This window comes from Myotis nattereri, assembly GCF_964212035.1.
Source record: "Myotis nattereri genome assembly, chromosome: 5".
Classification (NCBI taxonomy): Eukaryota; Metazoa; Chordata; class Mammalia; order Chiroptera; family Vespertilionidae; genus Myotis; species Myotis nattereri.
In genome coordinates this window covers 107,731,376-107,857,964 of record NC_138080.1, presented here as the reverse complement: position 1 = coordinate 107,857,964, position 126,589 = coordinate 107,731,376, and the positions used below count along the sequence as shown (strand labels likewise).

The window sequence follows — 126,589 nt, the reverse complement described above, 5'->3', positions numbered from 1 at the left end:
AGAGGCTTTGGGTAGTCGCGCCCGAGGAGACTGCAGGGCAGTGACGCCCAGCTGGGATTCTCCTCCGTCCAGAGCGGCTGGCTGTGTCAGAGTGGACTTGGCATGGAGAGAGGAAGACGCCAGCCAATTCGAAGCTGATGTCCGGGTTTTCCCCATCAATTCTGGTCCGCCCTTATCTCTCCGTGGCCATGCCACTTACCCAGCTCTACACACGTCCTGGAGGAAGTCTGTCAGCCACATGCAGAGGCAGTTTCTCCGTGGCAACGCCTTCGTTTCTTGGGCTGTCCTAACAAAATGCCACAGACTGGTATTAGCATAAATGTATTCTCTCGCGGCTGTGGAGGCTGGAAGTCTGAGATCAAGGTGTCAGCAGGGTTGGTTTCTCCTGAGGCCTCTCTCTCTCTCTCTCTCTCTCCCTCTCTCTCCCCCTCTCCCTCTCTCTCACTTGCAGATGGCCACCTTCTCTGTGTCTTCACACACCTTTCCTCTGTGTGTGTGTGCATCCTGGTGCCTCTTTGTGTCCAAGTTTTCTCATCTTGTAAGAATACCAGTCATGCCCTAGCTGGTTTGGCTCACTGGATAGAGCGTCGGCCTGCGGACTGAAGGGTCCCAGGTTCGATTCTGGTCAAGGGCATGTACCTTGGTTGCAGGCACATCCCCAGTAGGGGGTGTGCAGGAGGCAGCTGATCGATGCTTATCTCTCATCGATGTTTCTGACTCTCTATCCCTCTCCCTTCCTCGCTGTAAAAAGTCAATAAAATATATGTATTTTTTTAAAAAAGAATACCAGTCATGTTGGATCAGGGTACCCTAACAACCTCATTTTAACTTAACCACCTGTTTAAAGGTCTTATCTAAAAAAAAAAGGTCACGTTTTGAGGTTCTGGGGGTTAGGAATTCAACATATGAATCCGCGGGAAAGCAACTGGTCCTGTGACAAGCAGGACCCACTTTATGGTGTTCAGTCATATTTTTGTGAATTATTTAAGGGCGGAAGAGCTCTTCATGGAAGAGTCAGATCAACCACAACACACTCTTGACTGGGTGCCATGGTTGGGCTGGATGTGTTCCAGGATTTTCTAGAAATAAATGCACTAGGAGAAAATCTACACAACCTTGGGTTTGGTGATGAGTTTCCAGATACAACACCCAAAGCATAATCCCCCCAAGTTTAATAAACGGGACTTTATTAAAATCAAAGACTTTGCTTTGTGAATAACACCGCTAAGAGACAAAAATACAAGTTACCCACTGGGAGTAATTTGTAAAGCATAGATAAAGAACTTGTATCCAAAGCATACAAAAAAAATGCTAAAACCCAACAACCAAAGAGGGGGGTGGAAAAATGGGGGACATCTGTAATGCTCTCAGCAATAAAATGAAATTGAAAAAACTCAACAACTACAAAAAATATGTCTAATGGTCAAAATATCTGACACCGCTCTAAAGAAGACACACAGATGGCAGATTAGCAGATGAAAAGATGCTCAGCACCATTTAACATTAGAAAAGAGCAAATTAAAATATGAACTACCTACATCCGGGCTAAGATCTGTGTAACCTTTAGAACACCAACTGCCTGCAAGGAGGGGGCAAACAGCAGCTCCATTCACTGCTGGTGGGAGTGCCAACGACACACACACATTGGGGACAGCGCGACAGAGCTCCACTTTGTCTCACCACATAAGACAACAATCATACTCCTAGACCAGAGGTTCTCAACCTGTGGGTCGCGACCCCTTTGGCGGTCGAACGACCCTTTCACGGGGGTCGCCTAAGACCATCCTGCATATCAGATATTTACATGACGATTCCTAACAGTAGCAGCATTACAGTGATGACGTAGCAACGAAAATGATTTTATGGTTGGGTCACAACATGAGGAACTGTATTTAAAGGGCCAGAAGGTTGAGAACCACTGTCCTAGACCTTTACCCACCTGATTGAGAGTTATGGCCACACAAGAACTTGGATGTGAACATTTACAATAGATTAATTCATAATCCCCCCACACTGGAAGCAACCAAGATGTCCTTCAATAGATGAATGGATAAAGACATTGTGACACATACAGTGGGTGATATACAAAAATAGACAAGCTAGAAAGACACAAAAACATGGGTGAATCTTAAATGCATAATTGCTCAGTGATTCCATTTATGCGACAATTCAGGAAAGGCACTACAGAGACAGTAAGGGGACCAGTGGTTGCCAGAGGACTGGGCAGCAGAGAGGTTGAATAGATGGAGCAGGGGGATGTTTAGGGGGAGTGAAACTCTCCCACAAGATAAAGTAACGGTGGACACGTGACATGTCGCATTTGTCAAAATTCACAGGTTACAGCAAAGCACTAGCCAGTTTGGCTCAGTGGATAAAGTGTCGGCCTGTGGACTGAAGGGTCTCAGGTTCCATTCCAGTCAAGGGCACATGCCTGGGTTGCAGACTCGATCCCATAGGGGGCGTGCAGGAGGCAGCCGATCCATGATTCTCCCTCATCATTGATGTTTCTCTCTCTCCCTCTCCCTTTCTCTCTGAAATCAATAAAAATATATTGTATGCAAATTTTAAAAATCGTATTGAGAGTAGACAGTCATCCCAGTGCTGCATAAATGGCTGTGATTTGTGATGGGTACTATGGAGGAAAAGTATGGGGCTCTCAGGGTGTGAAAAGGAGTCTGATTTCATTCATTCATTCATTCATTCAAGTGCTTAGTATCTGTTTGCTGAGCACCGTTGTGGGCACTTGGTTATTGGCACAGCCAAGAAAGTAATGTTTAAGCTGAAGCCTATTGGTGTGATATTTATGTTTTATTTTTTGTTCGTTTGTTAATCCTCACCTGAGGGTATTTTTCCATTGATTTTTAGAGAGAGTGGAAGGGAGGGGAGATAGAGAGAGAGAGAAACATGGATGTGAAAGAAACACATCGATTGCTTGCCTCCTGCACATGCCCCCACCAGGGCGCTGGCCGGGGAGGAGCCTCCAACTGAGGTATGTGCTCTTGACCAGAATGGAACCTGGGACCCCAAGCCCACAGGCTAACGCTCTATCCACTGAGCCAAACCTGCTAGGGCTCTTTTCTTTTTAATATGAGGGTACACTGTAAGCTCTCCAGCAGAATCTCCCATGTATGTGAGACTAGAGGACACATATAGACACATCTCACACACACACACACACACACACACACACACACACACTCGCGCTCACCCCTCTGGGTAAAGCGAACTCTGGAAAGCAGCCAGCTCAACCATGCTGACCATGGTTGAGATAGACCATATCTTCTGGTCTATCTCATCCCATCCCCCACATCCTAAGAAGAGGGTTTAAAAATAAACTTTTATTTTAGAATAGTTTAAATCTGCAGAAAAACCACGACGCGAGGGCAGTTCCCTTTCACCCTGCACCCAATGTCCTCCTGGGGCACATCTGTCATCCAAGGAATGAATGTTGACCTATTATTATTATGAGCTGACTCAGATTTCCTTATATTTTTACCCAATGAATGTTCTTTCTCTGTCCCAGGATCCTATCCAGGATCCCCCATCACATTTGGTCATTAGGTCCTCTCTCTCTCTCTCTCTCTGTTAACCCTCACCTGAGGATATTTTTCCATTAATTTTTAGAGAGAGTAGAAGGGAGGGGGAGAGACACACAGAGAGAAACATCGATGTGTCAATTAATTGGCTCCCGCCCGTGTCCTGACCAGGGCCTGGGATCGAGCCTGCAACCAAAGCATGTGCCCTTGACTGGAATCGAACTCGGGACCCTTCAGTCCTTGGGGCTGACGCTCTATCTGAGCCAAACCGGCCAGGGCTCCTTAGACTCCTTTAACCTCTGTCCCTTTCTCAGACTTCCCTTGTTTTGGATGACCCTGAGTTTTGAAGAGCCGGGTATTTTCAGGGTGCTTACTTCATGGGGTCCTCAGAGTTAGATTGGTTATGGGTCATTGGGAGGAAAACCACAGAAGCACGGTGGCATTCTATTGCCTCAAACAAAGGGTACATGCCGCCACCCGGATTCATCCTGACGTTGACCTTGACCACCGACGGGGGCCATGTTTATCAGGTTTGTCCACTGTAACCGTACTCCCTCCCCCACCCCTTCACTGTCCCCCTCGGCAGGAAGTCCCGCGTGCAGCCCACACTTATGGGTGGGGTCATGCTCCAGCTCCTGTAGCTCTGTAAATTGTTTGGAATTCTTCTGCACGGAGATGTGTCTCCTCTCCTCATTTATTTAATCAACTGTCTATGTCAGGGTGGACGGGTGGAGACTTACTTTATACTCTGGGTTATAATCCGACACTGTGGTATGTTGTTGCCCTGCTTGTTGCAGCATTGGCTTTGGGAGCCTTTTCGGTTGGCTCCTGTGCCTCTTTGACAGTGTGTGTGTTTGGTGTGTGTGTGTTTGGTGTGTGTGTGTGGGGGGGCACTTCCCTACTCTCTGGCCTTAGAAGATGCTCCAGGCTCCTCTTGTATGTTTCCCGCTCAAGCCCTGGAATCCATCATTTCTCCAGCTCTCCTTGGGAAGTGATGTGGAAACTGGATGGCTCATTGCTGCTGGGTGTCCCCGCGTCGAGGCCCTGGCTGCTGACAGAGCAAGCAAACGTACTCAGATACTGACCTGCGGACGTGCACGTCTCTGCAAATAGTTCTCCATGCGCCCATCTGCAGGGGTAGGACGCCAACCCAGGACCCCGGGGATCATTCGCGCCTCCCCGCTTTGCGTGGCGGTAACCTCCCACCCCAACAGAGAGAACACGGCTCCCCGATCCACTTACCTAGTTGTCCAACTCCAGGATGCACGCCTGGTGTGATTCCAGAATTGTCAACCTGTATCCCACCGGAAGCAGCTGTACCCACTGGAGTGCACAATTTGGCCTTTAGTTTTTCAGGCTCCGTTTCCAAAATTACTTAAATCAGCATCTTTTGCCGAAGCCGGTTTGGCTCAGTGGATGGAGCGTCGGCCTGCGGACTGAGGGGTCCCAGGTTCAATTCCGGTCGAGGGCATGTACCTGGGTTACGGGCACATCCCCAGTGGGAGATGTGCAGGAGGCGGCTGATCGATGTTTCTCTCCCATCGATGTTTCTAACTCTCTATCTCTCTCCCTTCCTCTCTGTAAAAAATCAATAAAATATATATTTTTTTAAAATCAGCATCTTTTCTTCCATCTGGACCTTTTTTTCCTGGCCTGACTCTCCCGTTCCCTGCCAAGAAAACCTGGCCTGTGGGGCTCCGGTGGTGTTCTCTGGGGGACTGAATCCCTAGGCCCTATTGAACCTCATCAGTGCCCTAGGTCTGGGGACAACCCTCACCCCAAAACAACCCCGTTGAATTCTCTCCATCCACCCGCCAAGCTCTGTGAATCAGGGCCTAGCTCCAGTCCGTCTCCATTCCTGCCCCGGGGACCCCTGCTCACCCCCAGGACCAGGCAGCAGCGGCTGGCCACTCTGGGCCCTGGCCAAGCTGTCCAGCCTCCTGCTGGTCCACCTGGTAACTGGGGCCTTCTCGGGTTACTCAGAGGATCACTTTGCCTTAGAAACTCCAGCTGTCCCCCCGGGCGCATCGGTAACTGATGCCAAGGCCCCAGCAGCAGGGGGCCAGCAGCGAGCGAGTGTCACCGGCTGTTCCGCTGTTCCGCAAGCACCGCGCTCTGTCCCTGCAGCCCTGCTGTCACCAGTAAGGAAGGTGAGCAAACCTGGGGGGGGGGGGCACTCAATAGTCTGGGATGGGGAGCCCCCCCTCCCGAGCGCCCAGACACCCAGTCAGCCCGCCAGAAGCCTGGACGCGCGCGGACAGGGCCACCAGAACCCCCCTGTGCTGTCTCTCCCTCTGCAGTCGCACGGCCACCGCTGCCATGCCGGCCACCAACCAGGGCTGGCCCGAGGACTTCGGCTTCCGGCTGGGCGGCTCCGGCCCCTGCTTCGTCCTGGAGGTGGCCGAAGGGAGCAGCGCGCACGCCGGGGGGCTGCGGCCCGGGGACCAGATCCTGGAGGTGGAGGGGCTGGCGGTGGGCGGCCTGAGCCGCGAGCGCCTCGTGCGCCTGGCCCGGCGCTGCCCGCGCGTGCCGCCCAGCCTCGGCGTGCTCCCCGGCCCCGACGGCCCCGGCGCGGGAGGCGGCTCCGCGCCCGCGTCCACCGCCCTGCGGCCTCCGCGCCCCGGCCGCGGCCTCTCCCTGGGCCGCGAGCTGCTGCGCCTGGCGGGTCGCAAGCGCCCCGACGCCGTGCACCGGGAACGCAGGCGCAAGGCCCAGGAGTTCAGCCGCAAGGTAGGATGGGCGGGGTTTGGATTGTGTGGGCGGGGTTTTGGCTCGTGTGGGCGGGGTTTAGCTGGTGTAGGCGGGATTTGGCCAGTATGGGCGGGGTTTGGCTCGTGTGGGCGGGGTTAGGCTCTTGTGGGCGGGGCACGGCGGGGCCTAGCGTGGGCCTGGAGGGCGTGGCTCCCATAACCTGGAGCTGAGGACTGTTCCAGGGACAGACCCATGAGAAATATGATGGCGCTCCAGCGTCTAGGCGTGCACCTAATGTGCCTGTGCTCGCGTGACTTGTGCAGGTTGCATTTCTCTTTTCCTGAGGTACACAGGGGATGCAGGAACACAGTGAAGTGTATTAAGTGAACAGCCCGATGCATTGTATATGTCAGTGGTCGGCAAACAGCAGCTCGCGAGCCGCATGCGGCTCTTTGTCCCCTTGAGTGTGGCGCTTCCACAAAATACCATGTGCGGGCACGCACATACATTGCGATTGAAACTTCGTGGCCCATGCACAGAAGCCGGTTTTCGGAAAGGAGATAGACGAAACAAGTATACAAGACGAGTGTGGATGGGAGAATTGGAAGGCGTTGACCTCAGCGAATGTACCGCAATCAGATTGAGGACGTTTTTAGCAAAGGCCAGTTTAGGAGGACCCTAATTAAGTTAATAACAATGTACCTACCTATATAGTTTAAGTTTAAAAAATTTTGCTCTCAAAAGAAATTTCAATCGTTGTACTGTTGAGATTTGGCTCTGTTGACTAATGAGTTTGACGACCACTGGTATATGTGAACACGCATTTGTAACCACTTCACCCTGACCAAAATACAGATGAATAGAGTACAGACAACAGAATGTAGAATATAGAGTGATTCCCTCACCCAGAAGGTTCCTATGCACCCCTTCCTCGTCTCTCCGCCCTGTTAAGAAGTAGCTGCTATTCCGACTTCTTCGTCATAGATGATTTTGCATCTGTCAACGTCATATAAATGGAATTACTCAATACTCACTCTGTGGTGCCGGGGTCCCTGTGTTTAACATTATATCTGTGACTTTCGCCTACGTGTGCATAGACGTTAATCATTCTTTCTATTGCCTCTCTGACTAACCTAGTGTCATAGTCCACTCGGGCTACTGTAACAAAATCCCAACGACCAGGCGGCTTACACACAACGGGAATTTATTTCTCACAGTTCTGAGGACGGCAGTCTGAGGTCAGGGTGCCTGCATGGTGTGGTGAGGTCCCTCTTCTGAGCTGCGGACTTCACATGTGTCCTCGCATGATGGAGGGGGCTTGGGTGCTCTCTGGGGTCTCTTTTATAAGCACACATTGCCCTGGCTGGTTTGGCTCAGTGGATAGAGCGTCGGCCTGCAGACTGAAGGGTCCCAGGTTTGATTCTGGTCAAGGTCATGTGCCTGGGTTGCGGGCTTGATCCCCAGTAGTGGCTGTGCAGGAGGTAACCAATCAATGATTCTCTCTCATCATTGATGTTTATTCTCCCTCTCCCTTCCTTTCTGAAATCAACAAAAATATATTTTTTAAAAAATAAGGGCACTAATGCCATTCGTGAAGGCCTCACCCTCAGGACCTAATCACCTCCCAAAGGCCCCACCTCCTACTACCACCACATCAGACATTAAGTTTTCAACATATGAATTTTTTTGGGGGGGAGGGGGGACACAAACCTTCAGACTGTAGCAACTAGTAATGTCCGCTGTAATCCAGGTGACCTGCTATAGAACCAAAGGCCTATCCCAGACTCCATCCAACCCCTGGAAAGTCGGAGAGGGGCGTGATCAGAGCCCCCAGCAGGACAGGGTGGCCATGCAGACATGGCCGAGGAAGCAGGGTTGGGTGGCCACCAGCAGAGGAAGGAAGCTGGCTGCTCTGTTTTCTGGCAAGAGGGCACAGGAAGTGGTGGGTTCTTGTTAGGGCTCACCAAGCCCCTCCAAAATCTGAGGACAAATCCCAGAAAAGACTGCCTTGGGCAGATCCAGGGCATCTGCGGAGCCCCCCGCTGGCCCTCAGCAAACGGCTCCCAGGTCGTCGCCACACCCTCCTGCCCCAGTTTTTCCTCCTTGAAGAACCTGATGTTAAATAGAAACCCCATCAGTGTCCCGTGATGGTGTCTCATGCTTAGATGTAGGTTGAGAGTGGCTGGATAATAGCTGACACCAAAGTCGCTGTAGCCCAGGCCCCGGGAGGGAGCGACTATTTTTTCCTCTTTCTTACATAAAGCGGCTTCCCAGCCAGCCATGTTCTCCTTTGAATCGGGGCTGCAGCCGACTTTGATTTCACAGCCGCCACCCCCCCCCCCCCGCATTGCTCAGCATGGTGGGTACAGGAGGACAGGGTGCCCTACCCACCGCCAGGGGAACTGAGGTCAGCAGGGTGGGATGCAGGAAATGCAACGTGAGAAAGGCCGGCCACGTCCAGCTCTTTGCTTTGGTTCCATAAACAGCCGCTGAGCGCCGAGCGCCTGCTGTATGCCAGGCTCTGTGCTTGGGGCCGGGCAGGAGTGAGGGCTCGGGCTGGGTGTGGTGTGCATGTGCCAGGCCTCAGGCATGCCCAGAACCTGGACCCCACTGATGCCTTCCAATGCCCTGCGTCGCTGTGTCAGCACCGCTGGAAAGCCCTGAACGCCCTTGTGCCACCAGGAGGAAGCCGTTGGACACACGGTCCTGAGGTTCAGGAGCCCGCTCTGGGCCGAAACCAAGACATGAGAGTCACCGCGTGGGGTCCTTGGTCCCAGCGCTGTCAGGACCTGCAAGAGGGGTCCTGTGGGGGTGGGAGGGCAGCTGAGTGGAGAGAGCGGGTGTAGGCAGTGCTGGGCCAGGAAAATAAATGGTGTCCTGAGGGGCCCGCCACCTCCCTGGGCAAGCCCTGCTGTCCCCACATCTCCCATCATTCCTTGAGGAGCCAAAGCCCCGGGCAAGCTCCCTACCGGCCACGGCTGCAACGTAATGGGCAGGGCAGGGCCTCCCACCTAATTTGGGGTTTTCCTTTCGTTCAGCCAAGAACCTACAACTGTCTCCCCGCTGAATGCCACATGCCCATTTCCACGCCGCAGACTCCTCTGGGTAGATTAGCACCAGCTGGCTTGTACACAGAGACAAAGGACACAGAAGTCCAGAGAGCGCGGAAGGAGTCAAATTCAGAGCTAAGCGCGCACTCCAGGCATTCTGTGGAGCAAGAACGTTCTCTGCGGGTCCCAGCGAGCGCGGTGGAAGGCAGCGCGTGGTACAATGACAGTAACTAGCCATGACTGAGGCCTGGCACACTTGTGAGCTCTGTACTGACGCCTTCCGTCCGGACGCTGTTCAGCAGGAGGGCTGTCCCTGGGCTTGAGTCCTGACCCCGTGACCTTGGGCGAGTCCCCTTGGCCTCTGCCAGCCTCGGTTTCCTTAGGTGTAAAGAGAAGGTCGTAGCCATGCCCACGCCACAGGGCTGTGGAGGTTTCGCAGGGAGTGATGCGGGCAACGAGCTCGCGCTGGGCTAGGCGGTGCTGCTCGGGTCAGCCACCCAGCGCGGGTGAACTGAGGGAGGAAGGGAGGGGCGATCATTCCCGCCCGGCTGCCCGGGGTCCCCTAAGATCAGTCACAGGCCCCTCCTTGCAGGTGGACGAGATCCTGGGAGACCAGCCCACTGCCAAGGAGCAGGTGTTCGCTGCCCTGAAGCAGTTCGCGGCGGAGCAGCAGGTGGAGGACCTGGTGGGGGCGCTCACCCTGGCCCTGCCCCGCGAGGCCCGAGGGCCCCTCCTGGACAACCTCAGGTACTGGGTCTGGGGCGGGATGGGCAGGCCGGGTGTGTCCCGCTCAGGGGTGCCCGCGGTCCCACGGCCACCCAGGCGCTGCTGCTCCTGAACCGGACCCCAACACCCCTTCGGCCCCAGAGCAAAGGTGAGCAGTGACCCCGTTGGCTCTGCCCAGTGCCAGGGCATCACTTTGATTGAGAAGGAAAGGCTGGCAGCTGCTGGGCTGAGACCCGCACAGAGGGGACCCACTCCCTGATCCCAAGTCAGAGCCTGCCCTGCCCTATCCCAAACCCAGGTCCCAGAAACCAGCAGGGTACCCAGGCAGTGCCCGCTCTGTAGGAGACAGCCTGGCGCAGTGCGGAGCCCAGGGCTGTGCACTCCTGGCACCTGTCCCCCAGGGGGCGCTCTCTGCCCTCTGACGATGCCAGCCGGGCGTCAAGGTCCCAGGAACACCTATTCCCATTTCAGAGGCTCAGAGAGGTTAAGGGACTGGCCCAAAGTCACACAGCAAGCGAGTGGCAGGTACGGGAACGCGAACCGGGTCAGCTGTGCACTTTCTGCTCTTCTGCTCAGCTTCGGACCCTCGCAGTTTATTCCTCCTGTAATTTAATAATATATATTAAATTAGTGGGCCCGCACCTGGAGCGCCCGGGAGTCCCCTGAGCCCCCTCCACGCCCCCTGCCTTTCCCGCCAGGGGCGCCACTGCCCTGCCCGCCCAGCTGGGACCTGCCCCCCTGGGCCCGAGTGCCGCCTTCCCCGCCGGGATCTGCGGGGCTCTCCCCACCCGCCTCCCCAGCCAGCGACTGCTCCCCTGCTCCCCACCGCCCCGCTTCCTGGGCTCAGCCCGCCCTCTCCCCTCGCTGCCAGTCACCCCGAAGCCTGCCCCTCCCTCTGGGCCTGGCCAATGTCAGCGACGGCGTTGGCCACCCCCCGCCCCCACAGCGGCGGGCGCAGCCTCTGGGCTCCGCGGCCGAGCGCAGGCCGCCGGCGAGGCCACCATGAGCTGCCTGGGGTGAGTTAGGGGCCCGCCGCTGGCTGGGGAAGCCGGAGAGGAAAGAAAAAGTTCTTTCTGGAGCCGAATTTGCAGGGGAGACGCTGTGCGGGCGCTGAGGGCGCCCGGGGCGGAGGTGGACGGGCAGCCCCCCGCCCCTCCCCGCCCCGCCCCTCCCCACGGGGCTGCGCCCAGGGCGAGGGCGCTCGGGCTGTCCCCGGGGGAGCTGGCGCGCGTCCCCAGCCTGCGAGCAGCCAGACTCCCCGGAGGCCCCTCGCCTCCCTTCGCTGCTGCCCTGGCGTCTGTCCCCGCCGCCTCTGCCGGGCCAGCCTGTGTGCCTCCGGGGAGTCCCCGCGCCTTTCCCTCCGCAGCCGCCCCCGAGCGACCGGCGCGGGCCCGGAAAAGCCAATGGGGGGCGCCCCCTGCAGAGCGTGCAGCCGAGAGCCTGGGCAGCGGGAGCGGGACCTGGGGAAGCCTGTCCCGCAGCCTCCCCGGGGCGCTGCTGGGGAGGATGAAACAGCAGCCTCTGTTGTCAGCGCGAGTGAAGTGCGACAGGAAAATTGGGGAGGCTGGGGAGGAGGGGGCGGGGCCCAGCTGGGCTACCCTGACAGTGTGGCTTCAGCCCTCCCCACCCCCACCTCCCTATCCCACCCCCAGGCCCCGGTGGCCTGGGCTACAGTGATCTGTGCGGCGCGTTCCCAAGGGAGCAGGACGGGGTGAAGGAGTCTCAGACACAGTTATCTGTGATTCCGAGGGCTGAGAGCCAGCGGAGACAGCCCGGGGCTGAATCCTCATGGGGCAATCGAGGCGGGCTCCCAGGAGGAGGCAGCAGATGCTGGTCTGCGGCTCAGACAGTGACCGGTGGGGTCTGGCTGTGTGTCCTGTGGAGGTGGGAAGACGGTCCCTAAGGGGTGTTCATCAGGGCCAGGCATCTAGCCACAGGGGTGGACTCCTGAGCACCAAAGGAAGGGCAGTGTTCCCCAGGCCTACGGGTACCAACACTGGGTACCCAACAGTGCCCGGCTGTGAACCATCCTACATGGGGTAAAAGGCCTTTCTGAGCTACAGTGTGGCCCTGGGGATCTCCCCTCCCCCATCAGTGAGAGACCAGGTTTAAATGAGAGGTTGGGCAGCAAAGGGTAGCGGTGAGGGTGTGTGTATGTGTGTGTGCGTGCATGCATGTGTATGTGCGTGTGTGTGCGTGCATGCGTGTGTGTGCACATGCGTGTGTGTGCGTGTGTGTGTGTCACAGGTCAGAGCTCAACAGAGGCTGGAACCCATCAGACCAAAAGGTGGCCCCAGTGGCTGCAGCAGAGACGTGGGGAGAAAGCAGAAGGCGCAGGGAGACCAGGAGGCTGGGCGGTGTGGTTCAGCAGCCACTGGTCATGTGTCGCTATTTAAAAAACGAAATTTCATGAGTCTAGATAGATAAAGGTTTAAATCCAGCTCCCCGGTCTCCCTAGGGAGCTGCTAGCCACAGTTCAAGTGTTCGATAGCCACACGTGGCTGGTGGCGACCTCATAGATGGTGCACCCTCGCACCATTTCAGGGAGTCCTCGGGCCTGCACGGCCTCGGGAATTCAGGTCAGTGGCAGCCACGCCAGCGAAGGGGCCCATCTTCCTTTAGCGCAGCAGCTAATTCAGTGGCTGAGGCCTAATTTGGGTCTGTCCCCAAAGGGATCCCAGCTTGATGAAGTAATGAAATGGCTTTCTAATTAGGACAGGCCAGGCCGTTTGGAAAGTGTGACGTGGTTAGGAGGGAACAGGAAAGCTAAGTCCTCCGGGGGGGGGGTGAGGGGGGGTCTGCTAGTGTTTCAGGAAATATGGGAGGGGAGGGGCAGGCATGGGAGGTGGGGGCAGGGGAGCAACGGAGGTGGTGGAGGGAGCTGGAATTTAGAATCTCAGCAGACCTAGCTCAAACCCAAATCCACTGGCTGGCTGCTCGACCTTGAGCAGGTTCATTGACCTCTGCCGGTTACCTGTGAAAGGCGGTTGGTGATACCTACGCGGGTCCCCCGGCAGGGTTCTTGGTAGGAAATAGCATAAATCAGCGGTTCTCAACCTGTGGGTCGCGACCCCTTTGGCTGTCGAACAACCCTTTCACAGGGGTCGCCTAAGACCATCCTGCATATCAGATACTTACGTGACGATTCATAACAGTAGCAACATTACAGTTATGAAGTAGCAACGAAAATAATTTTATGGTTGGCTCACAACATGAGGAACTGTATTAAAAGGGCCAGATGGTTGAGAACCCACTGGCATAAATGAACTCTGCCATCTACAAGCAGAAAGGAGGTTATTTAGGTTCTTGGGGTGATATTGGTTAATAACACTATATAGGTTTCAGGCGTACCGTTATATGATGCATCGTCTGTATATGGCAGCGATTTTCAACCCGTGTGCCGCAAGAATTTTTAAAACATGCAACACCTGACTGTCTAGTCAGGGGCACTGACCTCTTTTCCCTTCAATTATTAAATTATAAAAACAACAGCAGCCAACACAGTGGCCATCTGGTGTGAATGAATCAAAATTATACCTCGTTTTCTGTCAGATGGCAGATTGGTCATGAGTTTGTGTGCCATGAGATGAAAAAGGTTGACAGTCGCTGGTACATTGCCTTGTGTGTCTACCACCCAAACAGAAAGAGGTTAGTCGAGAACCTGGGGGCGGGGAATCTCACTTTTCCACCCTCTGCTGCTGACAAGGCTCAGGGGCCCCCCTTGCAGTTACTGGGAGATTTCTGACGCTGTGTGGCTGGCAGTGCCGGGCATTCATTCGTGTCAGTTCCTGTGGTTTCCCCTGGGGACCATCTCTTTCTCCCCAGGGTGGTTTCTCAGCCGTGGCAGTACCGACCTCTGGGGCCCAATAATTGTCCGTTGTCCTGTATGTTGTAGGATGTTTAGCGGCATCCCTGGCCCCACCCACAAATGCCAGTAGCATAGTCCCCTCCTAGTTGTCATTTAGTGGCAACCAAAACTGTCCCCAGACAGTACCAAATGCCCCCCCACCCCCAGTGAGAATGGCTGTCCTAGAGTGATTGTCTCTGGGGGCACACTCCCCCGGGGTAGGCACTCAGAGAGGCCAGCTGTGGCCTGATGCCTGGCCACCCCCTGCTGCTCAGAGTCACCTGACCAGATGTGCCAGCTGCTGGCTCCTTCGCTGGCCCCGGGTGGTGCACGGCCGGCTGTGTGTGGATCTGAGCAGGAGCACTTACTTTGTGCGGGCATCTCCTCCGCCCACAGCAAGGCAGACAGCACCCTGGCCTCCGGGCGGGCCTGGTTCGGGATCAGCCAGAACTGGCTCCATCTTGATGGGCAACTGTGGCCCTGGGGCGCCAGGGAGCTGGGAGGGTTCTCAGACATTTCTCTCTGCGAGGGTGGGGGACAAGGCTTGGGAGGACACAGCTCTGGCTCCTGAGAAATGCTGCCCTGAGAGGTCCCGCAGGGGGCAGCCTGGCTGGGGTCAGGAATGGGAATTGGGGGCTGAGGTGGGCTGGGCAGACCCCGTTTCCTGTCCTCTCTCCCCTGGGCTCTCCTCCAGTGAGAGGCACTCATCGCGGTGAGGCCCAGCCTGGCAGCCCCTCCTCCCTTCCATTCACTCCCAGACCCAGCACCCCTCCTGCCTCTGTTTGCAGAATCTGGACACTTGTTCCATGCCTCCCTTCTCCCCTCCCAGCACCCCCTCCCCGAGTGCCCAAACTTCTGATCCCTCCACCTCCCCTTAAATCCCTGGACCCTCCCATGGCTCCCCGTCTCAGAGTGCAGTCTCAGCCGCGGCCAGTGGCGTCCAAGGCTCCCTCTCCGGCCCCTGCCGATGAGCTTGCCCCTGGGTAGGTAGTGAGGGCTTCCTCTTGGTGTCTCAACTCCTGCTGAGCCCTGGAGGCTCAGCGCAGCGGCCACCCCCTCCGGGAAGCCTTCCGGGCTCTTCAGGAGACAGTCGGGACTTCCTGGGACGGTGGGGTTCATTCTCACTGCAGCGGGTGTTGGGGACTCGCCACTGTGCGGGCAGCCGGGCGCTCGGGAGAGACTGACGGAGGAAGCCTGGAGGAGACAGCGGGACAGCCGCCAGCCGCCCCAGATCCCGGGGAGCTAGCGGAAGGTCCCCCCAGGGGCGGGGCGGGGAGGGGCGGGGCTACCTGGGAGGGGCGGGCGCCAGGCCAAGGGCCCGCTGCCTCGGGAGGGGCCGCGTGCGCTGGGCTCTGTGCGCGGGGCCGGCAGAGGAGCGCGGAGTCGCGGCGCCCTCGCTCTGCTCGCGGCTCGGCTACCCACTGCGTCCGCTCCTGCGGTGCCGCCGTCGCCAGCTCCAGATGGGGAAGGACCAGGGCTTCTCCCGGCACTTTCGGTAGTTTCCCCGCCGCGCCCCCGCCCCGGGAACCGTGCGCCCCTGGAGCCGTGCGCTCAGGGCGCCGCGGACCCGGCTCGGGCCAGCCTGGGAGGGGGTGGAGTGAGTGGGCACCGAAGGGTTACCTGCTCTTGCGGGCGCCCGCGGTGCCTGTCTGGGGCGCGGGGCTGGGGGGGTGGACTTAAACAGGAGGGGTACAAGGGGGCGAGTTCCGGTGGGCGCCCGGGACCCGCCCTGGGCCCTAGGGGTCGGGAGCTGAGGGCTGGGGTTGAAAAGCCCTCTTTCCTTCCTCGCCGGGTCGGGAAATGTAGGGAGAGAGGACGCTGGGGGGCGGGGGCTGGGAGGAACCTGGAAGTGGGTTTAGACTTAACTCCCCGCGGAGCGGACACACTGACCCTGAGGGCAGCTCCTCATGTGGCCCCGGGAGAGCCCTGCAGCCTCCGAGAAGCCTCTGGCATGGCAGAGTCCTGGGCAGCCAGGGCTGGGCTGTCAAGGTCAGGGGCACAGTGAGAGGCCACAATGGCCCAGGAGACCCCACTGCCCACGGCTCTTCTGGGAAAGTTGGTTTAAAGCAGACCCAGGGCTGGGGTGCCCGGGCCACCCTGAGCCACACGGCGGGCCCACTCAGCCAGCAAGGGCATCTGCCTCACCAGGCTCAGCCCCAAGGACACCCAGCCTCCCCCACCTGTGCCCTGGTGATTCCCCCTGGTGCCCACCTGGGGGGCAGGCAGGGTCCTCTCTAGTTGCTGCTGGAGGTAGAGCTGGGATGGTCGTCTGGCCTCTGCCCAGGTGGGACCCAAGGCAGATGCCTTCTGGAGCCTGGGACTGGAGCCCAAAGTCATCTCTCCTTTATCTGAGCGGGAGGCCTGTGGTGGGTGCAGGAGCGGGTGGGGAATTCGCAGGCCAGGCAGATGGGGGGGTCGGGCTCCAGAGACCTGGAGTGCCATCTGGGGAATGAGGCCGGGGCTCTGGCTGGGGGATTGCTGTGGGTGGCGAGGCTGAGCAGGTCAGGCAGGGTTGCTCCTGGCAGAGTGGAGTATGTCGTTCATGCTGGCCTCCTGGTCTCCTGGGGCACCCAGGAGCAGAGCTCACGGTGAGGGGGGTGGGGGAGTCGAGTCCCGATGAACCTCCTCCCTAAGGGCTCACACCCCTTCCCTCCCAGCAGGCAGCTACTCTGCCCGCCTGGCCTGGTTAATCCTACCCACAGCGGTTTAGGGAACTGGGTGGGGGCCACTGGGTGACCCCAGACGGGTTGTATTCCAGCTGCCTGCAAGGCCACCGACCCCCTCTCCTTCCTCCCCCCGCCCCCCCCCCCCATGCCCTGGTACTGGCCCCTGGTGCAAAGAACAGGGGAGGGAACCGTGAGAGGCGGCCACGGAGGCCTGATAACCAGAACTTCAGGGCCCGCCCTCAGTGCTGAGGCTGGAGGCTGGGCGCATCCCCCCTGTGTTAACCCGGAGAGGTCCGGACCCTCAGCACCCCTGCTGTGGGCCCAGGAGTCCCCCGGATGGCAACTGCCGCCATCACTCAGGGGTTTGGTTGGACCACCCGTGGCGCTGGCGCCCTGTTTACTGAGTCACTGAGCCCCTCCCATGTGCCTTGGGGGCTGGTCACCCCTGCTCAAAGCTGCGCTATGGACCCAGCCCTCAGAGAGCGTCCAGGTCACAGAGAGACCCATGGTACAAGGAACCATGCGGGGTGTGGGCCCCCCACAAGGGACCCTGAGAGCCTCCCCCTGCTTCTCAGCACGTCCAGATAGTGGCCAGACAGCAGGGACTTGCTCCAGCAGGGAGGCTAGAGGAAGCCAGTGTTGGTGTGGAAGGGCGAGCTGGCTTCGCTAAGGGAACTGAGGGCGGGGGGAGGGGGGAGGGGGGGAGGGGAGGGGAAAAGTGAGAGGAGGCCTGGAGGCGGTGGTCCCGCACATCGAGGGGGCAGCGCAGAGCCATGGGGCCGCTGGCCAGAGGAGCGGGCTGGGGGCTGGAGGCCGGGGGCTGGGGGTGCGGTGGTGGTGAGGGGGGTGGGAGGGTCTGACCAGGCCGGGTTGCATCTTCCGTTTTCTCCAGCGGAGGTGCCTGGAGTCAGGCTGGGGGAAGGGTTTGGGGATCCCTGGCTGGGCCGGGCCGGCAGGTGCAAGGGCACGATTGAGGGAGTAGGGAGAGGCCGGAGCGGAGAAAGTGGAGGCAGGAAGAGGAGGGGACCAGGCTTTGGGGAGCTGAGGTCCTCGGAGGCCAGAGTAATAACGGGGCGGTCCCAGCCGGAGCTTGTGGCCGGGAGCGCCAGCTCGGACTCAAGGGGGTGCCGGCGGCTGAGCCCTCCGCCACCCGGGGGACGCCTGTGGGCCGGGGTTGGAAGCGATCGGGGCGCAGTCTGGGGCGCACCCCGACCCGGCTGGCTTCCCGGCAGGATCTTCATCCCCAAGAAGCACCGGGCGCGCTTCGACGAGGTGGTGTCGCAGGGTCTGCTGGGCAAGCTGTGCCGCGCGCGGCGGGCGCAGAGCGCGCAGAGGCTGCGCCGGAGCCGCAGCGAGGAGCGGCCCGAGCGCCTCCTGGTGTCCACGCGCGCCAGCGCCGCCCCGCGCCGCCCCGACGAGCCGCCCCCGCTCAAGGCCGCCTCGCTGCTGGCCGGCCGCGCCTGCTCGGGGCGCGCGCGCAGGTACCCGGGCCGGGGCGCGGGAGGCGGACTCCTCCTGGGGGGTGGGCCGGCTCAGGAAGGAGACCTGGGCGGAGGGGGAGGGGGAGGGGGAGGCGTGGCGGGGGCGGGGGACCGTGTAGGGGAGGTTAGGGTGAACAGACGTCGTCGGCATCCCAGGGCAGGGCCCGCTGCCCACCCCCACCCCCGCCTCTTTCTCCCCAGGACCGTCCGCGTCTACAAGGGCAACAAGAGCTTCGGCTTCACGCTGCGCGGCCACGGGCCCGTCTGGATCGAGTCCGTCCTGCCTGGTGAGGGGTGGGCGGGTTGTCCAGAATGGGGCGAAGGGCCCCATTGGGCCGCCGCTCAGCACCCCCGACTTCCGCCCGCCCTGTACCCACCTCATGTAGCCTGTGTCCTCCAAGAGAGCGTCCCAGGGCAGCAGCCAAATTATCCATCTCGGTGCTGGGCAACGCTGTCCAAGTTCAGGGTCACCCCTGAGCCGAGTGAAACTAGCTCTCCGCCCAGACCATCCCATGCCCACCTGGAGAGCGGGGCACCGGGGCCAGGCAGCCGGAACGGAGCAGATGTCTGCCCAGGCTGGGCCCAAACCACACTCCCTGTGCAGGGGCCCCCTTCACTGTGAAAGGACATTGCCAGGCAGCCAGACCCACACCCTGCCGGTCACCTGTCCTCCTCCCTCCCGGTCACCTGTCCTCCTCCCTCCCGCCTGCCTTCTTGCTCCCGGAATGGCGGCATCTTGCAGAAGGCGGAGCAGGAATTCCCCCTTCTCACCTTCCAGTGGAAGGGGGGGCGGGGGGGGGGGGGAGACCCATGTCTTGCTGAGGCAGCCCATCCAGTGTGGGTTTGAACTTTCCCTCCCTGTACCCACCCCCAGGGCTGGGCCACCTGCTCTGCCTGGCACCCATCCCCTCCCAGCACGTGAGTGTGGTGCTCTGGGGGCTCCGTCCCCATGGGTGCCCCATGGGTGCCCGGCTGAGGCTGAGTCCTTCCACCCTCCTGCCTCTCACGTCTGCGGGCGCACTGATCTGGACGATGGGCGTCTTCTGCCTCCTGGGAAAGCGTCAGGGCCTTTGCCCCACCGTGCCAGCCACTGGATACTCAGGTCTGACCCTGGTGGCTGACGCGCCCAGGTCCCCTCGGATTTGGGTACCACTGTGGTTGACATGCTGTTGTTGGGACAAGGTCCGAAGCTGCTCTCTGGGGAGCGTCCTCTGGAAACGAGTCATCTCTCCTCTTTGGATGTGTCTCTTCCAACTCTGCCGCCCCCACCCCACCTCCCTGCCTCCCCACGAGTGGGCAGAGCCGCCTGGCCTGGGCCAGTTACAATCCAGGTGTGCTGCTCTGCCCAGCCCGGCCGCCAGGGGGCATTTCCTCCGGTGACAACGGCAGGGAGGAACCTTGGTGTGGGCCTTCGGAGGAGGACAGACAACTGTGTGGAGTGGCGTCCTTTGGGGGCGCAGACGCTGCAGAGATGCTGCTCGCAGGTCTTTGCTTCAGCTCATCTCCAACCGCTCAGGGCTGACCGCCGCCCCAGCGCCCCCGCCTGCCTGGAATCACTCCGGGCTAGAGCAGCGAGCGAGGCGCAGGGCCTGAGCTGGTCTAATGCTGACTGCCTCGCCTGGGAGGCAGGCACCCCCCCCCCCCTCCACGCGCTGACCAGCGGCCTCTCTTCTTGCCTCCAGGGAGCCCGGCTGACAATGCCGCCCTCAGGTCGGGCGACCGGATCCTCTTCCTCAACGGACTGGACATGAGGTCAGAGGCTGCTGGGGACACCAGAGCTTGGCGGAGAACTGTCCCCCAAAACTGCTGCCTCTCGGGACCCCCAGCCCTGGTCCTGATCTCCTCTGCCCAGTGGGTCCCCAGGGTCTGCCCCTCATCCTAGGGCAGTGATGGCAAACCTATGACACGCGTGTCAGAGGTGACACGTGAACTCATTTTTTTGGTTGATTTTTCTTTGTTAAATGGCATTTAAATATATAAAATAAATATCAAAAATATAAGTCTTTGTTTTACTATGGTTGCAAATATCAAAAAAGTTCTATACGTGACACGGCACCAGAGTTAAGTTAGGGTTTTTCAAAATGCTGACACGCTGAGCTCAAAAGGTTCGCCATCACTGTCCTAGGGGAACTCCTGAATCTATTCTCCCACCCTCGCCAGGACATCAGTTCATCCTTCCAACCTGAAAACCCCCCAGCCCCACGCAGGGCACAGAGCTGAAAGTCTTGCCCTGTAGGGGGAGCCCTGCCCGGGGGTGGGGGGGATGGGTGCCAGCCCTTCTGTGCCCTGGAGCTGCTCCTGCGGAGAGGACCTGGCAGGAGAGGCCGTGTCTGGCTCTGGCTGTGGCCCTGCTGGGGACTTGCTGTGTGGGCTCTGCAGGCAGGACGGGGCGGGGGGGGGGGGGGGGGAGGGTGTCCGGCGGGCGGCCGTGTACGGGGCTCACCTGGCCAGGCCCTCCCGGGCCATCTCTGCTTGGCAGGAACTGCTCCCATGACAAGGTGGTGTCCATGCTGCAGGGCAGTGGCGCGATGCCCACCCTGGTGGTAGAGGAGGGGCTCGTCCCGTTCCCCAGCGGTGAGACCCCCACTCCACAGAGACCCTGAGGGGCCCCCTCTGCTTACCCCCCAAACCCACAGCATCCCTCCCTTGGTGCTGTGGACCCCAGTGGGACCGTCTCAGGCACCTGCCCGGCTCTCCCTCCATCCCCAGCTTCGGCCGCAGATGTGCCTCCCAATGCAGGGTGCCCACAGCCACACCCAGTCAGGAGGGCCCCGGGCCTGGGGACGCGGGGTCACCCGGGCCTCTCCTGCCTGTGACCCTGCAGACTCCGATTCTTTGGATTCCTCCAGCCCGTCGGCGGCGCTCACCTCCCTGCAGTGGGTGGCGGACATCCTGCCGGCCAGCATCCGCGTGCAGGGGAGGACCTTCAGCCAGCAGCTGGAGCGCCTGCTCACGCCTCCTGAGCGCTACGGGGTCTGCCGGGCCCTCGAGAGCTTCTTCCAACACAGGTGGCCAGGCCGGAGCAGGGGCGGGGACCTGCCCTGGGTGGGCCCCAAATCCTGCCCCGACTCACTGTCGGGGTCCACCTGCTCAGCCTCCTCGCCCCCTTCTCCTGGGGAGGCTCAAAGAAAGCAGCAGCTGGAACCAGGGGTCCCCAGGTGGGGACAGTTGGGCTGCCCCAGAGCAAACTCTGCCTCTGGAACCTCCTAGCCCCTGAGTTGGGCAGGTGACAGCCTGGTCTGCAACGTGAAGGAGACTGGTCACCTGCAGCGTTGATGGTGGGACCCTCACAGGGATGGTGCCTCCAGGGTCAGCCAGGCCCCAAGATGCCCGGGGCCCGCGTTGGGGGTGGTTGGGTATCTTTCTTTTTCTTTTTGCACCTTCAGGGGCAGCAGGCTGCATTATCACCCTCCTCAGCCACGGTCTGTGCAAAGCTCCTCACTTGTTCATCCTTTTCCTCTTTTTGTTTGAAGAGTTGTATTGAGACATATTTCACGGGCCGTGCAATTCCTCCAGCTGAGTGTGACTTCAGCGCGCTGGTTTTTAGTATGTTCACACTAAACACACTCAATTTTAGAACATGTTCATCACCTCGAAAAGAACGCTGCACGCTTTCACCGTCGCCCGCCTCCTCTGCTCCTGCCCACCGGGCACAACCATTAGCCCACTTCCTGTCTCTATAATTTCTTCTTTTAAAATGTATTTTTAGCCCTGACCGGTTTGGCTCAGGGGATGGAGCGTCGGCCTGCAGACTGGAGGGTCCCAGGTTCGATTCCGGTCAAGGGCATGTGCCTTGGTTGCGGGCACGTCCCCGGTGGGGAGTGTGCAGGAGGCAGCTGATCAGTGTTTCTCTCTCATCGATGTTTCTAGCTCTCTGTCGCTCTCCTTTCCTCTCTGTAAAAAGTCAATAAAATATATTTTTTAAAAAATGTATTTTTATTGATTTCAGAAAGGAAGGGAGAGGGAAAGAGAGAGAGAAGCATCAATGATGAGAGAAAACCATTGATCGGCTGCCTCTTGCACACCCCACACTGGGAATCAAGCCGGCAACCCGAGCATGAGCCCTAACCCGGAATCAAACTGTGACCCGGTTCATAGATCGACACTCAACCACTGAGCCACACCAGCTGGGCTGTCTCTATAATTTCTTTTTTTAAAAAATATATTTTATAGATTTTTTACAGAGAGAAAGGGAGAGGGATAGAGAGTTAGAAACATCAAGAGAGAGAAACACCGATCAGCTGCCTCCTCCACACCCTCTACTGGGGATGTGCCCGCAACCAAGGTACATGCCCTTGACTGGAATCGAACCTGGGACCCTTCAGTCCACAGGCCGATGCTCTATCCATTGAGCCAAACGGGTTAGGGCTGTCTCTATCATTTCCCTGTTCATTTTACATGAACAGAATGGTACAATATGTGGATTTTTGTGTCTACTTCTTGCCCTTAGAGCAGTGGTTCTCAACCTTCCTAATGCTGCGACCCTTTAATGCAGCTCCTCATGTTGTGGTGACCTCCAACCATAACATTATTTTCGTTGCTACTTCATAACTGTAATGTTGCTACTGTTATGAATCATCATGTAAATATCTGATTTGCAGGATGTATTTTCATTGTTACAAATTGAACATAATTAAAGCATAGTGATTCATCACAAAAACAACATGTAATTATATATGTGTTTTCCGAAGGTCTTAGGCGACCCCTGTGAAAGGGTCGTTTGACCCCCAAAGGGGTCGCGACCCACAGGTTGAGAACCGCTGCCTTAGAGTGTTGTCAACATTCATCCAAGTTATAGCATCAAGTAGCATCGTTTCTTTTTTATGGCCGAGAATATTCCGTTGCATGGACAGAACACATTACGTTGGTCCCCCCTCAGTTGACGGACGTGTGGTGCTTCCGCCTTTCATTTCCTTTTGGCCCCACCCCCTCTCCCTCGCCCCTCCCGCCGTTTACTGGGCACGTTTCCTCTGAAGATGTTCTTGAACAGTGGGCATTGCTGTTCCGCGTGGTGTTTTTATTTCACATCATCATGTGCTCTGTGCTGCATTCTGTGTCTGGCTGTTCTCCCACCAAGTGCCCTGTCTCTGCATCTGTCCACGTGGCTCTGCGGACATTGTTTCCACTGCAGCCACATTCCCTGGGCCCGCAGCCACTGTCTCCTCTCTTTACCTCGCCTGCGGCGACAGGGGCCGCCTCCCGCGGCTCCAGCGCAGTAACACTGCCGAACGCCTGTGTGCTCATCCCCGGGGAGCTGTGTACCATCCATTGAAATTTATGTCTGAGAGGAAATTGCCGGATGCTAAGGTATTTGCTTACTGAGCTGGACAAGGCTGTGCCGAACTGCTCCCTGGCGCTGGTTTTACCCGCACCAGCGGTGCAGGAGGGCTCCCCCAGCCCCGGGTCCTCGCCGCCATATGGCACTATCCAGCTGTCTATTTTTGCTGGTCTTTTTGGCCATAAAGTCACATCTTATTTGGTTTTTATTTAAAAATATACTTTTGTTGATTTTGGAGAGGAAGGGAGAGGAGAGAGAAACATCAATGATGAGAGAGAATCATGAATTGGCTGCCTCCTGCACGCCCCCCACTGGGGATGGAGCCCGAAACCTGGGCATGTGCCCTGCCCGGGAATCAAACTATGACCTCCTGGTTCATAGGTCAACACTTAACCACTGAGCCATGCCAGCCTGGCAAGGGTTTTTAATTACTAATTATTTTAGACATCCTTTAATATCCTCCTTAACTTTTTTCATTTTCTTTTCCATAAGTTACCCATTCAGACCTGTTGTCCATTTTTGTTTTATTGGGCTTTTTGTTCTTGTGGATTTGCAGGAGTTCTGTGTATATGTGAGGTACTGGTTCCTTGTTGGTTTTGAATATTGTCACTATCCCCTCCCATTTGCCACTTCTGTTAGTATTGACATTTTACGAAGTCCTTCCTTGCCTCTAGTGGTTCTCAACCTTCCTCATGCCGCGACCCTTTAATACAGCTCCTCATGTTGTGGTGACCCCCAACCATAAAATTATTTTCGTTGCTACTTCATAACTGTAATTTTGCTACTGTTATGAATCGTGATGTAAATATCTGATATGCAGGATGTATTTTCAGGGGTCGCGACCCACAGGTTGAGAACCGCTGCAGCTCAAGAGATGGTTTCCTGCTTTCTCTTCTGCTAAGTTTAGAATTGTATCTTCGCGCTTCGGTTTTTACCCACCTAGAGTTCATCTTTATGCCAGGTCCTGTGTGAGGACACAGTTTTACTTTTTCCACATAATGCAGAGGTCAGCACACTATTTCTGTGAGGGGCTGGAGAGTCAATATTTCAGGCTTTTGGGGCCATACAGTCTGCATTGAAACTATTCAACTCCACTGTTGTCGCTTGCAAACAGCCATAGACAATCTATAAGCAAACAGGCAGGCCTTGTTCCAATAGAACTTGCTTCACAAACACAGATTTGGGCCCACAGGCCGTCATTTGCTGATCCCCGGCACAGTGGCTCGGCTCTCCCAATACACGCCATGCATTCCAACCTTCACAACGGCTCTGGGCAAGAGGTGTCATTTTTATCCCCATTTCACAGATGAGGAAACTGAGGCAGAGAGCTAAGTAACCTGAGAAAGGTCGCTTGGCTGGTACGTGGTGGAGGCAGGACTTGAATCTGGGCAGTTGTCCCCAGGGCCTGCCTTCCCACCCAGCTCTCTGTCTTGGCAGTGGGAAGGGGGGCAGGGCAGGAGCCCGAACTCTGTGGCCTGGAAGTGCCCCCCTCATCCGTCCCCACCCCATTCCCTGAGGTGAGGCCCTGAGTAGTGAACCCCTGGCTCCTGCGCCTCCCCCAGGAACATCGACACCCTCATTGTCGACGTCTACCCGGTGCTGGACACGCCCGCCAAGCAGGTGCTCTGGCAGTTCGTCTACCAGCTGCTGACTTACGAGGAGCAGGAGCTCTGCCATGAGAAGATCGCATGTTTCCTGGGCTACACCGCCATGACCGGTGAGCAGCCCTCCCCCCAGCCCGCCCCCCTGCCCCACCAGGTGAGCAGCCCTCCCCCAGCCCCGCCGCCTGCCCCACCAGGTGAGCAGCCCTCCCCCACCCAGGCACCTGTTCTCACCTGCTAGGTACAGTGGGGCCTTGACTTACGAGTGTCCCGACTAACGAGTTTTTGGAGATAGAGCCGTCTCTCGGCCGATTTTTTGCTTTGAGTTGCGAGCTAAAATTCGGGTTATGAGCCAGCTTCAGATACCCCACCGCTAGTTGGTGCAGCGAACGTCACAGTGAACGCCACAACATCAGCCCAGCATCACGTGTCTCACTCGTTCACTTTAAGATTTGACATACGAGTAGTTTGAGTTACGAGCTCCGTCACGGAACGAATTAAACTCGTAAGTCAAGGCCCCGCTGTATTAGAGAGGACCTGGCCCCCCCCCCCCCACAGATGTGCCCACGTGCCACGCTGATACCCAACACACCCAGCCGGCTCCACGCTTGGCCTCACGGATGTGCCTTCCTTACGGATGTGCCTTCCCAGCTTCAAGGAGCAAATGCAGCCTTAAACCCCCCCCCCCCCCCCCAGCTCACCACCTGCGTCTCGGTGGCTGTGTGGCACCTCAGGAAGCGTGTCACAGATTGAGAAGCGCGTGTGGCCGCTGTTTGCAGACCCGGATTGTGGGCGTGCAGCTGGGTCACACCTGGCTGGGCACAGACACCAGTCAGTGCCCGTGAGCCCACGACACCATGCACTTCATCGTTTCAGCCACGGGATGCAAACCCTGGCTTTTGTTTTAGCCGCTCTGCCCCTGCTGGTCCCAGCCTGCAGCTCCACATGCTGGCGCCCTCGTGTGCCCACCAGCCCTAGTCCCAGGGGCCCACCGTGAGCAGGGGGAGGGGCCAGGGTTTTAGCAAGAACGGGGTGCAGGTGTCTCACACATCTGCCTAGACCTGGAACCTTCCTTCCCACCCCGTCAGTCCCTAAGGCAGCAGTGCTCGGAGGTGAGACCTTGATGATGGGGCCCTAGGCTCGTGTCATGAGAAAAGGCCCTGTGGCCACCTCCCCCCTCGGTTCTCAGGCTGGCGCCACTCCTGCTCCTGTCCTGGCACCCCTCTCTCACCCCAGGCTTCCCCTCCACAGCTGTCCTAGAGCCAGGCAGGGCCGGGGCACAGACTGGCACAGCTGCTGCCCTCGCCCTCCCTGTGTTTGGCTGCTCCTTGTCTGGCTGAGGGGCAAGCGTCCACCTCCCCTTCGTGTCCCACAGCAGAGACAGAGCCGGAGCTGGACCTGGAGCCGGAGCTGGATATGGAGCCGGAGCCGGAGCCGGTGCCCGAGCCCCAGCCGCGGAGCTCCCTGCGGGCCTCCTCCATGTGCCGCCGCAGCCTGCGGTCCCAGGGCCTGGAGACCGGCCTCGCCTGCGGTAGGCCCCGGGCCAGACCCAGCAGCAGGAGCGGGTTCGAGGGCAAGGCCTGGGCTGGTTCCCCAGCTGCAGAGTGAGAAACCCCGGGAAGCAGGCTGAGCGGCGGCCCTCCTGGGCTGCAGGGCTCGCAGGTAGCGGGTTCTTTCTCCTGGGCCCCCCTGGTCTGGCTGGTGCCTGACTCTGCCCTCCCTGCCCCCCCGACTCCCAGCAGGTCCCAGTGACTGCCCTGAGGTGCCTCTTCCTCTGATCCCGGGCGAGCGCCAGGCAGGCGACGGCACATCCCTTCCCGAGACCCCCAACCCCAAGATGGTGAGACCTCTGTGCCCGCCTGGTGGTGTCGTGGGGGGCCGGGGCAGATCCCTGACTCTTTTTTTCACTTTTTATTGATTTATTTGTTTTAAAATATATTTTTATTGATTTCAGAAAGGAAGGGAGAGGGAGAGAGCGATAGAAACATCAGTGATGAGAGAGAATCATTGACCGGCTGCCTCCTGCACTCCCCCTATTGGGGATCGAGCCCCCAACCCGGGCAAGTGCCCTGACCGGGAATTGAACCATGACCTCCAGGTTCATAGGTCGACGCTCAACCACTGAGCCACACTGGCCCGGCAGATCCCTGCTTCTCGGACCACCCAGGCCTGGCCCGCCAGGCCACCTGAGGGTCACGTGGAGGAGGGAGGGCGCTGGACTCTCCCGCCTCCTTGTCCGCAGATGTCGGCCGTGTATGCGGAGCTGGAGTCCAGGCTAAGCAGCAACTTCGCAGGGAGGAGGGGGTCCACCTCCAGATCCCGAGCCTCCCCCCCAGCGCCCAGCCCGGCTGGCACAGCAGGTAGGCGCTCCGCCGCCCGCTCCTGAGGGCAGCACGGGCTCTACCCACTCGGCTGGCTGGGTGCTGGCCCGCCTCCAGGCCCAACCCTGGAGCCCCCTCTCTGCTCCCTGGCCATGGGCTTGAGTTCTGGGGACCACAGCAGCCTCCACGGCGAGGGGCCATCAAGGTCAGGGTTGTCCTTGTCCCTCCGCGTCCCCTCTGAGCCTCACCCCTGCTGTGGATCTAGAAAAGCAGAGGGCTGCCCCCAAAGGAGCCCCGGCCAGCACGTGGCTGCTGGGTAAACGGGTAAGTGTGGCCTCGCTCTGGGAACCGCACAGCCGGAAAGGTGGTTGCTCACAGGACACACACACACACACACACACACACACACACACACTCATACACACACTCATACACACACACACACTCACACACACACACTCACATACACACACACTCACACACACACACACTCACATACACACACACTCACACACACACACACTCACATACACACACACACATACACACTCTCACATACACACACACTCACACACACTGTCACACACACACACACTTTCACATACACACACACTCACTCACACTCTCGCACGCACGCACACATACTCGCACACACACTCGCACGCGCACACACACACACACACACTTTCACACACACACACTCACACACACACACTCACACTCACATACACTCACACACACACATACTCACACACACACTCGCACACTCTTATACACACACACTCTCACACACACACTCACACACTCACACACACACACTCACACACACTCTCACATACACACACACACACTCACACACACACACTGTCACACACACAGTCACATACACTCACACACACACACGTGATGACTCTGCTGAAGTGCAGAAGGCAGGGCCCCTGGCGATGCTCCTGGGAGCCGAGGGCCTGCTGGTGTGGGAGGTGCCCATGACCCTGAGTCTGGGCCTGGAGAAGGCCCCTTGGCCCTCGGAGCTGTGTGCAGTGGGGCCCAGTGGCACCCCGGTGTCACTCCCAGGAGGCCCTGGGTCTGTCCTGTCCTAGGCAGTGCCCCCACCTCGAACCTTCGGTCCCCCTCAGGGAAGAGCAGGGGGAGCGGGGTCCCACGGTTTTTCTGTGCCGTGTCCAGAGAGGGAAAGGAAGGTCCCAGGGACACACAGCAACCTGCCCCAGGCCCTCCCCTCCAGCCTGCCCTGGAGCCCAGGCACTGAGTGAAGCTGGGTCCTCACGCGCCCTCCCCCACCCCAGGGCCCAGGACCCTATCCGGCATCTCCTGGCCCAGCGAGCGGCTCCGACCCTCCCCCTGCTACTACCCGCTGTGCTCCGAGGGCCCGGCCTCCCCCAGCAGCTCCGAGTCCCACCCCTACGCCAGCCTGGACAGCAGCAGGGCGCCCTCCCCGCAGCCAGGCCCCCGGCCCCTGCACCCCGACAGCCCCCCCAGCCCGGACCTGGGCCGCCAGCCCAGCCGCAGGAAGCTCTTCACCGCCTCCGGGCCCGCGCGGAGCCGAGACACCGACCGCTTCCTGGACGCCCTGAGCGAGCAGCTGGGCCCGCGGGTCACCATGGTGGACGATTTCCTGAGCCCCGAGAACGACTACGAGGAGGTGAGCGTGGAGGTGGGGGGAGGCCCGGGGACGGGCGTGAAGGGGTGTCTCCTCAGGGAGCAGGGTCCCTGAGGCCTGCAAGAGGCCGCTGCCCTGGGTCCTGTCCCAAGCCAACCCTCCCCTCCCCACCCCCTCCCCCCCCGGCCTGCTTGAGCTAGGCCACACTTAACAAACAAACAAACACATTTTAATTGGTTTCAGAGAGGAAGGGAGAGGGAGAGAGAGCTAGAACATCAATGATGAGCGAATCATGGATCGGCTGCCTCCTGCACGCCCCACACTGGGCATCGAGCCCGCGTCCCGGGCATGTGCCCTGACTGGACTTGAACCCGGGACCCCTGAGCCAAACGGGCCAGGGCTATCCCACCCTTTGACTCAAGTATGACACTCAGTACATCCCCGAGGCTACACATAGGCCTGGTCTGAGGTTACCTCCTCCTGTGCTAGCCAATCCCCCCCGCCCACCACACACACACTGTCAGGCCACCCCTCCCTCCGCCTCAGGCTTCCCACCAGCCCAGCCCATCCTTGTCCCAGGGCTGTTCCATCCCCTGCCCAGGCTCCCCCCCTCCCCCGCCTTTGCCCCTTGCTCCGCTGTCCCTGGCCCAGCCCGGTCCCCCCGCACCTGCTCTGTCCCCATCAGATGAGCTTCCATGAGGACGACCAGGGCAGCTTTGTCACCAACGAGCGGAGCAGCGCCAGCGAGTGCATCAGCAGCAGCGAGGAGGGCAGCTCCCTCACCTACTCCTCCATGTCCGACCACATCCCCCCGCCCCCGCTCAGCCCCCCGCCGCCGCCACCCCTGCCCTTCCACGACCCCAAGCCCAGCTCCCGCACCCCGGACGGTCCCCGGGGTCCCACTCAGACTCTAGCCAAGCCCCTCACCCAACTCAGCCACCCGGTCCCGCCCCCGCCCCCGCCACCCCTGCCCCCACCCGTGCCCTGTGCCCCCCCCATGCTGTCCCGGGGCCTGGGCCACCGCCGCAGCGAGACCAGCCACATGAGCGTCAAGCGCCTTCGGTGGGAGCAGGTGGAGAACTCGGAGGGCACCATCTGGGGTCAGGTAGGCGGCCTGAGGCCCCGGGGCCCTGCGCAGGGGGGTGGCCTGGGCAGCAGCATTGAGGACGAGGCCCTGTCCAGCGTCTAGCGCCACCCCCTCCAACCCCCCCACATTTCCCTGGCTCCGTTTCCCGGCATCAGGGACACGGGGCAGCTCACTCCCTGCAAAGCACACCTCAAAGCAGGGCCAGACCCCTCGGCCACCTCGAAGACCCCCTGGGGGCTCCAGCCCCTTTGCAGCCCTGCAGCCCCACTGTGCCAGCTGGGGGTTCCAGGAGTGCGTGTGATTGGCCAGCAGAGGAGCGGGTCGCACCTGAGAGCGGGTGATGTGGCTTCTCTGCAGGCCGCCCTGGGTTTATCCCAGCGCCCGAGGGGGCTCTCCCTGCGGGGTGGGGGGTGGGGGTGGGGGCAGCAGCCCAGCTGCCGGGCTCCTCCTCACTGCGAGCCGCCCTCCCTTGCAGTTGGGGGAGGACTCTGACTATGATAAGCTGAGTGACATGGTGAAATACCTCGACCTGGAGCTCCACTTTGGCACCCAGAAACCGGCTAGTGAGTGGCCTGAGGGCCCCGGGGGACCCCCATCCGAGGGCTGCACTGACATCCGTTCACTCACTGAGTCCCCGAGTTAAGGCCTCAGAGCTCAGTTTCCCGCCTCAGGACGGAGAGACTGAGAGCTGGCGTCTATGGCATAGTTACTGCACGCCAGACACCCTGCACCCCCATTTCAAATCCAACCCGAGACACTGATGACTTCCTGATGAGCAAGCACAGGGGGGCTGGGTGACCTCAGTCACAGCCCCAACGAGGCTGACAGGGGGCGTCCACCGTGCCCTCCCAGCCCCTCCCCTCGCCCTCTCTGTGCCCCTCCCTGTAGTTGTTGGGGGGGTGGGGAGGGGGTTGCAGGTATCCAGGGATCCTGTGTGGACAGTGGTCCCCGGATGGAAGAGAAAGGCCGTGTCCACCCAGGAGGCATCTGCAAGGCCCAGAGCGGTTGGTCCCCTCACCCGGGCAGCTCAGTCCCACCAGGCGGGGAGAGAGGACGGGGAGGGACGCGCCGTGCATGCTGAGCGCTAGGCTGGGCCCGAGAGTGCACGAGTGGGGCCCAGAGCTGATTCGATCTCAGCCACGGAAAGGGGGTGCCTGGGCTGTGGGGGTGGCCACCCCCTCCCCCCGCCTGGGTCCTCTCACAGCAGCCTTGCCTGGCCTCCCTCGCTCAACCATCATTTCCCTCCCAGAGCCCGTGCCCAGGCCCGAGCCCTTCAGGAAGAAGGAGGTGGTGGAGATCCTGTCCCACAAGAAGGCCTACAACACCTGTGAGGGGCAAGGGGTCCCCCGGGGCTGTGGGGGGCAGGGGGAGGCCGCCCTGATGGGAAACAGAAATTAGGCTGTAACCCCCTCCCAGCCCCCCCCCCCCATACACCTGCCATCCAGCGGGGCAGAGGCCCCTCCCAGCTCCCACATCCTGCCAGGTCCCCCCTGGGTAGGTACGGACCGGCCCCCCCATAGGTCCGCCCTCCTGTTGGCCGGGTTCTGGTCCTGCTTCCAGGCCCCTTCCTAGGTTCCTTGGCCCCATCGCCAGGCCCCACTCAACTCCAGATCTCTCTCCCGGAGAACCCCGCCTTGCCCACCTCTCCCGGCTCCTGCCCACCCTGGTCCTCCCCCCACTCCCCGGGCCCACCCAGCAGCCCAGGCGGATGTCCAGGCCCCGCCAGGCTCACCCGAGCCCCCCCCCCCCCCCCGCAGCCATCCTGCTGGCGCACCTGAAGCTGAGCCCGGCCGAGCTGCGGCAGGTGCTGATGAGCATGGAGCCGGGGCGGCTGGAGCCCGCGCACCTGGCGCAGCTGCTGCTCTTCGCGCCCGACGCGGACGAGGAGCTGCGCTACCAGGCCTTCCGCGAGGCGCCCGGCCGCCTCAGCGAGCCCGACCAGTTCGTCCTGCAGGTGCGCCGCCCGCTCCATCCCGGCTTCCCGAAGTCCGGGGGCCGTCGGTCCTGCTCCACATGCGCCCCCATGCTCACACCTCTGAGTACCAGTTTACACCTTTCTCTTTTAAAAAATATCTTTATTGAGAGGAAGGGAGAGAGAGAGAGAGAGAAACATCAATGATGAGAGAGAAGCATTGATCAGCTGCCTCATGCACGAAGGGGGGATCGAGCCCGCAACCTGGGCATGTGCCCTGACCGTGACCTCCTGATTCATAGGTCGCCGCACAAGCAGCCCATTTACACCTTTATGAGCCAGCTCCATTGGGATCCAGCTAGATGGGATACCCGTGCCCCTAGGGCAGTGGTCGGCAAACTGCGGCTCCGCAAACCACGGCTCGCGAGCCACATGCGGCTCTTTGGCCCCTTGAGTGTGACTCTTCCACAAAATACCGACTTCTGCGCATGGGCCACGAAGTTTCAATCGCACTGTACGTGCGCGCCCGCACGTGGTATTTTGTGGAAGAGCCACACTCAAGGGGCCAAAGAGCCACATGTGGCTCACAAGCCGCGCTTTGCCCACCATGGCCCTAGGGGCCCGGCTTATTGTCCTAAGGGAACACCTGGCCCCGCAGCCAGCCGGGACCCCAGGCTGCGATGGGGCGGTGGGTCTCCTGGTGGTGCTGGCGGATGGATGACTCCCGGCCCGGCCTTTGCGGCAGATGCTGTCGGTTCCGGATTACAAAACCCGCCTGCGCAGCCTCCACTTCCAGGCCACGCTGCAGGAGAAGACGGAGGAGATCCAGGCCAGCCTGGAGTGCCTGCGCCAGGCCTCCCTGGAGCTCAAGAACAGCCGGAAGCTCGCCAAGATCCTGGAGGTCAGCGCGCACCCCCTCCCTGTCACCGACCTGCCCCTCTGCCCCCTGGGGCTCCCGCCATGGACCAGGGGGTGAGGGCCAGGGGGTGAGGGGTGGAGGAGTACCTGCCCGCCCACCTTCCTTTCCACAGTTCGTGTTGGCCATGGGCAACTATCTCAACGACGGACAGCCCAAAACCAACAAGACCACGGGCTTCAAAATCAACTTCCTGACGGAGGTGAGGAGCTTGTCTTGCTCTGCCATTGAGGTGGGGGTGGGGGGTGGGGGGCGGCAGAGCAGAGGAGGGAACATCACCACCCAGGGGGCCTTCTCCAGGAGGAGCAGCGGCTGCCCAGGGGCCAGGATGTGACCGCGGCAAAGGTTGGGGGGAGGGAGGGTGCTGCTCCACGCCAAGCCTCCGGGTCTGGAACTATGGGGGGGGTGGGATCATGGAGGGGAGACTCCAAGTGGAAGGGGAGCGCCCACCTGGCAGGTTCTGTACCCCCAACAGCTCCCACACTGTCAGTCCAGCCACCCCCACCCCAAGATCTGGGATCAGAAACATGAGTACCCAGCCTTCCCCCCAGTGTTCCTGGGACGTCTGCCCAGGGAGCCTTTTGTGGTTTAACAAAAGAGGAAGAAAAACTCCACTTGCAGGTAGAAATGGTTTAGGCCAGCGGTCGCCAAACTGCGGCCCCTTGAGTGTGGCTCTTCCACAAAACACCACGTGCGGGCGCGCACGTACAGTGTGATTGAAACTTCGTGGCCACACTCAAGGGGCCAAAGAGCCGCATGTGGCTCTCGAGCCGCGGCTTGCCAACCACTGGTTTAGGATGTCTGAGGCTCAGCAGGGCCACAGACGCTTCAGAAAACCACAAGAGGGCAGGCCTGGGAGTGATGCTCCCCGCCCCCACCCGCCCTCCCCCGGGGAAGTCAGGGAGGTTGGGCTCTGCCTGCTGACAAGGCAAATGCTCAAGGACAGAGAAACCTGGGGCCTGCCTCTCCCTGCCTAGTTCCCGGGACCCCAGAGAGCTGGGCAGGGACCTCCAGGCTCCCGGGGGGCCTGTGGCACCCCAGCAGGTAAGACCCCGGAGGACGGAACACAGCAGTGGGGTTCTGAGTGTCAGAGTCGCGCTGAGGGCAGGGACTGAGGCGGGTCTGAGAGAAGCAGGGCTGGGACGCCTGGTCCCATGTGGTCAGCAAGCTGACGGGCCTGAGGAGGGCGTGTGTTGGGGTCACTTGCAGCTGAACTCCACCAAGACAGTGGACGGGAAGCTCACCTTCCTGCACATCCTCGCCAAATCGCTGAGCCAGCACTTCCCCGAGCTCCTGGGCTTCGCGCAGGACCTGCCCACGGTGCCCCTGGCGGCCAAAGGTAGGCTGGGCAGTGGGTGGGAGGCGGGCCCTGCCGCTGGGCGGGCGTGTGGCCCCACGAGGCCCTGACACTCCCTGCAGTGAACCAGCGGGCTCTGACCGGCGACCTGGACGACCTGCACGGCACCATCCGCGAGATCCAGGCTGCCTGCCAGAGCACGACCCCCTCCAGTGAGGACAAGTTTGCCGCCGTCATGACGGTATCCTCCGGGCAGCCTGGCCCAGTGGCCCAGGGGGCCCAGGGTGGTGGGGGGCCCTCGGGGGGAGCTGGCTCCGGCTCCGGTGACCACCGTCTCCCCACAGAGGTTCTGGCAGAGGCTGCTTTGTGTCCCGGGTGCCGGAAGAGGGTCCATCCTGGGCTGTTTAGAAGCCAAGCACGTGGGCCGAGGCTGTGCGCCCCTTGTCCTACGCTCTTGTTCCAGGTCCTGGTCCCCAGGAGAGCCCGGACCTAAGTTACCAGATAAAAAAAGAGGCTTGTCAGGCCCGGGCCAGCCCCAGGCAGTCGGGAGAGAGGGACATTCCCACTGGGCACAGAGTGACAAATGCCATAGAAAGAGAGGGAGGGGGGCAGGCCTAAAGAGGGGCAGGGGGCCACTCCCGGGAATGGCTGGAAAGAGGGGTGGTGGCACCTGAACAGAGCTGGGGGGGGCGGGGGGGAGAGAGCTGCTGGACAGAGGAGCGAGGGAAAGGCCCCAGCAGGACAGGGCTCAGGACTCGTTCAGGGGCACAGGCCTGGAGCACGGGCCGGGCGGCCGGGCTGTGTCTGGGGGCCCCAGCAGGTGGGCAGTTTCCTGAGCAGAGGCCCCCAGTCCTTCCTGGAGACGGCGCAGCCGGTGCTGCGGGCGCTGGACGGGCTGCAGCGAGAGGCCGTGGAGGAGCTGGGCAAGGCACTGGCCTTCTTCGGAGAGGACTCCAAGGCCACCACCTCTGAGGCCTTCTTCGGCATCTTCGCGGAGTTCATGAGCAAGTTCGAGGTGAGCCGGCCCTCGGGAGGCAGCCGGCCCCCGGGAGGGGCAGGGCCGGCGGTCAACAGAGGGAGCGGTCTTCTGTGAAGCCGGGTGTTGGGAAAGCCCCCCAGTGAGTGCCCCCGCCCCCCGGGGAGGGGTGTAGGCCTCTGCTTTGCTCGGTGCTGAAGCTGGCCAGGCAGGTGTTGGGTGAAGGGCTGGGGGCTCCCGGAACCACTGACAAACCCTCCCCCTGCTCCTCCCCCGCAGCGGGCCCTCGGCGACCTGCAGGCCGGGGAGGGTGGGCGCAGCTCGGGCATGGCTTCGCCCCTGGCCTGGTGACAGCGCGACCGCGCCCCCTTCGGCCTGGGTGTGGAGAGGAACACCAGAGGCTGCGGCCTCGGCCCCGGGAGCCTCGCCCACCTCTTGGACCCCTCCCGCCTGGGACCTCGGGCTGCTGTGCCCACGGAGCCCACGTCTCCAGCTACCTCAGCACTGAACGTCAGCCACTGCGAAGGTCGGGGTTCTGCCGGACCCCATCTTCCGGCCGAGCCCTAGCCCTGAGTGCCGGGGTGCAGGAGCCACCGTGCACTCGCAGGGAAGGTGACCCCCGGGAGGGCCGCCATCGCTCCCTGGCCTGGCTGTGCCCCGGTTCCGCGGGCCCCCTGCACCTCACGCCACCTGGCCCCCAGGCAGGCCAGCAAGGGCTGCCGCCCGAACCCTCGGGACGGAGGGGACTCGGGCGGGGGGCTGCGGCCTGCAGGTGAATTGCGAGTGGCCAGGGCCCTGGCGGCCTCTGCTGTCTGCTCCTCCATGGCTTGGCTCTCACCGGGCCCTGGGGGTCGTCATCGGGGGGCACAGACCTCCTGGACCCGAACCCTGGAGCGGGAGGCAGAGGCCCTTGAGCACGCCACCCCGGGCACTGTGAGCTGCAGGCCCCTCTCCCAGCCGGGCCTCAGGGCTGCTGGGAGCTGGAGGGGAAGGTGCTTGGCGGTGCCCAGAGGCGGGGGGGGGGGGGGGGGGGGGCGGGAGGGAGGAGAGAACAGGGAGGAACAGCCAAGGGCTGGGCAAGGAAGATCCGCTGTGCAGGGCGGCAGCATTGAGGCTTTATCTGGGGGGCGGACATCTCTCAGTTCCAAGCAGTCGGCAGCGGGATGGGCGTCAGAGGCAGGCGGGAGAGACGGAGACCACCGGGTGGCGCCTGGACAGGACGGGGTGGCTGCCGGATGGGTCTGTGATGGTCCCTGGAACGGTGCCGTGAGGAAAGCAGGCTTCGGGGGGGAGGGACACCATCTCGGACTTTCCGAGATCCCAGCAGCTGTACTTGTGTCTGGAGCTACCGGGGCGCAGGGGTGCGCGGGCGGGAGGGTGCGTTGACTTCTGTCCGGGCTCCAGGTGGCAGGCCCTGGCCTCGGGCAGCTCCCTGTCGCCTCTCTCCTCAACCTTCTCCCAGGGACTCTGATCCGGGCTCTAGGCCCGTCCCTCAGAGTCCTGCCCCCCCACCCCCCACCCCCCTCCCGCCCCGGTCCCCCGCTGAGGCCAACCAGCCGTGTTACTCTTCCCATCCCGCCAGGCTCCCAGCCCCTCTGAGGCCATGGGTGTTCTTTTCTTCGTTTGGTTCCCCTTCGGGAGCCACCACATAGGAATCACTAACCCAAAAGGCGTATCCCAGGGCGGGCGGGCGGAGCCAGAGGTGGCCAGTGGCACATTCTCCCCCGCCGCTCGCGCTGGGTGACTTCCACGCCTTCCCACAGCTGCGTCTGGGAAGCGTGGCAGGAGGCCAGTGCAGGCCCACAGGAGATCGCAGAGAATAGAGACTCCCCCAGGCCAGGCACGGGGCGACCCGCAGCTCGGGAGCCCGTGTGGCATTTCCCCGCGAGTTAGAAACGTGTGGCAGATGCAGCCCCAGGCCAGGGAGCACAGCTTCGCCTGCCGCCATCGGTCACCTATTGGCCACACATGCCATGGAACCAGCTGTCCTGAAACTCAGCTTCTGCCCTGGCCGGTTTGGCTCAGTGGGTAGAGTGTCGGTCTGTGGACCGAGGGTCCTGGGTTCCATCTGGTCAAAGGCCCACACCTTGGTTGCAGGCTCCTCCCCGGCCCTGGTCTGGGCATGTGCAGGAGGCAGCCAATTCATGTGTCTCTCACATCCATGTTTCTCTCTCTCTGGCTCTCCCTTCCACTCCCTCTAAAAATCAATGGGAAAGTATCCTCAGCTGAGGATCAACAACAACAAAACAAAAACCTCAGTCGCTTAAAACAGCAGCCACTTACTGCTCTGAGCTGGGCCGTGGGCTCACTCGTGTGTGTGTGTGTGTGTGTGTGTGTGTGTGTGTGTGCAGTCATCTGGGGTCAGCTTGGCAGCCCCACAGGGCGCTCTCCCAGGCCCGGGGCATTCCTGGGACAGCTGAGTCCTCCAGCCGGATGGCCAGGATGGTTCCCAGGGTGGAGGCAGCGGTCCGAGCAGCAAAGGCCCAGATGCCCCCTGGTGGCCTGAGCTCAGGACTGGCATACTGTCCCTCCTACCACAGTCTCCTCAAAGCAAGTGACAAAGCCAGCCTGGGGCCTGGGGGAAGGGAAGGACACTCCATGCTTGGTGAGAGATGCTGTAAAGGCACATTGAGGGGATCCAGGGAGGGTAAGAAGCAGGGCCATTTTTGCAATTGATGCACTGCACGCCCCCTTGGCCAGGCACCTGCTTCAGATCCCAGCCTCCTTAACTCCTCTGCGCCCCTGGTCCCGCCTGGACCCAGCACGGCTCTCGTGACCCCTCTATCCCTTGTCCTCCAAGTGGCATGCTTCCCACTCACACTTACCTAGTCACCCTGCGTGCCCTGTCTCCTCTCCTCACACACTCAGCCCAGGGGGCAGCAGTGGCCCGCGCCTGCCTGGAAACCAGTGTCCCCTCTGCTGGGGGGAGCGCCCTGGTTTTCCTTTGGGAAATGACCCCTCCCCCTACTCCATGCCCTGGAGCAGTGCCAATCGGATAAGGATGGTCTCGTGACTCTGGCCCAGTGGCTCAGGGCCAATTCAAGACTGAAGTTAGAACTGTTTGGAAGGGAGGGTTCCTATCTTCGGGGTGAACCGCTGGGCGCAGAGAGGGTGGAAGCCTGAGGGGAGCGTTCAGGACCTACCCCTGCAGTGCACCTGCCCGGGTGGAAAGCCAAGGCCGGAGAGCAGAAGAGAGATCATGCCATACATCTCTTTGTCGCTGGATCCAACCATGCCTGAAGCAGGTCTGGACTTGTTAGTTTCCAAGACAATTTGTAAACCTCCCCCACCCCCTCCATTTGTAAATTCTTAACTTTTAAGTTTCTGGCTTAGGCTGGTGTGAATGGGTCCTGTCCCTTGCAACACAGAGTGTTGACTATTACACCTGCCAGCAGGTGGTTGTAGATATTCAGCCTTTTAATGTTTTCAGCGAATTCTCTTCCTTCATAAACGCATTTGCCAATACCTTTGGGCTGCCTCCTGTGTGCCGGGGGGTAATACTGGGTGCACACGTCTTAGGGGTCAGCCTCTCTGAGTTTGGTTTCCTAGAGTTGTATTTCATGGTGGTTCTACACTAAGTCAGTACAAAGCCCGATACGTGTGCCAATATGTGCACCCTATCCCCCACCAACTCCTCACCCAATAACATGGTGGGAATCTATTTTCTCCTTGTGCTGGAGGCTGGACGTCCATGATCAAGCTGGAGGCAGGCTTGGTTTTTCCTGAGGCTCTTTTCCAAGGCTTGCAGATGGCCCTCTCCTCCTAGAGCCCTCACATGACCTTTTTTCCGTGTGTGTGCATCCCTGTGTGTCTTCCTCTTCTAAGGGCACTAATTACATTGGTTTAGGGCCTCACCCATGTGACCTCACCTACCCTTGATTACCACCTTAAAGACCCCATCTCCAAATGCAGTCACATTCTGAGGTGCTGTGGGTTAGAACTTCAACATTTGAATTTGGGGAGGGGACACGACTCAGCCCATCACACTCCCTTATCAGGGGCCAAGGGTAGAATAGTCCTGGTTTCGAGGAGGCCTCAGAGATCACTGGACTGAGCTCCTGAGGGAAAGGATTCCGTGAAGCAGGATTTCCTCACTTCTCCGCCCGCACATCGCCACGCTCCTGCCCTCACCTCCCTCCTACGCTGTTCAGGCCTTGCCCATTACTCCAGTTCAGAGCTCATTTTCTGGCTATGCTGTGTTCCTGCCTCCCGAGCTCCAGGCATCTGAGTGCACCCGTGACCACAGCTCACTCCCCACTGACTCTCCCCATTCCCTGCCAACACCCCTCCTCCCGCCGCCCCCTCTAGAACAGTCTTGGCTGGTGCCCTCCGGAGCCAAATTGTTCAGACTGTTGTCTACACCGGCTGCCTCTGCCTCCTCACCATCCACTCACCTCCAGCACCGGGCAGTCTGCCTTTCTCTCTCTCTTCATCTCCCTGAACCTGCTATGGCCTCTGACAAGGAGCTGCAGGAAGGGCCTGCTGTCCTTATCTTAACTGACCTCTGTTACAGCCCCGCGGGCACTGTTTACCCTCCCTTGGCAAATCCTCACACACCCAGGCTTCAGGGGCCAGCTGTCTACTCCCCGATAACCCTGTCCTCAGCTTGTTTCCCATGAGCTCAGTTGTTTCTAGACTTTGCACACAGCAAGTGCTCAATAACTGCCCATTAAATCAAACCGAATACCATCAAGGCAGGGAGCTACCAAGATTACCGCCCCCTTCCAACTAAACAGTTTGGCCGCCTGTATCCGGACCCTTAAAACCAGGCGGCATGAAAGTCTACGGAGGCCAGACGAGCAGTGCAAACATGGCCTGGGCGGGTGTAAGGAAACAAGGACAAGGATGGGAAGTCACTGACATGCGGACAGGGAGGGCTGGGCCCCGGAGCTGGGGAGTGGATGCCGGCTGCAGGGGACTCGCATCCTCCTGCCCTCCGTCCCTCCGGCCGCGGGCCTCCACGTGGGAAGACACGCCCTGTGGTGCCCACGCTTCGGGCTTTCTCAGAGGAAGCCAGAAACCCAGATTTTTATTTGAAATGTTGGCAACCAATTCAAAGCTTTAAAAAAGATGCTCAGTCTGAACCAAAGAAAAGGTTTCCGTGGCCAGGGGAGCCCAGCGGGGGGTTTGCAAGCCCTGGAATAAAACATCTGTGTCAATGGCTGCGTTCATGCTCCCTGGGTAGGGGGGTGGAGGGAGGGGGTGGGGGGCTCCCACAGAGGGGCTTGGTGCGTTTCCAGTGTCAGCCAGGGAGCGTGCTGGGGGCTCGCTGCAGTTCCGGGTGGAAGGTGCTGGTGGCCTTCTCTGAAGATGGCCTTGTTCTGGAAAGTCACCGGATGGGCCGCTTAGTCACAGAAGGTGGGATCCCCGCGGTGTTCTGGGGGACAGTGAAGTCACCACAAAACCAAATGCTGTTCCACAGGCCAGCGGGGTCGGGGTCTGTCTAGTTGTACAAATGAACTACCTCTTGACCTTGAGAGTGGCCCTGAAATCTCTGAAGAGACTTTGCCGGGATTCTGGATGTCCCGACGCTGGATGAACGCGGTGACTGTGTGATCTTGGACCATGTGGGGCTGGTGTGAGGGTGTCCACAAAAGGAGGCGGAGTGTCCAGGGGCAGGAAGGACTGGGTAGGGTGCGGAAGGGGGAGCCCTCTGGGCTGGCGGTGGGGACTCCCCACAGCGGAGGTGAGCTGGGTTCTGCCCTGTGAGAGCTACCACTGTCCGCCCCACAGTGCGCGGGGCCGTCTCCACGAAGTGGCCTTAGTTGGTCCCTGAACCACTTCCCTCCTAACGTGGAATGCAAATGGCTTGGGCAGACGTGGTGGCTCTGAGCTCAGCAGCTGGCCAAAGCATCAAGCGCAGAGCGACACCCCTCAGCCATCCCCCAGAAACCCCCTGAAGAGGGGGCCCCAGGAGAAAGACCAGACTGGAAATGACCCCACAGAAATAGAAGTGCAAAGAGGCACTGAGGCACGTGGTGGTTCCTTGTGGAGTCCATCAGAAGCCACTAGGATGTCCAAAAGCTTGGGGATCAGAGGAACGATTCCCCAAGAGTCATAGGTTGGAACATGACAGCGACTAGAATGGTGAGGAGTGGTTAAGGTCATGGGAGGACGCTTATGATGTAGTAAGTAAAAAATACAAAATGGGTGGGCCCTAGCTGGTGTGGCTCAATGGATAGAGCGTTGGCCTGTGGACTGAAGGGTCCGGGGTTCGATTCCGGTCAAGGGCTGCAGGCTCATCCCCAGTGGGAAATCAAAAAAGAAATATATATATACATATATATATATATATATATATATATATATATATATATAAAATAATAATAAAATGGATGGGACCAGATGACCTTGAGTGCAACAGGGCTTTTTTTTTTTTTTAATAATCCTTTTTTCTTTTAAATATATCTTTTTCCCATTGGCCCAGCTGTTTCTAGACTTTGCACACAACAAGTACAAAGAGATGAGAGAGAATCACTGATTGGCTGCCTCCTGCACACACCCCACTGGGGATTAAGCCCCCAACCCAGGCATGGGCCCTAAGCAGGAACTGAACTGTGACCTCCTGGTTCAGAGGTAGATGCTCAACCCCTGAGCCACTGCGGCCTGGCAAATGGGACTTTAGGAACCTTCCTGAGTGAGACAGGGCTGAGCGGAGCATCCCGACTTGGACTGGCCTGGACTGTGATCACTCAGAGCTGAACAGTGCTGGGGCGGTAGTGGTGCTGACGGCTGTGTGATCAGCCCTGTGGGTACTGTCTCCTGCGGAAATAGACACCATCCTCCCCGTCATCCTGGGAGAAGGGGAGCCTCGGGGCCTGACACGAGGACTCAGAGAGCCAGCTGTGGGCTGGACTGAAGAAGATCGTGTTTCTGGCCCAAATCCCCAGGCCCGAGGCGCCTGCGATGTCCTCAGTGGAGTGAGTGAGAGCGCCCAGGGCACGGAGTGTGCGGACTGACCGCTGTCTCCCTCATCTGCACAGGCCCCCCAGTGCCTGTCTCCCCAGGAAACCCAAGGGACCCTGGGCTGCCACTGTTCACCAAGTGACCTTGCCCAGTTGGCTAGTTTGCTGGAATCTGAGTGGGTCCGTGGCCTGAGCGGGGCCAGTCGGAATCCTGCCACATGAGGTTTTAAATAATACCTAGAGATTCCAGCCTTGCTGGGACTGCTCTCCAGAGCAAAGAGATGTGGACTTGCCTGTGGGCCAGAGAAGGGAAGAAAGAGAGGAGAGCGAGGTACAGGTCATCTCTGTTGCCATTTCTAAGCGTTTGCTATCAGCCATCCAATCTGCTTCATGAGAAAATCAACCTCAGATGATCAAGTCTTTAAAGAATGACTGATGTAATTCTGACTAGCGAAGAAATCTGCAGAAAGTGGTTCTCTTTAAATAATTGCATATTACTCAAAACTGTGTGTGCGTGTGTGTGTGTGTGTGTGTGTATTGAGGAATATACACATATGTGCATACGTGTACACACACGGAATAATTCATAGTCCTCCTGAAGACATCATAGACTCAGATACATGACATGCAGAACTAAATCTCAGATATAACCTCACACATGGAGATTGACATCTTCCCAGCAAACTTACATGGAAAAAGAAACGAGGAGAGACAACAGAGTGTAGTTTTATATCAGGACATTTCCGAAGGCTTGATGGTGCTCAGGCTGAAACTCACCTCATCAGCTCTAGAAAGAGAGGAAAGAAGTGACCACTCTCTTAGGTGTGACTAGGTTGATATGAGCCAACATGCTGTAATTTTTTACCAAAAAAAAAAAAAGCCCTGTCCGGTCTGGCTCAGTGGTTGGAGTGTTGGCCCAGACCACCAAAGGGATGTGAGTGAGATTCCCAGTCAAGGGCATTTACCTCTGTTGCAGGTTCTCTCTCTCTCTCCCCCCCCCCCTCTCTCTCCCTCTCTCTCCCTCCTTCCCTCTCTCCCTCCCTTCCTCCTCCCTTCCTTCCACTCTCTCTAAAATTCAATGGAAAAAAATATCCTTGGATAAGGATTAAAAAAAAAAAAAAAGCTCAGAAAGCCTCTTCTATACCAAAAAAGATAAGCACATACTATCCCCTAAGTCAGTGGTTCTCAACCTTCTGGCCCTTTAAATACAGCTCCTCATGTTGTGACCCAACCATAACATTATTTTCGTTGCTACTTCATAACTGTAATGTTGCTACTGTTAGGAATCGTCATGTAAATATCTGATATGCAGGATGGTCTTAGGCGACCCCTGTGAAAGGGTCGTTCGACCGCCAAAGGGGCCGCGACCCACAGGTTGAGAACCGCTGCCCTAAGTGGAGGGGCGATGAAGAGGCAGCTTTTCCTAAGTTCTTGGACCCTTTCAGTGTTTAACTTTGCATTGTCCTCACCGGTTGTTCTGTGCATCTATTCCCAGGAATGGAAAGTGGCTGAGGGCTCTGAATCCCTTTTCACTTACACACACACACACACACACACACACACACACACACAGTGGCAAGCCCCCAGTCCCATTACTGAAACACACAGGTATAGGCTGCATGTAAATATTTATACAATCTGGCAACATCTCACCACACAAAGCCATTTGTTTGGCAATGCTTGCCCATGCGCAGCCCCAGCATAAATGAGATTTACACCTGGCGCCGGAGTGAAGAGCCATGTCTCACTTGCTCAGGAAACCCCCCCACCCCCCAACACACAAACAGCCTTGGTTAGTCTTTCCTTAGACGAAGCACCAAGTGATGTTTCTGAAAAATGCTGTGTCAACGGATGCTGCCAATGCCGACTGAGGAGCTGAACTGCTGAGTCATGAGGGACCCCAGGTGGAGCAGACAGGGTGCATCTGGGCAGGGCCTTCTCACGCTGAGGGGAAAACTGTCCCGGGAGCCGGCAAGCCCGTGGCGCCGGGACACGCCCTCATCATACAAGTATCGAGTCACTGTGCTGCAGCCCTGGAGCTAATATCATTGGATCTCAACAAAGCTGGGAAAATCACAATGTTCTGAATTATTAAAGCTGTTAGTCCCAATACACAGACACACACACACACAAAATCAGTATCACGTGAAGAGGTGACCAAAGAGTGTGCAGGGACAAAACTGTAGGAAAAAAGAGTATTTCGTACGTGTGCGAGGTGGTCAATTAATAAAAGCACCGTGAGGCCTTGCGCCAGAGGCCGGCCTGTTTCGAAGAGCCGGTCTGACTGCGTGCTCATCTCTGCTGACCTGTGGCCGTCAACAGTCCAGGGGAGGCGCTTCGGGCACGTCACAGCTTCTGCCAAACTAGCCTGATTTGTCCAAATCACCCAACACCGCCGTCTCTCACTCAAGCTTCCATGTGGGAACCTGTTTCCCTGGGCAAGTGTCTTTCCTGGAACGGGGTGAGGTGCCTGTGCTGCTTGGCTCCACATGGCCTCCCTTGAGCCGCGCAGTCACAGAGGCAGCGGCGGGAGCAGGACCTGGGTCCCGGCCGTTGCAGGAGCTGCCCTTGGCCAAGCAGGGTTTTGATCATTCAAGGGACTAAGCTGAAGCCACCGCCAGCTGCCAGCTGGTGGATTCTAGAGCCCCTTGCTGGGAGCTGGAGCAGGAAAGCGATGCACCGTCGCCGTGAAGACTGCCCTCTCTTCGCCCACAGTCGCTCCTTTGGCTTAGGTTTAAAATAAACTTCCTGATGGGGAAACCCCTGTAGAACAAGGACGGGCCTGCACTCCAAGAGAGAGGGACAAAGTGACCGGCGCTGAGCGTGCTTGGCACTGACCCTCGGGGCACTTGCCATGTCTTCAGCCCAGGACGGAGAATTTGGAAGAGGCTTAGAGTGAAGGGGAATCTAAGAAGAGGCTGTGATTTTGGCGAAGGTGCCTGGTTTAGTGCTGTAATTACCTTATTTTTTTAATATGTATATTTCTTGGAGTAAATCCTATATAATAAAAGCCTAATATGCAAATTGACCGAATGGTAGAATGAGGGGGGTAAGAACCGGTCGCTATGATACATACTGACCACCAGGGGGCAGACGCTCAATGCAGGAGCTGCCCCCCCAGCCCTCAGGCCTCAGGCCAGCCAAGGTAGGTGCCAGCGGTGGGGGGGTTCCCATCTCCGTGCCAGTTGCCCCACAGATTAGCCCTGATCACTGGCCAGACCTAGGGATCCTACCCGTGCATGGATTCCGTGCATGGATTTCGTGCACCAGGCCTCTAGTATTTTAAATAAATGATATCAGTGTTTAAAACCAAATAAAAGTATTGTGTTATTTTCTGGCTTCTGTGCTGTTTGTGGCATCTGTCAGCGGGTCTGGCTTCATGGTAAGTGACCACTTTCTCAGGGACAGAGGGCCCCACACTCAAGGCTTAAAGCTCCAGGGTCACCATCTTCAAATTCTTAATAGTTTTATCTTTGAATTTGTGTTTTGCATGTGACGTCCAGTGAGACAATAGAGTGGGTCACAGAGCTGTGGCCCCTGCATGGTTCCACTGTTGCCGCCTTCTCGCCTCATCAGGATGGGTTCTCGGCTCTCCTGTCTCCCTGGCAACCCGGCCTCCTTCTCTCTGCTCCTGCCCAGTGACCACTGCCACCTTCCACTGAGGTGGGGGCCTGGGTGTAGGTGTGGCGGGGGTCTGGTTGACTGTGTGTGCCCTGTGACCTATATGAGCAGGGCATGGCAGTGGCCACCCCACTGTTGGGTGGTCAAGACTCTCACCCATCCCTGATCCAGGGACATCCTGGCACCGAGTCGGTCATACCTTTGAGGGTGCCCGCTGCCAGGGGTTGAGGTGGTGGTGTGGACAGAGGAGATGCCTCGCCCCAGCAAGGCCAGCTGGAGGGAGAGGGAACCAGCAGCGACCAGGCCCCGTGCATACTCCACCCAAGTCCACGGCGGGCCCGGGCTCCCTGGAGCAACAGCGCTGGCCCACCCGGGATCCCCAACGGTGTGCTCCCTCGGCCTGCACTGCACCTGGGGGGCCCCTCTTCTCCTTCCGACCTTCGGGCATCTGTCCTGTGTCCATCTCTTCCAGCCGGGTCCGCGGACATCCAAGGACAAGCCACGCCGTGTGGAGTGCGTGCTCTCAGGGATCCCGCATCCGTGGTGAATGCTCTGATCCTTGCATTCGAGACTGACGTTGCCCGACATACAGACAAACGGTAAAATTCACCATCACAATTTAGATAGTTTTTCTTTACTTAGAATGAATGGCAATAAATAGCAAACAGGAAACACCCCAAGTTGGGAGAGACCGCAAGACAGGGGAAAGCTTATATTTTAGTCTCTTTAACAGCATTTCCCCATGCTTTCCCCCCGGGGACCCCACGTTTCTGCACGGGACCCCGCAAATTATGCAGGAGATTGTTTGTCAGCTTCATTCCGTTGGTAATTTCTTGTGATTTCTTCTCTCATCCTGCAGAGTTGTTCACTTTTCTACCTAACTTTGCACTCTTTCTCAAAGGGATCCCCAGAATGATAAAACCTTCAGACCTCCTCTTAAGTGAGCTGGCGACTCCTTCCCCAGACACCCCCCAAAATTGGCCTTACCCTCTGTGATGCCACCACGGATTCATTTTTATTGTGGTTCTCAACCTTCTGGCCCTTTAAATACAGTCCCTCATGTTGTGACCCAACCATAAAATCATTTTCCTTGCTACTTCATAACTGTCATGTTGCTACTGTTAGGAATCGTCATGTAAATATCTGATATGCAGGGTGGTCTTAGGCGATCCCTGTGAAAGGGTCGTTCGACCGCCAAAGGGGTCGCGACCCACAGGTTGAGAACCGCTGTTACACTTTCTCATACAGTAAGCCCGAGAGCTCTTACTATAAGCGGGAGGGGAAAATCGCTCACAGGGGAGTGTCATTTCAAAAATTAAAGGAAATCGCTGGCACCCGAGGAGAAGCCGGAAACACAGCAGCGGGGAGTTGGCGGGAAGCCGAGGTCCTCCGCCGCGAGGCCCGGAGCGGGTGCTCCCCGCCCGGCCCGCGTTCCGGAGCGTCCCCTTTAAGGGCCGGGGCCGGGGCGGGGCCTGGCGGCGGCCGGCTTTCCCAGGCTGCCCCGCGCGCGCGCCGGCAGTTTGGCCACGTCCCCGGCCACGTCGCGCCCGCTCTCGCCATCTTCGCCGCTTCCTCTCAGGGGCCGCCGCCGCCGCCTGAGCCGCCGAGCCCCCGGGCGCCGCGCCGACCGCCGCCGCCATGAACATCTTCCGGCTGACCGGGGACCTGTCCCACCTGGCGGCCATCGTCATCCTGCTGCTGAAGATCTGGAAGACGCGCTCCTGCGCCGGTGAGCGGCGGGCGAGGCCCCGGGCAGGCTCGGGCGCGGGGCCGGGTGCCCCGGAGGACCCGCCGACCTCGGCCGCCCCACGGCCCGCGGGGCCGACGCCGGCCCGACACGCCCCCCTCGGCCGGCCTGGCGGACGGCGGACCCCGGGCGGCCTGCGACCCCTCTGGGTGGGCGCTGCGGCCGGGGCGGGCGGCGTGGTGCCGGGCCCCGCTCCGCGCCGGGTCCGCTCCCGAACTTGAACCCGAGCCTTCGGGCGGAGGAGGCGTCACCCCGGCCGCGCGCGTCCCTGTTCTGCCTGAAAAGTTTGGCGGGTGGGGCGGGGGGAGTCCGGCAGGCGTGTCCCTCGCCCCCAGCTTCCAGGGGCGCCTCTCCCGGGGCCTGGGCGGGCGTCCCGAGGTGCGGGGACCCCGCGAGTCCCTGGGAAGGGCGGGAGGAGGATGGGCAGGACCGCGGCCGGCGGGGCCTGACGTGGCAGCCGGGTCGGTGCGGGCGCGGGCGCGGGCGTGGAGGGAGGTCACCCGGCCCCGCACCCTGCCCCCGGGAGGGCCGGCCTCTGGACGCGGGGGTCGGGTCCGGCCTGGCCTGGGAGGGGGGAGGCCCCCACGCCTTTCTTGGGGAGCATTCCTGCCGCTTTGAGGAATGGGCTGGTTTGTCAGACTCGAGGGCCTCCATCTAATGACGGGCTTGGGGGCCGCCCGGGTCGCTGTGGTCGCTGCGATCCTCGCTCCACGTCACCAGGGAGTTGGCGGCTCCCTCCCGGTGCCCACCCCCTGCGGTGCCGGCAGAGACAGCCCTTCTCGCCGGGACCCCGGCGCTTTCCCAGCCCCAAACGTTCCACAATGGCCGCTTTTTACATTACTTGGTGCTTGCTTTTGGCGCCACGGCCTCCGTGAAGTCACTTTTGATGGATTCTAGAACTTAACTGTCGCGGAGGCAGTAAAAGACGGAGTCCTCAAGGACGCGGAGATTCCACTTACCGCATTGATTCCTAAAAGATGTCCCCATCTAAAGTCACCCCCCACGTTTGCTCGCTGTCCTCGGGCCTCACCTCTCTCCCGGGAGCAAGGCTGAGATCCAGGAAGTCAGCAAACACCAAAAAGACCTTTGAGCGACCCAGATGGATGTGACAAAGTCCGCGTCCTGAAGCCAGTGTGCCGGGCTGGAGGTGATCTCTCCATTTGTGCGTAGTTCCGAGGGGTCCGCTGTGTGATTTCCGATGACAGCAGAGTAATCGCTGCGAGGGCGGACACTTGAGCACTTGCCTGCTGGGGGGTGAGCTGCGTGCCTTAGGTGGCTCATCCCTGCAGCCTTAAAGCAGCGGTTCTCAACCTGTGGGTCGCGATCCCTTTGGGGGTCGAACGACCCTTTCACAGGGGTCGCCTAAGACCATTGGAAAACACATATATAATTACATGTTGTTTTTGTGATTCATCACTGTGCTTTAATTATGTTCAATTTGTAACAATGAAAATACATCCTGCCTATCAGATATTTACGTGACGATTCATAACAGTAGCAACATTACAGTTATGAAGCAGCAACGAAAATAATTTTATGGTTGGGGGTCACCGAAACATGAGGAACTGCATTAGAGGGTCGCGGCATTAGGAAGGTTGAGAACCACCTAAGGCTTTAAGGCTTAAAATAACCTTCTGACGCAGGTGCTATTGCTTCCTTTCTGTGGAGGAGGAACTGAGTCTAGGGAGGTGAGGCACTCAGTGGTAGAGCCGGGATTAAAACAGGCAATCGGTAACACGCAATTAAGGATTTTGAAGTATCTGTGTATTTTGTCCTAAGTCATTTCAGTGTAAATGTTTGATGCCAGACCAGTTACTTAGGTCATTTTTCGTTGCACTCAGAAAATTATTTTTCCTGCTTTTTGAGATGTAATTGACATATTGTGTTAGTTTTTTGTGTACAACATTTGATATATGTGTATTTTGCAAAGTAATTATCACAGTAAGTTTAGTTAACATCACCCACCACAGGTAGTTACAGTTTTTTTTTCTTGTGATGAGAACTTTTAAGATCTGCTGTCTTAGCAACTTTCAGATACACAACACAGTTTTGTTAACTATAGACACCGTGCTGTGCATTACACTCTGGGGTTGTCCAACATCTTAGTTTACATACACATTTAGGAGACATTACACTCTGGGACTTACTTACCTTATGACTGGAAATTTCTACCTTTAGAACACCTCCCGTTTTGCACACCCTTCCCACACACACCCAGCAAATGTTACTTTTAATCTTTATTTTTACTCCAAATTTTTTGGATGAGTCTCTTCATTTTCTTTCACATGTTTCTCAGAATCCCTGCCTCTGTCAAGTCATGAAGTTGAAGCATGATGTCTCCTAAACGTGTATGTAAACTAAGATGTTGGACAATTCCAGATAGAAAATTCTGTTTTAATCCACCCCAGGACATTTTTCCATTGATTTTTAGGAAGGGAGGGGGAGAGACAGAGAGAAACATCATGTGAAAAAGATAGGAGAGAGACATCGATTGGTTGCCTCTCACATGCGCCCTGATCAGGGCCCAGGCTGGGGAGGAGCCTGCAACCAAGGTATGTGCCCTTGATCAGAATCAAACCCGGGACCCTTCAGTCCGAAGGCCGACACTATCCACTGAGCCAAACTGGCCAGGGCTAGGAAATTCTTAAGGGAACCTTGAGTAATAAAGAAAAAATGAGTTTGTTCTTTTGTTTGTTTTTAATATTCACTATTTTCATTTGGGAGATTTAGGAGCATTTAGGAAAATATAAAATACTTCAGCCAAAATAATTAGGGAGATAAATAGGTGAGTTCCATTCGTGTGTGTTTGTCAAGTATTCCTACAGTTAAGCCTGTAGTTATAGGGCATTATTAAATTATTTTCCTTGTCGGACTTAGGATCATTTTAGTTCTTATACTTGAGATTTCCTAACCTTTTAAAAATCAAAATTGTGAGGATTATTTTTTCAGAATTAAATGCTAAATTTGACTAGCTGCTTGGTTTTTCCATCCTAAATTATAAAAGTTGTTTAGAGACTTTTGAAAGAGTAAGAATTTGATATGAGTTTCTCAAATAACTGGAATAGGAGACATGCACATCCAGGTTGTGTTTCTCACTTTGAAAATGCTGGTATTGGGGCTCACTTTAGGAATTTGGCACCTGTTGTGAACATGCCTGCAGTTACAGACCAGAGGGCGTTTTCTCTTAGGTAAGGGATGAGGCAGGCTAGTAAGGAAGTGGGGGATTGTCTTCCTGACCGGCTAATTGGAGAGCAGCTGTTTAAAGGACCTATCTTAAAGGGGGGGCAGAGGACTTGATCTTGGTCTAGCTCTGTTTGAATTGGCTTGTCCTTGTCTGTGTCTGCCATGGTCATTACAGAGGGGTACCCCCATGAAATGTGGGTTTCTCATATTCCTGAACAATCGTTGCAACTGGATCCACAGTTTGCTCAAGTTATCACTTTATTCTTGTTCTAAACACTGACCGGCCTAGCCTCCGGAGAACAAGCCTGGGTTTGTAGCTACGTTTCCTGTAGGCTGATAGTTATTCGTAGTCCTGTGTCTGTTTTACTGAAATTATTAGTGGAATCCTTCTGAGATCCACGTGCCCCAGCCATCCTCCCCTGGCCTCTCCCTGCCCTCCTCCACCTACTGCTTTGATTGTGGGTTGTAGACTTTTCATCCTACCAAACATGCCAGGAATGTACTGAGTCCCTGCATTTCTCATAATCTCAGTTTATTTTTGAAGTAAATGGGAAACACCTCATCTTTTATTGTTGTCATTGAGTACTTCTAGAAGCTTTTGCCTCACATTCCCAGCCAGTCTCTTGAGTATTCATTGCTCTTAAACATTTATTGACCACCCACTATGTGCAAGGCACCCGGGACACAACTCAGAGCAGCAGCTTATAGCTATCAAAGTTTCTGCTCAAGAAAGCTGCAATTTAGTTGAAATAATATACTAGTATAGATGTGTGTACATACATATATATATTTAAAGATAAAAATATAGGGTATTAAGCCATATAAGCAATCAATCCTGTGAATGTGAAGTTGTAGGAAGGATTTGGGGAAGGATCCCTGACTTCCCAACAAGCAGTGTATAAAACCTCTATGAAAAAAGGTATAGGACTTTGCTGATGGACATAGAAGATGACCTGAATGTATGTTCAAACCCTACTTCTGGATGGGACCAATCAGGCTGGTGAGGAAGCAAGAAGATACGTCTCCCCAGATTAACTTATTCATAATATCATCAAAGTTAAAAGACAGTGAACTGAGAGAAATAATCTGCAAGATAGCAAAGTGACAGAGGGTTAAAACCCATAAGATATTCCTACAATTAAAAAAAACACCTGCTAGAAAAATGGACAAAGTTGGCAGTTCACAGAGGGAAAGGTAGGGTTGACAACATCTAATGTAGGCAGGGTGTGAAATAAAGGGGACTCTCACCCAGTGTTAGTGAATGTGTAAGGTGGCACAGCCTTTCTAGGGGGAGTTCGACAGTGTGCCACACTTCAAGTTGCATACATTTTATCCCAGCAATTCTAGGGCATCTGAACAACAAAAATTGTAATGTGTGTGAATAAACTTTATGTAGTTATACAGATGTTTGTTGTACCTAATAAGTACAAAGCTGCTACTTCCTAATCAGGATCCCAGGCCAGAAAGAATAAAGGAGAACTGTGTGAGTGTCCTCAAATTCCACAAAAGCAGTTCCTGCTTGGATTCTGCACAACGGGACCAGCTCCAGGCCACATGCTGCCCGTCCCTGTCTCTGCCCCATGCTCTGCTCAGGAGGCTCCCCCACCCTCTGGGTGGCAGTAAATGAGGGCAGAGCCCAGAGCATATTGCCTATTTATAGTCACAGAGACAATATCACTTAGAAACTCTTTGGAAGTATTACCCCAAAATACCACAGAATGAGAATTTACCCCATGACATGAAAGTAAAATGAATTGCATTTTCTTTTTTTTCTTTTTTTTAAAAATATATTTTATTGATTTTTTTTTTACAGAGAGGAAGGGAGAGAGATAGAGAGCTAGAAACATCGATGAGAGAGAAACATCGATCAGCTGCCTCCTGCACACCTCCTACTGGGGATGTGCCCGCAACCCAGGTACATGCCCTTGACCGGAATCGAACCTGGGACCTTTCAGTCCGCAGGCCGACGCTCTATCCACTGAGCCAAACCGGTTTCGGCATGAATTGCATTTTCTTTTGTCTATTTGTTCATTGATTTAGCAAATATTTCCTTAGCCTGCTGTGTGTCAGGCTTAGTGCCCAACACAGATAATACCAAATGGAACAGGGCACATCCTGGGCCTTTGAAGATGTCCGTGTCTAGTAGGGGCTTAGGGGAGAGGGGCGACAGGTGACCAGGCCATCACCCTGTATTTGGTAAGTACTGTAATAGGAGCTGGGGTAGCAGCTGGCGTGAAGCAGTTCCCATTATGTAATAAACAGCTCTGAGGAGTGGGTCTTCAAAGACGACTTCCAGAGGAAGTGATAGTAAGTTGGGTTGCAAAGGGGAGTGGGAAAAAGCAACATGACAGTCCCTGGTTTTTAGTGTAGGAATGTTGAACCTGGAGGACAAAATTTCAAGTCTGAATGGCTTTCAAATTTCCATTTGAATAAACATTTTGCAGCAAAATTTGCCCATATGTATCCTTATAATTTTTTTATTTAAAATATTGGAGTGAACCATATAGGAAGTTCACTAACATTTATCTTTCAAGGCTCCAACAAACACCAAATGTGAATCACGAAGCCCCTGTTCTCCCCCTTCCCATCTTGTCTTCTCTCATATTCTGCGTCAGCGGCAGCGTTGTTGGTTCTCCTCCCCTTTGGAACATTGAACTTTAGTAGGAAAATAAAGTTTCTCATTTCCAGGAGAAAAAGCCAAAAAGAGCAGTCTTACTGTCGGTAGCTCCACTCTTAGCCTTGAGGTTGGTTACTATTGATGGGTCTGGATTCAATTCTATTTAGGTGTTTTTGTGAATAGGCTAGAACTGCAGTTACTCAAACATAGAAAGTAATATCCTTAGATCCAGGCACTTAATTTTGCAACAAGCTGCAAAATTGTTCGGTAAAATACTATTTTTTAACATGAGATTTTGCCCTGGATAGGTGGCTCAGTTGGTTGGGGTTGTGGGTGTGATTCCCTGTCAGGACACGTACCTAGGCTGCAGGTTCAATCCCGGTTGGGACGCATGCAGGAGGCAACCAATTGATGTTTCTCTCTCTTTCTCCCTCTGTCTCTAAAATCAATAAACCTATCCTTGGGCAAGGATTTTAAAAACGTGGATTTTACGTTCTGTAGGTGTATTGCTAATTTGCGTGCAGTAACATATCTGCACATGCTTAAATAAGTCTAATGGTGTGAGGTTTGCAGTGTTGATGAGGGTGGATGGGTTCTGTTTCCTTAATTAATTCACTCAGTCTTCAACATCTGAATCCCTTAGTACACGTCCTTCATCACAAATATCTGGCCAAATGTAGATATCGGAGAAGCCCAGTGCATGCTCTGTGTGTGACGCGGACTTCCCCAGCTGACTCCAGTTGTACCCCAGCAGTACTCTGGAGGTGGGTTGGTGGTAGGAGGTGGAAACAGTTTCACGGGGTTAAAAAAAAAAGACTGCTGCTTTGGAAGACGGGCTGTGTGAGTGTGAGGTTGGCTGTATGATGAATCCAAGAGATGGAGTTTTAAAAAATTGTAATGTGTCCAAGTAAGTGCTGCCCTCACAAAAGAAGTGGCCTTGGAGGCCGTACCAGGGGGCTGATGCTCAGACTCTTACGTGAAGCAGTGTTCCTCGTCGCCTCAACCAGAGAGTCTGACTCTAGCTCCATCCTTGAAAGATTTGTCACCACGAGGTCCTGTTTCCTAATGGAAAGAGGTGCTAAAGGTGACAGAAAAGTTACAACACTAAGTAACAGCAGACTTTTTAAAATAAATCTGTTCCTACCTAAAGTGACATATTAGAGAAATAAATGTTCATTTGGACAATGTGCACCCTGGTATGTTGGCTCTGGCCTAATTAAGACACTTTCCTGAGTCGCCCCATCATACTAAGACAACAGTTGCTAGAACCTCCCCAGAGGAGCATGTTCAAGAATGTGAAGGGAAAGAAAAGGGAAATCTCATTTATTTAGTCATCCCAGACGTTAGCCTTTGGCCCCGGGTGTCCCATTTTCCAGATCTGCTTTCTGCACAGTGTTACCTACATGCATCAGAGCTCTTCGGGCTTTTCTAACACTTCCCTTTCATTTCTTTAGGTATTTCCGGAAAAAGCCAGCTTCTCTTTGCACTGGTCTTCACAACTCGATACCTGGATCTTTTTACTTCATTCATTTCACTATATAACACATCTATGAAGGTAGGTATGGCATCCAGTGGATTGTATTTCATCCATAATTCACAGACCTATGGAAACATCATTGAGCATATTATTTTTTCCATTTCAGAGCAGTATCTATTTAATTAAATGTTTTGAACTTAGAAATTTTTAAATCTTAAGTTCCTTGAGTATGACAAATTTCTAATGCTCTTGATAATCCTACAAGAAAGAGGGGTAAGCCCTGGCCAGTTGGCTCAGTTGGTTGGGCATCACCTCCAAGATGTTGCCAGTTTGATTCCTGGTCAAGGGCACATGCCTGGGTTGCAGGCTCCATCACTGGTAGGGGGTGTGCAGGAGGCAGTTGATTGATGATGTGCTCTCACATCAGTGTTTCTCTCTCTCCCCCTCTTTTTTCCTCTCTGTCTAAAAATCAATAAATTACTCTTTAGGAAAAAAGAGAGGGGGGGGTAACTTTTATGTTTTTAAGCAGAGGGAAGTTAGACTCCTGGGAAACCCAGCAAGTCGGTTCAGGACAAGGAGTGAAAGCACAGGCTCCTCGCTGCAATGCCTTATTTTGCTGCTGAGGGACTATGTTAACCTTCTACCACTTTTATTTCCCCCACTAAGTCCATGTTTCATAAGCTTTTGCTGTATGTGCCATCTTTATTATTTTTGCCAAGCTTAAATGATGTCTGTGCCATAATTTACTAAATATGTATTTAAACCTTTTGATTTATCCTCAACATTAGTATCAGTGCTACCTTTAGTGTCTGTATATTTTCCCCAATTCACATTAAAACAAATGTATAACTATTAAAACACAAAATGTTTGCATATACCTAACATTCTGTGTAGCACTGGTGGCTCACACTCCACACTAGGAGAAGCAGTATTGAACTCATTCTAACAGAGTGCCCGCAGGGTTGGGCATTTCCCTAGCACTGAGGACAGGGCAGGAAGCAAGTCATGATCTGGTGGGGAGAGGAGACCAGCGCTCGCCAACCTTTTGGACCTCACGGATCACCAGTGGTCTGCAGACCACCGGTTGGCGACCACTGCTCCAAAGGTTTCTCTTTTTTTTTAGCCTATGTTTCTGCTCTGGGCACTACCGGGGGCACTTACTGTCCACGCCAGTGAATCAAGACCAGCAGATTCTCTCCGAGAACTGTAGCAGAGGTTTCTTTACACCAGCGGTCACCAACCTTTTGGACCTCACATACTACCAGTGGTCCGCGGACCACTGATTGGCGACCGCTGGAGTAGACAGTCATCCCAGTGCTAAATGAATGGCTGTGATTTGTGATGGGTACTATAGAGGAAAAGTAGGGGGCTCTCAGGATGTGAAAAGGAGTCTAATTTCATTCATTCATTCATTCATTTATTCAAGTGCTTAGTGAGTGTTTGTGTGCCAGGCACTGTTGTAGGCATTTGGTTATTGGAACAGCCAAGAAAGTAATGTTTAAGTTGAAGCTTATTGGTGTAGTATTTATGTTTTGGGTTTTTTGTTGTTATTTTTGTTAATCCTCACCTGAGGATATTTTTCCATTGATTTTTAGAGAGAGTGGAAGGGAAGGGGAGAGACAGAGAGAAACATGGATGTGAGAGAGGCACATCGATTGGTTGCCTCCACACAAGCCCCGACCAGGGCTGGGGATCAAGCCTGCAACTGAGGTACAGGCCCTTGACCGGAATTGAATCCAGGACCCTTCAGTCCTCAGGCTGAGACTGAGCCAAACCGGCTAGGGCTTGGTGTGGTATTTGAAACAACTCCCCAACACTTTGTGTCCAAAAGCATTTTAATAAGCACAGGTCAAAGACAGAGCAATATTTGAGTCTGTCATCTTTACTAAAAAGCAAATTTGAGCTGCCTGTAATCATTCCATTCTTTACTACTAAGTTATGGGAGCTTAGTCCTTAGGAAATTGGCTTACTTACAAATGCCTGTGTCCCTGCTTGTCCATGCAAGTTAAAACTGCAGGTATTTGAAGTGTGTGAGCAAGAACCCTCCCCCTCCCCCTCAGGGTACCTAGCCTTCAGGAGAATCCTGCTTGGTTCTAGTTTCCAAGCACATCCTAAGAATCAGACGAGTACAGTCGAGTTTTATGTGCTCATAGCTTTTTACTTTAAATGCCAAAGCACTGATGAGTAGAGAAAAGGGGCTGCTCTCCCCAGCGGCTGCTCTCCCTTATGGACATAATCTGGTCAGGCCATAGCCTGGATGCTGGCCGGGAACCCTGGCAACGTGTTCCTGGGCCAGATGTTCTGCTGGTGGGGACTCTGTGTACATTGATTTTGTTTATACATGTAGATTATGTTATTTTATTCATATACATGTATACATATATTTGTGTGTGGAGAGAACTCCAACAGTATAAGATTAATCTTGATTTTTCTTTGGTAGTTCTTTGGTGTTTGGATGGGTATGAGCAACAATTTTAATACCTTACTATTTGCAAATACAACTCGTGTTGAGGTGCCAGGGACAGTTTAGTGTTTTCGTTTTGTTTTGAAGCAAAACAAAAGGTCTTTATGATTGCTTTCATTGTCCTGTTAAATCATTTGCCTAAATGCTGCCCCTAATTAAGTTGTGCAAGGTGCTCTTCCTGAGGAGTAGCTGGTATCCAGTTGTCTTTACTCACAGGCTAAACCTGCTGTTTGGTTTCTGAGCCTAAAATTCTAGTGTCTGAAAATTGGTGTCATTTCAGAATGTCAGACTTTTCTTTTGGGTTGGATGAATATATGGTGTTTTTTGGGTTGGATGAATGTGCAGAAACATCTATAATAATAAAAGCATAACATGCTAATTAGACCAGACGTCCTTCTGGATGCCCTTCTGGATGACCTTCCTGATGAAGCCAGGGCTGTGAGGGAAGTCCGGTTCCCGGGTGTCTGCTGCTGGCCAGAGGGAAGCCCGGGTCCTGGGTGCCTGCCAGCGGCCGGAGGGAAGCCCAGGTCCCGGGTACCGAGGGAAGCCAGTGCTGGCAGCTGGGGGAAGGAAGGCTTAGCCTTGTATGAATTTCGTGCATCGGGCCCCTAGTATTACATAATTATAAATCTTGAACAGCTATACTGCTATGCTGTATATGCAGGTGAAATCACTTTCTATCGTAGGCAGTGGTGTTTTACTGCCTACACTTACTTTTGGTTTTGGTTTTGTTAGGTTACCAAAGTTTCATAGCAACAATCTGAAGTTCAGTGTTAAAGTAACATAATTTAAGTAAAAACCATCATTTTATAAAGTTTAAGGTGAGTTACATTAATTTATCTTTAAAAAGCAGTACTAAGAAATATCATGATGCTGAAAGAAAGTACATTGGTTTTGAACTGCATTGAACTTTGCTTTTTTTTTTTTCTTAAGCTACATTCTAATAGTTCAAAATGGTATTAAAAATACATTCTCTGGCCCTAACCGGTTTGGCTCAATGGATAGAGCGTCACCCTGTGGACTCAAGGGTCCCAGATTCGATTCCGGTCAAGGGCATATACCTTGGTTGTGGGCACATACCCAGTGGGGGGTGTGCAGGAGGCAGCTGATCGATGTTTCTCTCTCATCAATGTTTCTAACTATCCCTCTCCCTTCCTCTCTGTAAAAAAATCAATAAAATATTTAAAAAAAATACATTCTCTGGCATTTCACACTTATATTTAAGATACGATCCAGCAATCCCATTCCTAGGTATTTACCCAAGGGAAATGAAAAAGCACACAAAAGCCTGTACACAATGTTTATAGCAGCTTTTATCCCCGAAGCTGGAAACAGTCCACCTGTCCTTAACTGGTGAGTGGATGAACAGACTGGTAACTCACACAGTAGGCTGCCGCTGCTACTGAACAGCAGAAAGGAGTCACTTGTTTTATTAATATACCAACAACATGGATGGATCTCAGATGCATAATGCTAACTGAAAGAAGCTGGTCTTAAAGTCAGCATTCTAGAAAACTCAAAACTACAGAGACCAAGGACAGATCAGTGATTGCCAGAGGTCAGGCCTGGGGGAATTTTGTGGGGTGACAGTACTGATCTGTTTCTTGATTATGGTGGTGGTTATATGACTCATAAAACTATATATACCCCCTAAAGTGATTTTTACTATACTTAAATTTTTAAAAATATGTTTTTATTGATTTTATAGAGAGAAAAAGGGAGAGGGAGAGAAATATCAATGAGGAAGAATCACCGAGCCAGCAAACCAGGCATGTGCCCTGATGGGAATTGAACCTGCAGCCTCTTGGTGCATGGGACCACACTCAACCAACGGAGCCACACTGGCTGGGCTATATTTAAATTTTTAAATTAAAACAATCCTAGCCCTGGCTGGTTTGGCTCAGTGGATAGAGGGTCAGCCTGCGGACCAAAGGGTCCCAGGTTGGATTCTGGTCAAGGGCATGTACCTTGGTTGCGGGCACATCCCCAATAGGGGGTGTGCAGGAGACAGCTGATCGATGTTTCTCGCTCATCGATGTTTCTAATTCTCCCTCTCCCTTCCTCTCTGTTAAAAATCAATAAAATATATATTAAAAAAACAAACAACAACAACAACAAAAATCCTATATAATAAAAGCCTAATATGCAAATCGATCAAACAGCTGAACAAATGGTGGACTGACTGGTCGCTATGATGTACACTGACCACCAGGGGGCAGATGCACAGAGGGAGGTGACCAGCAGCAGCGAGTGGGGAGTGGGGTTGGTGAGCAGGCAGTGCCAGGCCTCCAGCCAAGGCAAGTGCAGGGTGGGGGGGCAGGTGGTGGTGCCTCCATTGTATCACTCGCCTATCACCCCACAGATCAGCCCTGATCGCCGGCCAGGCCCAGGGACCCTACCCTATATATTGGGAACAGTCTCTTAAATTTAAAAATTAAAACCTGGCAAGGCTACTCTAACACTGAAAAAACAGGATGATGCAGCGATGACATGTATGGACTCGGACTTGCACATTTTGTGGTCAGCCCTGATTCTGACACATAACTGTGACAAAGCCAATTACTTAAACTTCTCTCTGCTTCAGTTTTTCCACCCATAAGACGGGGAAAATGGTACTGCTGCCTCAGAAGGATCATGTTATGTACTACTTTTTATAATCAGGGCAAAAAAGTGTAGCTGTCCATACAACAGCAAGATGCCTTTCACCTGTATGAAAAGTATGGTCACTGGTGCATGCAGAGTCCCGGAGTGCGAGGGATGTCGGTCTGCGGGCATCCCCTGAGGGCGCAGGCTGGGCTGAGGGACACGCCCCCCACCATGGACGAATTTCTTGCACCCTGCCTTTAGTGTGTGTGTGAGTGTGTGTGTGTATGAATGACGTAGAAAACCAAGGGAGTTGGATGCATTGATGACCTGGTGTTTTTCTTTTGCTTTAGGTCATCTACATTGCCTGCTCCTACGCCACAGTGTACCTGATCTACATGAAGTTTAAGGCAACTTACGACGGAAACCATGATACCTTCCGAGTGGAGTTTCTGGTGGTCCCTGTGGGAGGACTCTCGTTTCTAGTCAATCATGATTTCTCTCCTCTCGAGGTTAGTTAAGAGGTTATTTAGTGCACACGTCCGGCTCCCGAGGGAAATAGGCCTGTTTGTAGATAATGTGGGGCTGCTTTGTTTTGGTGTGCTTTTTCAGTTTGGCAAGCTTCTGGTGCAACAGAAACTATTTGGTGTACATAAATGGTGGGCAGAAGTTAAGCCCCAGGTAGTTGGGTGTCAGCTGACAGGTTATTGCCTGACCCCTTTAGAACATGAACTCGGCTGCTATGGTACCAGACACGGTGCTCTGCCTGTCTGCGTGTTTGCTGAACAGGATCTTCTCCCCACTCTAGCCAGCTTTGTTTCCCCTGAATGTACACGTCGATTCTGTCTGTGACCCCTAAGCAGCACTGCTGCTATGCTCCTCAACTTTAGAAGTGGTGTGCATGGTGCCCTGGCACTGTGAGGTGTGGCTGCCCCTCAGTGCCGAGTCCTTCCCTCAGCACCTGGGATTCAGTTACTGCGCTGCTCCTGGTTCTCTGGTGGGTGCAGGAGGTCTGGGCTGGTGATCACTCCAAGGAGTGCTCCCGAGTCCTGCCGTCAGCATGAATAAAGTACCATGTTGGACAGAGTTTGCATGATAACAACTCCAATTTCTTTCCTCCTTTGGTGTAACCCCACCAAAAAGCCTAAAAATTAAGAAAAATAGCCTTGATCGGTTTGGCTCAGTAGATGGAGCATCGGCCTGTGGACTCAAGGATCCCGGGTTCGATTCCGGTCAAGGGCGTGTGCCTTGGTTGTGGGCACATCCCCAGTTGGGGGGGGGGGGGTGCAGGAGGCAGCTGATCGATGTTTCTCTCTCATCGATGTTTCTAACTCTCTATTCCTCTCTCTTCCTCTCTGTGAAAAATCAATAGAATATATTTTTTTAAAAAAGAAAAGAAAAATAGACTTGTTGGATAGTCTGGAAAGGAGACCAGTTGGGGAGGAACATTGGCAGTGAGGGAATGGAAGGGGCCTGGTTGTCAGTGTGGTCCACCCTGGCAGAAAGCAGGGTTGACTCGGGACCCTAGATTCAGACTGGGACAAGCTTACCCAGGAGAAACATCCTGTGTGATGATTCACGGAGATTTGTACAGGGAAGAATGCGACGCTGGAGAGACGAGGTGATGAGCATTCAAAGAGGTAGAGGTGTCCAGGGTGACACAGCTTGTCATTGGGAGGGTCTGTGGCTTAGGAAATTGCTCAGCTGCTCTGTCCTGGGCTCAGGCGCCAGACTCCGCGCTTCCTGTGCTCTTCACAGGGAAGCCAGGTGTTTCCTGTGACCCTATGGCGGCCGCTAGTGCTGAAAGCCTGTGCTTTCCCTCAGATTCTGTGGACCTTCTCCATCTACCTGGAGTCCGTGGCCATCCTTCCGCAGCTCTTCATGATCAGCAAGACCGGGGAGGCGGAGACCATCACCACCCACTACCTGTTCTTCCTGGGCCTCTACCGGGCGCTCTATCTCGTCAACTGGATCTGGCGCTTCTACTTTGAGGGCTTCTTTGACCTCATCGCTGTGGTGGCCGGCGTTGTCCAGACCATCCTCTACTGCGACTTCTTCTACTTGTACATCACAAAAGGTACGCCGCTGGGCCCACCTGCCCATTCAGGGGCCCCCGAGCCGCACGCTTTTGCTCTGGCACTAGTTTGATGAGCAGAACTGGCTGCGGAAAAGCATTTGACGGACTGTCCAGTTCAATTCTGGATCCGGTTTTGAGTCTTTCTTCTTTTGGATGTAGCTGTATTTTTTACAATGGCTTATTTTCATTGATAAAAATTCAGTCAGAACTAATAATTCTGAAAACAGTCGCCTGAAATCCTACCACTCAGAGATCTTTGTTAGTTTCAGTAAATGGAATTCCAGATCTCTCTGTGCGTATACACAGATACATGGTTAACTACACCTAATCTGCCTTTTCCCCATTCACAGTTGTTCATGTCAGTAAATAGAATCTATGTGATTTTCAACATTATGTGTATTACCATAATTTCCTTACTCAGCCAGTTCATGGATATTCACACTATCACTGCTATTTTGCTGCTATTAAAATCCAGTGCTTAAGTCAGCATCCTTATATATGTACATTTTTGCATTTATGTGAATGGAGGAATGTGAACTTCACAAAACTCAGGTGAAAGCTATCGTCCTTGCTCAGGAAAAAAATTCGTATGCATATTTATGCATATAGTTTTAGGGGGTTCAGGAGCCTCTGAACCCAGCTGTAGACCCCAGGCTAAGAACTGTTACTATACAGTAAGTTCCTAATGGTGGTGTTATTGCTGATACCAGGGCATAGGTATCTTATCCCCCCTTTTTTGTTAAATATGTTTTTATTGATTTTAGAGAGAGATGAAGGGAAGAGGAGAGAGAGAGAGAGAAACATCAATGCACATCAGCCATCGATTGGCTGCCTATGGCAGGCCCCCCGTACTGGGGATTAGTCCTCAACCCGGGCATGTATCTTGATCAGGGATCAAACCGTGAGTTCAGTTTCCTAGCTTGACTTCAACCACTGAACCACACCGGCCAGGCTTATCCCTTTTATAACGTCCAAATGTTATAGGCATAGTGACAGTTACATCTTAATGTATGTTGGGAAGAAAGTCATGATAACAACTGCTGTGAATGTAGCAGCAATTTCAGTCAGGTTTGTATTTCTTAACTGTCATTGCTATGGCATCCAGGTACATGAAAATTCCAGTATATGTGTGCCTGACATTTTCATAGTTGAGCGGGCTTTGTTTATTGACACCAAAATCCAATGCCTGTTGGTTGCCAAAAGCTTATTTCCTTGAACCTGATTATGTGGTATCTTGACCTCTGGGAAGGGGAGGAAGGAAAGCGCAAGCATGTCAGTGCCAGTAATCTTGTTTCCTCTCTCAATTCCAGTGCTCAAGGGAAAGAAGCTCAGTCTGCCAGCGTAAGTGCCACAGACCATCACCAGCACCTGTCCTTCAGGGGCTCGGACAGAATCCTTACCACAGCAAGGCACAAGATGCTCGCACGGAGAATCAGAAACTTCACTCTCGTTGCAGATAGTCATCAGTGGCTCTGGAAGAACCAGAGGAAAAGAACCAGAAGGTTTCTGTTTAATGCATCTTGCCTTATCTTTTTTTATTACTCTGTACAAAGATTTTTTTACACAAAGAAACTTAATGCTGTATTAATAAATTCAGTGTGTAGCTTCTATTGGGGTAGTTCCAAAAGTGAAGATTTTGTGAGAAATAGTGCAAACTTCTTTTTTTAAAAAATTCTTTGAAACTTTTGATTCTTTGTGTCTGCAATGAAATCGTACTCCTTGACAGTTGGTAGATTATATATTCTTTCATCTATCAAACTTGCATTCCACTATATTTATTTTTGCCAAAAGATGAGTCATATTTGTTTGAAATCTGAGACACTATGTTCAATTTGGTGTATCTGTTCAAATTTCTTCCACCGGATATGAAAACCCTCCCTTGGACATCACAACACTACATTTAAGGCTGGTGAGGATGACATGCAAGTCTATGGTTTTCATCACCACAGATGTTAAGATTCTGAATGTGGACGGAGTCTCATTTGAGAGTCACCAAAGGTGCCTGCTCCCCTCCCCTGGTAAGAAGTGTCGGTTTGAGACTGTCCCCTGAGTGTCGAAGGACTCGGTGGGCAGGGGTTCTGGGCTGCCATCTGAGTGCAGGATGCGAGGGATATTGCTGATGATTTTGGATCTATGACTCGACTCCTCTGAGGACTAGAACACAAGGAGTCACCTATCACTTTAGTTTACAGTCCGCAAGATTGCTGCAACCATGTCCATGCTCAGATTCCAACTTCTTCAAATCACTTTGGGTAGTAAAATGATTGACATATTTTTAAATTGGCAGCACCAATTACCATTCCTTATATTAATTTTTTGTTTTTACTGAGCTCCTGCATGATTTATTTTGTGTTACCACCTTAATAAACATTTTATTAAACATAGAATAAATTGTCTCTTTTTCATGAATTAGGCTTTTGGAACATCCTGTGTCAGGATTATTTTTTGTTTTTCATTTGGCAACCAAAGCTCTATACAGGGCTGCAAACATTTATTGTCCACTTAATAATCTGAAACTCTGTATTTTGTGGAAAAATTGGACTTTTTCATCCTGATTTTGCCAGTGGGTTGATTGCTATGTTTCTTTTTGATTTATGCAAAAGCATATGAATGCACCATGACTGTTAAAGTACTGAATACTAACAAACTTACTACAAAAGGAGTGTCCCAGGTTTGCTGCATTGCAATACCTTGTGGAGGAAGGGAGCTGGGTGGGTTTTGTTTTTATCCGATGTGTCTCTTACAGCTTTCTCAGTTGGCTGTGACTGCATGGTTTAACCTCCTGTCTTTACCTCTCATTTCGCTTCCCCCTGCTTCACAGGTGCTGGGGGGGTGTCATGGTTTTGCCTTTGTGTATCAGTATCTCTTTCCAGCATCCTAGTCTGGATTTAGTTTCTGTTTTCATCCTCCTCAGAAGATTCTGGAGGAAGGGGAGGAAATTCTGTCATTAGTGGAGCAGACTGTTTGCTGCCTGACTGGGGACGGGTGGGGGATCTCGAAGGCTTTCGTGCATGTAACCCAGACCCCAGGGCGGGCTTGACTATGGACAGCACAGCACTTAGACCTTGGCCTAGGACCCCAGCACGCCGCCTGATTGATGAAGTACCTGCGTTCTCTGGCCACTCCCCAAGTAAAAATAAAGCCGGCTGAGATGTGACCACCATGTTGTGCCAACCAGAATGACACCTTAATAAACAGGCTGCCTACGTGGGAGTGCAGGACTCGGGCAGCGCCCGCACGCGGCAGGACAAAAGCCTGGGGTGCCTCGCCGTTTGAAGCACTGTTTCAGAGTAACTCTCACTTCCTGAATAAAGGTTGGCAGGTAACTAATCTTTTTTATTGAGCTGTTTTGTTTTGTTTGTGTGGACTTTTAAAAATGTGAGCATAAAGAAATAAAGCCAAGTTAACACATTGCCCACTAAGGATAACTCTGAAAAGCTGCTGGCCATTGGCTGCTTACAAATACCAGTCCGTGCCCTGGCCAGTTCAGTCCGTCTTGGAGTGACATTTCCTGCTTCTTTACAGTTTGGTCAATAGAGAAGGTAGAGAGACAGGTGGCCAAAAAAAAGGTGCCGGTGGAAGGCCTTGCAAGAAGAGCCAGCCTTTCCGGAGAAGCCACTGGGTTGGACACCTTCGTTTCAATACAAGTGACTCTTGGGGAAACCTGAGTAAGAGCAGCACAAGCTTAGGGGTCAGCCTGTGTGAAGAGCCTCGGGTCCCCACTCGGCTCTGGGAGCCTGGGTTGAACATGCGCCTCGTCCAAGGTCAGTTAGAGGCTCCGATGTCTGTGAAGTGTCAGTCTGTGTGCGGGGAGCTCAGGACACAGCTTGGTGCACTGTGGGTGCCCTCCCTCTGTGCTGAGCTGGGAACAGCTGCCTCCAAAGCTGGCGGAACCTGTTTGGTCAGGAGTCCCTCTGGCCCATTCCATAGTATTGGTCAGCTCTGCCCTTGTTGGGAGAGCAGTGCATCTAAAAGAAATGACTCCTAGGTACTTTCCCAAACTACCCATCCCAGTGGGGCTCGCCCTCTAGAGCAGTGGTTCTCAACCTTCAGGCCCTTTAAATACAGTTCCTCATGTTGTGACCCAACCATAAAATTATTTTCGTTGCCACTTCATAACTGTAATGTTGCTACTGTTATGAATCGTCATGTAAATATCTGATAATGCAGGATGGTCTTAGGTGACCCCTGTGAAAGGGTCGTTTGACCACCAAAGGGGTCGCGACCCACAGGCCGAGAACCGCTGCTCTAGAGCTAAGTGTGGAATTCCCAAGGCACCTGTGCTCCGCCCAGTAGGTACCACAGCGTTCTCTCCCCCCAACACACCTGATTTGGGTTGGCCTCTGCAGCATGGTCTTCACAGGTGCTGGGGGGGTGTCTCCTATCCATGCAATTTAACAGTAAATTGAAGCATAACATAGCACTATTCCTTTTCAACAATGACAAGGGTACTATTTCTTATAACACTAGATTACTCTAGATCTCTACTTCCAGTTTCACTCTGGGCACTTAAAGGGTGAGGTCCTTTTTAAAAAAAATTTTTTTTAATTGATTTTAGAGAGGAAGGGAGAGGGAGAGATAGAAACATCAATGATGAGAGAGAATCATCATTGGCTGCCTCCTCCATGCCCCCTACTGGGGATTAGGCCCACAGCCTGGGGCAACCTGGGCATATGCTCTGACCAGGAATTAAACCGGTGACCACTTTTTTTTTTTTAAATATATTTTATTGATTTTCTACAGAGAGGAAGGGAGAGGAATAGAGAGTTAGAAGCATGAATGAGTGAGAAACATTGATTAGCTGCCTCCTGCACACTCTCTACTAGGGATGTGCCTGCAACCAAGGTACAGGCCCTTGACTGGAATTGAATCTGGGACCCCTGAGTCCGCAGGCCGACGCTATATCCACTGAGCCAAACCGGTTAGGGCCAAACCGGTGACCTCTTGATTCCTGGGTGGATATCCAAAGGCTGAGACACACCCAGCTGGGCAAAAGGCGAGGTCTTTAGGCAAACACTTCATGACATTTGACTCCATTACCAAAACAGAATGAAAATACAAAACCTATTTACTCATAAGGTTTCTAAGACAATAAATGGTTTGTAACAGGGAAACTGGTGTGCCCTGAAACTAAAAAAAGTGACTTTAAAGTTCTGAAAACTGAAGATCTCGGGATTGTAAAGAATTGCTTAGAAGCAACGATCCAGGGAAAGCTCGCCTGGCTAAAGCTGCCCGCCCACAGCTAACAGCAGCAGCAAACCTTAAATGCAGGGTATTCATTTTCCTCTGGACATAGAGATTTACTCCAAGAAAGCCAAGTCCTAAAGGGAGAAACAGAGTAGAAGATGAACCAGTGATTTAGGAAAGTGAGAGCAAAGATCAGTTTCTCCAAGTTAATATGGAGATGATATGAAATGCCAAGAAAGTCTCTGAACAGCCCTGACCAGTTTTGCTCAGTGATTAGTGCGTCGGCCCATGGACCAAGGGGTCTCAGGTTTGATTCCCGGTCAAGGGCACAAACCTAGATTGCAGGATCCCCACCCCGGTGCGTGCGGCAAGCAGTCAATTGATGTGTCTTTCTCACATTGCACATCCATGTTCCTCCCTCCCTCCCTCCCTTCCACTCACTCTAGGGATCAATGGAAAAATATCCTCAGGTGAGGATTAATGACAAAAAATCTCTGGAAAATACTTATAGTTTGCAGTTAAATGGTGAAATTAATCTGAAACAGCAGCAGAGAAGGATACCAAACGTTTTTTTCTCCCAAAATTCAAGATGGAGCAAATACGGCAGATGTTACCCCTCATTGAATCTGGATGCTGGGGCCTTCGGTGTCCCACATCTCTGTATGTAAACATTTCATCATAAAAAAAAAGTCAGGACGGTCACTTCCCCTTTCAAGAGCTGTGCTTTGCCGTGGAGCTTCATTTTGGAAATAAAGTTATTTTTAAAATAGATCCTTTTTAATAAGTCTACTTTAAAATAATCTATTTTTTTAAATAAATTTTTTATTGATTTCAGAGAGGAAGGGAGAGGGAGAAATAGAAACATCAATGATGAGAGAGAATCATTGATTGGCTGCCTCCTCCATGCCCCCTACTGGGGATCTAGCCTGTAACCCAGGTATATGCCCTTGACCGGAATCGAACCAGGGACCCTTCAGTCACCATGCTGACGCTCTATCCACTGAGCCAAACCAGCTAGGGCTAAAATAATCTGTTTTTAATAGCAGGAAATTGAAAAACCTGTGTTTAAAATAAGGGAATAATATGCTTTTCACATGTGCATTTACTAACAAAAGTTTATGTAGAAGCATTAGCTTATTGCTAAGCCTTACAAATCCTGTTTTCAAAAGGGAACAATTATATTTAAGAATATGTGTGATCAGAGGTGTAACCTTCTAACTTCTGAATCACCCTCTCACCTTAATTCAGGGGTCCTCAAACTTTTTAAATAGGGGGCCAGTTCACTGTCCCTCAGACCATTGGAGGGCCGGACTATAGTTTGAAAAAAAAACTATGAACAAATTCCTATGCACACTGCACATATCTTATTTTGAAGTAAAAAAACAAAACGGGAACAAATACAATATTTGTATTTGCATGTGGCCCGCGGGCCGTAGTTTGCAATTCCTACTGCAATTCCTACTTTTCCTGCAATTCCTACTTTTCCTTCAGATCTTATTTCAATATCTTCTTCAGGGATACCTTCCCTGACCTCTCATTGTTTAATCAAGTGCCCAGTAAATATTAATTTTGTGAATGGATGAATGGCTTTTTTTCTATAAAAATCTCGTAACTTCCCTGTTTACAATTCCCTGAATCATTCTGACAACAATCAGTACAATTTCAATATTATTTTTAGCCCTGAAATTATGCCCTTTAGAAGAACCCTGAAAGAACTTACGACTCGGAAAGCTTTAATAAGTCTGTTTATTCATTCATGGAATATTCAGTGTGTTCCATTATGTGAAGAGCAATGGACAGGGTGCCCATGCTCATACCACTGACACTGGAGGGTGGGAGGAGGGAGGGAATAAACATGAAAGGCAAGGAGTGGCAAAGTGCTATGAAGAAAGCCGAGGCTGGGGAGGGAATGGGACCTGGGTGTGCTGTTGAGAGAGGGAGGCGGGGAGGTCTGTCTGAGGCAGCGACAGGAGCCTGAATGAAGTGACATGGAAATGCCTGCGGGAGGAGCATCCCAGGCAGAGGAGACAGAGAATGTAAGAAGCCCTCGGGCGAGAACGAGTTTCAGGGAGGGATGCCAGGAGGCAGGTAGTGGGGTGATGGCGGGAGAGAGGAGTAACCCCACCTCGGGGAGACGGTAAACACTCACAGACGTGTGATGTGCGATACTAGGGAAAGGCCTCGGGCTGGGGGTCGGCGCCCATTTAACACACAAAGCGAAGCCCTGCAGGATCCAAGCGGAGGATGGGCTCGGTCCGACGGTGCGACAGGGTCGCTGCGGGGGAGGCAGGGCAGAAGGAAGGGAGTGTGCGTCCAGGCCGGGCTCCAGATGCAGGGGCTCGGACCCGGGAGGAGGAGAGTGGAAGTGCTGAGACGGGTCAGGACCCGAGGCGCTGAGCCGGCCTGCCCGGGAGGCTCTGCCCCCGCCCCCCGATCCCAGCTGCCAGGTGGTTCCAGGTCCTCAACTCGAGAAGGGCCACCTGTCCCCTCCTCCCGCCCGCGGGATGCACAGAGCGGGCAACGGCGCCACAGGCCTGGAGCCCTGCGGGCCCGGGATGACCCTAGATCCGCATTAACCGCCCAGGGTCTCCGAGCCGATCCCTCCGGGCCGGCGGAGTCCTTATCTAGAAAGTATGAGCAGGACGGACTTCACCCGCCAGCACACCTGCCCTGGAGTCGGCCGGCATCTTCCGGATCAGCGTACTGCGCAGGCGCAGAGGCCCCCCGCCGCTCGCGCCCGGCTCGGCCTCCCCGTGCGCATGCGCCCGGCCTGGCTCCTGTGCGCCTGCGCCGAGTCGCGGTCAGTTTAGTTGTGAAACCGGGAGGGCGTGGGGCACAGAGTGGTGACCGGCGCGGCGGGCTGTCCGGGGCCGGGCGGCGCGACCTTCGCCATGGCCGGCATGGTGCTCTTCGGCCGGCGCTGGGCCATCGCCAGCGACGACTTGTTCTTCCCGGGGCTGTTCGAGCTGTTCCTGCGGGTGCTGTGGTGAGGGCGCCGGGCTCCGCCGCGGAGGGGGAGGGCGGGCGGGGGTCGGGGCTGGCGCGCCGTCCGGGGGAGAGGCCGTGTCCGTGTCGGCAGGTCCCCGGTGCCCAGGGTGTGCCCACGTGCGTTCCCTGGTCTAGTCCTCCCCACCGCCCGCGGAGGGAGGTGCTGTTATTCCCCCCATTTTACAGCCGCCAAACTGCGGGCGGAGGAGATAGGCGTGCCGGGGCGCCAGGTGGGCACTGGCGCTGCGGGGCCCCTGCAGCCCCCCAGCCCCCCGGCCCCTGCGGCGCGAGCCCTGGCCGAGAGCCGCCGGGACGCCCTCGCCTCCCGAAAGCCATGGCCTGGGGATCTGCTTCCTCGGCCCGAGGCGGCCGCCTGCAGCCTGCATCCTCCCCGCACGCCGCGCGGGCACGCCCAGCACCTCGAGGCGCACCTGCCCCGTGAGATGCGCAATTGCACGGCTCAGCGCCTCCCTGAGCCCCGTGGCCGCGCTCCGCCGCCTGCAGACAGGCTTGGCGGAGCCTCCCTTGTCTTTCCTGCGTGGGATCGGGAGGAAGTGGATCGGGGCCCGGAGGGCTGTTCTCAGAGGGTCTGAGCAAGGAATAATAATAATACCGTTGTTATTATTTTTAAAAACGTAGATTCTCGAGGGGAAAGGAAGAAAAACACGAAACGTTGGGACCTGCTACTGCGTAGTTTTATAGTTTTCAAAGCTAAGCCTTTCGGAGTTCAGTTCCCACCTTTTCTAGACACGGGGTCATCCTATCACAGAACTGACAAAGCGTGGGAAGTGACCCGTCCGTTTCCACTGGGACTGGAATCCTTGGGCTTGAATCCTCACACCGTGTTCTTGCCCGGCGGGCGGTGCCCTCTACCGCGATAGCCCCAGTGGCAGTCGCTCAGTGCCACCTTGCGTTGTGGTGCCCTGAATGGCAGAACATTGGTGAGTCCAGTGTTCTCCTTTCACGTTCATCAGTGTTCACCACCAGCGCCTCTGCAGGTTTGCTGTCTTCCCGCTCGGCCTTTTGTATTAGACCCAGGAGCTTACAGTGTGTGCGTATCCGTTTCCTGTTAATCCACAGAAGTAACATTTCACCTGTTAATAATTTAGCACGCACGCACGCAGTGTGTTGGTTTACCAGTTGTGTGTTTCTGAGCCGTGATATTTGCTTGCTTACGGCTGCAAAAGCCTGTCATGCCTTAACAGCCGGCACAGAAAAAGAAGTTGTGTAAGCAGGGGAAGTATAAAACTCATTTTAAAAAGTCATAGGCTTGGTTGACTTTGTAGATCGTTTATTGGTGAACGTTGTGTTTCAGGGCGAACCTCACCCCGTTTTCGGGAACGACCCACTCCTTTATTTCTTTCTATCGTGTTCGGCAAAGCAGCTCCTTGGATGGACCTCTGACCCTCCTTGTGCCTCGACAGGTGGCTTGGCATCCTGGCCTTGTATCTCCGGTACCGAGGGAAGCTGGACTGTGCTCGGGGGGTGCTGCTCGGCAATTACATGGTCGTGCTCCTGGTCCTCCTGGCGGTGATCGTGTGTACCATGCTGGCCATCGTGTGCGTCAGCATGAGAGGTAAGAAAGCCGCCTGTGTGGCCGGGGGGCGCTGTCCTGTACACGGGAAGGCGCAGGTTCAGTTCCCGTCAGGGCACACACCCGGCTGTAGCGGGTGTCAGTACTTCATTCCTTTTCGTGGCTGAGTACTATTACCTGGTATGGATATACCTCATTTACTGATCCATTCCTCAGGCAGCAACATTGGCTGGTTCCCATTTTTTGGCTGTTGCAGATAATGCTGCTGTGAACACTCACAAACATGTTTTTGTGTAGACGTTGGGCCATGCCGTTCAGGGAGTTGACTGGGAGTTCTCCTGGGCATGTGCCGAGGGTGGGATTGCTGCTGAGAACTGCCGGGCTGTTTTCCCAGCACCTGCACCACTTTTCTTTCCCACCAGCAGTTTATAAGGTTCCAATTTTCAACACTTGTTCTTATATGACTTATTTTTTTAAAAAAGTTTTTATTGATTTTGAGAGAGAGAAAGAGAAACATCAATGAGAGAGGAAAACGTCCATAGGTTACCTCCCTCATGTACCTCTCCTGGAACCCCCCCACCCCCGGGTATGGAGCCCCAAACCTGGGCAGGTGTCCTGCCTGGGAATGGAACCAGTGACCTGTTGGTCCATGGGATGACACGCCAACAAACTGAGCCACACCGGCCAGAGCTGTGTGCCTCCTGGTCATCGCCTTCCTGGTGGGTGTGAAATAGTACCTCACTGGTTTTGATGTGCATCCCTGATGAGGAACGATAGTGAGCATGTCTTCAGATGCTTATTGGCCATCTGTTATCATTTTTGGAGAAACGGCTATTTAGATGCTTTGTCCAATTTTAAATTGGGGTGTTTGTCTTCTCATTAATGAGTCACATCTATTCTTAATGATAGCTCCCCCCTCCCTGTCACCGTTCGCGGCAGACAGACACTCGGCTGAGGTGGTGGAAACCTTCCCTGTTGATTGCTGAGTGCTCTGGGGCGTCAGTAAACTGCTCGTCGAAGGCAGGGCGTGCCGCCGCGGTCGTGGCCCAGGTTTTATCTCTGCTTGCATCAGGATGCTTGCAGCTTGCAGATGGTGAAACCGAGAGGCGTAGCTAACACAGTGGCGCGATACTGGCATTTTGGAATGATAGATTGAAACTTACAAAATGGTAGTTCACGATGAGGACACGGAGAGAAGTGTTAGTGGCAACGTGTTTCACGGGGAAAGTCTTGGGGTTTGGGTGACCAGGAAGCATGGCATGTGCCCGCTGCTGGGGGCAGGCGGCAGAAAATAGGGCTCAGAGGACGGAAGCGTGGGGCGCATCAAAGCAGGGCTGGTCCTGTGGCCGTCAGTCCGAGTCTGGGCTGTCCGTGGTGCTGAGCTGGAGAGAAGGAGCTGAGTGAGTGTGTGCACTGGCTCGAGCGGCATCATGAAGTCAGTGAGCCAGCATTTCTGGGAGATGAAGTATTGAGATTGTTCTCATTTCAGATACCATTACCTAACCGCTTTGCCCTTTCTGTTCAGGTCACACTCTGATTAATACACCATGTTTACAGCTGTAATCATGAGTTCAGATTTAAAGCAATAAATATAAGTTTTTTCCCCAGAAATGTTTTCCTTCGGGTAGTTCTTGGGACTAGGGCCCATTCACACCCCGGTGATGAATGGCCTCATCTCCCCCGGCCCCTCCTAGGCACTGGCACAACAGCACCGTCACATCATGGGAGGGTCGCCTACCCAGCAGCCTCCTCCAGACAAAACCCAGTTTCATTCAGGACATCCCCCCGCCCTTGCACATCCAGTGGGCGTGTCACAGAGCCTGGCCCTGTGACAGGAACCGGCTCAGGAACGATGTCCATGTGTCAGTGATTGCTTCAGGAATTGACATGTGACCTGATTGGGGTCATGACATTTGGGGAATTTACTGGGAATTTCTGGAGAAGCCCTTCCTTGTCCCCTAGGACTGTCACCCCTACTGGATGATGCTGTGCATGGATGAGCTGCTGCATTCCTTCTGCGGTCAGGCCAGGATGAGCCAACACCCAGGAAGGACAGCGCCGTGGGGAGGCAGCATGGTCAGGAGGGCAGGGCGCACGATGCCCGTCCGCAGTACAAACTTCCTGGTTTGTAGCCTCCTTGAGTTGGATTTTCTGGTACTTGTGTTGAGAAACATCACAGCTGAGCTGAAAACAGTGTGTATTTTATAAAAACATGCTAGTTCAGTTGCCAATTTGTTCCAGATTATTACCATCATATGCCATAGTATAAATATGTAACTTTAGTGAAACATACCACACAGAAAGTTTTAAAAAAAGGACAAATGAGCCCTGACTGGTTTGGCTCAGTGGATAGAGCTTCGGCCTGCGGACTGAAGGGTCCCAGGTTCAATTCCGGTCAAGGGCATGTACCTTGGTGCAGGAGGCAGCTGATCGATGTTTCTAACTCTCTATTCCTCTCTCTTCCTCTCTGTAAAAAATCAATAAAAACAAAAACAAACAAACAAACAACAACAAAAAAGGACAGATGGATAAAATATGAGACTGAGAGCCAGATTCTTTCATTATAAGCGCTTTTGTGACAAGGACAAGACCAGTAGTTGGTAGGAACATGGGCAAAGATCATGAACAGTTAAGTAAACATAAGTAACTTACATCGTTCAGCCTCCATCACAGAAGAAAAGTTCGCGTGGATAAAACCTGGCGCGGGCGAGGCCTGCAGCTCATTGTGCTGGTGGGATGTCGTTTGGCTGAACCTCTTGGACACCCAGTCTGGCTCTGTGTGTCTGTGCCTTCCTGTACGTAAAGGCGCAGGTGCCTGTGGGGATGGTCACTGCAGGTCGTTCACAGGGACGAAAGGTCGGAACACGCTCTGCCTGGCGGGGCCCGGGCAGGTAAAGGGTGGTCCGTGTCTGTGTGTCTGCTGTGCACCTGATGGGAAGGCTGAGAACGGCTCGGACATAAGGGAAGTCTCCCCTCGGCTAAGGGACAGGACGTTGTGTTAACACATTGTTTGTGGGTAGTTTTTATCGCGCGCTAGCAGGTGGCGCAGGCCATTTTTGCTAATTTTTTGCGCAAATGGCAACGTTCAGTAAAATTACATAACTTTAGTTCACGTATTTATACGTTACCCGCATTCTACCGCTAGTCTATAAAAAACGTATTAATACGTGTCCGCGCTCTACTACACTGGTAGAATGTATAAATACGTAAAACATATAAATACGTTTCCCGCATACAATGTGTTTGCTGCTGTTTCCTAACGTGGATGGATACACTCATGTCTTGTTCACCTGCGGGTTCTGGGAGGCTACGCAAGTCCCTGGTTCACTTTCAGGAAGTTCACTGACTTCGGACCATCGGTGGAGGCAGGTACTTTATACCTATTTGAACTGTTTGCACTTTGTACCTTTACCTGCATTACCTCCACAAAAGCAGGTGTTTTACAAATTGTAAAGTTTTGGTATATATATTTTTAATGTATTTTTATTGATTTCAGAAAGGAAGGGAGAGGGAGAGAGAGATAGAAACATCAATGATGAGAGAGAATCATTAATCAGCTGACTCCTGCACGCCCCCCACTGCGGATGGAGCCCACAACCCAGGCCTGTGCCCTGACCAGGAATCGAACCGTGACCTCCTGGTTCATGGGTTGATGCTCAACCACTGAGCCAACCGGCCGGGCTTGACTACCACGTTTTGATAGGACACCCTCGATGGAAGAGGTCTGCCATTCACTGTGTCTGACTGATTCTCGGACATTGAGCATCTCTGCGTTTGCATCTCCAAAGCTCATTGTTTACCTCGTGCCAGAGAAGACTGCTACAGGGGGTAGCCGTGTTGAATCCAAAGATTTGTGCCTGTGAAGGGTGATAGGGTCACTTCACCAAGACTGCTGGGGACATAACATTCAGGGGCGTAGCTTTCTTGTTAACCATGACGCGTTGCCTCTCGAGGCATTGCCTCACTCGGCCTCTGCAGCAGCCAGGGCCACACCAGCTATGCTTTTTCTTGAGAAGAAAATAAACATCTCAGTAAGATAAAGATGTTTTTCTGGGCAGGCATGACTATAGGGGACTTTCTCAGTGTCTCATTGCTTTTCTGGAACCTTAACCAGAACTCTATTTCCTGGTTCCTTGTTGATGGATTTGTTTTATTCACGCAGCAGCCACAGGCTGCCTTGCAGATCTGGGGCTGCGGGTGTCAGGCACTACTCCCTTATTTGGGACCCCAGTTCCCTGGGAGCCGTGGGTGTGTGCAGATACTAACTTCCTGTTTTCTCCTCGGCGATCGGCTATTGTTCTACAGTATCAGGCTCCAAATACAGAACTGATTTTTTCATGCCGCACCCACCGCCCCTCGGAGAGATGCCGATCCAGTTCCCTTGTAAGATTGGTCTTTGTGCCCAAAATGAGACCCGATGGAGCCTAATATATTAAAGGTGACTTTAGCCCGGCTGGTGTGGCTCAGTGGTTGAGCATCGACTGATGAACCAAGAGGTCATGGTTCAGTTCCTGGTCAGGGCACATGCCCGGGTTGCGGGCTTGATCCCCAGTAGGGGCGTGCAGGAGGCAGCCGATCAGTGATTCTCTGTCATCATTGGTGTTTCTTTTCCTCTCTCCATCTTTCTTCCTCTCGGAAATCAATAAAAACATATTTAAAATAAAATAAAATGTGACTCTTCCATAAATTATTTTAATGGAAGATAATTTTTGGATTTTAAAAGTGATTTCCTTACCAAATCATTCTTTAGAACTTAGATTTATTGTATTTGTTTTAATCATATGGTATTTTGATGGCACTTAAATTAGTGTTTATTGTAACATTTTCTCAAAGGGAGAGGATTGATGATGCATGCAGGCCTCTATTGATGCTTGGATGTGTTTCACAAACTCAGTAAAAATGTGTCCAAATGCCAGGCTTCTCTACGTGGTCTCTAACATCGGAATTCCTTCTTCCCAGAAGGGGGGCAGAGAGCCAGGGTCATAGTCACGGGTTATATTTTAGAAAGTAGTGTCAAGCTCAGAGCCTCAGGTTTGTCATTTGTAGCTGGGTTGGTGGCTTCTCACAGTCATCTTGATAAAGAATAAAGCGCCGATGGTGCCTGTGGCCACGGAGGCTCCGAGAGGTGGTACAGGTGCAGCTGTTTCTTGTCTGTCAGAACGCGGGGACTGCTTAGCTGTGTTTGCCTGGAATCGTTCTGTTTACACTCGTCCCAGCATAAGTATCAACAGCACCTTCTGCTCTCAGAAGTATCCCACTTTGGACCCTGGTTAGGACCCCGAAGCATTCTTAAACCCTGGTGAGTCTCAGAAGCGAACCTGAGGCTGCCTCTGCCTGTCACGTCCCCCCATTACGTTGTCACGTGCCCTCAATCTCAGGCATTGATCAGTTACGAATAGAAACAGCAGGTGGGGGTGCGCGCGCAGTGCGGACGCCCTGCCGCCTGTGCTGCTGTGGAAAGGAAGCCCTGCATCTCCGAGGGAGCAGGTGACCAGCTTGAGTGTCTTCTGTCTTAGGAACCATTTGCAACCCTGGGCCACGGAAGTCCATGTCTACGCTGCTGTACATCCGCCTGGCGCTCTTTCTGCCCGAGATCGTCTGGGCCTCCCTGGGGGCCATGTGGGTAGCAGAGGGCACCCAGTGCGACAAGGTAGTGGTGAGCGCCATCATCGCGACCGTCGTCGTCAGGTGAGCGCTCCTGTCATCTCCAGCTTCTTGTCACAGTGCATGTGAGACGTAGGTCAGCAGACTTTCCTGAGTGACTGCAGACAGCCTGGCGTCACTCCGGCTCCCAAACGGCTAGAAACGACCGTGTTGAGGAAATGGTAAACATTCAGAGGCACCTGTTTATACACGAGGAACAGTTCATCTTCCATTATGCAGTTTTAAAATCGATTTTTATTGATTTCAGAGATGAAGGGAGGGAGAGAGAAGCATCAGTGATTGGCTGCCTCCTGCATGCCCCACCCTGGGTATGTGCCCTACACTGGGTATGTGCCGGCAACCCGGGCATGTGCCCTGATCGGGAATCGAACCATGACCTCCTGGTTTATAAGTCAACGCTCAACCCCTGAGCCACACCAGCTGGGCTTATGCGTCTATTGATGGAGTTTTCTTTCTTACCGGTTCTCATTTTTCTGTACCCTCCCTTCTCATACAAGAAGGAAGAGAGTCTGAAGGCCGAAACAGGGCAGGCACTAAAGGCAGGATGAGAAGAAACACACTACCCAGAGTGTAATGCACTCGAATAAGACTGTTGCATTTCCCAGGCTAAAATGTTTGGAAGGGATCTTGCTTTATCCCTTGTGTTATAAACAAGGAAGTGGACAGCCATGCTGACGGTGCCTTTCCTGGCCTCGCCACCGGGGGCAGCAGAGCCCCTCAGGGCCATCTCCGGTAGAGGCGCGTTGTGAACCGAGCCTTGTGCATGGGGACAGCCTGCAACCATTTAAACACCGAACAAAAGGCCTGTCAGTGCGGCGCTTTGGAACCCTGAGGCCCTGACGAGTAAGGGCGGGTCCTGGTCGGGGCTGCATCTCTGGCCACAGCAGCCCCTTTTTCCTTTGTGATCTTCACTGTCGGCTCTGATCTTCCCGGGCCTCGTCAGGAACTTCCTCAGGGAAACAAGCGGCTCCCTCAGAGGTTCTGGCCGAGCTGCTGGGGGCCCTCATCGCCTGGTCCTCTCTGTTTTGCAGCTGGGTTATCATCGGCTTCACGGTGGTGATCATCATGGTTGTCTTCGACCCGCTGGGGGGGAAGGTGGCGCGGTACTCCTCTGCTGGCCCCTCCCTCGCGTTTCACCCCGAGGCCAGCCAGTTCGTGGGGGGCCTCAAGACAGCGGCGACGAGCGTGTGGGAAAAGAGGATGAAGCTGCTGTGCTGCTGCGTGGAGCGCGACGACCAGGCCCACATGGCCTTCTCCAGCACCGCGGAGCTCTTCTCCACCTACTTCTCCGTAAGCCTCTGGGGCGCCGGTGCTCCCGACGTTAAGACGAGTGCTCTGCACTTGGGCCCGCCACCCCGCACACACACAAATGGGCACTGGAGGCGCTGGGGGGGGGGGCACTGCTCCCTGGGGCGAGGACAGAGGACTTGGCACCAGCCGGGGGCCCTGCGTGTGCAGACCTGCCTCTGGTCGGCGCGCCTGGAGTTGACACCTGTTCGTGACTCTGTCAAGATTTTGAATTCGTTTTTAATGAACTGAATACGTTTTTAAGGGCCTTTGCTTGTTGCGAGTGATTTGCCAATTGCTTTTCACCCCCTCAGCCAGCTGGTATGAGCAGACACAGGGGACACTGGCTTCTCGCTCTGTACAGCGTGGTACAAACATCGGTTTTTCTGCTTCCAAAGGAAGGGCGTCACCACCCGGGAGTGGTTTCTCAGTGTCTTGGATATATTCGTTTTGCTTTCACACTTAATGAGTGTCTTTTCATAAAAAGATCCGATTAGCTGCTCTTATGTTCACTCCTGAGATCACGTCAGGGAGAGTGCTCTTGACATCGCACACCTGGGGCCTTTTCTCGGCTCTCCGTGTGGGCTGACGGCCCTGTCCAGGCTGGGCCTGTATCCAGCAGCAGCCTCTGTGTGGGGATCAGAAGTGTGTCCCCTAAGTCATCTGAGAGGAGTGCTCCAGCCTCGTCTGAGACAGGTGGAGGGAGGAAGGAGAGGATCAGGTCTTCTTAGAGGAGGCGGTGCCTGCATCACGGGCAGAGCTGAGAGCTGAGGGGCCAGCGCCTGGTGGGTCCCTCCTGCTCCCGGCCCTCGGGAAAGGGTGGGCTTAGACCACTCTGCTGCTTCCCCAGTGGACGGCTCTTCCTGAGGCTGCTGTACCTGGGAGGTGTCAGTCCAGTCGCATGCACCCCTCCCACGGACCTGCCACAAAAGCAGCATCTTCAGCTTTGAGAGTTTAACCCTGGGCTAACATTGACCGTCACTGCAAAAGTGGCAGATCTACCCACTTACTCCCCCTTCATCAACGATGGGAAGTAGATTGAAAATAGCAAAGTCACTTGAAGAGACATTTTAAAACGGAGAGAGAACCACACACTACTTATGTTCTCCAGCAGAGTTGTCCGAGGGCAGGAGAATAAAACACTGAGCTCACATATAGGAGGAGTCCCGGGAGGAAACACTTTTTAAAGCACCTTTTTACATGTGACTGTGCTGTGTGTGTTTGTGTGCGTGGGGACTGTGTGAACTGGGTGTGAGGAACTCACAGGCCATCCTGCTGAGCTTTCTGACAGGCCCTGTGGCTCCCGTCCAGGACACAGACCTGGTGCCCAGTGACCTCGTGGCGGGCCTCACCCTCCTCCACCAGCAGCAGGACAGTGTCAGGAGAAACCAGGCGCCGACGGAGGTGGTCAGCCATTCCCCAGGGCCCTCCCAGGTGAGCCCACGCCTGCTGGGTGGTAGTTATGACACTGACACCCATTGGTAAATCTTTTTAAAAGAAAACAAAACACAAAAACCTAGCCAGCAGCAGTCCCAGCAGTTGGCTGGGAGTCAGACCTGTGCCTTGTGCTGCTTGTGACTTGGCACCTGTCAGGTGCGGCAGCTCCTAGTCACCTGGAGGCAGGTAGAGGGAGCCATTGCCGGCCCCTGCGCGTCCCCTGTCATTTGGAAGCATTCTCTCCTGGGAAGTTGGCCGTGAGCCTGCATTGCACACATTCCTCCTGGGCTGGGGCCTGACTCCCCTGGGTTACGTGTTGCTCTCTGCTCTGGGCCTGGGGAGCAGGAACCGCTCAGCTTTGCCTGATGAGAGTTTTCCTGCTGCGGATTTTATGCTTTTGAAAGAGAACTTCCCACGTAAACACATGGTTTCTCGGCACCTCATCCGGCACCTAGTTCTCAGCTGGTTGGTCCCAGTGGTGTGAAACTCCGCGGGTCTTCGCCTGCATCGGGCAGGAAGTCGATGGCCCCTTGCACCGGCGCCAGGAAAGGCCTCAGGGGCTTTGCTGTCCGCTGCACTGCGCTTGCTGTCTTCCTATAAAATGAGGGCCTGGCTCCGGCCGCATTTAAGGGCTGTTCTCCCTGTGGACGGCCTCGGCGAGGAAGGGGAGGTGTCAGTGTGGGGCCCCTAAACCAACAGCTGCTTCTCTCCTCCTGTAGAAAGATGACCTGGACGCAGAGCTAGAGAACTGCCGCCATTACATGCCAATCGCAGCCGCTGCCTACGGCTGGCCCCTCTACATTTACAGAAACCCGTTCACGGGGCTGTGCAGGATCGGGGGTGACTGGTAGGTCGGCAGGGGTGACCTCCACCCTCCTCGACGTCGCTGAGGCTCCCATACGTTGTTTTCTAAAAATAACCTTCCTTCCCTTTAAAAAAGCTTTCTGTTTTGAAATCTTTGAAAACTGCAAGAGCAGCACTGAGCTGCCGGGTCCGTGATGGGGAACCACCAGTTGCACTCATTTTTGTCACGTGTGCTGTGGCTCCGTCTGCATGGTTTCCCTGAGCATTGGAGATACAGTTGCAGACACCACGTCCCTTCATCTCCAGGTACTTCTGCCTGGATTTCCTAAGAACAAGAGCATTCTTTTATGTAACTTTAGTGCAGTGATAAAACTCAGAAAATTTATCATTCATCATTAGCTCATTTACAACTTGTATTCAGATTTTTCCAATTGTCCCAATGACATTTTTAAAAATATATTTTTATTGATTTCAGAAAGGAAGAGAGAGGGAGATAGAATTATCAATAATGAGAGAGAATCATGGATTGGCTGCCTCCTGCACGCCCCACACTGGGGATCGAGCCTGAAACCCGGGCATGTGCCCTGACCCAGAATCGAATCGTGATCTCCTGGTTCACAGGTTGACACTCAACCACTGAGCCGAGCTGGCTAGGCAAAAATATATTACTTCCTAAGGGCCGTTCTACGTTCGTCAAACAGTCCTGAAAATTGTAAACTTTGGTTCTCGAGTTTGCTCGAAAAACAAGACGGGTTGAGACCCCTTGGGGAGTGGCTCAGGTTGTCTGTGTTTTTAGTTGCAGAAGCAGGACAACAGAGTATGACGTGGTTGGAGGCGATCAGCTCCACTGCCATTTTGGCTCCATCCTGCGGATGACAGGGCTCCAGCACAGGGACTTCATTCACATAAGCTTCCACGACAAGGTAGAGTGCACAGCATCTCAGGGTCCAGAGTCCTTTGAATGCTGATGGAAGTTATAAATTACTAGAGGCTCGGTGCACAGATTCGTGCACCATGGGGTCCTTGGCCTGGCCTGCGGGGATTGGGCTGAAACCAGCTCTTTGACATCCCCAGAGGGGTCCTGGATTGCGAGGGGGCGCAGGCGAGGCCAAGGGACCCCACCGGTGCATGATCGGGTCTGGGGAGGGACCACGGGAGGGCTCCAGGGCGTGCTCAGCCCATCTCACCCAGTCCATCTCACCCAGACCCCAGCAGCAAGCTAACCTACCAGTCAGAGCATCTGCCCCCTGGTGGTTAGTGCACGTCATAGCAACTGGTCGAACAGTCAAACAAATGGTCAGACACTTAGCATATTAGGCTTTTATTATATAGGATCCACCCCCCCCCCCCAAAAAAATGTGTGTAGACGCCCCTACCGCACACTCTTCCCAGGTTTTGCATGTCGTTTCAGGGGCTTTTGAGCCCCTAAAGCCCACACAGGGTTAGCCTGAGGTGGAGCAGGAAGCCTTCAGCAGAGCTCTGCTGTGTCGACCGGCCCACCGGTCAGTGAACAGCAGTGAGTGGGTTAGTCCCGTGCGGTGTCTGGAGCTAGTTAACCCTGGTTTCTGGGCCTCAGCCCACCCACAGTGGTGGCGTGCAGTCAGAGGGGACCGGGAGCCCTGGACATTGGGGACTCTGCAGAAGCCTGCTCTGCCAGCTTCTGTGACCTGCACTTGCTGTGGCTCGCAGCTCTGCAGGTGACCGTCATGTGGTCCAGTGCAGTGGCTCCCAGGTGTGCTGCCGCATAGGGTCTCCTGGAGCTGTCCAACCCCCGGGGTCCAGGCCACAGGGTCAGGGAACTCCGAGTCCCTGGCAGTGGGACGCAGCTCAGGAGCCCCCGGGTCGGTGTGTTCCTCTCCTGGGAACCAGGGAAATAAAGACGGCAGTCTGTCTGTCCTGCTTGCTCCAGACACCGTAAGCCAGGGCCGTCCTCACAGTATTGCTGTCATTGGCCGATGCCGTGCGAGCCGGCGCTGTGTCTGCACTCCAGCCCGGGGTCAGGCCGGTCTCCTCCGGAAGCAGCAGCAGCAGACCCAGAGGACTGGGCGCGCCCTGTGTCCTGGCAGGGGCCGGAGTCCCAGCTTCACCTGTGCTTGGTGTTGGCGAAAGGGAGGCTTGCCTGGCCCAGACCTCTATCTGCTCGCACGTCAGGGAGGGGGGCTCTGTCCTGCCTGCCGAGGCGTCCCCCTCCCGCCCGGGCAGCTGAAGTCATTGGCCAACAGCAGCTGTCGGGCCAGGCCCAGAGAGACGCCCTCTAGTTGGTTAGTGCGGAGCTGGTGCCGGGCTGCGGGAGGGAGGCCCCACACCAGGCAGCACATGGCGGGTCAGAGGCGGGGAAGGAAACGGGAGCTGGTTCACCGGAGCAACCGCAGGTTCACAAAAGCTTCTGCATCCAGAACAGCATTGGGCGGGGCCGGGGGGCGCGGGGGGGGGCGGTGTGGGCCTCATGCCTGGCCTCCCGCAGGTCTACGAGCTGCCCTTCCTGGTGGTTCTGGATCACAAGAAGGAGAGCGTGGTGGTGGCTGTGCGGGGAACCATGTCTCTGCAGGTGAGGAGCCGGCCTGAGGCCCGGTAACGAGGGGCGCGGATGCCGGGAGCCCCGCAGTGACACCCCAGGAGCAGCAGCCCTGTTCCCCTCGGACAGGAAAACCCCGGGAGGGAAAAGGGGAAGCGAGTCCCGGCTTGTGAAATACTCCCTTTGACAAACAGACCAAGTTAGTTCCTTTTCGTTGAGAAATTCAGAAACGGACACCAGTGGGTGGGCCCCGCGCGAGGAGCTCCTGCAGGTGTGCCTGCTTGGCTCCCCTGGTGTGCCTGGCCTGGCCCCCAACCTGGGTGACCCCTCGAAATGTCTGCCCCCAACGCCAGCATGGGACAGTCGGCTCAGCAGCGCTGGCCCAAGTTGCACACGCTGTCCGCACGCCCTCGCGGCCCTGAGTTCCTGTTCGGATGTGGGAGCTGCGAGAACCTCCCTTTGTCCCCAGCCCCGGCATCCGGCCGTGCCGACCTCTGCCCTGTGGACACGCGGGCAACCTCTCCCTTGGTTGGTCTCTTGGCCGTTCTGCCTCATTGCCTGGCCCGCGTCTGCTCTGCTGGCCCAGAAAATGCACTGAACACAGGAGACTCCAGAACCCCAGCCCCTTCCTCTGCCCTCTGCCCGGCTCTTGGGGCGCGGCTTGCAGCTCGGCTGGTGGCCAGGACGTGGCCCAGAGTCCAGAGCCTTCCCTCCTCCGCCTGCTCCCCGTGGGCCCCCCTTTCTACTAACAACATGGTGTCCTCCCGCTGGCCTGCAGCGTCTCCTCACTTTCTGCCGGGCGTCTCTGCCCATCTCCTCCACGTTCCCAGCGCGCGGCCCCCGTTTCTGGCCCAGGCCTCCTGGGCTGGGGCATGGTTTCCCACCGTGGTCCCTGCCTCTAGTCTCTCACCGTCCCAGTCTGTCCTGAGTGCTGTCCTCAGATCCTCTCTCCAGGACCTGGTCAGATCTCCCCTCCTTCTCGGGAAGCCCCAGCGAAGTTCATGTTTCTCGTTACAGCTCGCTGGTGCTTTCCGACCTGACCCAGCCGCCTTTCCGGCCCCTGGGTGCCGGGAGCTCCGGGGCCCTCAGCTCCGAGCCCCGCAGCCTCGGTCGGTCACCTGTGCAGCATGGGACGTGCAGATGTGGGGCCCCTCGCCCAGTGGTTGGGCTCCCTGGGTCCTAGGGACACACCCGCCTCACACAGGCCCCCTCTCTGCCTGATTCCCTTGACGTGTCCATTGCTGGGCACTCCTGAGCCAGGCCCACCACCTGCTTTTGACCCAGGGGACTGCTGTCCCCACTGTCCCTCAGGGACCCGCTGCCCAGCCTGACAGTGCGACACCCCAGCTGACGCCCCTCTCCCCACGCTCTTACAGGACATCCTCACAGACCTGTCGGCAGAGAGCGAGAACCTGGACCTGGGGTGTGAGGTGCAGGACTGCTTGGCACATAAGGTAGAAGCCCGGGGTCTGCTCTGGAAGGTTCTGTTCAGGTGGAGGGTCAGGACTTCCCAACTCTGAGTCTCCTGTTAACCGCCTAACAGCTGCTCACGCCAGGGGCTGCGCACAGTGGGTGCTTTTGTGCTCACAGTGCAGGTTCTCTGGGCAGCCTGTCAGCGGCTGGCGGGGCAGTATTTGTAACAGGCAGGCTCAGAGCCAGGGGTGACTTGCCAGGAGCCCCCCAGTTCCTGGGGTGAGTGTGGGAGTCCTCCCTTGTCCTCAGAGGGGTGCTCTCTCAGGGTGGGCACCTCACTGCAGTGCATGCTTTTCCTGCAGCTGCCGCCAGGCTTGTCCGCGGCCCTGAAGCTTTTGATGCCCAGACGTCACTTTTCATTTGAACTGTCTGGAAGCGTCGTTCAGTGCATTAGACATTCAGAGCGCTGTGACCATCACCCCTCTATGGCCCGAACTTCTCGTCATCCCATCCACCCTGGTGCCACTGAGTCCCAACGCCCCTCCCCCAGCCCCTGGCCCCCACCATCCACTGTCTATGAATTTGGTTGCTCTTGGGACCTCCTGTCAGAGGAATCGTTGTTCCTTTCATGACGGGTTTGTTTCCCTGTGCACCATGTTTTCAGGGTCCGTCCACACTGTAGCATGTGTCAGAATTCCTTTCCTTTTCAAGGCCGAATAATATTCCACTGCACATACAGATACCCCTCTGGCTCATCCATTCACTCAGAGATGGGCATCTGACTACAGTAATGTTGCTGTGCCCGTGGGTGTACAGGGGTCTGCTCAAGTCCCGGCTTTTTCTTTTGGGTGTAGGTCAGAAGTGGGATTGCTGGGTATTTAACTTTTTGAGGAACCTGAACAGTTTTCCAAAAGATGCACGATTTTACACCCACCAGCAATGTGTGGGAGTTCCTGTTTCTCCACCTCTGCGCTTCCTGTTCTGTTGTGGCCACCTCCTGTGGGTGTGGTGGCCTCTCACGTGGTTCCATGTGCGTTTCCCTGGTGACAAGTGAGGCTGCGAAGCAGAGGGTTTTAACACTTGAGGGGAGTTGGAAACGATACCAGGATGTCAGGGGTGCAGGGCAGTGGGCTTGTGCTGTTTCACACGCTTCAGTAGTCATCATTTTAAAAACCAGATGCCTGGCTTTTACAGATACGTGTTCCAGCAGGAGTGTGGCCGCCGGCTGGACGGCGGTCAGTAAGGGGGCAGTGGAGGCTTTCGTCCGTCACCATTAGAGCTGGGCGGTGCTGGGAGTGTGAATTACTTTCCTTTAACCCTTGGCTATTTGTGCCCTGATTCATGAGAGTCTAGTTGAAGCACCGTTGGGCGTGTATGAAGAAAGTTTAAGCCAGAGTCTGGGCTTGGCTGCGGCTCGGTTCCCGCAGGACTCGCCTACAGTCAAGGCCGTGTGACCACAGCTGTGGCACTTGGGCCTGGCTGTTACCACCTGAGGCCTCCGGCTCTGGCTCCTCTGGCGGCAGCCCTTCCCCTCTGGTGGGAAGACAGCTGCTCCAGGCACAAGGCACAACCTGCCCTCCGCTCTTGGCTCGTCTGTGCCAGCGTTGGCTCTGGCACTGCCCACAGTAACTGGAGTGGGAAGCTCTGCGCCTCAAACACCCTTGGCACCTTGTCTGTGAGGCATGTGCCAGGGAGACACCAGCAGCAGGTGTGGCCCAAGTGGTTGGGCTCTGACTGCCCAGAACCAGACACGTGACAGGTGCCCCGTAAGCGAGGAGGAAGCTGGCTGCACTCGTACTTGTTGGGGGAAGGGGGCCGGGTGGTTTGTCAGCAAGTGCTGTCAGCCTTCCCCAGGCTTCTCCTTACGAGGCGGCGGCCGGCCTGTCTGTGGGAGCATTGTCTCCCCGTCGGAGCTGCTTGCTTTTTTTTTTTTTTTTTTTTTTTAATATTTTTTATTGATTAAGATATTACATATGTGTACCCTCTACCCCCCCTCTCCCCGCTCACCCCCTCACCCCCCCGTTGTCCGTGTCCATTGGTTAGGCCTATATGCTTGCATATAAGTCCTTTGGTTGATCTTTCCCCCTTGCCCCCACCCTCCCCTACCTTCCCTCCAAGGCCCGACAGTCCAATCAATGCCTCTCCGTCTCTGGATCAGTCCTTGTTCATCAGTTTATGTTGTTCATTATATTCCACAAATAAGTGAGATCTTGTGGTATTTATCCGCTCTCCAGTTCCATCCATGCTGTGGCAAATGGTAAGAGTTCCTTTTTCTTCTTCCTCTTCTTAAAGAATACCTTTCAGCTTTTCATATAATGCTGGTTTGGTGGTGATGAACTCCTTTAGCTTATTCTTATCCGTGAAGCTCTTTATCTGACCTTCCATTCTGAATGATAGCTTTGCTGGATAAAGTAATCTTGGTTGCAGGTTCTTGCTATTCATCTCTTTGAATATTTCTTGCCACTCTCTTCTGGCCTGCATGGTTTCTGTTGAGAAATCAGCTGACAGTCGGATGGGTACTCCCTTGTAGGTAACTGACTGTCTTTCTCTTGCTGCTTTTAAGATTCTCTCTTTATCTTTTGCTCTTGGCATTTTAATTATGATGTGTCTTGGTGTGGTCCTCTTTGGATTCCTTTTGTTTGGGGTTCTCTGCGCTTCCTGGACTTGTAAGTCCATTTCTTTCACCAGGTGGGGGAAGTTTTCTGTCATTATCTCTTCAAAAAGGTTTTCAATATCTTGCCCTCTCTCTCCTTCTGGTACCCCTATAATTCTGATGTTGGTACGCTTGAAGTTGTCCCAGAGTTCCTTACACTATCTTCATATTTTTTGAATCTCTTTTCTTTTTTCTTTTTCGGTTGGGTATTTTTTGTTTCTTTGCATTTCAAATCTTTGACTTGATTCTTGGGATCCTCTTGTCTGCTGTTGGAGCTCTGTAAAGTATTCTTTATTTCAGTCAGTGTATGCATAATTTCTAATTGGTCCTTTTTCATGACCTCCATGGTCTCACCATACTCCTTGAGGGATTCATTAAATTTATCGGCGGTTTCCATAAAATTCTTGACAAACCTTATAAACGTGGCCTTGAACTCTATATCCAGTCGTCTGGCCTCCTCCGTTTCTGCCAATTGTGACCTGTTTCTTTGTCTCCGCATTTTGGCTGCTTCCCTGTGTTGATAGAGTGGCCTGCGCGCCAGGTGTCCTGTAGGGCCCAGTGGCTCAGCCTCCCCAGTTACCTGGGGTGGACACTCTTGGTGCACTCTTGGTGCCTCGCTTGTTGTAGGATCACTGGGAGGAATTGACCTCCAGGCCAATTGGCTGTGGGAAGCAGCTGTGTCTGAAGTGGGAGAATGGTCCCCCTCTGACCACTGGGTACAGTGGCTCCTGGATCTAAGGAGGTGCTAATTCAGCCCCTGCCTGAGGCCACACAGCAGGAACTACGAAGAGGCTCAGCTGTGAAGCAATGCAAGCCGCTGCGGGGCCTTGGGCCTTCTCTTGGAAGTTCCGGGTCTGCTTGGCTGGGCTATAGTTAGGTACATTCACATGCAAAAGCCTCTGCCGCAGCCCGGGTGGGGCGGGGTCTCAGGGAGGCAAAAGGCCGGAGAAAGAAGCTATGGCTGATTCTCCGCGCCCGGAGTCGCGCGTCTCAGTGTCCCGGCAATGGCTGCAAGCACCTCCGAGGGAAATCTGCCCCCAAGTTCGCCCGCTGCCGCCTGAGAGAGCAGCCTCTCCCCGTATGAGACCTGGGTCCCCAGAGACTTCCCGGAACCGGAGATCAGAGCAGTCGGGAGCTTGTGATTCAAAAAGACAGCCGCGTCCTCAGGTGCCACCCCCTTTCTGCGCGCGCGAGCCGCCGCCGTACCTCTGCACTCAGCCTCCGCAGCTCCTCTGGCTCTCAGCGTGCTTTTCTTTTCTTCTAGTTGTAGAAATTACACTCAGCCAGCCTTCCTGTTGTTTTGGACGATGTTTGCTCCGTCCTTTGGGCTAATTTTCAATTGTTGTGGGAGGCGACTATTTCCCGGTGTTTATGCCGCCATCTTAGTTTCCGGAGCTGCTTGCTTTTCAGGACACTGTGAGGTAGCTGTATTTATTAGGAAGTTTTACATTTTATTTTTTAAAATTAAATCAAAGCCTGACCTCCCTAAAATTCACTTCTGATGGTCTAAGTTTTGCCTTTGCAGGAACAGTGGACACTTAATCAGTGTCACTGATTCAGAACTTTAATGCCATTTTGAAACCTGTCATTCATGATCTAAATCTGACCAACCACAGGGACTTGACCAGACTAGACTGGTACATCCACATTGCAAAACACTACGCAGCTACAGAAAATGCCATAGAAATACCCACCGATAAGGCAAGAGGTTCCTGATGTCACCCGCTTGTTCACGTGCCCACCTCCGCACCTGGTGCCAGGAATACAAGAGCAGTGGGCACGGCCACTGTCCGAGACGCTGCTCTCGCTGGGGGCAGGGTCACAAGCAAGTGCAAAGCACCCTGTCGCGACGGAGCCGGCCCTGCCGGGCCATCACTAGCTGCCGCCTCTGCTTTCAGGGGATTTCTCAAGCTGCCAAGTACTTGTACCGACGCCTCGTCACCGATGGGATTCTGAGCCAGGCCTTCAGCGTCGCTCCCGTGAGATTGTCCTTTTCCTTTTCTTTCATTTTCCGTCACTAGCTGTTTGGTTCTGTGGCCTCACCTCATTCTTCTGTCCTTTAGGAATACCGGCTGGTCATTGTAGGGCACAGCCTGGGAGCGGGCGCTGCAGCCCTGCTGGCCTTGATGCTCAGAGGCGCCTACCCCCACGTCCGGTGCTACGCCTTCTCGCCGCCCAGGGGGCTGCTGAGGTACTGCTTCATTTTCATGAGTGTAACAAGGCGCTACGCATAAGTCATGGAGTTAAGACTGGTCTTTTGTGGGTGATTTAATTTTTCGTTCTCAGAAGTGTTTTCAAATACCATTTAGTTGAAGAAAGACTAAGTAGCCTTTCTTTTAAAAAAAAGTTTTATTGATTTGAGAGAGATGGAAACATCAATGATGAGAATCATTGATCGCTGCCTCCGACACAATCAAGGATGGAGCCCACAACCTAGGCATGTGCCCTGACTGGGAATCGAATGTGACCTCCTGGTTCATAGGTTGATGCTCAACCACTGAGCCACCGCAGCAGGGCGTAAATAGCCTTTCATAGGTCTGTCTGACCATGGCTTTGATTTCCTAAACGATGTAATGCCAAATGGCATGCAATATTTTATTCATTTCAGGCACACAACACAATGATCCAGTATTTACATATATTGCAAAATAATCTCCACGGTGTCTAGTTAACATCTGTTACCATGCATTTTTTTTTTGTGATGACAACTTTGATTACTGTTAGCAACTTTCAAATAATGCAATACAGTGTTAACTACAGTGGACTTGTTTAAAACTGGACTAGAGGCCCAGTGCACGAAATTTGTGCACAGAGGTGGGGGTGGGGGGTGAGAGATGGGGGGAGACATCCCTCAACCCGAACTGTCCCCTCTCACAGTCGGGGAGCCCTCACTTCTTATTGCTCGCCTGCTTGCTGCTCCTTACCACGTGGCTCACTGCTCCTTAGCGCTGCTGCAGAGGTGGAAAAGGCTCCCGCCACTGCTGCTGCACTCACCAGCTGTGAGCCCAGCTTCTGGCTGAGCGCCCATGGGAGCGCACTGCCTGCCAGGGAGCAGCTCCTGCATTGGGCGTCTACCCCGATGGTCAGTGCGCATCATAGCGACTGGTCGTTCTGGTTATTCTGCTGTAATGGTCGCTTAGGCTGTTATTATATAGATGCTTCTACCCTTTGAGTCTCTTCATGCATTTTGCCCACCTCTGCCACCAACCCCGCCTCGGGCCACCATCAGTCTGTTCTCTATCTGTGAACTTGTTTTTTAGATTCCACATATAAGTGAGGTCATGTGGTAGTTGTCTTTCTGTCTGAATTATTCCACCTAATACAATGCCCCCAGGCCTATCCATATTTTATCAAGTGGCAAAATTTCACCATTTTTGTGCCTGAATAACATTTGTCAGTGGACACTTCAGTTGTCTCCGTGTCGTGGCTACTGTAACTAGTGCTGCACCGAACGTGTGGGTGCGTATCATCTTTTCAAGTTAGGGTAGAGAAGGGAAACGTTATTTTTTCTTTTTTTTTTGAAATTTCAGCAAATCCCTTTATGAATACTCTAAGGACTTCACTGTGTCACTTGTCGTGGGCAAGGATGTGGTTCCCAGGTCAGTCTGCTGGTGCTTCGTCTGGGGTTGGGGTAGCTGAAAAGACTGAGTACTGAGCACCAATCTCATCTTTCGATAAACAGGCTAAGTGTGACCAACATGGAGGATTTGAAGAAGAAAATCTTGCGGCTGATTGCCCATTGTAACAAGCCCAAGGTAATGTGTGCCTGTGTGACCTGGGGAGGATGTTTCTAAATTCGAAGCCTCAGCCAGTGCAGGTGACGCTACCCTGGGCAGACTTCTCAGACTTCGTTGTGATTTGCTGTTGGACTTCTTAGCCCTTCTTGTGACCCACGATATCCTGATGCCTTTGGTCCCAAACCTCAGAAAACAAGGCTACCAGCTAGAATTTATGACACAACGGTAGGACTGTCCTGTGGAATATTAGGCAGCCTTTAAGAATGGTGACATGAGCACTAGCTGATGAGCTCAGTGGTTAGAGCACCGGCCTGCACACCAAAGGGCTGTGGGTTCAATTTCCAGTCAAGGGCACATACATACCTGGGTTGTGGGTTCGCTTCCCACCCCAGGTTGGGGCACATGTGTGAGGCAACCAGTCTATGCCTCTCTCCCTCCCACTCACTCTGAAAAGCAATGGGAAAAGTATCCTCTAGTGAGGATTAAAAAAACAAAAAACCAAAAAAGAATGGTGATGTGAGCTTATATTTACCAATAGCGAAAGCTATCCATGATGTATTGAAACGTTAAAAAACAAACAGGATATAAATAACAGATATATGAAGTTCGATGAAAAAATTTTTAATCTCCCTTTAACCTTTGTTTTCTGACATTTTTTTGTTGCTAATCAGAAAAAATACTAAGAATTTAAAATAAACTTTGTCCTTATCAGCTATTCCCCACCCCCAATTTAAAACTATTCGTATCTAACATTTTTGAGGGAAGAGTAATAAAACTGGTTTGCAGAGTTACCTGAAAAGAAGGATAATTTTGCCTCCAAATCGGCATGATTTGGTTTTTAAATATTGCTTCTATATGATGGCTTCTTTGCCTAAGAGACACCTGAGTTTGGGCCCACTGGCCTCCACTCCTAAGATCCGACTAATAAGCGGTGAGGCATCTGTCCGCGCTCCGAGAGCTGCTGCCACCTCCCCCAGCTCCGGGCCGTGAAGCCTGGAGTAACGGTGCTGCTGCTTCTCCGTCTCGCCCTCTAGTACAAGATTCTGCTGCGCGGCTGCTGGTATGGGCTGTTCGGAGGGAGCCCCGATGACCTTCCAACAGAGCTGGACGGGGATGACCACAGAGACCTGACACTGCCACTTCTCGGGGAGCAGAGCCTGCTGACACACAAGTCCCCAGGATACAGACCCAACGACTCCCCCTTAGGGTCCCCCACCAAGTACCCCCCTCTCTACCCTCCTGGCAGGATCATCCACCTGGAAGAAGAGGGTCCTTCAGGGAGGTGAGCTGGGGGCTGGGACCCTGACCTGGGTCAGTCCACACACCATCCATAATGAAACACGTCTGTGGAGTTCAACTCGAAGTGATGCTTTGCCAATTGATTCCTGTCTTTTTCAGGTGTTCCTGTTACACTGCTCAGTATACTGCAAAGTGGGCACATGAATCAGAATTCAGCGAAATACTCATCGGCGGAAAGATGCTCACAGACCACATGCCGGACGTCCTGATCAGAGCCTTGGACAGGGTGTCCAACAGGGATGCCTGCATTTCCTGTCCCACCCCAGGAGGCTCTGCGTAATGGGGACGTGGTGTGACCACAGCTACTGGAGATTTCCAGGACTGCAGACGCGGACCGTTATTCTTAGACTTCACATCCAAGTGAATCCCATGATGCCAATGCAATGGCAGGAGTCTGACAGGCACTGAACGAGTCTAATGACTGAACGGTCTGAGATACCACTTTATCAGATGGTCAGCACAGCAGGCTGAACGTGCACAAAGCTTCGCAGGAGCCTGTCCCCGGGACTGCGGATTCCACCCGAGAATGGCCAAGGACAGCGTGGGACTTGGGCAGCCAGGTCTGGTCTATACCCCCACCCCCGCCACTTCCCACTGGCGGGGTCTTGTCCCTGTTCAGAGGAGCCTGAGCTGGGCACACAGGTGTGCAGTTTATTTAGCAAACAGATTCTCCTGGCTACACACACACAGTTCTCAGCTGGGAGGGTAGAGACTGGGGTTTACTCCTGGTGGCACTAAGGACTAAGGATTAGCCCTGAGCTCCTGTTGGGAATCAAGACAAAACCAGGTCAGGAAAGTGAGGGGAGACAGCTCCTGCCCCACGGCACAGCCCTTCCTTGTTTACTCGCTCACCTTGTTTCATCAACCCCGTTGATGTGAACATCCTGCTGGCTCTCGGAGTCGGCCAGGGCATTAATAAAGCGCTTACACTGTCACTGGTGTGTGTACAATGATGTGCTCGCCTACTGGACGCTTCCACGGCTCCCTTTTCCCAGGTGGCTTTAAGCAATCATCCTTCAAGTTTTTTTTCTGTCCACTGTAACAAAATGGAGTCTTCTTGGCCCTGTGGCTAGACTGAAGATTGCATGGACATCTGATTTCACTCCAACCCACAAAGCCCATAAAATGACAGTAAAGGGATTTCTTTAAAAAGCATAAGCCTGACCCTAGCTCGTTTGGCTCAGTGGGTAGAGCATCAGCCTGCAGACCAAAGGGTCCTGGGTTCAATTCCGGTCAAGGGCATGTACCTTAGTATTAGACTCCTCCCTGGCCCGGGCTTGTGCAGGAGGCAACCAATCGATGTGTTTCTCTTTGCCTTTTCCTCTCTCTTCCACTCTCCCTAAAAAGCAATGGAAAAGTACCCTCAGGTGAGGATTAACAACAAAAAAACATAAGCCTGCCCCGACTGGTGTGGCTCAGTTGCTTGAGCATTGTCCCATGCACCAAGAGGTCACCGGTTCAATTCCCAGTCAAGGCACATACAGGAGGCTCAGCTATATTTACACAGAAATAATACAGACACTAAATAATGAGCACCAACCACAATAACCACACTGAGGGAATGGGAAAGGTGCTGGGCCGGAGGTATAGCTGGAAACAAAGCCCTCAGATCTCCCACGGTGGGTATGTCGCTGGTAATGGCTGAAACGGAAGAATTCAACCACCAACAAAAGCACAGGATTTAGGCTGATCTCCGGAGAGGGTTTTATCAGTCCTGCCGTGCGATGAGGCCTCCATAAAAACCCAGAGGATGGTCCTGAGAGCTTCCGGGCTGGTGAACATGTAGCTATTTGGGGAGAGTGGCCCTGGAAGGAGGCATGGGAACCCCGAACTCTCTCCCCATACCTCGTCCCATGCATCTCCTCTGTCTGGCTGAGGCATAGCCTTCTCTAATAAGCCGGTAATCTGGTGAACAAAAAAAGAAAGCATTTAGAAGGACTTAGATTGTGAGGGCAAATATAAAAAATCTGTTAAAAGTACTCAAAGTAGTTGCCTCTGGGGAGGGTATAAAAGGGGAAGACTGCTATTTCTGTAGCAAGCTTCTAGAACTATTTGGCCTTTAAACAGCATATTTATCTTTGGTTAAAAAGAAACTCAAAAATAAAAGTCTTCCAAAGCAATAAACAAGAATATCCAGGGCCGAAACCGGTTTGGCTCAATGGATAGAGCGTCGGCCTGCGGACTGAGGGGTCCCAGGTTCGATTCCGGTCAAGGGCATGTACCTGGGTTGCGGGCACATCCCCAGTGGGAGATGTGCAGGAGGCAGCTGATCGATGTTTCTCTCTCAGCGATGTTTCTAACTCTATCTCTCTCCCTTCCTCTCTGTAAAAAATCAATAAAATATATTTTAAAAAAAATAAAAAAATAAAAATAAAAAAAATTAAAAAGCTCTAGAATTTAAAAAAAAAAAAAAAGAATATCCAGGAACTGGATTCCAGCGTTAACTACTGATGGCACAGCTCCAGGCTCCAGACAGGGTTCTTGAAGGCAGTGTTTCTGCCCCACCACCATGCCAACTGTGATCCCAGCATCTCATTTCAGCCCAGAGGCCTGGCCTGAGATGCACATGCAGTGCGCACACGGGTGCCCCACGGTGGGCATCACGGGAGTATCTCATAGGTCCGAAACCAACCACCCCCATCTGCTGACTCACCCATGTCTCGTCCCCGCATGAAAAGGGGATTGAAAATGAAGGTCTTCCACAGCCTAGGAATTTAAAGGCAAGTGAAAACGGACACGCCAGGGGGTCGTTCCCCGAGCTCTCAAGAACTCAAGTATGACCACTCATAGGATTCAAGGATTTATTAAGTCATACATGCAAACATACTGCTAACCGCATTAGCAAAGATCAATGTAAAAACACTCCACAAGTCTGCAAATGTCAATTTAAAAAATGTTGTTCTAGTGGTTGAAAGGTCCAATTTGTGTTCTTGCCAGTGGGTAAGCTTTACAGAACGTCGTTAGCACAAGCACAAGGTCACAACCTCCCACCCAAAGGAACATGGTTAGGCAGAGCAACAGGAAGCGTGTCCACACAGGGAGGCGGAGGGGCCAGCCGCGGCCAAGGTACAGTGCTGGGGTCTGGCAAGACAGTGGTGGTAAGAAGGCTCGTAGTTTGAGAATATCTAAAATACTTAAAAAACTGTAGAGATGCAACACGTGATTTTTACATCTAGTTTCTAGAAAACTAAGGAAAGCACTTATTAGCTTTGAATAAAAGAACGTGAAAACAGGAATGCACTTTGACTAACCTACAGAAAAACTAATGCATATCAAGAAAGAGTTTATACAAGGAGGCATATTGCTCATTGAGAAGGGGTCTATAAGAAAAGCACTAAGTTAGCAACTATGGGAATGACCAGTTCCAAGATGAATTAAATGCCCAATTGTGGGAGGGATTACAAGTTTAAAGAAAAAGTAAAATCTTAAGAAAACACTTACTGATTAATACCAACTTTCACCATCAACTGCATTTGACAGAAACTAACCTTTTTCAAATCTTACCCGAGACACTTATTCAGTTTGTTACGCGTACAATGTAGTGTAAATTAACCTCCACTTCATATTTTGTCAAATACTGTCTTCATCCTTTGATCACATCAAGTGTTCCCTACACTCCACCCGTGTGCCCGTGAGAGCAGAATACTTCATCAGAGGAACACGTGAGGAAGGGTCTGCTCACGATCCAGCAAAAGCTAATATACTAATTTTTAAAAATCTCACTACGAAATAAAGATCAATCCGAAGAGCTGAGTTGATACACAGTACAATGTTAGGTAAGGAGCGTGGTTGATAAATTATGAATGGCAACATTTCGTAAAGGAGGCTGCTGCGCGAGACTCATTAGCCAGTGCCTGCCGTCCCTAACTTCGGAAGCTGGTCTTCGCCGAGACAAAGGCCTCTGGACAGTTTAGTGCTTAGTGTTTTTAGCACAACAATGCAACTGAGTTCACAAGGGATTTTGGCAACTCTTTATCTGAGCAAAAATAGGGGCTTCTGAAAAATAAGGCTTTAAGAAAGCTTGTCATTTTAGGGCTAAATTTTAATAGAATGTGAAAGTTTGAATCCTTACACTTATTTAAATAAAACCTAAAAATTACTGATTGGTTCAAAATGGTTTTATGGAAAAGCTAATTTGTAACAAAAACTTGGCATTGAGTGCGAAGGCTCCATCGTTTTTTGAGCAAAGCATACAAAGGTTCGCAGGGCCAGGGCGCGGGGCGAGGCCCAGACATTTACAACAGCAGGCATTTTCTCTTCCTCTTCTTGACGGGCGGCGGGCAGAGAACGGCTCGGATAGCTTCATCGAACACTGTCTTGAGGCCTCGCTGTGTGAGAGCTGAGCACTCCAGGTATTTTACAGCACCTGCGGAGAGACACAGCCTCTTACAGCCACTCGGCCACGGTTCTGATCAGAACAAGGGGAGGCCGCCCCCCAAGACACAGCACAGCAACCCCTAACCCCACTGCTTCTCCTCAACACTATGGGCGGGGTCACCTAACTGGTTCCCCAACAGTCAGCCAGTCCCTGAGCTGGAGGAGCACACGCTCCACTCCCCAGGCTGCGCTCCAGTCTCCATCAGGAAAACGAAAGCGCGTACAAAGCAAACACGAGAAACGCAGCTGCTCATACCGATCTCCTTGGCCATGGCTAAGCCCTGCGGGTAGGTGATGGGTGTCAGCTTCTTCTCCTTCAGTTTCTCAATCGTGTCTTTATCATCCCTAAGATCAAGCTTGGTCCCCACCAGGATGATGGGAGTGTTGGGACAATGGTGTCGAACTTCAGGGTACCACTGGATGGGAAGAAAGGAAGAGAGTTATGACTCTCCTTTTTGAGCGTCCTTCACCTAAGTCATATCCTCAGTGGCCAAAATGCCAACTGCCCTTGAGTCACTGTGTCCCGACAGCCTTCACGCAGAAGCCACCTGCTCCCAGCCGTGCTCACATTCCACTCACTCCTTCGAGGACCAGGGCGGCCTGGACCAGGGGACTGCCCTGGATATCTGACAGCAAGCAGGACTCCAAGATTAAACCCACTGTAAGCATGGTCAACTCGCGGCCCTACCGGGCAGGCACTACTCATCAGCAAGAGAGAGGGGAAGAGACAGGGATGGTTCCCCCTAAACCCACTTCCTTTTTAGTAAGACGAGTCAAGTTCTTAGGTCATCTCAGAAAATACTCCATACAGGGGTGGGCAAAAGTACATTGACAGATGTAATACAAATAAGTAATGTAATAATAACAAACAGTATTTAGTGTACTCACAACTGTCAACCTACTTTGCCTGCCCTGTATACTCAGGGATGAGAATAGAGATCTGAACCAAGGTCTCGGCTCCGCTGCCATCACCCACTGATCCTGGAGGGGCCCCGGCAAGGGTGCTTCTCGCCGGGTCTGAGAGGTGCAGGGGTGGGGGCGGCGCTGGGCTTCACTCTTGGACGCTGCACTCAGCACTCTGAGTCAGCCGGAAGCTACAACTCCAGGCACTGCAGTCAGACACTTAGCACACTGCTGGTGTGCTTTAACAGAATTACTAAACCCAATTTAAGTAACTGAAAATGTCCATCAGTGAATGGTATTTTATGTCTTAAAGTTTCTTCCTGAGAGTGACATTATGTAACAAAATAGGTTTTCTAAAAAAAACCCCACTTACCTTTGCACGAACATTCTCAAATGACGCAGGACTCACAAGAGAGAAGCAAATTAAGAAGACGTCCTATAAAAAGGAAACACAGGTGGCGTTTAGAAGATGGTCCCGCAGTGACAAACGCACTCTGCTTTCTAAATGCTGCTGGGGACGAGCCGTTGGACCAGGGGCACGTACTGTACCCCCGCAGCCTGTGTCGAGAGCAAGCTCCCTAGATACACCTTGGTTTCTGGCAGACGGCTCCCAAACAAGGCCCTGCTGAAGCGCCGGCCATGGTGAGAAGGGGAGCGGAGGCGAAACATGCCACCCGTTATTGAGGCTGTGGAGGCATCAGGTCAGAGCCTGGGAGGCCTCTTTCCATCACTCCCAACTCTCACTGGGAGCCTAACGGGGACAAAATCAAGTGTCAAGGCACTACTAGAATATTCCGTAAAACCTGGCCAGTTTCTCAAAGCATTACCTACAAGCGCATGCTTCTCAGGAAGCTCCGCGCCTGCGTGTTAAGCATAAACACCCTCAGATGGTCGCTGGGCTCCAGCCCTTGCTAACTGAGCACATTCCCATGAGGGAGGCCGGCCGAGCGTGTGAGAGTCGGAGCTCCCCACGCCTGCACGCGGCCTCCAGAAAGCTTGCGCCCGGGCGGGGTAGGTGTAGAAGAAATGCCTGAAAAACGTGGGGCTACAAGTGAAGCATGTGGGCTTTCCTCCCGTCCTGCATTGTGTAAAAAGTCTAAATACTTACTCGAATTAAAAAATACCGAGTTTCTAAAACGCTAATTTATAAAACATTTTCCTGGAAAGAGGCAATTCTGTTACTTGGTGAAATGCCCGAGTCCCAAGCTAACACTTTCAATCATCCAGCCGCTATCTTGTACCTGAAAGGGAAAGAAACACCCCACAAACAGCTTTTTATGAACAACATTTTTATGCCAGCACATGCACAAGCTTGTCCAAGAATCACCGCAGCTGATGACACGACAAAGCAGAGTGGGTTAGTTCACCACCCGCACAGCCGCACCCCGGCAGGCCCACGCACCAGGACACCAGCAGAAGGCCCTGGCAGCCCTGGTTAGTCTCACCCGGCTGAGCTCTGGGCCCGCAGTGGGGTTCCTGGCGGAGCCCCGTCTCCATCTCCACCAGCCTGGGGAGAGCCTCCCCTTCCACTCGGGAGGACTGCTTCCACTCAAGCTAGGGGTAAAGGGCCACACCCTGTGCGAAGCCCGGCTCAAGCAGACCCAAGAAACGTGAGGCCGAAGAGGAAATCCTAGGAAAACTAAGAAAGGAGAGGAGAGAGCTGAAACTGAAGTCGACTGAAAGTTTTACATACGGCAATCGGCTTGTCTTTGCCCCTGGAGGTTATATCCTTACCGTACGTTTCTCCAACCTAGTAATGCATGAGAACTTTGTTTGAGTTTAGTAAAAATGGAGGAAAATAAAATCAACACAGCCTGCTACTTATACCTCATCGGAACTGTCGCCACCCTCCCAAGGTTCTGAGCTAACAGCAGCTGATGGTCTAATACAACGGTCGCCAACCTGACGGACCTCACGGACCACCGGTCGGCGACTGCTGGTCTAACAGGTCTGATGCCAGAGCCACAGCTGACCAACCTGGGGGCGGGGCAGGTGAAGCCAGAGGGCGGGCAAACACGGGGAGGAGAGGAGACGGCGCGCCTTCTCCCCACGGCAGCACATGGACAATGTGCCAGGGAGCCCGTGCTCCGCAGGGAAGTGTTAAATGTGTCCTTCCTGCCACTGGCGTCCATCAGCGACAGGCACACCTTTCAAAGGGCTCCGTCCCACTCATGAGACGGCCGGCTGAGGCCGCAGCATTCGGGCAGCCCCGTCTGTGGACAGGCCTCTGGGGGGAAGGCTTTCCGGGAATGGGGCTGAGGCCGGACTCTGGGAACAGCTTGCTGCACAGAGACCTTCAACCCCCGGCCCCCGCGGATCTGGACAGGGTGACAGCATTCGGGTGTTTATTACAATGCTTCCCATCCCCTCCTTTGCCCCAATACCAATGGAGAGGCTTGCTCTTCCAGCAACACAGAGCCTGGCACTCTCCAGACGGGCGGAGAGGGAATGATTTTCCTTTCATCTCATTCGAGCTCTCATTTCCAGTTTGAAGAGACCATTAAAGTTTCCGTCAGCCCCTGCTTTCATCTGTGGCTATTTGTGAAGATCTGTCCTCCCCAGGACTTGACGTGACGCCAGATCTTCACTGTGACACAGGGACTCCTGGGGACTGGCACGAAAATGCAGTTTCAAGATATCCTCCGCCCACATCTACCGTGCCCTGTTCCATTTTTAAAAACATCTTTTTTGATGAAGAAAGATGTTTTCCAACCTACGCTCCCGTCACACCATCTGCCTGTTCCTCCCCAGCCTGACTGGCTTCGCGGACTCCTTCGCCTGCTTCTGAGACGCATGTGCTGGCACCGGCTGTTTAGACCTTTGCTCTCCACCCTGATGCCCAATGTTCTCACGGCCCATCCCTGTGACAAGCCTGTCCCTGTGACATGCAGCTCCTCAGCGCGGCCACACGACACTCTCCCTTCCTCACAGGTCACCTGTGTGTCCTGCAGCCTCTGTAGTCCACCTGCGCTGTCCTGGGCCACGGGCCACCTTTCCTCTGGACGTGACCATTACTTTCTTTACTCACAGGGCTTCTGACCACACGGCCGGGCCCAGAGGCGCTCGGTGACTTGACCACCCCTGTGCTGCTAACCCCGTCCTCACTGGTCAGCATCACAGCAGTTTTTCCTGTTGCCTCCCACCGGTCAGTGGTATAACCCACAGAACAAGGTGGGCAGGCCTCTGGGTGGCTGACGCCCACTGCTCCAAAGCACTGTAATTTCTCTCTTTCACTTCAGTCTCTTCCAAATGCTTTCCACCTGGTTTTTACGTGCAAGCTTGGAGTATTGTTTTTAACACAGGCATTCTATGCACCAGGAAAATACCAGGCACATCCACACGCAGAGCAGAGGAGCCCCCCGCCTGAGAGCAGGCCTGGCGCCCACGGCCCCGCCACGGCAAGTTTGTGCGGCATAAAGCATCGCCCAGAGCGCCGCCATCAGACACGGTCGGTGTGCGGCCATGCTGAACCAGAGGCCAAACACAAAGGAAATGGAAGGCCACTCACTTCCCAGTTGTGTCTAAGCACAAGCACAGGAGGCCACTGCAAACCACAGCCCCTGACGTCCCCTCCCACCGAGGAGAGGAACTGCCAGCCCACATCTCCAGCCTGACTTCATCCTCACCTTCTAATAAATTTAATAAATGCCCAACAAAGCTACCCTGCTTCTTGCCAGCATCCAAGCCAGAGCAGACCCCGCTTCCCTGAGCCTTTGCCCAACTCTCATCCCAGTCCCTGAGGTGTGCGTGTCCCTCAGGACAGAGTGGCCGCCTCACTGTGTCCACCCACAGCTGTGCCAGTGACTCTGGCTGGAGGACACAACAGCCAACCTAACCAAGCTCGAAGCCGTTTGAAAATCACAACAGCTCAGCTCCACACCATGGCTCTTCTTTGTATCTCACGTGGCAGTACTCTAGCCAGGACTTATAAACCCTTTTCAAGTCAGGGCACATACAGAAAACCCAAACACTGCCATGACACACCTGGGTGACCCACACAGGGTTGGGCCCTGTGACTCTGATAAGACACACCTATTCCCACTCACACCACTAAATACTGGAACAGGCAGGTAGGCAAACGCAGGTGCGTGGACACAAGGTGAGACACTGGGCTTGAGTGCTGTGATCCCACCTCTATTCCGAGCATACCAGGTGAGGGGAATATGCAGCAGTTACAAAATACTTTTAAGGAGAATGTAAAGATAATTTATTGAAGGGGAGAAAAGCCTAAGGATTACTTAGTTTAGAAAAAAATAAAAACTTGAAGGGCAAGTTATACTGAAAATGATGACTACTTGCTCACCATCTTTTGGAGAACAAAGTAGAACCCAACGGTTTGCAGACTGAACTTGGCTACACAGAGCGACCAACAGAGAAGGTGCCGGCATCAGTGGCCTCAGGAAAGAGAACAGCTCGTTAGGACGCCACAGCTAAGATCATTTCCGAGTGGGTCTGAGCGGGCACGGATGAGCGACAGGAACAGGCCTGTCGGCCAAGGAGCCAACAGCGGGAGACTGCTCCGTTAGCACCAACAAGAACCCAGGTGCCAGCCTGGACCGTCCAAGGCCTGCTCCTCCTGACAGGGCAGCACAGCTCACGGGAAGGAGGCTTTCCAGGCGGTGGCACCTCCACACGGACCCGCCCTCGGCCGCCAGGGCTGCCGTCCTTCCTCACCTGCAAGGAGTCCAGGCGGGCGTGTCTGCCTGCGGGCTGGGCGCTCCCCCCCTGCTCCCACGTACCGCCCTTCATCCCCTCCGTGCAACACACGGCGCACGACATTACACGGTATCTGTGAGCTACTTGAGGGCAAGAGTCACATCCTACTCCTTCAGCTGTCCAAGCATTTGATAGGAAACAGTTCTTCCCCTCCGAGGGAATGAGGCATAAAAGGTTTAGGTCCCAGCCCTCCCTCAGAAGGACGGCGCCCCCTCGGATTTCAGCCAACTCCCTGCAGCCTGATTCCATCTGTTGCTATCTATGTGTTCTTTAGCACACAAAGCGGAAATCTTGCCAAGTCACCTTTGACACACCGTGAATCTCTGAGAAAAAGACCACACCCTACCCTGAGTCACAGGAGGCAGAGTGACACCCTGCCCACCCTTCCAGATGTGTCCAGTGGGTCAGGACACTCCTAGCTCAGTATGTTTGCAAACCCATTTAAAATCTAGAATTATTAAGCACCCACTGGTATAGAATAGATTCCTAAACATATTGAAGAATCCAAACCATTTGGTGATTTGGCTGGTTTTTAATACTTTGTTAATTTTTAGTTGTAGATAACTAAGAAATCATGCATCATGCAATTCAAACTTCCATTTTATAGTTTTGGTCTGTTACCAAAATCCAGCTCAAGAACAATCAGCAAAAATCTACAGCTCAAAGAAACAGTATTTGGCAATTTCTCCAGCGGGAAACAAAGCGACGATGACCGGTGCATGGAAAAAGCAGCATTCAGGAGTTTAAACTATCACCACTAAACAGGAAGTTCACTTAAAAACAAAAAGCAAGATGGGAGTAGACTGGAGCAGATTAGTTCTTTTTACCCACACTACCCACTAAGGAAAAGTGATGGTTAAACCAAGCAAAGGATAAACCAATCAAAAGATCAAAGCCGCCTTCTCCAGATGGCTCCCTGACCCTGACCCTTGACCCCTCTGACCATCTGGCTTGCTAGGAGAATGGATGGCTTGAACTGAGGTCTCCAGACCCGCACGGGAAGGAGGGGGTGCCTACCAGCAGCCTCACTGGAGCGCTGTGATGTGCCTGGGACTGTTCCATATGCTCTACGCTACTGACTCCTCTAATCCTACGAGGAAAGAGGTAAAGACCAGAGATGAACACTGCCCCAGTTACACAGCAAGAGGGAGAGCAGTGTTTGAACCCAAGGAATCTGTTCAACTGCCTCTATGCCATGTTTGTCAGTGAGTCACTAAGCTTCCAAGATTGTTTTAAAATGCACTTGTAAAAGGAAGAACAAAATGTAACAAGATAAGCAAATGATGCAAGTAAGATACTTGTGTATTTAAAGACAAGTGGCTCTCTCCCTCTCCCTTCCTCTCTCTAAAAATCAAATAAAAATCTTAAAAAAGAAAAAAATCACTTGTGGTCCTTACTGTCTGCGGATAGGAGAGGGGACGTAATCTGTCGTAATCTTCTTGTCCAGCAGTATCCCATAAGCCCAGATTCACCGGTTTTCCATCTACCATAACATTGGCAGAATAGTTGTCAAAGCTGTAAAATATGGAGAAAAAATTGTTAGTCTCTAGTCTTGGAGCATAAGGCCCAGGTCCAGGACCCAAGTCGCTGTCCCAGCTGGGGTCCCAGAGGAAGTGGTGCTGAGAAGGCCAGGAGGGGGCCTGGAGGCCGCCAGGCCAGCAGATGCCCTTCCTGCAGGCACAAGGAGACACCTGTGAGCTGAGAGGCGGAGGGAACACAGGGTGGAGTGTGAGGGAAATAATGCACAGCGTGGGAAAATGCCTGGGAAACAAAGGAACGCTACGAATTTAACGGAAAGAAGTTACTGTCAGCAATAAAAAGCTTTGCCTTTACTGAAGAGAATGCTTCCTCTCCGGGAAGAAAAGAGTGTGAACCTGGTCCCTCTTTCAAATCCCGCTGCTGAGTTTTTCAGACATCTGACTCACTCTTGACAAGACGGCACACGGCGGGGCTGGGGCGGGGGCTGTGCCTCAACAGACCTGCCGTGCAGGCTGGGGCTGAGTCAAGTCTTGATCATCCATGCCCACAACCAGCGTGCAGAGGGGTTCTGAGAAGCCATCGAATAACGTTTTCAAAGTGAATGTACTGGACTACACATGTTTAATTTACTTTGAAGTTGCTATACAAAAACTGGTTAACTACAGAAGGAAGACCAAAAAGCCTACAGGCTAACAGGGGGAAATAAGGTCGACAATTACAAGTATCATAGAGTAAGTAGTTCATTAAATAAAAACCTGGTGTTGAAATTCAAACCAGGGCAGGTACCAAATAGAAACAACAGAACTCCAGAATTCATCTTTACGTACTTTGAAGACTGAAACTTAAGGGCTTACTACACCGGGGCAGCAAAGTCAAGGTCTAAAGTGCTAATGTGATCTAAAAAATTCAGTGACCAAACTAGCTTTCATAGAAGGTCTGATGTGGACTAATTCTGCCTCATGAGAAAAGGATAGATTATTCACTGAATGGTGACTTCCCCACCCCCGCCGCCCGCCCCCCTCACTTCCAATTTGGGAAAGAATCAGGTGCCTGTCTCATACTAAAATAAAAAATACATTCTAGGCCCTGGCTGGGTAGCTCAGTTAGTTAGGGTGTCATCCCAATATGCCAAGGTTGCTTGTTCAATCTCTGGTCAGGTCACCTAAGAGAAGCAATAAATGAATGAATAAGTAAGCGGGACAACAAATCGGGGTGTGTGTGTGTGTGTGTGTTGCTTCCTCTAAAAATCAATCAATAAATAAACATTAAAAATACACCCTAAATATTTTTGCATCACTCATAGGAGACACCGTAACGAAGTTAAAAGACAAATGAAGAGGCAGGGATTAATATTTCTTATATGCAGAAGTACAGCCAGTAAGAAAAAATTTCAGTAGAAAAATAAGCAAAAATTTCAACAGGCAATTCACAGAAGACTATGGACAGTAAACATTCAAAAGATTTTAACCTCATTGATGATCAGAAATGCAAATGGTGAGGTAACTTTTTCAATTTATGAGGATCACAACATGTACTAAGGGCCTGTTTCCATCACAGGTGGTCAAAGTGATAGCCTTTGAGACGGCAAATGGGTAGTACCTATGAAAATTTAAAATTTGGTACAATTCCACATGTGCACAAACACACATGCATGATGTTTAACACAGCACTGTGTGTAATGCCAAAAAACTGACCAGGGTTCATCAGCTATAGCAGTTCCAAGTCCTACCAGCTGTTAGCGACTCAGCTCTATCTACATTTGTGGATAAGGACAGTCCCTACCATAAGTTCCACTGACATTAAAATATGCAACAAAACACGTCAGGGAGCACCTAAGTGAGAGCGTGTGCTCGCAGAGATGGCACTGGAGGTGCTTCCTCTCCCCCAGGAGGGAAGCCGGGAAAACACAGCTCAGCCTGACCACAGGGAGGTGCTGCGAGGCCGGGCAGGCGCGTGGGGCTCCCGAGTAACCCCGTCAGCAGAAAAGCACTTCGCCATCTCCACCCAATTCTGCTGCCAACAGGGAATGAGCAGCCCAGTAGCCAATTCCACCCTCCTGTACGCTCACCCCCAAACACACCCTGGTTTAAATTCCAAGGCCCCTTAACTCAACAGTGACATGTAACCAGCGGAGAACTTGCCAGAAAAGGCCAATTACAACATAACGGAGTATGTCAGCCTGCACACAGAGCCCAGAGAGCCAAATTTATCTGAAATGTACATTACCCGGCCTCCATACTTCAGTTAGTTTAAATTTCTTGTATTTCCTAAATGTCTAAAAATCAATTAGGAAAGCTGTGTGTTTCATCACTGTGTCGAAACTTTACATTTTATTAAGTATTTTTTTTACCTAGACTTTGGTGAATGTTTGAAAGGAAAAGCAATCATATCTGTTCATGTAAATAGCAAAACAAAGATCAAAGGTGTCTGCAAACATCACAGATGAGTTAATGTCCAGTTTAACTTAAATACTTACACAGTGGGGATATATTCTCCAGGAAATGCATTGGTAGTATAACTGATCAGCAGGCAAGTTTTACCTACAGCTCTAGAGAGAGAGAGAGAAAAAGGTGTAAGTTGCTTGGTTAACATGAATGTAATCCTAGTTTTCATTATTCTGTTAAAATAACTTATAGAAAAATCGAGGCGTATACACCAGTACTTAGCATTGAAGAAAACTGTTTCTATAACCTTTTATTTAACATTACACGTGTATTTTTATCCTGAAATTTAAAGTAAACAAACTAGAATTTTTCAGAAAGGCAGAGTTGGAGCCTTCACATTCTGGTGAGGTACGCGATATCAGCACTCATAGTCAGGAAACAGCTCTTAAATAAGGTTCAAGAGAAACACTATCTTAAAATTGAAATTCTTTACGGTGACCATCTGGAGAATATTTCATCCAAGAATCTTCAATTCTATCCTGAAATTATTTTTATGACACTAATCTGCAAACACAGCTTTCCTCTGCAACTTCTAATCTGTTGCTAAGTAATAGACTTTGCCGCCTCTGAGTGGCAGCTCAAATTCCACCACCTTCCTAGCGCCGTCCCTCTGGCAAGCAGCAATGACTGCTCTCTTAACAGAGTGCTTAGTCATAACCACCACACAGAACTGTTCTCACTGCAACTCATCTGTATTCACGGCCACCTCCCCACCCCTGTCCTCACACATCACCACAAGCTTTTAGAGCAGCTAACACAGTATAATCCAGACACTAATTAATAGCTCAGGGATGCTGGAGTAAACTTCCCAGCAGCTGCAGGGAGGAGTAAGCAAGAGACTCTGCAGAAAGACTCCACAGAAGGAAGACCTCCGAGCTGGTAACAGGTACAGTGCATCAAGCAGAAGTCTGGGACTGGAAGTCTCCCAATCATTGAAAAAATTTTTTTTCAAGAGAACATCACCTAAAATTTAAAGTTACTGCACTGTTAGCCAAATTTGTACATTCATAGGATGTCTTCAGGGTTTCTAGAGCCCATGTCCCTGGCCTCCTAATAGTTTAGCAAATGCCCATCTCCCTGCCGTCCTCAGCAGGCTGACCATGAGAACACACGGCATTCTGAGTTGTAAGATCTGCTGTCCAACCTCAACTACTATAAATTGGAATCACCATACGAAGTTAGGTGCTTTTCTATTTTCCCTGCACTCTTAGTTTAAGGCAAAAAACCTCTCAACCAGGCCCGATTACAGGCCCATCCAGTCGTGCCAATACTTGTTTCACTTGTAACATTACGTAGGGCTTAACAAAAGTTGGAACTCCCCACCCTAAAGACCTCACAGAGACAAACATTATATCATCAGGAGGTAGCTTCCAACTCCTAAAGGCTTTCTAAACAGAGATGACTCACTGGCCATACATTTGTTAAAAGCTTAGCATGTCAAAATAAACCTGTAGGAGCAGGAGCCTAAGATTTGAAGTCATTGCCCTGGATTTGAGACCCACCCATGGCCAACTCTATCACTTACTGGCTGGAATTTTGGGGTAAGTTTCAACTTCCTTATGCCTCCAGTTTTCTCAACTGTAATATGGATGCAAAACTACCACTCCATCACAAAACTATTGTGAGCATTACTTAATTCAATTTCAACCTATACCAACAAATTGTGTGCTATGCCAGGAAGTGTATTCGGTGCTGCAACAAATAAGACCCCATGGAATTTATGCAGTTAATTAAAAAATGAATACAGTCATGACAAAAAATTATAGGTGCAACAAGTGTTATCAAAGATGCTCTGGAAACAGCAAGAGATCTAGCCTAGTCTTGGGGGGCAGTTAGAGGAGGCTGCAGTGTATGCTGAGACTTAGGGGAAGGAGGGACACAATAGGGAGGAATATTCTAGACAAAAGCAACAGCATAAGAGGAGACCCAGAACTAAAGGAAGCCCAGAATAACTTCTTGCTAGGAACACGGACTTTATCCTACTTGGGAAGTCACAGAGGTTTTTAGTTGCCAAGAAACCATTAGATTTGCATTTTTAGAAGACTCTGGAACGCGCTTGGAGAGAAGACTGAGGAAGCTGGGGCCCAGAAGCAGGAAAATAAGGAAGTAGCAGCAGCTGCTCTATTCCAGTAACTACCCCTGGTAATCGGGACCAGGAGGGGCTTTCAGGGTGAAGAGGGGGCATTTCAGGAGCTGCCTAGACTTGAGGCAGGACAAGCATGGCTCGGCCATGGGTTGGATGTGGCAGCTGAGGCAGAGAGCGGAGTCTAAGGCTGTGATAAATGAACCTCTTTTCAAAATTACAAATGTTGTGCAAAAATGTTCATAGTTGCCGAAACCGGTTTGGCTCAGTGGATAGAGCGTCGGCTTGCGGACTGAAAGGTCCCAGGTTCGATTCCGGTCAAGGGCATGTACCTGGGTTGCGGGCACATCCCCAGTGGGAGATGTGCAGGAGGCAGCTGATCGATGTTTCTCTCTCATCGATGTTTCTAACTCTCTATCTCTCTCCCTTCCTCTCTGTAAAAAATCAATAAAATATATTTAAAAAAAAAATGTTCATAGTTATTGTCACTTACTGACCAGGATAAGCAGCTATAAAGATTTTAACTTTCACCGAAACCGGTTTGGCTCAGTGGATAGAGCGTCGGCCTGCGGACTGAAAGGTCCCGGGTTCGATTCCGGTCAAGGGCATGTACCTGGGTTGCGGGCACATCCCCAGTAGGAGATGTGCAGGAGGCAGCTGATCGATGTTTCTCTCTCATCGATGTTTCCAACTCTCTATCTCTCTCCCTTCCTCTCTGTAAAAAGTCAATAAAATATATTAAAAAAAAAAAAGATTTTAACTTTCATCTTTGCCCATGTGGCTCAGTTTGTTGGGTGTCGTCCTGTACACAGAAAGGTTGCAGGTTCGATTCCCAGTCAGGGCACATGCCTGGGTTGCGGGCTCAATCCCTAGTAGGGGGCGTGTAGGAGGCAGACAATCAATGTCTGTCTCCCTCTCCTATAAGTTTGAGTAGGGGCGGCTGGGGATTGAGAAAAAGAAAGAGACAGTAGGGAAAGCTGGGACCCGGTGGGACACTGCCCTCTGATGGACCCAGAGCTGGTGCAGCGCGTTTATTACATACAGTATAATTTCAGGAAGTTTTACTAGCGTTTAAAACAAAGGAAATTATGTGAAATCATGGTTAAAGATCAAGCTGCAATTCTTCATTCTTGTGGCTTCTTTGTAATTGTCACTCCTAGCTGAGCCTGGATAATTGCGTCGGTTCCTTGCGCCCGGCTGAACTTAGATAATGAAACCCACCCCTGGCACCTGAGCTAAGGGTCAGGCTGACAACATACCTGCCTCTGACACGGTATGTTTTCCAGGATATGGCTCTGCCAACACCAGTGGACTCAGCAGATAATTAACCCATGTGCCTTCCCAGGCGCTCTCTACACTCTCCCTTCCTCACTAAAAATCAATAAAAAATATATTCTAAAAATAAAATTTTACTTCCCTGTTAAAATGTACTAGCACTTCCTTTAAGATCCTGGCCTGCCCCGGACGGTTTGGCTCAGTGGATGGAGCATCGGTCTGCGGACTGAAGGGTCCAAGGTTCGATTCTGGTCAAGGGCATGTGCCTTAGTTGTGGGCACATCCCCAGTGGGGAGTGTGCAGGAGGCAGCTGATCGATGTTTCTCTCTCATCGATGTTTCTAACTATCCCTCTCCCTTCCTCTCTGTGGAGAATGAATAATATATATATATATATATATATATATAAAGATCCTGGCCCAAGTCTCTTCTCTATATCTGAGGAACAGAGCCATTACTGTAAAGATGGCCAACTGTGCTTTAAGCACTCTGAACTTTCTTTTCCTGAAACTTTGTCTTCAGCTGAGACAGTATCTTTTGAAAGGTTGAACTATAAAGGAATTCAAGGTAAAGACATAACCTGATGTTGACTGAAGTTTTATTAGCAATCAGTTATTTGCTACAAATCTGCATTCTATAAGATAATCATTAAATTATGAAATTATAACTTTTTAAATAAGTACATGTCCAACCTTTTATTTAAATACTTAATTTTTTAAAACAGATAAAAAGAAAAAGGAAACAGCTATTTACCTCCTGTTAGTGTATTTATTCACTCCTTTTAAACACATCCACAAATAAATGCCCAAAGCCAAAGTCAACACTGGCTTTCCCCACAGGAAGATGGAGCCGTATTTGGTCACAGCCCGGACAGATGCTGCTGCAGAATTTCAGGAAGTTACTATTTGCTTTGGAATTTCCAATTTTATGTGTTAACTGCTCAGTTCAACCTCTTTTTAATCTTTGAAAGATAAAACTCTAGAAAGTGAACGTGAGTCCACTGGAAGGACTTTCACATGAGCACTGTCTTTAACCTACCTGCGCTCCTGCCCCATCTAAGAGAAATTAAGATTAAACCCAGTAACTTGTTCCTATTATGTTCATTTTCCCATTAGAATTTAAGGAAACTTTACTTAAACATATTTTGAACAAATTTCAGTGTTAATTCCTGAAATCTATAAACCAGAACTTTCACAAGAGAGTATTTTTTCCCACTTATTACCAGGAAGGGGGGGGGGGGGGGAGAGAAACATGGATGTGAGAGAGACACATCAATTGATTGCCTCCAGAACTCACCCCGACCAGGGATAGGGATTGAGTCTGCAACCCTGGTATCGAACCTGAGACCCTTTCATGCACGGGCCGACGCTCTAATCACTGAGTACACTGGCCAGGGCCAAAACTTTTTTTTAAATGATCAATAATCTAGAAACATCTGCAATTTCTTCATATTAAAAAAAAAAAAAAAAAGTAAGGTATCCAGGTAGCTAAAAAAAAATTTAAAGACCGTGAATTGAAAGGCCTCAACTTGCACTGGGAAATGGGAATGAGGACTCTAACAGTAAGCCTTCAGTAAATGCATAACTATGCACAGAATATGTTCAGAAAATATATGAATTAATAGTCATTTCGCCGAAACCGGTTTGGCTCAGTGGATAGAGCGTCGGCCTGCGGACTGAAAGGTCCCAGGTTCGATTCCGGTCAAGGGCATGTACCTGGGTTGTGGGCATATCCCCAGTAGGAGATGTGCAGGAGGCAGCTGATCCGATGTTTCTCTCTCATCGATGTTTCTAACTCTCTATCTCTCTCCCTTCCTCTCTGTCAAAAATCAATAAAATATATATTTTTTAAAAAAATAGTCATTTCATGATACAAAACCCAAACAGAAACTCTGATGTTCTGCTATTAACAAGACATCACAACCAACTTATAGAAAGCCACCAATTATCACCATTGGAGGCTTCAAAAAAATCATATTCTGTGTAGTTTCTAGAACATTCAAAGCTGAAGACACTACCTATAGCAGAGTTCAAGTCTGAAGCATCCTTTACTCAGACTGCCCTTCCAGAACCACCAAGCCTAACCCTGGGGTTACTTGAGTCAACTGAAGATAGAGTTCAAACAAGAATTTTTAAAAATATGTTTTTGATTTTAGAAACATCGATGAGAGATAAACATCAATCAGCTGCCTCCTGAATCCCCCCTACCAGGTATGGAGCCTGCAACCCCAGCATGTGCCCTGACTGGGAACAGAACCCGTGACACCTCCTGGTGCAGGGGACAATGCTCAATCCACTGAGCCACACCAGCTACACTCAAAACAAGAATTTATATCTAACTGTCTATCACCCTCAGTCAGTCTCCTTCAAAATCAACTTCTCTATTAAGTCATCTTTAAACATTCCCTCCAATAATGGGAGACATGTGACAAAGCAAACAGCAAAATGTTGATTACAGAATCCAAGTGGTGGGTATCCATGTATACATGTGGTTCATTGGACAATTCTTTCAACTTTTCTATATGTTTGGAATTGTTCCCTATTAAAGATGCTGGAGGAATAATATTCCTTCTGATGACATCTGTTAACTGCCGATCAGGAACCGGTAGCAGGGTTCCTGACAAAGCATCTCCTTTCTAGGAAGACCACAGTCAGACGGAGCTACTGGCAATGCAGAGGTGAAAAGCAGTTAAGTACCAAAACAGTAGATGATTAATGCAAAGACAGAACATCATAAAGGGTGGGTTAAAGGTTTTTAAAAATGGATTCCTGACCCTCCTCCACTAAATAAAATTTTTACTGAGATTATAATTTGAAATAGCAGTCAGAGGGGAGGGCTATTGGGAAGCTGGGTGAAAAAAGTAAAAGGATTAAGCAGAATAAAAAATTCAAAATTAAAACTAAAAGAACTCAGCTCAGCCAGTGTGGTTCAGTGGTTGAGCATCAACCTATGCACCAAGAGGTCATAGTCTGATTCCCAGTCAGGGCACATGCCTGGGTTTCGGGCTCAAACCCAGTGTGGGGGTGTGCAGGAGGCAGTCGATCAATGAGTCTCTCTCATCATAGATGTTTCTATCTCTCTCTCCCTCTCCCTTCCTCTCTGAAATCAATAAAAATATATTAAAAAAAAACAAAAAACTCAGTCACAAGCAACAGTATGGTGATTACCAGAAGAAAAAAGTGGGGCTGTGGGGAGGCTGAACACACAATGTAATATACAGATGATGTATTACAGAGTTGAACACCTATATTTCATTAACCATCGCCCCAATAAATCCAACTTAAAAAATTAGTTCACAAAAGAAAGAAAATTAATCATATGCGACCTAATCATCCAATAGGAGAATGACTGAATAAGCTATGGCTATAATAAAGGATGACACATCAAAAAAAAAAAAAAAAAAAAAGGCATTCTGTGTCATTTTACCAACCAAGATCAGTCGTATACTAAACCTGAATTTGGAAGTCAGTGAGGATTTCAAACATCTCTACAACAGGTCAAACACATGGCACCCTATGCCTCAAAACGAAATACTTAACTCCATGAAGCTTAAAAAGAAAAAGATGATTCCATGGGTGGCATGATACATACATGAATTTTTCATGCTCAATTAAAAAAAAAAATCCCTGGGCAGCAATATCTAAATTAGAGGCTGGGCTGAAGAGGCTACTGGCCCAATCTGGACACCAGTTTGTATAATGAGTGAAATGAGGGCTTCAAGTCGTTCACTCCGACTTCTAGTCAACCACAGCCAACACAACACTATTGAAAATGGTTTGTAAATATCTGAATGTGAGATGCTGTCTTACAGAAGAAAAGCTGAGCGAGCATCTTAGGGCAGAGGTGCCCCAAATAAAAGTGACAGGCCCTGTGTTCAGGAAGGACTGCCTTCTAATAAAAACGTATCAAATTTTATCTCATAGTTTAGAGTCAATGCAATTAAAAATCACAATATAGGAAATAATCTGTTAGAAGAATATGGGTTAATTCACCCAAGTTATAACATGGTCATGACATAGGACTTAATGAACCCAAAGCGACGTCACGTCTACATGCACACCCAATTAAACACTGGAAATACAAATAAAAACAAACAAAAACCCCATGGTTATGACACAGCTTCTAACCAGAATCGCCAAGAACATATTGAAAGTGAGGAAGCTCGAAATGTGCGGCACCTGTTTGCCTTCGCTGCCTGAAATCCCACACCTTCAGGGACTCCTTAGCTCCGTGAAACGCAGGCCCACACTTACAGCTTTACCGATTTGTGACTAAAAGAACGTTCCAGCTTTATCACCAGGAACACATTTCATTTGGGTAAAAGCAGGAAAATAACTTTTGGTATGGGAAACTGGCATCTAAGTTTTGTTCGGAAGTCATATTCGCCACATGCTGTCCGCTAAATAATAGACACAGCTTCAGGTTTTTTTGTGAAGGTGCATTTCACTCGCACGATCACTTAGCCCCCGTCCACATCCATGTCAAATGCCGTTTTCAAAAAACTCAAGGCTAGGATCTGTGTCTTAGGCCCAGCGGCGCCGGGCCATGAGAAACGGCGACCGCAGCTGGGTCCGCGGGCCCGTGCGGAGCATCTGGGAGGCGCTTAACACCCAGCACCTTGTTTAACCCGCACAACGGCCCCCGGAGGCGGCCCTGGGGGATGAGTGATCGCTCCGGGGCTTCCCCCTAAGTGCGGGGGGGCAGGGGGGCGGGGTCTGAAGGACGGACCGACCCCCAACCAGGCATCCAACAAGTTGGCAGAGGTGCCAACAGCAGATCCACTTACTCTGTAAGGAATCAACGAAACCTGTCTGCCGAGCTTACGGTGTAGTTTTCAACATTTTCCAGTGGGAATGTTACAGGCTGCGGTACTACAATCAGACGCCGGCGATTGGACTTCTTTTTTTTAAACTCAGAGAAACCATTTCCAACGAAATGCGCCGGGAACTGCTAGCCCCACGGAGGGGCAGCCAAGCAGGCGGCCCCGGCCCTGCTGACGAGCCGGGGGCGCCGCCATCGAGGGGAAGAGCGAGGCCAGCCGCTTCCTTCCATTCTGCCCGGGTCCGAGCGGGAACCCGCCGCGCGTCCCGCGCTGGACGAGCCGGGCCGGCCGTCCCGCTCGCGGCTCCCCCGCCCGCGCCCCGCCGCTCGGGCGACGCCGAGACGCGCGCCTGTGCTCGGATCACACTGGGGTTCTTGTCTCGACGGGAGGCAAGGGCTGCATCACACAAGCCTTGTGTTCCAGGCCCGTGACCACCGCACAGGAAAGCCAAGCCAAGCCACGCCAAGCCTGGAGCCCGGGCCCCCCGCCCCGGGGCAGCGGCTCTGCTACACCCCAACCCAAGGCAAGGAGCCGGGGCCAATGCCCGTCTTGTCCTGGCCACACCACACTCGGGAAAAAACAGAACCACACACACAACCGTTTTCATCACACCCAGCTCCTCGCGGACAGAATCGGAAAAGTTTCTCCACGCCAAGAGCAAAAGCAATCATTTCTCAAACCCTCCAAGCGGCGGAAGTGCACACCCCGGTAAATCAGTTTCGGGTCCCCCAAACCAGCCGGGCAGTACCCGTCGGTGGTGACCGACGGACCGACCGCCGGGCCGCGCGGAGGCTCGCAAGGGGGCCCTGGGGTTCGTGGAGAAGCCAAGCCGGCGCCCCTTTCTAGGAAGGCCATCAGCTCCCCCACAGCCTGCGAGGCGGAGGCCGGGCGGTCAGCGGGCGCGGGGAGACAGCGGAGGGTGGAGTTCACTTTTCCCTCCGGCCGCCGTCGGCGACTCCCTCCCCCACCAGAGAGAGAACAGGGCCGGAGCCAGGCCCGCGCCGCGGGGTCCCGGGCAGGGGGGCGGTCCGCGCCCCGAGAGGCCGGAGCCCTGGCCCCGCGCGCGCCAGCCCCGGCCCACCCCGTCCCACCCCGGCCCCCGGCCTCCCGGCTCCCACCCGCGGCCCGGCCCGCGCACTCACCCGTCTCCCACCACCACACACTTGATGGCCTGCATCTGGGCCGCTCGGGGGGCCGCGGCAGCGGCGGCCGGGGGCTGAGGAGGGAAGCGGCGGGCTCGGGGCGCGGCGGGCGGGCGGGCGCGCGGCTGCAGGCGGCGGGGCGTGGGGTGCCGGGGCCGCTGTCCACGCCGCCTCGCCCTCCTCCAACGGGAAGCCGAAGCCCAGCAGCGGCCACCACCCAAAGCTGGGGAAAACTGCAGAGAAACAGGAAATGGCCGCTCCACTCATATCCGGCCGTCCCTCCCCGCGCCGGCGCCGGCGCTCCCAGGCTAGGGGCGGGGCGTTCCCGCCCGCGCGCTCCCGGAGCTCCTCTCGGCTTCGGGCGCGCTCGGCGACGTTCGGCAGCGCTCGGGCACGGGCCGAGGACGCTCGGGCCCGCTCGGGCGAGCTCGGCTCCGGCCGGGCGCCAGGGGCGGAGGGCGGGGCGCGCAGGCCGCCATCTTTGCGCGCTGAGGTCGTGGTCCTGCCCCGCCCCGGAAGGCCAGGATCGGGCCTGGAGAGCAGCTTGGAGGGCAGTCTCTTTATCCCCGACCCACTCCTGTTCGAGGCCTGCAGAAGGGCGTCGGTCTGTCCATCCTGTGTGTTAGCTGTAACTTAAGTGATGGGAACACCTTCTAGAAAATTCGGAACCCAAAATCATAAAGAAGACCGTACATCGCACCATTATTCAAACATTATAGGTTCGTTCAACCGAAAAGGTGCTGAACTTTGTCCCCCTGCGTATGCGTTTTCGATGATTTTTAATGCGTTGAGCATCTTACTGTCCTGTGCTTTTGTTGAACAGAAATGCTAACGTCCACGGCTGAAGGTATTTGGAAAAGCACGGCTTATGGGGCCATTTCCGGCGGGAAAGGAAGCCGGGGCCTGGGCGAGGAGTCTAACCACCTGCAGCAGCGCCCGGAGGAGGAAAGGCAACTTGAAGGCCTGGAGCTGACCAGCTCTTTCATGGAAACAGTTTGGGGAAGAAAGATGTAGGTTGTGGGAGAATTTACGTGGGCCCGGCCGGCCTGGCTCAGGGGTTGCAGGCTGACCTGTGACCCAGGTCACTTGGATTCCGGGTCGGGGCACGTGCCCGGGTTGTGGGCTCCATCCCGGGTGCAGGAGGCAGCCGATCCATAATTCTCTCTCATCATTGATGTTTCTTTCTCGCCTTCTCCTTTCCTCTCTGAAATGAATTAAAAATATATTTTTTAAAAGAGTTTGCACTGGCTACAGATAAGCGGGTAGGGGAGGCGCAGCGTCTGCAGGAAGTGTTTGCTCCCTGGGACGGGTGGGTGGTGGGTGCCAGTCCGGAAAGTGCACATGGAAACAGGAAGCGGGAGCTCCGGGGGTTTGATGGCACCTGGCTGCTCCCTCCCTTTATAATGGCGGAAAAGCCACCTGACGTCCATCCCAAGTTCCCACCCACACTCGGGAATGGGACCAATCTCGCTAGCTGGCCCCCAGCTATTAACAGCCTGGCTGGCCCTTTCACTCAGCCCTCCGTAAGTTTTTTAAAAAGGAGTTTTTATTAATTTCAAAGAGGAAGGGGGAGGGAGAGAGAGAGAGAGAGAAACATCAATGATGAGAGAGAATCATTGACTGGCTGCCTCCTGCACGCCCCACACTGGGGACCGAAAGGTCAGGGCACCTGTCGGGGGATCCAACTGTGACCTCCTGGTTCGTAGGTCAACTTCAATCACTGAGCCACACACCAGCCGGGCCCTCCGTAATTTAATTCAGAACATCTCGGATTTTTTTTCTCTTGTCATTTTGTACCAAGTCCTGGAGATAATGTGCTGTTAGCAGACCACTCAAGTGCCAATAGTTTAGTATATTTTTTTTAAATATATTTTTATTGCTTTCAGAGAGGGAGAGACAGAGATAGAAACATCAATGATGAGAGAGAATGGTTGATTGGCTGCCTCTTGCACGCCCCCTACCGGGGATTGAGCCCACAACTCGGGCATGTGCCCTTGACCAGAATCGAACCGGGGACCTTTCAGTCCCCAGGCCGAGGCTGTACCCACGGAGCCAAACCAACCAGGGCAGTTTGGTGTATTTCTGCTCAGTTATTATTTTTATATACATAATGAGCATGTTTTAAACAAGTCATACTGAATCATCATTAGACCCTATTTAATGGCTGCTTACTGTTCATTCTATTATGCATATGCACCTTAACTCAGCCACTCCTCTATCACCGGACAGTTGAGTTGGCCCCATTTGCTAAACAGAGCTGGGCTGAAAATGTGCAAGAATCTGTATAGTATTTATTTATTTATTTATTTATTTATTTATTTATTTATTTTTGTTAACTCCTCACCAGAGGATATTTTTCCCATTGCTTTTTAGAGAGAATGGAAGGGAGGGAGGGAGAGAGAGAGAAGCATCAATGTGAGAGAGACACATCAATTGGTTGCCTCCCGGACACCCTGACTGACTGACCAGGGTGGGAGGGAACCCAAAACCTAGGTAAGGCCCTTGACTAGGAATTGAACCTGTGAGCCTTTGGTGCTCAGGCTGATGCTCTAACCACTGAGCAACCGCCAGGGCATTAATTTTCCTTCTTTAATCTATGTTTCCAAAAATGGAGTTCCTGGGTTAGTAGGGGAGAATTTTTTAAAAATATATTTTATTGATTTTTTACAGAGAGGAAGGGAGAGGGATAGAGAGTTAGAAACATTGATGAGAAACATCAATCAGCTGCCTCCTGCACATCCCCTGCTGGGGATGTGCCCGCAACCAAGGTACTTGCCCTTGACTGGAATCGAACCTGGGACCCTTCAGTCTGCAGTCCGCCGCTCTATCCACTGAGCCAAACCAGCTAGGGCTATAATGGTTTTTTGAAATCAGATCTTTTCTCCACAAGTTGTTTTAAGCATTTCTGTCTTGTAATTATTTCACAATAAACATGTTCCCAGGGTAGAGGATATCTCCTTTTTGCTCTGTTCATAAAGATCTCCCTTGAAAAGGAGGTAAAATGTCAAGAGCTGATAAAAATGTCCAGTACATCTATGGCAAACTTAAACCACTAAGTGTAATTACCCTCATGTCCTTAGGACAGAAGCGAATAAAAGTGTGGGCCTCCGGTCAGTAATTTAATTCAAGTGCACAAACATTTGAGGGCTGCCTGCGTGTTATGCCTGGACAGCAAATGAACCAGATAGCGACCTCGTTGCCAGGATACCAGGCCCACTGGTAAGTGCTGTAAGTGGGGTACAAATATAGTGCTTATCACGAGGCAAAAAACTATATTCACGCTAATAAAACGGCTTTCCCCAGAGGGATGAGAGTTGAGAGATGGGTCTGGGTAGGTTTATGGTGGGTCTTGGAGCAAGAAGAAAGGAGTTTTCCACCGAGAACAAAATCCTGGACCTTAGAGTCCTCAGATGGGACACTGGGAGAGCCAGGCATGTGGGTTGCTCCAGGTTTAGATCCAGAGATAACCGCCGGCTGGGTTATAGACCGCCTTGAGGATGGGCTGTATTTGGACAGGACATGAGTTTTTGAGCCAATACGTGGCACAGCCACACTCAGATCATTATTTCTCTAGATTGATAAGATGAACGCCCACCATATAAGAGTTTGGATCGTTATCATAAAATAGCAAAAGTAACGTACAACCCACATATGGAAATTAGCTTTCATTTAAAACAAGTTCATTTACAACTTCTCCAAGTTCGGCCTTGAGTGTCTGTTTGTAATGTTCTCCATGGCAACAGAGGGTCCAAAATAGTTAAAACTAAATATGCGGCCTGTGTAATTCTGCATGTGCTGTGTAGTTATTTCTCAAGTGCCTTTTGTGTATGCAATCACGTCCCTCATTCAAGGTCAATCAGTTATTATGTTCCGATCCCTGTCTAGGTGTTAGAAGCGTGAAATGAACCGAAACCCTGCCATCATTCTACAGAAAACCTACATTCTAGTCGGGGAGATGCTTACTAGGTAAATGGACATATAGTATTCATTTCCAGGTTAACATGATGGAATTACATGCAAGTATCTAATTTCACTTCAACCCAAAGCACCACTAGAATTTCAGGAAAAGGATTTCTTTTTTATTTTATTTATTTATTTTTTAAATATATTTTATTGATTTTTTACAGAGAGGAAGGGAGAGAGATAGAGTCAGAAACGTCGATGAGAGAGAAACATCGATCAGCTGCCTCCTGCACATCTCCCACTGGGGATGTGCCCGAAACCCAGGCACATCCCCTTGACCAGAATCGAACCTGGGACCTTTCAGTCCGCAGGCCGACGCTCTATCCACTGAGCCAAACCGGTTTCGGCAGGATTTCTTTTTTAAATGCCCCATAATCCTAGAACAGAAATTATAGAAAAAAAGACAAGAGATATCAGAAGCTGGAATGAGGGGTCAGACTGATGGACACTGATTTAGCCACCTACACCAGCCGTGGGAAAAGCTGATCAACACCGTGTGCTGGGGACGCAGCCCCAGGCACCTATGGGACTGGGGGAAGGAGAGTGGGATGAGGAAGATGGGATGAAGCTCAGAAGCAGCAGCAGGCAGTGCACATGGCTTCCTAGCATGGACCAGGCAAGGGGGCCGCCTCCCCCTTCTCCTTCCCCTTGCCCTTCCCCTTGCCCTGCAGAAGACTGCAGGTTCCCCCCAGGCAGGGAAACCCAGGGAGTATTCCGTAGCCTGGGCTGAGTCCTGAACCTCTTCAACCCCTCCCTCAGGCAGTTGTCCTCAGAGTAGGAGGAGGAAGCGCAGAGGGCTCTACTCAGGAACAGATACCAACATCGGGAGAGTCCTGGGCTGGTTTGGCTCAGGGGATAGAGTGTCGGCCTGTGGACTGAAGGGTCCTGGGTTCCATTCCGGTCAAGGGCACACACTCAGGTTTCAGGCTCGATCCCTAGTGTGGGGCGTGCAGGAGGCAGCCAATCAATGATTCCCTCTCATCATTGATGTTTCTGTCTCTCTCTTCCTCTCCTTTCCTCTCTGAAATCAATAGAAATATATTTTTTTAAAAAAACAAGCAAACATGGGAAAAGTCTCCACAAAGCCTCCTAACTCCCCTAGAGCTTCCCATGAACTTTTAGTTTCCCACCTCTGATTGGCAGCAGACATAGATTAAAGGTTATATGAGCCAAGCGTCCAGAATGGGAGCTCGAAATCAAATCACACACACACACACACACACACACACACACACACACACACAGGAAATTTGAGGGAAAACAAAAATACTTTAGGGAGAAGGAAGCTATTTGTAAGGCTGTCGATAGCTTCATTGATAATTCATCAGGAATAAGAAGGGAGCACTACTTTAAAAAAAGAAACATTCAGATGATTTTAAAAAGAAGAACTCAGAGATTCAAAGCAAGCTAGCAAAACCAAACAAAAAGCCAGAAAGGCTGGAACATCACGGTGAGGAAACCTCTGAGGAGACCTGGGAGTCCTGGAGAGAGAGAACGGGCACCGGGAGCCAGGAGGGAGCCAGCCCTCTTAGTAAGATCCTGTAACAGAAAGGAAAGAACCACAGGGCTGCAGAGGAGGAAACTTCCCGAGCGGAGGGCAGGAGTTCGCGGCGGGAAAGTGCCAGCGCAGGGAAGGAAACGCACTGAGCCCCCCAACCCCCAAACCCCAACCCCCAACCCCGCATTGTGAAACAGCAGGCCAGGCCCGATAACATCCTACAAGCTCCACAGTCATAAGGAAACAGAAAGGAGAAAGTGGAGCCACGCCTTCACGATTCTGAACAAAACTGATTTTCAACCAGTAACTGCCAAAGCATTGATCAAGTGGGCGGGTAAAGTGAGATCATTTCAGCCACGTCAGTTCTCAAAACGGTTTTACCTCCCACACCCCGTATCCCAGGAAGCTACCGGCACAGGGGCTCCTCCAGGAGGAGGAAATAAACCAAAAGAGGCAGAAATGGGAGGCCCGGCAGCCGAGGGGGAAGGCTTCTCCTCCGCCCAGGGCGACCCTCGTAGGACCAGCCCACTTCGAGCCTCTGTAGCCATAAACCACACCTGGCCTGCTCGCTCAGCAGGTGGCCGGGCAGGGATGTGATAACAGGGAGAAAGAACCCTGAGACAATTAGGGAAGTACCTCTTCTTTCTTTCTTGTTAAAGAATCCAGATGTATTTCCAACTTTAAAGTCTGAAAAAGTAAAACAAAACATTTTGAATCAAAGATTCGAAGACATGAATCGTGCCCTATTTTTTTTTAAAAGAAGCACCTTTATTTTTATTTATGTTTATGTTTTTATTTTGAGGATATGTTTACCAAAGCTGGGTACAATGAAACAAGGAAGGGCTTAGGATAGAAGAAGCTACAGAGAGCCTAGCACCATCAGTGTGTGAGTCTGACCCAAAGGCGGGCTGTTGGCTTGGGCCCCAGCCTGCGGATCCACCAGTTTTGTCGCTGGAGTCTGGACAGCAAGAGTCGAGAGTCGTGCCCAGAATCAGGCAGGAGAGATGTTAGATTACCTCACACCCTCCAGACCCAAAGCCAGCTGCTGCTTGCTCCTTTGTTTGCTAAAGTTTGCGGGGGTGGTGTGTCACACCAGGAAATGTCCAATAGAATATAACGCAAGCAAATTAATAATAAAAATAATGCAAGCCACACAGAATGTCCCAGTCACAGCATTAAAAAAAAAAAAGTAAAAGGAAACAAATGCAACTAATTTTTTAAAAATATATATTTTTTATTGATTTCAGAGAAGCAAGGAGAGGGAAAGATAAAAACATCAATGATGAGAGAAAATCATTGATGGGCTGCCTCCTGCACGCCTCCCTACTGGGGATCAAGCCCACAACCTGGGCATGTGCCCTGGGACTTTACCTGGAATCCAACCCGGGACCCTTCAGTCCACAGGCCAATGCTCTATCCACTGAGCCAAACCAGCTAGGGCACAACTAATTTTTCAAAACCAATTTATGGAGGTGTGATAGACATACAGAAAGCTGTACAACTTGATGAGTTTGGAATAATGTGATTAATTCTAATAAGTTTTATGAAACTCAAGATAGCTGAATATTTTCATTTTAACATGTAATCAACGTAAAATTATTGAGATATTTTGCACTCTTTTTTTTATAGATTAAAGTACTACATAGGTTACTTTGCACTCTTTTTAGTACCTTGCTCAAGGTCAGGTCTCTGGCAAATGGCACTTTGAATGAAAGTAGTTTGATGCCAGAGCCTGCGGTCTTAGTCACTACACTAACTGCTCCATGTATTCATTCTTTCCTTGTAAAATTTGAAAGAGCTGGTCCCTGCCCTCAAGGAGCTTCCAGGATAGTAAGGCCACAAGTGCTGTCGCAAAAACAAACCATTCCTGGTTTGGAAGAGAGAAGTGAAATAACTTAGACTGGCCCAAAGGAGGACCTGGTCTTCGGCCTGGAGGGAAGGCCGGGTATTAGTTGGGTTTCTCTAGTCATGGCAAATGGTATTTTCCAAGTTGGCCACAACCAACGAGGTCTCCTATCCTCCCTGTCCTTCCTACAAAGTGGTATTGACCCTCCTCCCATGGAGAAATGAGCTCTGTGGTCCCTTCCCTTGCAGCTGGGCGGGACTGTGTCTAGGGCAGAAGTGTGTAGGGCCGTGGTATGCCAGGGGTCTACCTGGGGTCTCCTGGCAGCTTGCTATTGGAGCCTAGTCATCAAGTTGGGAGGAAGGCAGGCCACGTGACAAGACCACATACAGGTGCTCTGAATGACAGCCTAGCTGAGGGCCAGCCAACAGCCAGCTTCAATTGCCAGAGTCTGGAGCGAGGAAGTACAGGGTAATAAGAAATATATTTGGTCTTTGTCCCCAGGTCTGGGCACGGCCGGCACGGAGCTCCTAATACCCCTGGGAGTTCCTGAGTAATAGGAGTGTCTTATATGACTCAAAGACAAGACGACCTTTTCAACTGTACCTGAGTTTATGCTAATGAGGTGACTCATACCGGTCCCTAATAGCTTCAGGGTGGAAGCCATTGCCAGATAAATGAGGGCTGGAACCTTCAGCAGCACGCCCCAGCCCCCACCTCGGGGAGAGAGACAGGATGAAGGTCAACCAGGCGATCGGTGATCTAATCAATCCACCTGTGAAATGGAACTCCATAGGAAAACCCTGAAACAGTGAGGCTGCAGGAACTTCCGGGTTGGTAAACATTAGTCCTGGTAGGGCCGTGTGCCCAGAATTCACAGAGAGAGGGCATGGAGCTCTAATTCTAATTCTCATTCTCCCCAACCTCGGACCTTGTCTTTTCAGCATTGATTGAAGTATAATTGACATAAAAAAGAGAGAGAAGCATCACTTTGTTGTTCTGCTTACTTATGCATTCACTGGTTGCATCCTGATGGGGATGGCACCCAGGACCTCAGAGTAACCAGACAAGGCTCTAACCAACTGAGCTACCGGCAGGGCCCAAAGCTGTCCATACGTCATGGATACGAGGTGAGTGTGGAGATAAGTGTACACTGGGGAAGCCATTATCGTGATCTATGTCACGAGCATACCCATCACTCCCAAAAGTTTCCTCCTGCCTCCTTCACTTTGTGTGTGTGTGTGTGTGTGTGTGTGTGTTTTAATACTTTGTTGTTTTAAATTTTTTTCCAGTTTTTTAAAATTTCATTTAAAAAATTTTTCAAGTACAATTGACATTCAGTATTATTTTGTATTAGTTTTAGGTGTACGGCATAGCAGTTAGCCAGTGGTTCTCAACCTTGGCTGCACATTAGAATCACCTGAGAATCTTTTTAAAATCCTGATTTCTGGGCCTCATCCTCCGGAAATTCTATTTCTTTGATACTAATGTTGTGGCCTCACCCCATAACAAAGAAACAGAATTTCCGGAGGATGAGGCCCAGAAATCAGGATTTTGAAAAGATTCCCAGGTGATTCTAATGTGCAGCCAAGGTTGAGAACCACTGCCTTAGTGTCTCCAAGCTGCCTTCTTATCCAGAGAAAATTATGGCCCAGAGACTGACCAAAGAAACGCAGCCTCAAGCAGAGCTGAGCCTGAAAGTCGCCTTCCCTGCCAAGTCGAGAGGCGAGACTTCAAGTTTTTAACCAGATAGCACGATGACAATTCACATGATAACAATGAAGGAATTTATGGTCTCTGTCCTGGCGCCCAGCACATTTCGTTGTGCCCCAGGGGGTCCATAAAAAGGAAAGTTACAAGTTACCCAGACACTTCAAGGGTGTGTTATCATAGATGCAAAAAGACAGATAGGCTCAGTTAGGGTAAAGGTTGACCTTGTCAGTGAAGATACTGGGCTAGGACATAACTGCCCACCATCACTGCTTTTAGTTATTTTTATTTTTAAATATATTTCTTTATTGATTTCAGAGAGGAAGGGAGAAGGAGAGAGAGAGAGAAACAGCAATGATGAGAGAAAATCATTGATCGGCTGCCTCCTGCACACCCCCTACTGGGGATTGAGCCCACAACCCAGGCATGTGCCCTTGGCTGAAATTGAACCTGGGACCCTTCAGTCCCCAGGCTGATGCTCTATCCACTGAGCCAAGCTGGCTAGGGCATAACTGCTTTTAGTTAAAGTTTCATTTCAGACCATCCTTTGTGGTGACGTTAGGTCTCTGAGCTTACAAGACCTCCACGCAGGCCTCCCTGAGCTTGTCAGGTCAGCAGGTGGCCCCTTTCGTCCACATCATTGAAGTGTCGTCATGTAGTATTTGCCCTCTGCGTCTAGCTTATTTCGCTCAGCACCTGTATCACAAATGGTGGCATTCCCTTCTTTCTTAAGGCTAAATAATATTCCATTGTATCCTATTCATCTGGCTGTTCATTTATAACAAACCAGTAGCTCTACGTATGGTGGTTTCCTAAGTCTGTAAGTCATTCCAGTGAATTATCAAACCTGAACCGGGGTTGAGGGAGCCCCTGAATTTACAGCCAGGCTGCCAGAAGTCTGAGTGGCCCCATGACTGTGGCTGGCCTCTGAAGTGGGGCCCTCTTGTGGGTCTGAGTGCATGAGCCTGTGGACTCTGACGGTAACTCCGGGTAGTTAGTGTCAGAATTGAGTTGAGCTGTTGGACATCCAGTTGGCTGTGCTGGAAAATTCAGGAAGCCTTCCAGACGACAGCAGCCCTAGCCGCCGTCCGACTGCAAAAACCTGAGCGTCCCCAGTGAGACGCACGTTAGCCGAGCCCACTCAACCCCCGGAACAGAAGGGATGATAACAAAACAATTGTTGTTTGACGGCATGTATACGTTTACTAGGTTATGGGGCGATCTGTTATGGAAACATGGTAACTAAGGAGTATCAGGGATTCTGGGGGGGGACACCCCAAAATCAGAGGTGAAAGGATGGGAAGGCGAAAGGCATGCTGATGGGGCATCCTCCGCTGTGGTTCTCGGGTTGATGGGGACAGAAAGCTACTCTGGATTCGGGGGAGAGAGAGAGGAATGTGAAGAACACTGGTGAGCTCACAGAATCAAAGGAGAAGCGGAGTAAAGAGGACTCAGAAATGAGAGGGTCCAGGCCACGCTGGGACACTGATGTCACATGAACTCAGACCCACGTGCCTGAGGATGCCACCCCACTCAGGTTTCCCTTCCTGGCACAGGGAGGGGGATTCTGGTTGGTACGGTTTGGTTAGCTACCCATCCTGTTGGGGAAAAAGGGAGGGAGGAGCCCGGTGACTCACAGCCCACCAGAACCACAGGAACGGGGTAGAGGAAGTCCCCCCGAAAGAATGGGAAGTTGTGGCTGGGCAGGCAAAACCAAAGGCTATCTGCTGAATTCATTAGGATTAGGCTCAGTGCGCATGACAGAGACCTAAGTGACAGCGGCTTAAACAAGATCAGTTTATCTCCCCCTCCTGCATCAAAATCCAGAGTAATTCGGGCCAGTATGCTCTTGTTACCCGGGGAGTCTCAAGGCCCAGCTGCTTCCTAATGTTCCAGGATGGCGCTCCAGGGGCACATGCAAGTTCCAAGCACAGGACGCAGAAACCAAGGTGAAAGGCAGCAAAGAGGGTGAAACACTTCTTGCATCCCACTGGCCGGAACTTAGTCACCTGATCATAAAGCTGCATGCAGGTTGGGAAATGCAGGCCCTGCTGAAAATTCTATGACCCCTCTAAGGAAGAGAAGAGTGGACCCCAAAGGACAATGATCAGGTCCTGCCACACCCACCACATGCCATCTG

The 126,589-nt window shown here is 52.8% G+C and overlaps 4 protein-coding genes and 1 long non-coding RNA gene across 10 annotated transcripts; 3 read left to right on the top strand and 2 right to left on the bottom strand.

Annotated features, from left to right (window-relative positions):
• Window positions 1-5,855: 5,855 nt before the first annotated feature.
• GRID2IP (Grid2 interacting protein) lies at window positions 5,856-35,354 on the top strand (the record flags this gene model as incomplete). Of its 5 annotated transcripts, none has more annotated exons than XM_081090874.1 (22): window positions 5,856-6,266; window positions 9,870-10,024; window positions 17,749-17,997; window positions 18,199-18,284; window positions 19,680-19,749; window positions 20,477-20,571; window positions 20,822-21,005; window positions 24,838-24,992; window positions 26,255-26,407; window positions 26,619-26,716; window positions 27,119-27,236; window positions 28,502-28,857; window positions 29,501-29,920; window positions 30,378-30,465; window positions 31,152-31,229; window positions 31,660-31,856; window positions 32,560-32,715; window positions 32,846-32,932; window positions 33,940-34,069; window positions 34,150-34,268; window positions 34,878-35,042; window positions 35,283-35,354. In XM_081090874.1, 22 exons carry the CDS (start codon window positions 5,856-5,858, stop codon window positions 35,352-35,354), a joined length of 3,642 nt encoding a protein of 1,213 aa, XP_080947000.1. The 5 variants fall into 5 exon arrangements, with proteins under 5 accessions (XP_080947000.1, XP_080946999.1, XP_080947003.1 ...); XM_081090873.1 differs by having other exon boundaries at window positions 26,252-26,407; XM_081090877.1 differs by lacking the exons at window positions 5,856-6,266; window positions 9,870-10,024 and adding an exon at window positions 11,006-11,019.
• LOC308518998 lies at window positions 7,417-10,468 on the bottom strand. Its single transcript, XR_013995972.1, has 3 exons — window positions 8,619-10,468; window positions 7,938-8,339; window positions 7,417-7,697 (listed from the first exon to the last, which is right to left on the bottom strand). It is a non-coding gene; the product is annotated as an uncharacterized lncRNA (long non-coding RNA).
• Window positions 35,355-47,027: 11,673 nt separating the features above from the next.
• Window positions 47,028-65,005, top strand: KDELR2 (KDEL endoplasmic reticulum protein retention receptor 2). The gene is made up of 5 exons (XM_081090872.1): window positions 47,028-47,258; window positions 54,531-54,631; window positions 59,954-60,112; window positions 61,425-61,677; window positions 62,988-65,005. The coding sequence occupies exons 1-5, from the start codon at window positions 47,168-47,170 to the stop codon at window positions 63,020-63,022; spliced, it is 639 nt and encodes a 212-aa protein (XP_080946998.1). The 5' UTR covers window positions 47,028-47,167; the 3' UTR covers window positions 63,023-65,005.
• Window positions 65,006-69,661: 4,656 nt separating this feature from the next.
• On the top strand, window positions 69,662-93,130 carry DAGLB (diacylglycerol lipase beta). Of its 2 annotated transcripts, XM_081091791.1 has the most exons (15): window positions 69,662-69,850; window positions 71,277-71,428; window positions 76,903-77,074; window positions 78,082-78,340; window positions 79,649-79,771; window positions 80,494-80,621; window positions 81,375-81,501; window positions 83,043-83,126; window positions 84,470-84,547; window positions 89,058-89,138; window positions 89,223-89,350; window positions 90,690-90,758; window positions 90,842-90,914; window positions 91,931-92,178; window positions 92,295-93,130. In XM_081091791.1, exons 1-15 carry the CDS (start codon window positions 69,756-69,758, stop codon window positions 92,473-92,475), a joined length of 1,998 nt encoding a protein of 665 aa, XP_080947917.1. In that variant the 5' UTR covers window positions 69,662-69,755; the 3' UTR covers window positions 92,476-93,130. The 2 variants fall into 2 exon arrangements, with proteins under 2 accessions (XP_080947917.1, XP_080947918.1); XM_081091792.1 differs by lacking the exons at window positions 78,082-78,340; window positions 80,494-80,621 and having other exon boundaries at window positions 92,295-93,129.
• A 1,852-nt stretch (window positions 93,131-94,982) lies between these two features.
• RAC1 (Rac family small GTPase 1) lies at window positions 94,983-115,720 on the bottom strand. The gene is made up of 6 exons (XM_081091793.1): window positions 115,436-115,720; window positions 106,147-106,218; window positions 103,589-103,706; window positions 97,849-97,911; window positions 96,829-96,988; window positions 94,983-96,561 (listed from the first exon to the last, which is right to left on the bottom strand). The coding sequence occupies exons 1-6, from the start codon at window positions 115,468-115,470 to the stop codon at window positions 96,431-96,433; spliced, it is 579 nt and encodes a 192-aa protein (XP_080947919.1). The 5' UTR covers window positions 115,471-115,720; the 3' UTR covers window positions 94,983-96,430.
• Between the last annotated feature and the right edge of the window lie 10,869 nt (window positions 115,721-126,589).

What these genes read in the sequence shown, in the direction of transcription:
- KDELR2 (XM_081090872.1), top strand. Translation starts at nt 47,168, where the DNA reads ATGAACATCTTCCGGCTGACCGGGGACCTGTCCCACCTGGCGGCCATC. An exon ending in TATATAACACATCTATGAAG is followed by an intron (nt 54,632 to 59,953) that starts GTAGGTATGGCA and finishes CTTTTGCTTTAG; the next exon opens with GTCATCTACATTGCCTGCTC. An exon ending in CTACTTGTACATCACAAAAG is followed by an intron (nt 61,678 to 62,987) that starts GTACGCCGCTGG and finishes TCTCAATTCCAG; the next exon opens with TGCTCAAGGGAAAGAAGCTC.
- DAGLB (XM_081091791.1), top strand. Translation starts at nt 69,756, where the DNA reads ATGGCCGGCATGGTGCTCTTCGGCCGGCGCTGGGCCATCGCCAGCGAC. An exon ending in ATTCCCCAGGGCCCTCCCAG is followed by an intron (nt 79,772 to 80,493) that starts GTGAGCCCACGC and finishes CTCCTCCTGTAG; the next exon opens with AAAGATGACCTGGACGCAGA. An exon ending in CCGCCCAGGGGGCTGCTGAG is followed by an intron (nt 89,351 to 90,689) that starts GTACTGCTTCAT and finishes TTGAAATTTCAG; the next exon opens with CAAATCCCTTTATGAATACT.
- RAC1 (XM_081091793.1), bottom strand. Translation starts at nt 115,470, where the DNA reads ATGCAGGCCATCAAGTGTGTGGTGGTGGGAGACGG. An exon ending in GGAGAATATATCCCCACTGT is followed by an intron (nt 103,707 to 106,146) that starts GTAAGTATTTAA and finishes CATATTTTACAG; the next exon opens with CTTTGACAACTATTCTGCCA. An exon ending in TTGAGAATGTTCGTGCAAAG is followed by an intron (nt 96,989 to 97,848) that starts GTAAGTGGGGTT and finishes CTTCCCATCCAG; the next exon opens with TGGTACCCTGAAGTTCGACA.